The sequence below is a fragment of the Gymnodraco acuticeps genome, unplaced genomic scaffold, assembly GCF_902827175.1.
Source record: "Gymnodraco acuticeps unplaced genomic scaffold, fGymAcu1.1, whole genome shotgun sequence".
NCBI lineage: Eukaryota > Metazoa > Chordata > Actinopteri > Perciformes > Bathydraconidae > Gymnodraco > Gymnodraco acuticeps.
This window is the reverse complement of record NW_022990514.1, coordinates 8,146-152,324: the sequence shown is the minus strand read 5'-3', so window position 1 is coordinate 152,324 and position 144,179 is coordinate 8,146. Positions and strand designations below refer to the sequence as shown.

General features: G+C 40.4%; 6 protein-coding genes and 1 non-coding gene across 10 annotated transcripts; 3 read left to right on the top strand and 4 right to left on the bottom strand.

Annotated features, from left to right (window-relative positions):
- Nucleotides 1-8,884: 8,884 nt before the first annotated feature.
- On the top strand, nucleotides 8,885-51,070 carry frmd6 (FERM domain containing 6). Its single transcript, XM_034227158.1, has 14 exons — nucleotides 8,885-9,068; nucleotides 34,443-34,711; nucleotides 35,099-35,189; nucleotides 38,206-38,285; nucleotides 39,307-39,383; nucleotides 40,001-40,187; nucleotides 42,846-43,001; nucleotides 44,366-44,431; nucleotides 44,575-44,643; nucleotides 46,043-46,217; nucleotides 46,877-47,200; nucleotides 49,675-49,806; nucleotides 50,043-50,134; nucleotides 50,292-51,070. The coding sequence occupies exons 2-14, from the start codon at nucleotides 34,613-34,615 to the stop codon at nucleotides 50,628-50,630; spliced, it is 1,887 nt and encodes a 628-aa protein (XP_034083049.1). The 5' UTR covers nucleotides 8,885-9,068; nucleotides 34,443-34,612; the 3' UTR covers nucleotides 50,631-51,070.
- Nucleotides 51,071-61,909: 10,839 nt separating this feature from the next.
- Nucleotides 61,910-79,607, top strand: LOC117553280 (guanine nucleotide-binding protein G(I)/G(S)/G(O) subunit gamma-2). The gene is made up of 4 exons (XM_034227157.1): nucleotides 61,910-62,048; nucleotides 73,365-73,418; nucleotides 78,169-78,285; nucleotides 78,726-79,607. Exons 3-4 carry the CDS (start codon nucleotides 78,199-78,201, stop codon nucleotides 78,852-78,854), a joined length of 216 nt encoding a protein of 71 aa, XP_034083048.1. The 5' UTR covers nucleotides 61,910-62,048; nucleotides 73,365-73,418; nucleotides 78,169-78,198; the 3' UTR covers nucleotides 78,855-79,607.
- Nucleotides 79,608-79,887: 280 nt separating this feature from the next.
- dusp23b (dual specificity phosphatase 23b) lies at nucleotides 79,888-85,802 on the top strand. 2 transcript variants are annotated; one of them, XM_034227156.1, is made up of 3 exons: nucleotides 79,888-80,555; nucleotides 83,179-83,455; nucleotides 83,865-85,802. In XM_034227156.1, exons 2-3 carry the CDS (start codon nucleotides 83,189-83,191, stop codon nucleotides 84,048-84,050), a joined length of 453 nt encoding a protein of 150 aa, XP_034083047.1. In that variant the 5' UTR covers nucleotides 79,888-80,555; nucleotides 83,179-83,188; the 3' UTR covers nucleotides 84,051-85,802. The 2 variants fall into 2 exon arrangements, with proteins under 2 accessions (XP_034083047.1, XP_034083046.1); XM_034227155.1 differs by lacking the exon at nucleotides 79,888-80,555 and adding an exon at nucleotides 82,137-82,415.
- On the bottom strand, nucleotides 82,080-82,162 carry trnal-cag. Its single transcript has one exon. It is a non-coding gene; the product is annotated as a tRNA-Leu (tRNA).
- On the bottom strand, nucleotides 84,856-118,383 carry LOC117553278 (afadin-like). The gene is made up of 25 exons (XM_034227154.1): nucleotides 118,188-118,383; nucleotides 110,597-110,789; nucleotides 110,356-110,462; nucleotides 110,156-110,271; nucleotides 110,001-110,074; nucleotides 103,504-103,578; nucleotides 103,249-103,418; nucleotides 101,927-102,072; nucleotides 100,979-101,073; nucleotides 100,059-100,330; nucleotides 98,498-98,641; nucleotides 96,208-96,406; nucleotides 95,549-95,640; nucleotides 94,624-94,710; nucleotides 93,249-93,314; nucleotides 92,199-92,272; nucleotides 90,250-90,347; nucleotides 90,044-90,166; nucleotides 89,761-89,840; nucleotides 89,383-89,508; nucleotides 88,487-88,873; nucleotides 87,074-87,340; nucleotides 85,804-85,888; nucleotides 85,675-85,723; nucleotides 84,856-85,160 (listed from the first exon to the last, which is right to left on the bottom strand). Exons 1-25 carry the CDS (start codon nucleotides 118,281-118,283, stop codon nucleotides 85,070-85,072), a joined length of 3,312 nt encoding a protein of 1,103 aa, XP_034083045.1. The 5' UTR covers nucleotides 118,284-118,383; the 3' UTR covers nucleotides 84,856-85,069.
- Nucleotides 118,384-123,863: 5,480 nt separating this feature from the next.
- On the bottom strand, nucleotides 123,864-132,139 carry LOC117553277 (guanine nucleotide-binding protein G(I)/G(S)/G(O) subunit gamma-7). 3 transcript variants are annotated; one of them, XM_034227151.1, is made up of 4 exons: nucleotides 132,015-132,139; nucleotides 129,249-129,389; nucleotides 127,169-127,284; nucleotides 123,864-125,518 (listed from the first exon to the last, which is right to left on the bottom strand). In XM_034227151.1, exons 3-4 carry the CDS (start codon nucleotides 127,247-127,249, stop codon nucleotides 125,393-125,395), a joined length of 207 nt encoding a protein of 68 aa, XP_034083042.1. In that variant the 5' UTR covers nucleotides 127,250-127,284; nucleotides 129,249-129,389; nucleotides 132,015-132,139; the 3' UTR covers nucleotides 123,864-125,392. The 3 variants fall into 3 exon arrangements, with proteins under 3 accessions (XP_034083042.1, XP_034083043.1, XP_034083044.1); XM_034227152.1 differs by lacking the exon at nucleotides 132,015-132,139 and adding an exon at nucleotides 131,571-132,008; XM_034227153.1 differs by lacking the exon at nucleotides 132,015-132,139 and adding an exon at nucleotides 131,736-132,008.
- Nucleotides 132,140-138,285: 6,146 nt separating this feature from the next.
- On the bottom strand, nucleotides 138,286-143,063 carry LOC117553288 (GTP-binding protein Di-Ras1-like). The gene is made up of 2 exons (XM_034227165.1): nucleotides 142,725-143,063; nucleotides 138,286-141,412 (listed from the first exon to the last, which is right to left on the bottom strand). The coding sequence occupies exons 1-2, from the start codon at nucleotides 143,031-143,033 to the stop codon at nucleotides 141,125-141,127; spliced, it is 597 nt and encodes a 198-aa protein (XP_034083056.1). The 5' UTR covers nucleotides 143,034-143,063; the 3' UTR covers nucleotides 138,286-141,124.
- Nucleotides 143,064-144,179: the final 1,116 nt, after the last annotated feature.

Sequence of the window (144,179 nt, the reverse complement as noted above, 5' to 3'; positions counted from 1 at the left end):
TACTCAGCCTTTCGAAGATAGAAACAATATTGTTGTTGCTAATACATTTTCTTTCACTTAAACTTTTAACTATTTGACTAATTGTTTCCACGCTTATAGTCTGTGTGACTGATACATGCCAAATTAAAAATAAACACATTGACAGGGTGTAAAATAAAAAACCGTTCTGAAAACCAATTATAATTAAAAGAGACATTATTAAAGCAGACATTGAACACAGAAAAATCCCGTAAACACAAACACGGTATCTGCCACGTTGGCACCAGGCTTTGTGTTGTGGGAGTATTGGATAATGTACCAGTGAACCCCTCACTATATTCTATATATGTTTAGTTTGCTGGTTATTTGACGATGTGTATGTAATTATGCCATAGTTGCACGACACAAAAAGGGATAATATCGCGCTCTCTCTATGTTAACAGCCTAAAACTCCCTCTCTACACGTCAACACTAAATTCAGAAGAATCTTGAGCATGGTCGGATTATACAAAAGCTCAATTTTCAGGAACCTAAAATGCTGTTTGGGGGAGGATGAAGGGTCAAAACACATACAAAACTATACCTGTGTAAGTGTGGACAAGTTCTTAATCTGGTCAAGCGGAAACGTAGAATATTGATGAATCAATGTTTGCCTCTTCAAACAACCTCGACAAACAACCTCGACAAACAGTAATTCATTTGGCATGGATTGCTAATTGACAGCATTACTGATTTTGCGGTCTATGCCAAGAGTTGTTATCCTTTGTTACGCCCTGACGTTTTTGCTTTGCATCGACTCCAAATCTATGTTTTACGCCGCCTTGGCCGCCTCATATATGTTTTACGTTGAATAAATATTGAGCCTCATTGACGGTCCAAGCTAAGACGTATCTGGTCTCACTTTTTTGCCATTGCTGTTTGTCCCTTATAGTATTTTGTGCAATAATGAAACCAACCTGCTGCTTCCTGTTACCATTTACGCTTGCTCATGCCATGAGTACGTGATGCATATGTTGACAAGTTGCTTAAAGCACTTGTGTGGACATAACCTAAGTCTATATAAGGATCATTTACGTTGAACCCTTATGCATGCTCATCTGTAAACTAAAATAGTACATCATTTCTCAAAGTGGTCTTTCCTGCTGTAGTGCAGAATATTTTCTCATTACATTGAATGCTTTTGCCCACTTTATCATGCCGTGTCACTGAGCAGCTGAACAGGGTTTTTTACTCTGCTGCTTGTGTCACATTTAGCTAAAGGAAGGGCTGACGGCAAGGACTCCATGATGACTGAAGTCTGATGGTGGGGGGGGGTTATCTTTCCCTGGGGAGACAGAAGACACAGAGTTATTTCAATTAGTGAGATACTGGCTGCCAACCTGCTCTACAGAGAAAGCTAATCAAATCAAGAGCTGGGGGGGGGGGGGCAGACAAAGACTGGAAGCACTTTGCGGTTAAAGAGGAAGAAGGGGTGGTGGGGGATTGGCTGAAGAACATGTCAGATTTGTCGTGTTTGTGGAGGGGGGGGTATTCGTTACAGTGGTTTTGGGTTGTGGTGTTTGAGAAGGACAAAGAGTCTTTATATTGGCAGAACACGAGGAAACTGCTCCGTAACTAACATTATGAATGAACTGCTTCCATTATGATGTTTAACTAAAGAAGCACTGCAGGCGTTAACTGGTGTCACACATGCTACTCAACATCATTCAATATTAAAAGATTCAAAGGCTTTACACGACAACAACTTGAAATCTTGCCAAGTATATTTGTCTGATATCTAGTCAGAATACGTCTTTACACTTGATATAACACGTATAATAAAGGCAGTGAGATATAAGTTATTGTTGTATCTTGTTATATCAAAGACTCTTGGGTCATATCGAAGGTTTTTTTAAAAACATTTTTATTGGAAAATCCCCAACTAACATCAGAAAACGTTTAAGCATTTCTGGCTTATTTTGTAACGCAACATTTCCTGATCCTGGTAAAATATAGTTTTCCCAGCTAATTACAAGATCTGATTTATTTGAATATCCTATCTTATTTAAAAAAATCTTACCAAGCTAATTTTCACTTGATCTATATACTATAAATAAATAATTTATAAATACAACAAGCTAAAGGTTGCAGAGAATGTTGTAAGTGATCAACTAAATGCAGGAGTACATACATGTAAATAGAATATGATAAACAAGAACAGAATGTAAAATTAAAACCTATATATACAGAGAATAAAATCTGTTTATTGAACTAATAAATAAAGTGTGAGATGAAGATGACATTAAAGCTCCTTTCCTACTAGACTTAGCCACAAACATTTACCCGGGTGGTCCGAGCCTCCAGGAACAGCGCTGGGCTTTGAAGCCAATTGGACAAATTGACCAAACCGTTTAATTACAACCTCAAGGTCCGTCACATGGCACCAAAAATGACTTCTTCCCATAGACTTACATTGGGAAAGAGGATATTTTTTCCCCAGGTAAGTCAACTTCCCAGTAAGAACACAATGCAATACAATACAATACAAAGGGGCTTTATTGGCATGACCACATTTTAAACATAGTACTGCCAAAGCATTCCGCACAAGGCGTTATAACAGAACAAAAACAAAAAGAAACACTAAACATACTGTATATGCCAACAACGTACAAATACAAATATACATATTAGTATATAAATAAAAAGTGTGTGTGTGTCCGTGTGTCCACTCACTGCTCCTGAGGTTGTGGCAGGTAAAAACGTTACACTTACAACATTTAAAATAAATAAATCGTTAGCTCCTAAAACTAAGGTAACCCAAATTCTCCCTGGGATAAATTAGGTATTCTGATTCTGTTGGATTAGCCGAGGATGATTGGCTGGAAGTCGGGGGTTACAGGAAACGCGTTATCCAAAGATCGGGATACTTTAGTCACTTGGAAGTCACATTTTCCCAACTAAAATAATTTCCATGGGAACAAACAGAGTCCAACCTTTAAAGCTTTATCCAGCTCTCATTATACATCCATGGGGTGGAGCAGCGCTAACGTTTGCCCTTTTTCTGGAGCGATGCTATGTTATGTGCGTTACTAAGGAGGTACCAAACACTTTTTGTGTGACGTCACCAGTAGAAACAGAGAGGATACCCGTCTTCTGGCAATGGAAAAAGAGTCTAATTTATCATTTTTGTAGGAGCCAATTAGCACTCATGTTTATAAGTAAGAACCAAGGAGTGTTGATTCAGATTACGCCGGAAGTACAAACAGTTTTTGGCCACACATCCGAGCACATTAACAAAAACCACGTTGAGGTAAAGCTTGGCTGCCAAAGATATTGTGTCATTTTACGTCATGGTTAATGGAAATAAGTATAATGGACACCGTAACTGCAATGAATGGCCTGTGTGTTCAACTGGAAAATGTCTATCGGACACTTTTTTCATTAAACTAAAGTGTGCGTCATTTACGTAAACAAAGCAGATCCTCAGTGACTCAAACCGTTGGCTTAGCCTCTACAGTTTAGGAAAAAAGGGTTCTGGAAATAGACTCTTTGAGCATGACAGCAACCCGATCAGCTTGCTGTCTGATCCAGTGTTTAGTGACTTTTAGTCCACAGTGTTTAGTGAATATAAAGGCCTTTGGGTATAGCTTTGTAGTCTCAGGTCCCTTTCTGTTGTCACTTCAAAGCTGACGGGCCAAAGGGTTTAGCATGGCTTCAGCAGGCACACTTCCAGACCCTTTTCATGTTTCCCACTCCATTTCTCTTTCTGACAGGCCGTTCTGTAGACGGTGGCCCCCGAGCACTAATTACAGGTCACCATGTCAACTCAGAGAGGCGCTCCCCATTTTTAACCCGATTGATGACTTCATGAAGGGGGTAGACATGCCGGAAAGTTAAGGGTCCAGAATTTATCTTAATAAATATGCAGATGGCTCATTTGGCACAGCTGGTGGCCACTCAGAAATTTACATTATTCATGCTGTTGGCGGTGCTAGTACTTCACTAACTACATGCTAATGTTGTAATATGCTATGACAGTTTAATCCCACAGGCCATAAGAATGTTAAAGAACATCCATAACATTCATCTGGTTGTAACTTATACAACGTTTAAAGGTGGGGTATGTAATTTTGGAGAAACCAGCTCGAGTGCGCTAGAATTTGAAAGTAGTTTGTGCACAGATGGAAGGCGGACAGGCAGGTATAGGCCATCCAGTTATTTGAGCCGGGCCGGCTAAAATGATTGGTCGTGCTATTTTCTACGGCTTCCACAGATGAATTTGTTTAATGTATTAATTGTCAAAGCATTTAATATATTCATTGCTATCGGGATGTTAAGAGCATTCCATGGAATATAACAAGACGTGTTTCTGAAATAAATGATATACTCCACCTTTAATTGTACTATGTTGATTTCTTTGCACCAAGATATCAAGACAGATTCTTTGAAGCGGATTCTTTGCAATAATAGTTAAAAGGGTTGCTTTCATTGTGAATTTTATTATCTTATTTGGTGCTATGAGGTGTTTTGAGTCAAAGAAGGGTCTGCAAGTCTTATCATTCAAGTCCTGAGTTTGAACTTTGACAAATTAGTCCTAAACGAGTCATAATGCCCTCATCACCAATTTAAACCTGCACGTTTTGCATACTGCATTTCATTGTGTGTTCAATACAGCATATTATCTGGTCGTGCTAACAAAGCTAACCTGATCAGATCATTGTTGTCGGGACGCCATTCCCAGCTCTGATTCTGACTTTCCTGTACATTTGGAAACATATCAAAATTCTTACTCGCGTCCACACCTCTGCAATCCATATCATTTAATTTCACAGATTTTTTATTTAAAGCCAATTCGACTTTGACTCGATAAAACTCAATTACCCTGCTTCAAGATTTATTCAGCTAGGCCAGGGGTGGCCAACCAGTCAGAGGTTAAGAGCCACATTTTTTCTATGTTACTGCAAAGAGCCACATCAAACACACTGATACCGCTTGTTTCAGTTTTTTGTTTTCTGGAGACAAGATTTCAACCATGTCATTGATGCATTTTTGTGGCATTGGGATATATATTTTTTAAATCCTCTGGAGCAGAGAGAGGAGCTGTGGATTATTGTTATTGATTAATGCATCAGTGTTTCTTAGGGTCAAAAACACTAAACTCACAACTTGAAATGAAAGCGTTTAGTTTATTTAATAAAAGAGCACATGTTCAATGTGAAAAGTGACAGTAGTTATAGATTATTTGCAATTTGGTGCTATGTATATATTTAAAAGAAATACAATTATATATTTTTTTTAAACACCTTGAATTTCAGGGGGGGTGCGGGGCTCCGTTGGCGGGGCGCAGCGCCCCTCCAAGACAATGGTAGGGGAAACACTGGATAATGTTTAATCAACGATAGGTTTTCCCCCCCTCAAAGGTGATTGGTTCACTGCATCGCAGGTATTATTGTGATTGGCTCTTGGGCCACATCAAAATTAGACTTGCTGTCATCCTCTCATACTGACACCTGACACCACACATACACACGTAGGGAGAGCCGGGACGAAAGTAACACGGGACGAAAGTAACGGAGCGATTTTATCCGAGCCCAAACAACTTTGACCGGCCAAATTACGTCAGAATTATCAGCATTCGATACTTAACAGACCTACTAAATATTAGGTTTAACTCTGAGGAGTAGTGTTGTCAGGGTACCAACATTTTGGTTTCGATACCAAGTCAAGAATTGCGATTCCGATTATTTTTCGATACTTTTCTTAAAAAAGGGAAACAGTCTTCAATGTAATTATTGTGCTTTATTTCACACCAGAACCAGAACCATAACACAACCTTTAAACAATGAGAACAATAAATACAATAAATGACAAGAATTCGTATTAAATAAAATTAATACATTTCTCACAGACAGGCCGAGGCGCAGCGGCAGTTGCACTCCCACTTGCAGCCATGCTTCTCGTTTTCTCACATGCTCTGGCAGCTAGCGCGTGCACGAAAGAGGGGAGGGACTTAGAGCGTGCTTGAGAGGGGCGGGACTGCAGGCACGGCTGCAGTGCAGGGAGTGGAAGCAGAGCGCTGAACACACACGGCTCTTATTAAAACAGCGCTTTCTCACCGGAGTACTTTTCTCCGTCATTCTTAAAGTACCGATACTAATGAAACGGAGGAATCGTAACGTTTTTAACGGCAGGGTATTGCGTTACCTTTCAAGTATTGGTACACCGTGCAACACTAGTCAGGAGTCAGTGTCTCTCCCCCAAACTCACACATATACAATTCGATATGAACTGAAGAGCCGCATGAAACTAGGCAAAGAGCCGCATGCGGCTCGAGAGCCGCGGGTTGGCCACCCCTGAGCTAGGCAGTTAAATTTGACTTCTCATTAAGTTAAAAGTAGGGCCGGGACTCGATTAAAAAAATTAATCTAATTAATTAGAGGCTTTGTAATTAATTAATCGAAATTAATCGCATTTTTAATCGCATATACATATTTGACCTAAGAACAGTGAGAAGCAATTTTTTTTCACATGGATTTTAGTATACCATTAGGCGCATTCACACCGCAGTACTTTTCCCACAAAGGTTCATGAGAACTCTTTGAACCTGGGGGTGGATTAGGCAAATGAAGCCGCTGACGTCACTTCTTCTTCTTCTGCTTTGGGTTTACTGGCAGGCCGCAAACCACTTCACGGCGTATACTGCCGCCCAAAGTCCCCGGCCGGAAGTCCCCGGAGTTGGGGACTGGCTTCAGTAGAAGCTGCGGGGAGTCCCAGCAGCCTTCCGAGTAAATCGCCAGAACGCCGACACCTCATCTCCACCGCTCCCATGTTTTATTTTGTGTTGCCATAAGTTAGTCTCTCTGCGTTTCTGCGCTGGGCTGATGCTAATAATGCTAATGCGAGGATAATAAAATGGCGGCTTCACAACACTTTTTGGGAGTTTTACGGGGCGTGGTTTGCAATCCGCCCAGCCAATCAGAAATATAGCTCTTTTCTCACAAGAGAGCCGTACGAAAGTCCCTGCTCTCTAGCAGCTCTCTGCTCTCTAGCAGGGACTTTCGTGGGGGTAAAAAGGTTCTCATTAACTAATTTTAGTACCGGCTCTTTTTGGTGTGAACGCGATAAAAGAGGCTAACGTCCACGCTAGCTGCTATATGTTTTGCATTGAGGTGATACTTGAGGCTTGATGTGCTGCGGTGATATGCGAATTCCTTTTTGCATAATTTGCACACAACCGTGCTCTTATCGACGCTTCCATCCGTCCGTTTTTTAAAACAACATTTCCCACTGTTGTTCACTGTGGTTTGTTGTTGTCTGAAGTCATGAACGTTAGTTAGTGCTCCAGTATAATCGGTACGCCTGAAACTCATCCAGTGAGAAACGTTCCGCGGTGCAAAAATAAGTGCGATTAAAATGCGTTAATTTTTTTAACGCGTTAATTTTTGTGTAATTAATTAATCTTAATTAACGCGTTAAAGTCCCGGCCCTAGTTAAAAGTCACCTTATGCTGCATTTATGATAATACAGTGTCCTATGATATCATATAATTGGGTCTCGGTATCCTTCCTTTATCCTTGTGCAATGTTATTAGAGGTTACAGTACTGACCTTATCTCTCTACATTTGGCGACTCTGCGAGTGAGTGCGGTCGTCTTTCTACCAGAAGGTTGTCGGTTCGATCCCAGCCCATGCAGTCAACACGTCGATGTATCCTTGGGCAAGATACTGAAGCCTGAGTTGCTCCTGATGACCGATGGTGTGTGAGTGTGTGTGAGTGTTAGCTTCCATAGAGCAAGTGGTACTGCTCTGCATAAATGAGGTGTGAATGGGTGAATGACTCGTAGTATGTAACATGCTTTGAGAGAAAATACCTGATAAAGTGCTATATAAGTACAGGCAATTTACATTCAACTCTTCCTCATAATGCAAACTGTGAACCTTTGCACATTTCTCTGACAATTTTGCACATTTCTGCACAATACTTCAACAATATATATTTTTTGATTGATTTAAAAATAGGATGAGTAATGAAACTTTGTAATCTGTACATGGACTTGTATGAATTTATTTTTCAAACCTTTTTTCTACTATGTTTTCCTCTTTTCATTGATTTTTTAATGTGTTTTATTTTTGCCCTCGTAATGACCTTTTAAAAAAAAATCTTACCTGGATGACTAACGGGAGGGCTATTTTCTTTATAAGGTATGCTAATAGCCGCCCACTTCATCTACATTTGTTTTCCATAGTCTGTTTAATTGATTGTCTGTAACATTACATTTAATTAGCAGAATGAAAAAAAACTGATACTGTAGGCTACATTGTTTTAATGGTATTTTGTAATATGTTTCAATGTATATTTTTAATATATTTCCTTTTTTCCCCCTCTTAACAGTTCCTCTAATTTTTCGATTTTCATTCCAATCACAAACCAAACAAATGACTTATATGTGATAAAAACCTACTTTAACCGTCTTCTGACTAAGATTCCTTCATTTATCATAATGATTCTGGATTTTTAATAAAAAAGGGCTTTTAATACAAAAATGCCAGCTGCAGAGGGATAAAATGCGCAAAAATAAACTGCCCTACATCCTCAATTTCTTTTTTCGGGTGCGCTTTTAATACACGGATACGGGCGACGCCAGAATAAATGCGGCACAGTGGGAAGGAATGGATTGGGGCGATACCAACTGAGCATTCCAATGGGGGTGGAGCAAGGAACATCCGGGAAATAAAACGAATACACACCAAAACTAATACATTAACGTGTATCACAGAGTGTGTGTAGAGGTTATTGAAGTAAACACATTTTGTAATTTATTGTGTACGGGTCCTTTTTTCTCAAAAATCTTAATCTGTATCTGAATTACCCCCTTTCCAGCTCCCATCCACCGCACATGTATTCCTATCGTCGGTTGTTACGAGGACCAGAACGAGGCTCCAGTCGAAGGCGGCAAGATATGCACTTTTCTCCCGAAACTTATTCAGGTTTTTCCCGAGACTGTGGATATCTTTTCCTCCGTATTTTGTTTTCTATTCATCGCCATTTTAACCCGCTTGGATTACCACTCTACGTTTTTTAAGGAATACCTTGTTTTGTCCATATAAAAGGTGAGTTTAGCTGATGCTTCAGAGCTCGTTTTTAAAATCCTTCTCACTGTGGGAACTTTAACGGTTAGGAGTTTTACAAGTGTGACGTCATAAAACAACTCTCAAACATACGACTGCTTTTTAAATGAAGTGTGTGTGTGGTTTTATGGAGTATTTGTAGTATTTTTGTAGCGTGTAAACACGATTTAAGCGACTTTTTGGGTTGTTAAGTTGCTTCACCATCGCGGATGCTGCCAGGATATTTCACAGGGACTGTTGCCATGAAATCTGAGAAACCAAATGTATTTTTCCTTTTTTTGGGGCATTTTGCATTTAATTGATATGGCACAGACATGTTAAACTGAATAAGAAGCATGGTGAATTTAAGGGAATTGATAACTTTATTTTATTCATTTTTTATTAGTTTACGTAGGCTACCAATAATGTGATTTTACCCAAAACACACCTGGTAAACTCACTAAAAATACCTTTAGCCAGTGTATTGTGTTGTCAAAGTCCATTATTTTTTAGAAAGAGTGGCCAAAATGTCTCCCTTTTATTGTTGTGTAATTACCATACATACACATCCCTTCAACAGTACTTTAAACAGGGCTCCAAATGACCATTTACAGGCCAAATGCTGGTGAAATATGTAGAAAAAGTAGCTTTTAGTTTCGTTTTGTTGCCTTTAATTGATAGGGACAATACAATGTAACTTGCAGATCATGGAACTAATGCTGCAAAGAGACTTTAAAGCTAATTTCCAACTTTTTTTTACTTGTACAGGTTAGTCAAAATACACAGCTTTCAATATCATAAAACCACAATACAGTATGAATATAGAAATGCATTACATTTCGCAATACTTTGTCATTTACAGTCACTTTGTTCTAAATGGGTACAGCTATTTAACCTTTGTGTATATTATATATGCAATTAACAGATTTCAGTTGCTTGCTATTTCCAGAGTTGACCGTCCTTTATGGAGAAACCAGTTTGTCCAAGTTTAGATTTACAATGTGCTATTTGCAACCAGAAAACATGCACTAGCCATTTGGTCTGTGGACCAAAATAAAGGTTATTTTGACTGCAAAGCATGTGTTAATGTTTTTAAAGGCACAGAATAATGTGTAACTGGAGCTGCACATTCCCCTTCTTTCTTTCCCTCTAAACAAACTGCATGTTGTTTTCTTAGCTCTCAGGAATGTCAACAATTCCCCCGCCTGCTTGATATCAGACCACAGAGCGATCTGGGGGAAAGGAGTTCCTCACGTTGAACACATTTTAGGCATTGTTAGGGTCCCCATTTTCCAAGACTTTGTGACCCATGCTGTGCTTTATCATAATACTTCAAGTCTTAGGGCCAATCCTGTTTCCAGAGAGGTCAGAGGTCAGCACTCCCTGGAAGGGTTAGGGGCAGGGTTAGGTCAAGGACACTTCAGCAGGGATGATGCTTTCTTTAAAAAAAAAACTTGTGTCCTGTGGTTGCTTGATTGAATTACCCTGTCATTCCAAACATGTGTGTGGTTGTTATTGTAGTATTGTTGCATAGATGTTGCACAATTACTTTTGGGAACATTTTTACCAAATTAAATCAGGAGTTTTGACCACAAAAGTGAGAGTCAAGAGAGAGGATTGCGTTTGAGACTCTTCCAGTAGACATTAAAGCTGAAAACAAGAGTTGATTAACTGATAAGTAATAATGATCTGGAAATATTTTGAAAGTCAATTGAGTATTCTTCATGCAAATGGTATTAAAAGCGGTTTCCAGCCTCTCAAATCTGGAATGTTCTTGTTTTTGTTTTGTTTTGAGTGAACATCTTTGACAAAGTAAGCCCTCACCTTGGACTGGTCTCTAAAAAACCTTGTCATCTTGTCAAAAACTGTCATCCAAGTTCCTCAAACAATGAAACGTTAATGAAAATAACAGTTATTGGGATCCCTACCATAGTACACATGGTAGGTTGGTAGGCTGTGTGGGTCTTTTCCCAGCATGCCAGGTGTCTGCTACTCCAGCTGTGTGTGTTGGGGGGGGGGGGGGGTAGGAAAACAAACTAGTGTTTTTGTGATTGTGAAGGTCTCAGAGTGGAAACCAAGTGAATGGTAGGAAGAGAGTTGCCTGAGGAGGAAACAACAAGGAAACCTGTGCACAGAGATGGTGTGTGTGTGTCTGTGTCGGTGACTCATACTGATGGTTCTGTGCAGGAATGTGTGATGGGATAGCCCAGCATTGCACAAGGCAATCCCCCCCCCCACTTACAATTGTATGCGAGTAACAGCTGTGTTTTGGCTTTTTGTTCTGGAGCTTAAGACCTTTTTTATTCAGGTGTGTGAAAAGGCCCTCTCCTGCTGATGTTCAGGTGTATCTCAGTATGTAGTGTCTCTACTTTAAAGAGTCCTCTCCTGCTGATGTTCAGGTGTATATCAGTATGTAGTGTCTCTACTTTAAAGAGTCCTCTCCTGCTGATGTTCAGGTGTATATCAGTATGTAGCGTCTCTACTTTAAAGAGTCCTCTCCTGCTGATGTTCAGGTGTATATCAGTATGTAGCGTCTCTACTTTAAAGAGTCCTCTCCTGCTGATGTTCAGGTGTATATCAGTATGTAGTGTCTCTACTTTAAAGAGTCCTCTCCTGATGATGTTCAGGTGTATATCAGTATGTAGTGTCTCTACTTTAAAGAGTCCTCTCCTGCTGATGTTCAGGTGTATATCAGTATGTAGTGCCTCTACTTTAAAGAGTCCTCTCCTGCTGATGTTCAGGTGTATATCTATGTAGTGTCTCTACTTTAAAGAGTCCTCTCCTGCTGATGTTCAGGTGTATATCAGTATGTAGTGTCTCTACTTTAAAGAGTCCTCTCCTGCTGATGTTCAGGTGTATATCAGTATGTAGTGTCTCTACTTTAAAGAGTCCTCTCCTGCTGATGTTCAGGTGTATATCAGTAGTAGTAGAGATGTCCCGCCCCCTTTGCCTATCACGTACAATGTGTTGGACGGCGAGCCAATAGGAGTGCAAGTGTTACACAGTGACGCATGTTCCGGAAATAAACAGTCTATGATAAATAACATAATAATCGGTTACAACCATTTTTAAATACTTTGCCGAATGTGCAAATGTTTCTACTCTAGCAAACTCTAGACATTTGAATTTTTACAACAATTAAGTAACATAACAATGTATATTTGTTGTCTCAATAAACATTTGGGAACATTTCCCCTAAGTATGTGTATTCATATTCTATTTATTCTAGTGTTAAGTTCACATTTATTCCAAACGACGTTAAACATGTATTTAGTCAATAACTTACCATATTCTATAAACTCTTATTAAATGCTTCTAACCTCGCTAGATTGCACCAGAAATATTAGTCGTTTTTAATTTATACTAAAATAATTGTACCAATGTCTACAATAGAAGTACATGTTGACATAATTGAAATGTCATTGCCTCCTTGTCTAATATAACTAATTATAACAGTGCAGATTTCAAATGACTTATATAATTATAATACTTGATGGAAAAATATTTAACCTTCATAGATTGACTTACTTTTAGACACTTCCATTCATCTGAAATCAGGAAAGTTGGTTGTTTGGAACTTCTCTTTGCTCCTGAAACCTCCTGTTCACCTGTTACACACTTGTTTCAGTGAGCGCTGAGTCGGTTGTTTTCCTGAGTTTATCAGTGATTTCCTCCGTATTAAACTGAGCATCAGAAGCTCAGCTGCATCCTCAGCCTCAGGCGTTTCTTCCTCTCCTGCTGAAACTACGCAGAGAAAGCCAAACCATTACACAGCAGTACCTGAGCTGAGCAGATAACCTGTCATTTAACATAATCGTCTTCTAGTTATGCAAATGATCTCACAGAAACCTTGAAAACGCTCGGAGGGGATTATTACACCGTCTCAGAGGTTTGTTTATAAAATGCTCTTGCTTGACTCTATCTCACAATCGGCATTGGCCTTGTTTTGGGAAGATAAGGTGTAAGAGGAACCCTGTTGTGTGTTTCAGGAAAGTAACGGAGGAATGAGGGCGGATGGGATGACTGTTATTGTCATAAAGATGGAGGAACTCTATCTCTTACATGTGTTATCTCCTCTGTCCTGTAAGTAAACTATACAGGCGCCCCAAGCTCTACTTATATCACTGCACTATCTCTCTGTTGTGTCTCAGGAAAGTGAGAGTTTAAAGAATACAGAAAATAGGCAGATTATCAGAAAGACTGCCATGTTTTTGAAAAGTCACCTTTTGTTTTTTAGGTGATATTTTGTCCACTTGATTTCTGAAAGAACAGCTGGCGGGTTTTCATTTTGGACCCTGAATATTCCAGAAGTATCTCTGTTTACATGCAGTCTCGCATTCTGCGATTACATTGAAACGCGTTCAAACCATGGCTACGACCTTCACGCAACTTACATTTCCCTCTTTTTTTCCATTTCAGACATTTTGCTTTTGCTCTTGTCACAGTTTTGCCTGAAACGGGCTTTTCTTTAAGGCGTGTGTCTCCACCCCTGCAATCTGTTGGCTAGTGGTGTTTTGTTCCCAATCAACCAAACTGGAAGTAAACAGGCAAAACACAAAACAAATTGAGACTATACGGATGCTCAATGATCACGCTGTGTTATTTTTTGGCCAAATATCAGTAACAAGCACATTCCTTCTCGGTAAATAATGGAGCTAACAGAAGTTGCATTATGATGCGTTCAAGCTCCATTCAGTATTGGGCGATGGTAAATTACAACGCTGTTATAGGGCTGGGCAAATATTGATATCTATATCGACATATGCGGTTAGATATTGTGGCAGATTTTGAATATGATTCAATTTACATTAGTGTCATATAGAATAATAGTGCAATAGTACATTTGTAGTGTTGCATGCTTTTCTGCAGCAGAGGCATGTTGATGACTCCTCACTAGGGCTGTACTCGAATATTCGTTCGTTGGAGTACTATTCGTGTTTCAATTTCGTTATTCGGATATTTTTTTCTTCTTCGTTTTTGCAATTCAATTAGTTGAAAACTCCAATATTAACATAAGAGCTTGTGCCTCTTCGGGGGGTGCTAACACTTAACCATAAACGTTATAGTTTACTTTCTCCGTCTTTAGAATAGATAGAATATAATTCCTTTATTGTCATCGCACCAGGTACAACGACATTTAAAAAAGCAATCCTCGCAGTGCATTTCCATCTCCATTAATCTCCGTCACGTTGTTTCCATAGCAACAACAACTTCCTGTCAACAGCGCTAACTCTCCTTCAAAATAAAAGCATGTCCATACAAATAGGAAGCCAAGCCAAATGACACTTAAGGCATATACAACTGCAACGAAAGTAACAAACACAATGCAATATCCTTTTCAATTTCAAAGAACACAAATTGGGTTATATATACATTAACAAATAACTATAAAACAACAATACTGTAGAATAACAAAATGAATGCCGTGAATAAACCGAAATACACGTGATGAAGCGTGTTTATTTATTCCCCCCCCCCCCTGCGGGTCGAATATTCGCTGCTGATTACTACCGAATATCCAGAGTAGGGCTGCAACAAACGACTAATTTGATAATCGATTAATCTATCGATTAATGAAACGATTAATCGACTATTCGGACTATTACTGTATTACTGCACAATTTCTCAAACGCTCTTATTTAGCCATCAACTTTTAGATTTAGCTTGAGGTTGTTTTAGGCATGTGGAAACTAACAATGAAGACAATAAAGATGAATACTTGATTCAAAAATACATATATTATTAAACTAACTTAACACATTGTGAACAAAACTAACATTGCTTTTTATTTAAATTAAATAAATAATATTTCACATCAAAAGAAACAACAATGTTTTAACAAATGGTATTAAATAATGTGATGACAGAACTGTAAACAGAATAGATGAAACTTTAACAAACTAAATAACTCAGTTTCCTATAATCATTAACCCATGTTTGTATAATGTAGTTAACTCCGTGTGTTGCTGCTAGCATACATAACACCTGACGTGGAAACGTTCCTCGTGGATGGGGCTACAGAGCTGCTAGAAAGACGGTCGAACCCGGTGCATTCCTCCGTCTGAATGTGGAGCACTTTTGCTAAATGTTTAGACAAATTGCTCGTGCTTACATGCTAAACTCTTATTGCACTTTTGGCAACGAGCATTCTCCACATCGAGACGGGTAAAGTTGAACCACACCTGGGAGCGCGTTCTCTCCGCCATCTCCGCAGTGTGCTCCGCTGCATGTAGCAGCTGCGTGTGTGTAAACTGCCCCGCCCCCTCGCACACAGACGGGGGAGAGAGATCTCGTCTGATCGAAAATACATCATAGACGCATTTGTTTGTCTTTTTGCATGTTAGAAACGAGTTGGCGACACTAAGACTGCGATATAATGTTTTTGTAGCAATAACACACATGACATATATTTTTTTAAATGTCTCCAGTACCGATAAAAAGACCAATAACGTTGGAGCTTAACGGCGCGTAAAACACATGTGATGACGTCATCAACGAATCGACGACTGAATTAGTTGGCAACTAATTTGGTCATCGATTTTAATCGATTAAGTCGATTAGTTGTTGCACCCCTAATCCAGAGCCCGAAAAATGGTATTCGGGACAGCCCTACTCCTCACGCCCCGTCTGGAGTGCACTGAAGGGGGCCAGAAGAAAGAAAGTGGCTCCGGTCTTCCTGCATTTGTCTCGCTTTCCCCCTTTCCTTGGATTGTGTTTTTTATCCTTCTTATAGTGAGTGTTTAGAGGAAGTGCAGCAGGGATTTAACCTGCCTGCCCCCCCCCAGAGGATATTAGCGGCTTATCTCTCACGCTCTGCCTGACGCTCAGGGTTTCCTGCAGGATATTCAGATGGTTGGTTGGATAGTTTGCAGGTCGACGTGTTACTGAGACTCAGGTTCACATCCGGGTCAGACAGCAGATACACAGATTAGGAAGAGCTGCTGGCATCATATTAATAGCTCAGTATATCAGATGTCATTCCAATTGTAAGAGTTGTTTTTGGTTTTGGTGTAAGAAGAGCAATCAGGCCAGATTATGGATTATATTATTTTCTCGTATTAAGGTCATTTTCAAGCTATAATGGCACAATAACAGGTGACATGAAGAGGCTAATTAATGTTGATACTAGACACTAACGCCCCGTCCACACAGCAGCTTTGAAAAAATCTTGAAAATCTTGGAGCTGGGCGTGCCCTTGAGCTTGGGGATTTTTTGCGAGCAACGCGACCACCAACCAATCACATGAATCTCCCGCCCCTGACATTCAAAGCAAAAAACCCCGGGGATTTTATGCGAGCAATATATATATATATAAACTCCCCAAACAGGCAGCAAACATTTGATTGGCTGATGCTTCCAGCTCAGCTTCAAAAGTTGAACATTGCTCAACTTTTGAATCCTGAAAATGCTGGAAATCTTCGCTTTGCTTCCCCACAATGTAGTTCGGCGAAAAGCGAGGCAAAGTGACGTCACCCCATTCAAAGTGCATGGGCAGAGAAGGCTTGGAGCTGCAACCAGAACCAGAATACTTTATTTGGTTTTCATGACAATTGCTCTATTTTGGATTGAATAAATTACAAAATATTGAATAAAAATGAGCAGTTACATTTGTGTATAAAAAAAAAAGAATCAAGAGGTTAAATAAAATGAAATGCATCTCTTAATGCATCACAGGACTATTTGGTCGACTAAGAAATCCTTTAAGCACATCTCTTGTACAAACGAGATTTAAAGGGGATATTGTGCAACATCCCATGTGAGAAACAAAGGTCTATTACATCCCTACCTAAAAACAAAGTCTTATCGCTTCCACGTCTCCTCCTCGTGACTCCTCAGGTGTGACATAGTAAACAGTTTATTCCACAGGAGGTGGATCAGGTCCTCTCAGGGTTTGTCTGTAATTGCAGCTCATTGTTTGTCCTCTCTGCAACACAGAGCTCTATTTGCAGCATGTAATGGGCGGGTGGTGCTCTGCGGTGCTGCTGAGATTACATGCTGCAACGTGTCTGACGGTGTGTGTGTGAGAGTCACATGGAGGCCAGATGTTATGAATGTTGGAATCATTTTTCCATAAAAAGGTAACCTGAGCTTTAAGTTGTCCTGCACCGAGTTTTCACCTTTGCTGCTTTAAGTCTGGGTTTGAAACATTTTCAGCGGGTATTTCTTACATATGAATGGGTTTTATGTGAAATAAACGAAGACAAACAAAGTTAGGTAAAAGTTAGTTCACATAAAAAAGATACTTCTTTGATGAATCACAGATGTAAAACATTGATGTTCGTAGTAAAAAGTTCACAGACTGAAAACAGACGCTATTATTTTAAGCACTAACTGCATTCTTGGTGACCAAAACAAATGTTTTCTGGTAGCAAACATTTAAACTAGAGTAAAAAACAGTTCATAAAAGAAAATGTAGCACTAATTAGCCTTCCTTAACTGTGACACTTCAATAAAGAAAACACATGAACATTTTTTTTAGTAATTACTTCACAAATCAGCCGTTCTTCGTCCATGGCGGATTTTTTCAAAAACATGTGACAGGAAAAAATATTAAACAAATTCCCCAAGTGTCTCAATCCAAACAACTTTTATTATTAAGCGTTTGGTGTAGTGGTTGTGCAGCGTTGCATCATGGGAGATTAAGTCTTCAGCTTCTCTTGCTTAGCCTTCGTTCAGTGATGATGGTTCAGGAGGTTTTTAGAGTCTCAATACGTACAAGTATACTCGGAAATTAATTGATAGCTATTTTCTACATTATCCCCGGCCCCATATAACCCTGTTATTGCAGCCATATTACACATACACCCCTTTTAAAGCCTTATTACACCATTATTATACTGATGTTACACTGTTCTTACGCCCTAATAAGACTGTTATTAGGCTCATATTGCACCCGTGTAACATCGTAAATACAACGTTATTACACGCATTTTGCGCATGGACACAGCCTGTCAAATGACTGTATCCCCCAGGAAATAGAAATAATGTAAGGGTTGTACAACGTGAGCTCTAGCAGCTGAGTGTGTTGGTATTTCCTTCCTGTTATTGTGAAGACTTTGTCTGTGCCTTCCGTAATGAAACCTGACCTATCCATCAGGCAGGGCGGCGCTCCAGCTTCTTAATCCGGAGTAATTCCTGGACAAATGATGCGAGGAGTGTTTAGAGTTCCTCTCCAGTGGCTTCAGATAATGCAGAGTGAATATTACTGTGATGGTGGTTCAGCCTGAGGCCACCCAGCATCTCGATGTGATTATATAACAGAATGCAGAATAACAGAGCATGCTGTGCAGCCTGACCTTCAGCGGGTAATGAGTCTGACATTTGATGAAGGAGGACGTGCAGATCATATAACAATAATAATATATAGAACATATTCAAGTATCTATTGTGGCAGTCATAGAATAAATAATATGTTTAAAATGTAATAAATGTTAAAGTGCACCTATCATGCTATTTTTAGGCATATATTATGGGTCTCAGATATATCAAAAATATATAAAAACATGTCTATGATGTGTTTTGCTCAAAATACTAACAGATCATGCATTTTAGAAATCCCTCATACCCCTCTTTTCCAGCCCTGTTATGGCGCATTTCCACTACAGCGCGGAGCTCGCTTTAAGCGTGCCCGGACCGTTTTTGGTTGCGTTTCCACTTGGCGTAGTTCCGGCTAGTGGGTACTATTTCACAGTTTTTCTGGCCCCAGAAAATCGAGGTTCTTTCCGGGCCAACAACCAGGCTGAGTCGGGCTGAGTATGCTAAACTAGAGAGAGAATCGCTGGCAAGGCGGCTACAACTACAACAAGATGAACATGTTTGACCGTGATTTAATTGTAATACACGTTTCTAAATGACGCCGAAGTAACAACATACTGATACCGGTTAGTAAAAACCATGAATTAATGCTTTGACAAGTCTGCAGACAGACGGCAGGCGAAAAACCTTTAAAAATGCGTGTTTTCTGAATGGAGATCGACTAAGCTAACGCAGTATATGCTCCGTCCACACTCACAACAACGGCCTACACAGACATAAATAAACCAGCGACTGTATTCGCCATGACACAGACAGTCTGTGGTTTGTACTTGTTTAACTTTTGTCTAGTTTCTGAACAGATATGAGGAGCTGCGAGCTTGAGTGCTAACAGTAGGGATGGGTATCGTTTGAAATGTATCGATTCCGATTCCGGTTCTTATCGATTCCCCGTTTCGATTCCAAAATTGTAAAAGAAAGAGGTCAAACGTTTAGATAACAAAAATATCTTTATTCTTTTAAGCTTTAACATTTTTACAAATAAAGAATATACATGCAATACAAATGTATTGCACAATAGCTGTGCTTTATTTTAACTGAGCTATGCCTGTGGCAAGCTATTAACAGGCATTACGCTGACGGCCCGCTGTGATTCTCCAGAACACACAGATGGCCAGTCCGCCATTACCCTGTATTCCACCGGGTCACCGCGGCGCAGACGGACCTGGTGGAATACAGGGTCTACCGTGTTAAGGAACCGTTAAGCAGAACCGAAATTGTGTATTTTGTATGGGTACCCTGTACCCGGCATTTTCTTATCGGTTCTCATCTGGAACAGAGTTTCGGTTCCCAACCCTAGCTAACAGCTAACAGCTGTTGTTTTTCTGTGGTTCTCATTGAAGATGACGTCACGGCTCCGCCTACACTGCGTTACTATAGTTACTACCCCAGCTATTACCCCAGCTACTAAACTGTAATGGAAACGCAGCATAAAGTGAGCCAGTCCTAACAAGGCCTAACGAGGCCTAGCCATACAGAGCGAGGCCGAGCGAGGCCCTGTAGTGGAAATGCGCCATTAGAGGAACATGGATTTTGGGTCCTAGCTTGAAAAAGAAAAAAAAGAGGAGGCAGAGCTAATGCCTGATCAGAATTCTACCAGAGATAACATTTAATTCTGCTGTGATAAAACGCCATCCTGTTCTAAACCACATCAAGGATTATTTCTGAAACAGCATGGAGCTCAAATGCTTTTTCTCTTGCAGGTTTATCACAAGGTGAGTTCCTTTCTTTATTTCCTGCTTTTTAAACACATGTGCCCTCCAGGACAGGTTAGCTCTGAGTCTTAGCGAGGCTTTCTAATGTAAACAAAGACGAGATTACGTCCAAAACACGTCAGGCATTGTTTCTGATAGCTACTCTCTGTGGGTCCACCATCCAAAATTACATAATATCGGCACCAAATCTGTATCCGCTCGTTGTACCCCCGTTTTTTAAAAAGATTTGGATACGGAGGAAAAGAGAAAGGGTTTTATTTTCTGACGCTGCGTGAGTTCCCTGACACACCGGGGACACATATGTATGTATAAAATACATCAAAAAGTGCATTTTGCATGATAGGTCCCCTTTAATATATATTTTTAATTATCCTGAATATTTTTTTATATTTTTTCCCATATTTTTCTGACTTTTTTTCATTCATTTTCTTGGGAGTATCTTTAAAACATTTTTGTTTTTTTTACCAGAAACTAGTTCCATATGAGCATGTTTGACGGAAAATATAAAATAAAAATTATTCTGAAATGTTGTTAGGCTATTATTACGTTTTCTGACATTTCCCAATTTCTTTGGATATGTTTAATTCATTATTTGGTATATTTTCTTTCACATGTTTTTTAAATGTATTTACAGAGTCATAGCAGCTTCATTATATGTATTATCACGAGAATATTTAAATAAATAAGTTGTTTGCGATACAAAACGACAACCACTTCCCGACCAGCCAAACAGAATCTAAAATAGATGTTGAGAGGATGTTTTGGGTTTGTTTTCAGCTTCGGAGTACCAGCAGGTTAAACATGGAGACAGTGAACGCACCGCGCAGTAATATTTCTCATCAGCTGAGTAAACACGTCTGTTGGCAGTGAACTCACCGAGGGTATAAAACATTTGGATCTGGTGGTTGGCTCTATTTATAAAGTGCTGCCCTTTGAAAGAGAGCTCTCTAAATATTTCTGCACTTTGTGTCGCAGACTTCCTCCCAAACCAATAAAACCAGGATGTTTTGTATTTTAGCTGCAAACCCTCAACGCCCATTGTAAAGTCTTTCAGCTCCTGCGTGAGTTTTCATTCTCTCACTTCTAGTTTGTTATTCTCTTGATGAAAAGGTTACATCCACATTTTCACCCACATTTCTTTCCGCTTTTTTAGTTAAAAACACATTTTAAACTACATTTTAAATTATTTTTCTTTGGATATGTAAGACTGTGTGTGCATGTGTATGTCTTGGCATAAGTAAGGTACATCTTTGTTAGTTTGCGGAGTCGCAGCGAAAGAGTCCTACTTTGTTTAAAATGTTTGAGTATTTTTACACATTTGTTATATATTTTGGGGATATTTCCCACATTTTTTTCCAGCAGTGTTTCAGCAACAACATTTTCTTTTTTTAATACAATCTTTATAAATGTTTTGACATTTATCTGAATTTTTTCACACATTTTTAACTTTCAGTTTTAGTTTTTCTCTGTGTGAGAGAGTGAGCACATGGAGACTGCTGGCTGTGGGCATCGGGAATCAAAGGCGGCCATTGTTGTAATGAGGAGCAGATGTTCGGGAGGAATTCTCCTGACTGCAGCACTTTTTATTTTTTCATGCGTAAGCTCTCTGTTTCCTCCCTCTGACACACACTCTGTACCTGAAGCTCCTCTCACTCCGCAGAGCTGGAGGACGTTTTTCCACCTCGTGCCGCTGTGTGTGTGACAGAGGCTTCTCTCTGGGATTCACTCTGACGTCTGCCACGTTGACAGGATTCTGAAAAGGCAGGAGGAAGCTCTTTGTGCTGCTGTACATCGAGGCCAACATTAAGAATCTTGGCCTCAGTTGCAGAATAAAAGTTACATTTTCTTACATACATAAAGTTTGCCAATATTATTTTATATTTCTGTAACATTTTGTTATTTGCAGTGAGAATGTAGGCATTCCTTTCAAAAATAAAGGCATTGCAAAATAAATACTACATTGAGACAAATTTCTTTAAAGAAATGTGCTTTGATCAGTATAAGAACAATTTTTTTTTTTTAAATAGTATTAATAATATAATATAAAATAAACAATGTGAACGAAAATTGAAATATATATTAAAAATTATATATAAGAAATTGATTAAATTGCTGTGAAAAAATGTGTAGAGTATATTTGAAAGCAGAAGAGCTGTGCAGTTTTAAAGTTGTAGTGTTGTGCATAAATGTGAACATATTGTCTTAAAATAAATACATCTGAATAAGTGGAATATTTGGTTTATTTCCAAGTCAGTTTTTTCACATATAACAAATCAAATTTTAAAATATATTTTTTAAATGTATTACCAATGTTACTTGCAAATTGAAATAATAATAAATATATATTTATATTTTAAATAATTTATGTTATTTGTCTCTATTTTCACTTTTGCTAACAATGTAAATTCGAATAAAGGTATTGTAATAATATAAAGTCTAAAAGAAGAGAACAAATAACAGGAAAGAAATATAAAAAAATGTTTTTAAATAAATAAATAAAATACCGATATTCAAAAAATACTGTATTTTTAGCAAGCGGCAAACTCTGGGGCAGAGCCGGGAAGCCCATAAGGAAGTGCCACAAACTGCAGTTCATCTATTGGCCGATAGGGGATGGCTTCAGAAAGGAGCAATTTCCATAGACCCCCATGTTAAAATGCCCAACTTTACAGCAGAAATAAACACGTTTCTACACCTGCAATAAAAAATATTCTGGATATAGTTAGATTCCAACTTCATGACAATTGATTGGGGAGTGCATTTCTTTATAACACACCCCTTTTAGTTCTATTAGGTCTTAAAGTGTTTGCATAAATTAGGGCGTGGTCACTTTGATGGACAGGTCTCTGCGGTGACTGCTGCTTCTAGCTTTCTGTCCCTCTGCTAGCTTTGTTAGCTCCAGGATGCTACAGGGGCTCAGCTGCGAGGCTGATCTGGGGAACACAACTTGAACTCGGACGTGTTTGTTGTGTTGGTGCCTGGTGGAGTATTCTTCATTTAAATATCGGACTTATCTTATGCCGCCTTGGCTCCGCCTCTTTGCCCTTATTTGGATCAGGCTGGAGCAGGCGGAAGTTAGACTGACTTCACTGTCGAGACTCTGCCTACTAAGGGCTTCTGAGCAACTCTGCAGAAACCTATGGGTGACGCAGTGTTTCCCACAGAATTTGGCCCCTTAACCTATTCGGGTGGCCCACGCATCAACCCCCCCCTCAAATAAGAAAATACATGCGAGTTCATGGCTACTACAACGTTCTTGTTGCTCTGTTGCGTTGTTAATGAGTGAGACACACCGGAGTTGAGGATCTGTGGGGTTTATTCTCCCAAAAATATAATTTACAATTTAGGCATTTAGCAGACGCCTTATTCCAAAGCGACTTACGATGACCAATTAGAGGGACATTACTCAAGGACACACTTGTAGTGATGTTCCAGCCGGGATTTGAACTCGCAACCTTCCGATCATCAGCCCACCTCACTATCCATTAGATTAGACCACCCAAAATAGGACAAATATTGAAGAAAAAAAAGAATAATATTGAAAAATAATTGTATGAAATGTTTTTATGAAAATATACGTAGAAAAAAAGAAATAGGACTTAGAATTATGTTTATTGCCAAGTACGTTTTTACAATTTGTTTAAATGTTTTTATACATATAATTACAGTTAGATGTTCCTCGCTGTTGACGGACTCTGTGAAAAAGCAGCAGTGACTTCATTACCCTGAGATCACTCCGTCTCTGTGGTGACGCCTCATGTCTGCAGACGTGACACAATGAGCTTCAGTAATAATACACTCCGTTATGTCTGAGTTTCTGAGCGACACACACACATGCATCAGCTTTCTCCTTTAGCATGCAGTAATGTGATGAACGTAAGTAGGATGTCAGGAATCATATTTCTGTCTGGAAAAGTAATATGATAGGAGTTTAACAGAGACACTTCAAGCCCCATTAACTTTCCTTCAGAGACGAACCGGCATGAGGGCATGTTTCCGCTTTTACACTGAGTTTCAAACACTGGCAAACAACACCAAGTTCTTGAAATGCTTTGTTGTGTTTTTGATATTCTGAGACAATGTCCAAACTAAGCAGCTATGATAAAGTGCAAATCTGCTTTGAAACAGAAAAATACTATATCCCTTCATATTCAGATTTGTGAAGCAACCTCCTATTTTGTTTAAGTTGAAGCTATTTAAACCTCTTTTCCTTCCTTTTGTGACATCTTTTATGGGGTGATTTCACATAGATTTTCCTGACAATTTTCCAATTTATTTTCCCAAATTGCGAACATTTTGCAAATATCTTTCTCAACCCTTTTTTCTTGCATGTTTTTTCACGTTAATTCAGACATTTTTCACATATTCTTCTGTCATTTTATAATTTTTTCTACAAAAGCAATTATTTTTTCGGAAATGTTTTTGCATAATTTTTATATTTGTTAAACACTTCATAAATAAATTATTATTATTTTATTTTCTCTTTTTTTGTATATCATTCTATATCTTTTTCTGCTATTTTTCATTTTTTGGGAAATATCATCACATATAGTCGGAAATGTTCTACATTTCTGATGATAATTATTAGTGTGTGCAGTGCAGTGGTGTTTAGTGCAGTCACCATTCACACACACACACACACACACACACACACACACACACACACACACACACACACTCTGAGCTGGACATCTACAGTGTATTTATTATGGCTGCCGACCCACAATGCTCTCTGTCTGCTGCTACACTGTTATACGTCCACTGCAGAGTATTGAAGGATATTTACACCCAGCATCAAACCTGCTGTTAAAGCTGCTGTTTATCAAATTCTACTAACAATTTTCTGGATTAAAGACACTTTTATCTCTATTGTCCCAGGTGATAAAGGCAACACAAACACTGTAGGACTTACACTTTGAATATTTAGAGCAATAATGCGTTTTCAACTATTTTTACCAATAACAAATCAGAAAAAATTGAAATGCTCTGACTCCAGCATCTAAAATATGTATATACTTTAACTTTTTGAGACGTGTTTATGACAGTAAAGCTAATATCTTTTTAGGTCTAGAACAGGGGTGCCCAACCAGTCGATTGCGGGGAGATTCCCAGTCGATCGCGAGATGTGTCTAAAAATAGAACAACAACATTCTGTTTTATCGTTAATGTCCTGTATCATAATCTTCCTGTCCAGAATAATGCACTTGAACGCATCAAAGCTTTGTGATTGGCCGGCGAGACCCCATGTGTCGGGGCGTGACTGGTGGGCATTGGGCAGTATTTCGCTGACGTTGTCCGTGTCAACAGGAGTGACAGTCCGCACACACACAGGACCGCAATTATGGCAGAAGCAAAAAAGCCCAAAATATATAATTTTCACTCCGAGTGGGAGGATGATTATTTTTGTATCTATTCCAATTCAAAGTCCATCTGTCTCATCTGCAATGCGAGCGTGGCTTTATCGAAGAAGGGTAATTTAGGAGCGGCATTTCAAAACAGTGCACAAACGCTACGAGACGGAATTCCCTCCTAATTCTGCCCTACGCTCCAAAAGGGGAGGGGCCTGAAAGGACAGCTAAATGCACAGCAGTCCATTTTCACCAGGCCCAACAACAAGAGCAAGGCTGCTACCAGAGCATCTTATCGTGTCAGTCACGTTCTTGCGAAACACATGAAGTCTTTCAAAGACGGCGAAGTTGTGAAAGAAGCATTCCTGGAGGCTGCCGACGCGCTTTTGGGGGACAGTAAAAAATAACAGAAGCATTTCTATAGGTTTTCGATATAATACAAACTCAAGTTAGATAACGTTATTAATCAGCTGTAAGTTTTAGTTTGTTTGAATTTATTCATTATTGTACAAAATGGTATAAGAATGCAAACATTCAGATCTGTTCTGTTTAAATTGATTATAGTCTATTATCAATTCAGGTTAAGAAACTAGTGTTGCTTGCATCCTATTTTAAAGGCATTTATTTTTATACTCGACTAAAATGCAACAAAAAAAGGGTTTGATTCTATTAATTTTGTCTTTTTTATTGCACTGTTGCAGCAGATTCCTGAGTAGCTTCAGATCTGAGTTGTCTTATTAGTAAGCCTCATTTATACTTTTGTAGCAACACTATTTTTATATAATGGCAAAGAAAGGGTTCAGTGTATTTTCTTTTTGTCCTGTGTCATATGTGGCAGCACTGTTCAATGTTTCTTGAAAACATTACCCACTGTAGTATGTGACGTGTGAATAAACTCCAACTCTGTATCAACAACACTGTTGTGTAACTTCAGTTAAATACTTGTGTAGATTAGAAAGAGGTAAGATAAAGGATCTGCATTATGTTATGAAGTATTAATCATACAAAGGTCAGTTTTATACAAGTAGAAGTGTGTATTTACCTGGTAGTAGGCTGTCAGTAATGGCTACGCCTCTCTATTTGGACTGGTAGATCTCGGCAGACTGGCAACTTTAAAAGTAGCTGTCGGTTCAAAAAAGGTTGGGCACCCCTGGTCTAGAAAATACAAGACTTTCTTAACCTTTTAAACCCGCGGAACTGAAACTGTTTTCACGAAACTGTGTTTCAGGGCTTCTTAACATTTAACAACCTATTAATGTGTCATACCCACTTAATGGGAAGAAACTCAGCTAACTGACAATATGACATTTTAGTCTAAGTCGAACGCAGAGCCTCTGAATTAGCCCTGAGCGATAAAATGCTAACGCACTTAGCACAGAACTCACTGTAGAAATACTTTATTACTTATCTGCACAAACAATATATCAGATTAAAGCTGAGATTCCACAGAATCTAGGGGTATAAGTATCATCACCGTGCGACCAAAACTCAGGGCAGCGAAGGCAAACCCAGACAACACACCACGTAGCTTTACGGAGCCAAAACGGCATATATGTCTTACCTTTGCTGTTTTTCTGATCAAAAGCTGTGTTCAATGGCATTAAAACGATAAAAACGCTGCTGAAGGTTAATCTAATGTGTCTGTGTCACTTCTAAATGATTACTGATAATCCGTCATCATATTTATGGCTATAACCTAGTTTTCAGTTTTCAGAGCGTAACATAGCTTTCGGTTTGGGCAAGCTGCGTGCGCATCACTCATTCCTCAATGGTAACGTGTAGGTGGATTTAGGAACCTCCCTCTCGATTCTATTGGCTCTAACGGTTCAAAAGAGGTGTCAATCATCAAAATCGACCAATGGGTTCCAGAGATATGGCAAATCCACCCAAATGACCCCAGAAGTGTTTTTTTTGTGCTAAACCTCTCTAAAAGGGTCACTTGTTTTGCGTCAATCTTGATACAGGGTACTTATTATTAGTGGTGCACGATAATTATCGGCCCGATATTAGGAATTATGACGTCATCCCGATAAACCCGATAAAAGTATTAATAGCCCCGATAATATACAATATATTTTTTGGGTAAAAAAAAAGAAAGAAATACTGCGGTGTGGGTGGATTGGGGTGAGGGGCGCTTGTTTTTCACTCGGCTCCTCCCGTTTTGCCAGTACTGTGGTATTAGTGGTTTAGGAAGAGGGGAGTTTTTCACAAACCCAGCGCTCCCTAACTCATGCCTGGCTGTGACGTAAATGGTGTGCGGCCGTGAAGCCAGGACAGTAAACAAACATGTCGCCGGTAGTATGGGACTATTTCAAAGCTTCAGAGTTAGATAGTTCGCTTGCTATTTGTATTAACAAATGCAGAAGTTCCACGAGGAGGGAAAAAGGCAACGAGATATAATACTTCCAACCTGATTAGTCACCTGAAACATCGCCATCGCTACGATGGTGTGTTAAAAGCGTACGAAGACGCCTGCGCTGCTAAACTAGCGGCGAATCCAAAGCCAGCTGCAAAGGCACCGGGGCTTTTACCGATCGACGAGGCTTTTGAAAAAGGCAAGAACTTTATTTGGGGAAATAAATATGGTCACTTTGAAGAGTCAAAACTGTTCTTGGCTTTGTTTTGTTCATAGTAGTAATGCTCATGTAATTTTCTCACTACTAGTCTTTTTTTTACCACCAGGTGTGCAAAAACTACACGTACATTTAATATATATATATATTATATTATTATCGGTATCGGTCTTGAGAAGCAGGAAGTTATCGGTATCGGTTTCAAAAAACCAATATCGTGCATCCCTACTTATTATATGTTATAGTTTGGATTCCTAAAGCTTTTAGTCTACTATCCCATCATTCAAAGGTGGTTTTCACTATAAGTAATGTTTATTTTTTTGGACGGACACTAATTTACATTTTTTTACCATGTTCAATCTGAATTTACTTTAAAATAAAAAAATTCTATATTGATTCTGATTTTTCTACATCCAACTCACAGGTTTATCATTGCTTTGAGAAAAAAGACGATTAACTTACCCCTTTTAGAAGTGAAGTTATAGTCATTTGTTCTGGGAATGTCATTTTCGAGCCTGAAACCTGAAAAACAGGCTTGGGGCTTAACAGGTTAAGACCTTGCGAAACACCACCACATATTTCTTACAATGCACACTGGTGAAAACAAAAGTCTGGAGCCTCAAATACCAGAATGTAATTTGGCATTTCCACGCATTCTTAATTACATTTTGACAGATAGTATTTTTGTATGCAATTAAGCAATACAATGTGGATTTTTCTATTTAAAAAAACAGAGGATCAAATCAGTTGCTCATTCATGATTTGTCCTCCTTTGTATAATGTTTTATATGATTAATCTATGAGATAATGGGTAGAATTAACAAAATAATAACAGTAATATTCAGCCCTTATCCTAGTTTGTAGTCCTTTTATCTGGATGTGTGTAGCTGTGGTTTAATGCGCATTGCTTGAGTGTTTTGAGCCCTGTTAAAGGAGGGTTTCCTGCTTTGTTATCTGATCTCAAATGTGTCATTGACTCTTTTTAAATGCTAATAGTTTCTCTTTGTGTAACGTGATCTGTATTTAATGACAACAAGGCTTTAAGCAGAGGGTCTGTCAACAGGAAACGATCCTGACTGACGGGTCTGTGAAATCCTTTTGTTTCACCTGAGACCTTTCACACCGCCTCAGGCTCTCACTGTGTGCGTGTGTGTGTGTGTGTGTGTGTGTGTGTGTGTGTGTGTGTGTGTGTGTGTGTGTGTGTGTGATATATGTGGTAGATAACAAGGTAACAACACATAGCTTTCATATAACAGAGGCAGAGGTGAGGATATTTCACACCTCTGTCTTGGGCTCAGGTGTAGAAAATACTTACATTTTCTCACAAACATTCCTGTAACTTTTTGTTTTCCTGCAGTAAAAAAACGTAGGCTTTCTTTTCAAAAATAAAAGACAGAATAAAATGAGAAATCTCTGAATAGGAATCCAGTATATTACTAGTAGTTTTTTTTAAATAGGAACGTCCTTTGGTTTCGGTTCAAACATAAAGATAGCATGATAGGTTAAAATACATAAAGGAATATTGAGGAAAACAATTCAAGAAAGATGACAAAATAAGAAAAATGTGAGCAAGATATATTAAATGCACATTAAAAAACTTAAAATAAAAGTATTAAATTACTGTGAATAATACTTACAGTATATCTGAATTAAAGGCAGGAGAGCTGTGCAGTTTTAAAGTATTGTGCAGAAATGTGTGAAAAAGTATTTAAAAAAATGCAATAAAATATGACAATTTACTGTGAAAAGTATGCACATTATATCTGAATAAACGGTGGTGCAGCTGTGCAGTATTATAGGTGGTTGAATGATATCAGATGAGTTCAGGGACATTTGACATACTTGCATTTCCCAAACACAGAGCTGCAGTCAGTTTCCAGCAGACAGGGAAATAATTCAAGTCAAACGGACAGAAATCTGTCAACAGAACTGAAAGAGTTGACAAAAACGATGCCAGGAAACTAAATGTGGAGCTGTCTAGATTAAGGCCCCGTCCACACGGAGACGAAACGGGTTGTATCCGCTACAGTTCTCTATCGTATAGACGGTTCGTCCGCACGAGGCCGACACGGATAACGATAACGGTTCCCAAGGTGGGTAGATCTGCAGACGCAACGCTCTGGGGGTCAAACGGCTCCGTGTGTACTAGGGATGCCAGTGATTATTCGAATATTCGTTACAGTCTCCATAATCGAATATTATTTCCAAGCCAAGGCTGCCGAATAATCGATTTTGATCATGGTCAGTTTCTGGCAACCCTAGTGTGTACGCCCTATACCAGGGGTCGGCAATCCCTGGCACCGTAACCAGTGGCACACTAGGAATAAGTGGTCAAAATATTTAAATTGTATTTTCGGATCCTGAACGAGACCGCCGCCAGAGCGTGTCTCCCCGTTACCTGCAGAAGGAAGCCATGCACGCAACGCAACCCCGCTCTCTTTAACTCCAGGCGACTTTCTGCCGCTTTCCTCCGTGGTGCAGTGCTGATCGTTTCACCACGGAGGAAAGCACTTCACAGATTGCAGTACCCACAAGGAGCTGTACAAATGCCGCAGTTTTTGCGTGGTTGTGTCTTTAGTTGAAAGCCCAGTGGCGATCTGCTCATCTCTCATCTAAACAATATGCTACACAGGGGCGGACTGGCCATCTGTGTGTTCTGGAGAATCACAGAACGGACGATCGTCCTTATTATTATGCCGTTTAAACCAATTATTTAAATTAGTGTGTTAAATTCGGCATCATGTAAGTTGCGCTGACAGGTCCACACACTGCGAGGCTCCCCTGCCCTCCTGTTGACAGTTCACGAGCATCAAACTCCTCACCCCCCCCCTGTTGATAATTCACGATCGTCGGCACGCTGATTACTTTTTTTTTTTAATGGCACTTCATATCAAAAAGGTTGCCGACCCCTGCCCTATACGATCATTTCCTGATAACGATGGCGCCATAGCCCCGCCTCTCCCCACCTCTGCTGCTCACCCCCGCCTCATTGCTAATGTGTTTCGCCAACAACAACAACAATGGCGGATCAAAGGGTTGCTTTCTACCTTGTTTGTTTGTTCGTGCCTTATGCCCATGTGTCTTAAGGCCCTGACACACCTACCCGATTTTGGGAGTCAGAGGCTGTCAGAGGCCGTCAGAGGCCGTCAGAGGCCGTCAGAGGCCGTCAGAGGCAGTCGCGGCGCCCTACTCAGATTGGTGTGTCCCGCACCCTCGTTGCTTTACGGCACATTTTCACACCTCCCGCGGCCTCGGCCAAAGAAATCACTCTGATTGGTTGTTGCCTCTTTTGAATGACGAATACACACTACCGCCGCCTGCTGGTAAGGACAGTTATTGCCACTCGTCGACTGAAGTCTTTACGGTGTGTTCGTAGGCGGGCGTAAAAGTCGGGACGTCTTCGGTACGCGTTCTTTGGTCTCAGGTTGGTGTGTAGCGGCCTTGATACTCGCTGCTTTTGGTGTATTTTGTGGGTCGAGCGGTCTCGTGTGGACGGACACGTTTCTGGTTCCGTGTGGACTTTTTTGATATCGACCTCGGTTCGCTTTCGCTTTCGTCTCCGTGTGGCCTAAAAGCCAACAAAATCACATCCAGTTGACTCAAAACCATGTAAAAAAAATGTAACAGCTGTTATAATCAAGTATGGGGATGAATTACCTAATTTGCAGCATTGTTGTTAAAGTTGGGGTTTGTACACACTGCAGGTGAATAGGGTAACATATTTAACTAACAGATATCACCATAAAACTTCCCACTTCATTACTGACATTAACACAATTATATTTTGTAGGGATGCACGATATTGGTTTTTTGAAACCGATACCGATAACTTCCTGCTTCTCAAGACCGATACCGATAACCGATAATAAAAAAAAATTACGCCACTAATTATTTTAACGCGATTAACGCATGTGTATTTTTTTTCCTCGGCCGCCCCGTAGTTTCAGAGCGCTTCGAGTTAAAAATATTATCTACAAGCTGATGCTGACAGCCCCGCTCCTGCCGCCCGCTTGTGGCAGACCACACTTCCACGCTCACCGGCAGGCACCGACTGGCTGTTGGGAGGACCCGGAAAACAGAGGAGCGACATTTCGCCACAACTGCGCCGAGCACTTGACTTTATGCAGGAAGCCAGACAGTGGGACATTGTACGAAAAGTCAGCACACTCAGCACGGATAGTGCGCAACATGATTGCAGCGTCCAGGCAGCTCCGGTTCGAGCATATGCCTTGAGTTGCACATAGCTCCAACGCCCATACCACCGACGACATGTTTGTTTACTGTCCTGGCTTCACGAGTTAGGGAGCGCTGGATTTGTGAAAAACTCCCCTCTTCCTAAACCACTAATACCACAGTACTGGCAAAACGGGAGGAGCCGAGTGAAAAACTGTTGGAAATAGTCTTAAAATATAAATTAAATGAGATTCAGAATTGAGTTTATTGCCAAGTTGGTTTTCACATATAACAAATACAAAAATAAAAATAAAGTAGAAAAAAGAGCAAATCCTGAGAAATAAAATATTCTAAACAATTTTAAATAAATAAACAAATAATAATAAGTAGCTTTTTTTACATGCAATTAATTTGTTTTTATGGGGGCGTATAGGAACAGTGAGAGAAGATAAAATCAAATACAAATTATATGAAAAATATTGACAAAAAACTGAAATATTATGTAAAATGTTTAAAAAAAACGCAGAAATGTTAAAAAAACATTGAAATCTGAAAAATTGAGAAACAGACACAAACAGACAGAGTTAGTTAAATAAACTCCTGGATGTGTTTTATTTCCTCTAGTCTGAGAGAAGACATGACACAGAGGTAGAACGCCATATAAATCAGTGTTTGTTTCAGCGCGTTTCCTTCATTACGGTTCCTCTGCAGATGTTCATGTTCCTCGGGACATTCCCCTCACATGATGTCACAGATCCAGGAACGCTGCCCTCCGTCTCCCTCTCTCATTTCTCCCACTGTCGCTCTCCTTCAGTGGAAACATGTTCTTCAGACCCGTCCTCACTACAGACACTCTTGGTCTGCTAACAAACCTTGGGAGGATTTCCATTTTAAATCTGTGTTTACCAGAGATGTGCTCAATCAATCAATCAATCAACAACTTTATGAATCCCGCAAGGGGCAATTGGTTATGAGCAGCAGCTTATGTCATGAACACAGGCAGGAACATACAGGAAGAAAACACACAGATACACCCGGGAGCACAGATGTGGATAATTCCAATTTACAATATAAACAGTTGCATCGCAATAATAAATAAATAATCAAGTTAAAAGCCTCAGCAGTTTCCCTGAATACTTTTTTAGCTTTGTAGTTTTCAGATGCAGTTCTTCTATGTTAGTATTGTTTGTTTAATGATCTATAGTTATTTAAAAAGGTTTAGCTTGTGTCACACTTGTTTGATGTCCAAAGCGGTTAAAAAATAATCGAATCCGTAAATCTAAAAACAAATACCTAACGATCGAATAACCGACTAGTCATATATTGGGGTCCAAGTAATACAGCATTAAAGAGGCATTCAGAAATGACTACAGCACAAACAATTATACCATTTTCAACGAATACACTTCAAAATCCTTCTGCGAATGCTAACACACAAAGCTCTCAATAACCAGCCCCCCCCTACCTCTCCGACCTGATCCACCACTACACCCCTTCCCGCAGCCTTCGCTCATCAGAAGCGAACCTCCTCTCTATCCCCAAGAAAACCAAGCTCCGAACCTGGGGGGATAGAGCCTTCTCCATCGCTGCCCCCACCCTCTGGAACTCCCTCCCACAACACATCAGAGACTGCACTGACTCCCCCACTTTCAAAACACTGACCAAAACACACCTCTTCAGACTGGCTTTTAATCTGTGAATTATGCTGTATTGCTGTTTTAATAACTTTTAAATTCTATTTTATCATGTTTTATCACCACTGTAAAGCGTCTTTGAGCACCTGGAAAAGCGCTTTGAAATGCAATGTATTATTATTATTATTAACGACTAATACATTGTTTGGTTTAGCAGACAGATCTAAAAAAGTTTTTCCCCAATAAATCATGCATAAGCTTCCCCTTTAAATCTTTACTGAGATGTCCTCAATTAATTAATACAGCATAACAAAGCTTAAAATAATGTTTTTCTAATTCCCATGTAAACACGCAGCTTTTTTCTCATTTATCTGATTGCAGAACATCTTCAGTGCCGGTGTTTTGTGTATTTCTATGCTTGCTTTTTGTTTTAATTGCTTTAATTGACGTTTCTCCCCATAGAATCATGCAAAGGTTTCCCTTCAAACCTTATGAAAATAAGGCATTTAGCATTTAAAAACACTTACAAAAGGTCTGTTTCCACGGTCTGTAGTTGCTTATGTTATTTAAACTGTTTTCATGTCTAATCTTTACGTTTTTCTTTTACCTCTCCGTCCCTCAGGGATTTCCTGCAAATCGGGTTCCTATGCTCCTCCCTGAAGCTGCTGAGTGTGCTGGGCTGCAGAAGTGGATCCTCTGATACCTGGTTCTGGTTCTGCTGGTTCTACTGCTGGTGGAGGCGGGGGTCAGAGGGCCCAGTGGGGGGGCCGGTCCTGATCAAGCCTCTTGAAGATGAACAGACTGAGCTTCCACAACAACAGAACCATGCAGGACCGCCGCTGCGTCTGTGTCTTTTTGCCCAACGACGACACGCTCAACGTCATCGTCAACGTGAGGATGAAACATTTCGTATTCTATCCAAAGAAATGCTTGTAGAAACTTGTAAAATCTCTTTCCTTGTGAGGATGCAGCTACTTTATATATTGTACGAAAGGAAATGTTATGTACTGTTCAACCAAAAGCCTTTAATTTACGATGAGACAGAAATTGACTGGAATCAGAGAATATTTGACCGACTTGTTTGTTGAATCTTTTTATGCTTGAAACATTTTTGAAATAGTTAATTGACTTATCCATGAATCATCTAATCCTTTCAGTTCAAATGTTCAATATTAAAAACTTCACCAATGTAGATATTACTTTAGTTATGGAGTATCTTTGCTTATATTTACAAGTGTATATTTATGTAATGAATATACATGTAACCCTCCTCCTCAGGTGAAGACTGTGTGTCAGGAGCTGCTGGTGCAGGTGTGTGATCTGCTGAGGCTGAAGGACTGCCACCTGTTCGGACTCAGCGTCATTCAGAGTAAGACTCAAATACATTTAGTTCCTGCAGGTGTTTAATAAGGTTTATCTACACTTATTAAACATCGGCTAAACAATTGTAGTTTTCTGATATTTCACATCCTGATAATTCTACGTTATGACGAACAAATCTGTGTGGAAATCTTGCTAATGTTAGCTGGAGGGAAGTTCCATAGAGTTGCACTATGATACATTCATGCTCTATTCAGTCAAAACGGATGAAATGCCCCTAAATGCACCACAGGATTCTCCCCTGAATGCAGCATGTAGCACAGGTTTCTCCCCTGAACGCAGCATGTAGCACAGGTTTCCTTCTGAACGCAGCATGTAGCACAGGTTTCTCCCCTGAACGCAGCATTAGCACAGGTTTCTCCCCTGAACGCAGCATGTAGCACAGGTTTCTCCCCTGAACGCAGCATGTAGCACAGGTTTCTCCCCTGAACGCAGCATTAGCACAGGTTTCTCCCCTGAACGCAGCATGTAGCACAGGTTTCTCCCCTGAACGCAGCATTAGCACAGGTTTCTCCCCTGAACGCAGCATTAGCACAGGTTTCTCCCTTGAACGCAGCATTAGCACAGGTTTCTCCCCTGAACGCAGCATTAGCACAGGTTTCTCCCCTGAACGCAGCATGTAGCACAGGTTTCTCCCCTGAACGCAGCATTAGCACAGGTTTCTCCCCTGAACGCAGCATGTAGCACAGGTTTCTCCCCTGAACGCAGCATGTAGCACAGGTTTCTCCCCTGAAGGCAGCATTAGCACAGGTTTTCTCCCTTGAACGCAGCATGTAGCACAGGTTTCTCCCCTGAACGCAGCATTAGCACAGGTTTCTCCCCTGAACGCAGCATTAGCACAGGTTTCTCCCTTGAACGCAGCATGTAGCACAGGTTTCTCCCTTGAACGCAGCATTAGCACAGGTTTCTCCCCTGAACGCAGCATGTAGCACAGGTTTCTCCCCTGAACGCAGCATTAGCACAGGTTTCTCCCCTGAACGCAGCATGTAGCACAGGTTTCTCCCCTGAACGCAGCATTAGCACAGGTTTTCTCCCTGAACGCAGCATCAGCACAGGTTTTCTCCCTTGAACGCAGCATGTAGCACAGGTTTCTCCCCTGAACGCAGCATGTAGCACAGGTTTCTCCCCTGAACGCAGCATTAGCACAGGTTTCTCCCTTGAACGCAGCATGTAGCACAGGTTTCTCCCCTGAACGCAGCATTAGCACAGGTTTCTCCCCTGAACGCAGCATTAGCACAGGTTTCTCCCCTGAACGCAGCATGTAGCACAGGTTTCTCCCCTGAACGCAGCATGTAGCACAGGTTTCTCCCCTGAACGCAGCATGTAGCACAGGTTTCTCCCCTGAACGCAGCATGTAGCACAGGTTTCTCCCCTGAACGCAGCATTAGCACAGGTTTCTCCCTTGAACACAGCATGTAGCACAGGTTTTCTCCCCTGAACGCAGCATTAGAACAGGTTTCTCCCCTGAACGCAGCATTAGCACAGGTTTCTCTCCCTGAACGCAGGCATGTAGCACAGGTTTCTCCCCTGAACGCAGCATGTAGCACAGGTTTCTCCCCTGAACGCAGCATGTAGCACAGGTTTCTCCCCTGAACGCAGCATGTAGCACAGGTTTCTCCCCTGAACGCAGCATGTAGCACAGGTTTCTCCCTGAACGCAGCATTAGCACAGGTTTTCTCCCCTGAACGCAGCATGTAGCACAGGTTTCTCCCCTGAACGCAGCATGTAGCACAGGTTTCTCCCCTGAACGCAGCATTAGCACAGGTTTCTCTCCCTTGAACGCAGCATTAGCACAGGTTTCTCCTTGAACGCAGCATGTAGCACAGGTTTCTCCCCTGAACGCAGCATGTAGCACAGGTTTCTCCCCTGAACGCAGCATGTAGCACAGGTTTCTCCCCTGAACGCAGCATGTAGCACAGGTTTCTCCCCTGAACGCAGCATGTAGCACAGGTTTCTCCCTTGAACGCAGCATTAGCACAGGTTTCTCCCTGAACGCAGCATGTAGCACAGGTTTCCTCCCCTGAACGCAGCATTAGCACAGGTTTCTCCCCTGAACGCAGCATTAGCACAGGTTTCTCCCCTGAAAGCAGCATTAGCACAGGTTTCTCCCCTGAACGCAGCATCAGCACAGGTTTCTCCCCTGAACGCAGCATGTAGCACAGGTTTCTCCCCTGAACGCAGCATTAGCACAGGTTTCTCCCCTGAACGCAGCATCAGCACAGGTTTCTCCCTTGAACGCAGCATGTAGCACAGGTTTCTCCCCTGAACGCAGCATGTAGCACAGGTTTCTCCCCTGAACGCAGCATGTAGCACAGGTTTCTCCCCTGAACGCAGCATTAGCACAGGTTTCTCCCCTGAACGCAGCATGTAGCACAGGTTTCTCCCCTGAACGCAGCATGTAGCAACTACCTGTGATGGCGTCTCTCAGGAAGCCTCCACTGACTGCTCTCTTTGTGCAGAGAGGCTGGAGTTGTTTATGGTGACTGGGGGAGGTGAGGGTCATGTGGACAGGAAGCTGAGGGGGGGGGGGGGCGTTCAGACAGCTGACGGTCAGGTCAGGAGACAGCAGTCTGAGGGGGGGGGCATTCCTCAAGTGTCTGACTGAGCAGCGTGAAATCCTGCAGGCAAACACTACACACCCACTGTGTGTCACACCCACTGTGTGTCTCACCCAGTGTCCCCCGACCTCAGTGTCCTCAGGTTCAGATACGTCGTAGGGTTTACAGGATTTATTTAAAAAACAATATTTATAACATAGATGAATGCGTAAGCACATAGAGAGGCTGCAGGTTTTAAACGATGTGCATTCATGGGGTTTCTCTGTACACAACACACACACACACACACACACACACACACACACACACACACACACACACACACACACACACACACACACGCACACACACACACACACCACACACACACACACACACACACACACACACACACACACACACACACACAGTCTGAGTATCAATGTTTAACCCTCCTCTCTTCCACAGATAATGAACACATCTACATGGAGCTGGATCAGAAGCTCTCTAAGTATTGTCCTAAAGAGTGGAAGAGGGAGGCCAGCAAGGTGAGGAAGCAGGAAACAGGATACAGGACTCTGATAAAAGATCAGGGTTCCCACTGATCCTTAAAAAGTGTTTAAATAAATTGAGTTCATCAAATCAATCTGTCATAAACCTTGAACATGCTTTTACAAAAGAAGTAAGGTTTTGTTGAATAATCTGTTCTTTGTAGGTGGAAATGTAAATGCTCCTTTTAAGCATTCTCTTTTTTGACCATACTATTTTTGTTAAAGAAGTAATTCAACAAGTAAAACAGTTTGTAAATCACCTCTGAGCACGGACAGTTTCCTAACTTCTGATATAAATGTTAAAGGGGACCTATCATGCAAAATGCACTTTGTGATGTCTTTTATACATACATATGTGTCCCCGGTGCGTCGGGGAACTCACGCAGCGTCAGAAAATAAAACCCTCTCTCTTAAATCTTTTTTAAAAACGGGGGTACAACGAGCGGATACAGATTTGCTGCCGATATGACGTAATCGGATGGTGGACCCACAGAGAGTTGCTATCAGAAACAACTCCTGGCGTGTTTTGGACATAATCTCGTCTTTGTTTACATTAGCAAGCCTCGCTACTACTCAGAGCTAACCTGTACTGGAGAGAGCATGTGTTTAAAAAGCAGGAAATAAAAAAAGGGAACTCACCTTGTGATAAACCCGCAAAAGAAAAAGTATTTGAGCTCCATACTGTTTCAGAAATAATCCTTGATGTGGTTTAGAACAGGATGGCGTTTTATCACAGCAGAATTTAACTTTATCTCCGGTAGAATTCTGATCAGGCATTAGCTCCGCCTCCTCTTCTTTCTTTTTTTTAAACTAAGGACCCAAAATCCGCATTAACAGGGCTCTAACAGAGCTGCAAAAGAGGGATATGAGCAGTATGAGGCATGGCTACAATGGGGGATCTGTTTGGTATTTTAAGCAAAAAACATGTTTTGTATGGCCCTACAATATATTTTTCCAACTTTAAATTGTACCTGTTTGGAGAAATAAATAATAAATATTTAACTTGTTTGTTTTCCAGGGCATCGACCAGTTTGGGCCTCCGATGATAATCCACTTCAGAGCTCAGTATTACGTGGAGAATGGGAGACTGATCAGGTACAGACTCGCATCCTACTGACCACAGCTGGTAGTAAAGAGGACTTTTTGAAGACAAACTGAAGCTCTCATAGGCTGAAAATAAACCCCTTATCTTTGTCGGATTTAAAGTGTTTTCTCCCCTGTTTTCTGGCTTTCTCTGAATTTTGACTTTTTTCTCACACCTTTTTTTCTTTCTAAGAATTTTGACTTTTTCTCAGAAATTTCCCGTCAAGAATTTTGTCTTTTTTTCTGAGAATTTTTACTTTTTTCTCAGAATGTTTTCTTTTTAATTTTAACTCAAAATGTTTACTTTTTCTCAGAAATTTCGCTTCTAGAATTTTTTTTTTTTCTCCGATTTATTTTTGCTTTTGAATTTTTACTTTTTTTTCAGAATTGTTTTAATGTTTTCAGAATATTTTCATTTACATTTTTCTCAGAATTTTACTTTTTTCAAAATGTAAAAAATAAGTATTTTTTTCGATTTATTTTATTTGTATGGAATTCAAACAATTTAGCTCAGACTTAACTCCATAAATGGATTACTTGGATGTTTCTTTCTCAGGTTCATCCTCTCAGAGCTTCCACTCTATCACCCTTCAGTTATTAACCTGTGATGCGTTCACTTCCCCCCTCAGCGACCGTTCTGCCCGATATTATTACTACTGGCACCTGAGGAAGCAGGTGCTGCAGTCGGAGTGTCTGCAGAGGGAGGAGGCGTACTTCCTGCTCGCTGCCTTCGCCCTGCAGGCCGACCTCGGGAACTTCAAAAGGAACAAACACTTCGGGAAGTACTTTGAACCAGAGGCCTACTTCCCCCCCTGGGTGAGTAAAACTGAGGAGGAACGTGTGTTTTTAATTTAACACAGAAGAAGGGAGGATTTAACACGCCTTTCCCTACCTTACCACATCTGGATTTAATGCACATCTGCATTTGATTTCACCTGCAAAACTTCACATATTTTCTGTCTGGATTTGTATTTACTAAATGATTTACTTCCATCTCTGCTGTACATCCGGGTCTCTGCATGCCAGGCTGAGGTGTTCTCTTCTTTCACATTACAGCAACAATACTATCTTGCGGTTCCTGTGATTTATAGTCTCTCAACGTCTAGGCTTGAGTCTTATTGAGTCTTACTTGAATTAAAAAGGGAACAGCCTCTGGGTGGAAATGACAAGTGTTGTTTGTTTTCCTGCGCGCATCAGCCGGCCAAAGGAGTTTGACTAAAACACAGAGTTAGTTCCAGCTATCGCTCCAGCGCTGTAGACAATAAATAGTAATATTATAAACTTTTCTTTTGGAGGGGGGGGGGCTCAGGTCAGCTTTTCGGGGGCACTGGCCCTTGTTGGCCCCCACCTAGAACCGCCCCTGTTCCCGAGATCATTAGTTAATTAACTTGAGAAAGTCTCGTCATCTCTAGAAGATTATCCAGCTGAAAAGTGCAAAGCATGGGAAACATGGTAAATCAATCAATCAATCAATGTTTATTTATATAGCCCAATATCACAAATGTTACATTAATTTTGTCTCAGTGGTCTTCACAGTGTGTACAGAATATCAGTATGACAATACGACACCCTCTGTCCTTAGACCCTCACATCGTACAAGGAAAAGCTTCCAGAGAAAACCCACAGTTTAAAGGGAAAAATGGGAGAAACCTCAGGGAGAGCAACAGAGGAGGGATCCCTCTCCCAGGACGGACAGACGTGCAATAGATGCCGTGTGTAAATTGAAAAGATAATACATTTGCAACATAGGTAGACCAAATGTTTGGAAATGCATGTGTGTATAATAGGAAGATGAATCCACGAGGATGTCAGCAATCTTGTGGGAGCCATCAGGAAGTAGTATGGTGAGAGTAAACACGTTACTCTATACGTCTGGTTCACACTGTTGATGTGAGTGTGTGTTACTCTGCAGTGTTTGTCTCGTGAAACAGACTTAATGAGGTCTGAATCACCAGAAATAAAACGCTGCATCACTGAGAGAGTTCACAGCAGCTCCATTAATCACACTGACCAGAACTGGGCCGGTTATTTCTGTCCCTGAAGTTGGCACACACACTGTTTATTATAGCGGCATGTCCCTGAATGCCACGCCCGTCTGATTGCTCTCCACTTCCTGTAATCAGCCTCGTTATCGGGAAATAGTTTTAGGATGAGCTACTCGGATTTAGCTTCTCATAAAGCCTGCTTACAAAATCTATAAAGACACGTGCATTGCTCAGCGTGCGTTTCATCTACTACGTGTTTAGATCTGTACTTGGGGGAAAATACCACGTTTAATATATCTGCAAAAGAACAAAACATTTCTGAATTTTCTCCACTTTCTTTGGTACTGTAGTGCAAGTATCTTTTCATTTGTAATACCTGGTTCAAGTGTTTGTCCGATACTTTGAAGTAAAAAACGTTGAAGACGCTCCTGACTGCCTTAAATATTTTTTCTAATCTGATCTTTCCAAAGTGGTGAACCTTAAAAGTTGTTTTTTAATTGAACTTATTTAATGTAAGTGATGGCATGAAAGTACATCAAAGTGTTTATAAGACAAGTTATATTCACTCGAAGAAATAACGTTAACAGGCAAAGCAAAGACACGCAATCGCTGAAAACAAATCTCGTTTATTTTTAAGCACATACAATCTGTCGGATTAGGCGAGATGTCTTTTTATTTCTCCCAAAGATGACAATTCCTTAAATAGATTGTACCCAAAATAACATGTAAACTTTATTTAAATGTAATTGACATAACTTAAACCTTGTGTTTAGGGTTATCTTCCACTAGTAGCAAAATACGTACAGAAAAAAGATTTTAAAGGTCACCTATTGTGCAAGATCCACTTTTTTATGTCTCTTCTACATCAACATGTGTCCCCTCTTCTTCATGTCTCTTCTACATCAACATGTGTCCCCTCTTCTTCATGTCTCTTCTACATCAACATGTGTCCCATCTTCTCCATGTCTCTTCTACATCAACATGTGTCCCCTCTGTGGAAAGAGACTCTGAAAGTTTCAGGAACAAAGATTCTCTCTCTTTTTGATCCATTTCTATAAAAACCTGTCTGAAAATGAGCTGATCAGATTTTGGCCACTTTATGATGTCATAACGATGTTTTGTCTTGTGTAACCATTAGCCAATCAGCAACCAAGGTAACCCCCCCCCCCCCCCCACCTTATCACCTGAATCTCCTCCTAGAGCACCATTGAGTTCTTTGTAACCAAATATCTCTCAGAGGGGCGTGGGGAGGGGCTCCTTATTTTCATCTAAAGTAAGAGACAGAGAATCAGCACTTTGGAAACAGGGCTGAAACAGAGGGGGTTATGGGTAATGCTGCAATGATCTGTTTGGTGTTCGGAGCCAAACACTTCAGAGACATGTTTTGTATATATCTGAGGCCTGTAATATATTGATGAAAAACAGTATAATAGGAGATCTTTAAAACAACATAAAAACCTGACTCTGTTCCTCTTCCTCTCCTGTTCAGGTGATTTCAAAGCGAGGTCGTGAGTACATCCTGCGTCACATCCCCAACATGCACAAAGACCAGTTCGCTCTGACGGCATCTGAAGCTCACCTGAAATACATCAAGGAGTCGGCTCACCTGGACGACGTCACCGTGCACTACTACCGCCTCTACAAGGTGACACACACACTGCAGAAACTCACACTGTAGATATGAGAAAACTTCTTAATCCAAATTCAGTAAGAAACGAGTTGATTTGTATTTGATTTGCTCAATATTTGAAATGTGAAAAACTGAGACATAGACATAATATGCCGATGAAAATAGATAAAAAAAGAAGTTAGATATTTGAGAAATCATTTTTTTTCTTGTGAATTCGTGAGATTGTTCTCTCAATGATATGGCTGTGTAAACTTAGAAAAAGATTCAAGTTTTTTTCTTGTTTGTTTACTATTTTAATAACAGAGAACATCTAAGTAATTTCTTGTAAATATGTGACTTTAATCTTATTTTATTATGCAAAAATCCTCTTTCTCATGTCTCTTCTACATCAACATGTGTCCCCTCTTCTTCATGTCTCTTCTACATCAACATGTGTCCCCTCTTCTTCATGTCTCTTCTACATCAACATGTTTCCCCTCTTCTTCATGTCTCTTCTATATCAACATGTGTCCCCTCTTCTTCATGTCTCTTCTACATCAACATGTGTCCCCTCTTCTTCATGTCTCTTCTACATCAACATGTGTCCCCTCTTCTTCATGTATCTTCTACATCAACATGTGTCCCCTCTTCTCCATGTCTCTTCTACATCAACATGTGTCCCCTCTTCTTCATGTCTCTTCTACATCAACATGTGTCCCCTCTTCTTCATGTCTCTTCTACATCAACATGTGTCCCCTCTTCTTCATGTCTCTTCTACATCAACATGTGTCCCCTCTTCTTCATGTCTCTTCTACATCAACATGTGTCCCCTCTTCTTCATGTCTCTTCTACATCAACATGTGTCCCCTCTTCTTCATGTCTCTTCTACATCAACATGTGTCCCCTCTGTGGAAAGAGACTCTGAAAGTTTCAGGAACAAAGATTCTCTCTCTTTTTGATCCATTTCTATAAAAACCTGTCTGAAAATGAGCTGATCAGATTTTGGCCACTTTATGATGTCATAACGATGTTTTGTCTTGTGTAACCATTAGCCAATCAGCAACCAAGGTAACCCCCCCCCCCCCCCTTATCACCTGAATCTCCTCCTAGAGCACCATCGTGTTCTTTTTAACCAAATCTCTCTCAGAGGGGCGTGGGGAGGGGCTCCTTATTTTCATCTAAAGTAAGAGACAGAGAATCAGCACTTTTGAAACAGGGCTGAAACAGAGGGGATTATGGGTAATGCTGCAAAGATCTGTTTGGTGTTTGGAGCCAAACACTTCAGAGACATGTTTTGTATATATCTGATCAATTGTTGAAAAATAGTATAATCGGGGGACCTTTAAATCCCAAATGGTCCCACATTTATATTTATATATATTTGGTGTTTTCTCCTCCAGGATAAGAAGGAGGTGGAGGCGTCTCTGACTTTAGGACTGACTCTACGAGGCATCCAGATATTTCAGGTAACCTACGTTTCTTTAAATACATTTAATTAAAAGAAATGAAAATACATCACAAAGAGGGATATTTTTGCAATACGATCAAGCTGAGAGTAAAATAACCTACCTGTAATATATTCGTAATATTTAATGTGTGTGTTCTGCAGAACGTGGGCTCGGTGCGGCAGCTGCTGTACGATTTCCCCTGGACCAACGTGGGGAAGCTGGTGTTTGTGGTGAGTCTGATGCATGCAACACACACTTTATATTTGAGTTTTTCTGCGCTGACGAGCTTCCCCTGACGTTTCTAAATCTCTCTCTGCTCGGGTCGTGGAATCCGCCTCTTTCCTCCACGCTGCTGCTTTATCTTAGCCCTGCAAGTCCTCTGGAACCAATCAGGGATTTAAGGAGTCTCTCTCTCTCTCTCTCTCTCTCTCTCTCTCACACACACACACACACATTCAGCTGCAGTATTTCCTCCCCTCTGCTAATTTATTTATTTGATCTGTTTCTGTGGACGCTCACTTTCTTTCCGTTTCTCTCTAAAGACTCCATGTTTACTGCAGGAGATTATTCATCACCATGCAGAGGTCGTTATCACCGCTGCTGCACAAAAACCAGCTCCTCTGACTCTTATCTTATTTCATTTAAGACAATTAATTGTTATATATGAGGTAAGATTATTTATAGCAAACATTTCAGCAACATGAAAATTCAAGTGCTTTACATGGAGCATTTAAAACGAGAGAAGATGCAAAAGAAACACAATTATAAAAAGACATTTAAATACATTCATCTCAGAAATGTGCTCAAAAAACATAGAAAATAAACAGTGCCGTGTACAAGGTCTTTAAAGGCATCCAAAAATAACGTGATATTAAAATGTCTTTGTCAATCCTCCAAAAGTCTTTCAAATGAGACAAAACTGAGAGTAGGATTTATTTATTATTGAATCTGCATTTTAAAATCTCAAAATATTATATCAAATCCATCTATTTTGTTTAAATATGACCATGTGTTAAACAACAGCAGTCAAACATGTCATGTTTCTTTTTTTGCCAAATGTTTGCATGTCCTGAGACCACGGTGAAACGCAGAACAAGTCGTTCCAGGAATAAGATTACAAACTCAGATTTCTGAAAGGACTGAGTTGAATCCAAGTTTTCCCAAACCCTCCTGAACTCCTTTAATCCTGGGTCTATTCCCGAGGTGACAGCTGCAGACGGTGTAATTGTCTCGTAACGTCCCGGGAGTTTTTGTGGTGAACTTCGTCCTAATTTTGGATCAAACTGCAGCTCAACATCAACACTTCCTGTTTTCCTGCTCCGTGTTTTTTCCTCCCGTCGGCTGTGGTTTCTCCTCCATGCACGTCACCGGCAGGGCGGGGGGGGCGCGGGTTCAATGAACTCCAGATGTTGCAGATGATGCGTTCAGGGGATTTTTATATTCAGGGTTTTTGGTGTATGATGTAGAGGGCAGGGCGTAGGCTGCATTTCAACATTGGAAGTAGTCAAGTTTTGGGAATAAATAAATAAATATTTTATATGACTATACTTTTACTGAAGTACATTTTAACAAGAAAAAAAGGGACTTTTCTGAGATTAAAAAGGGTGTTTTCTCCGCTCTTTGTTTCAGGGTAAGAAGTTTGAGATCCTCCCTGACGGCCTCCCGTCGGCTCGTAAGCTGATGTACTACACTGGATGTCCGATTCGATCCCGGCATCTCCTGCAGTTGCTGAGCAACAGCCACCGGCTCTACATGAACCTGCAGCCGGTGCTCAAACAGGTGCGCCGCCTCGAGGAGAACGAAGGTAAACTTTATTACTCTGGAATTTGTTATCTGTTTTTATCGTCTGCTTTGAGGGTAAAAAAGGGTTTAGAGGGTGTCATATTCTGCACAGACTGTAAAGCCCTCTGAGGCAAACTTCTGATATTGAGTTATATAAAGAAAATGTGCTTGATTGGTATTGTAGGACTCTGTATAAGTAAGAAACGAAATACATAACGGAGACGATCCAGGGGTCATACTCACAGATTTTAGTTGGAAAACCGAAGCTATTCTCTGAGATTTAAGCTACAAATGTACGAGAATAACATTTTATTTTGTCTTAGAATAAATTGCTAAATATACAAGAATAAACTCACAAATATACAAAAAAACATTTTTTTATATTGCTAAATTTACAAGAAAAAGTAAGAAAAAACGTGCATATTCTTGAGATAAGGTCCCACATTTCTAATAGAATAACCTTGATTGTCTCTGATAATAAATTGGTTAGAGACAAAAAGTTTGATTAGCTCTGAGATTTAAGTCGTACATTTACAAGAAAATAACTGTCATAAAAAAAGACTTGGGAGAGATTGGATTTGATTGAAGAGAAAGTTAGGGGTTTACAAAATGTTTAGACGGTATAAGTTTTATAAATTAACATGATTAAATCCTGAACCGTGTTATTATCTTGACTCCCAGATAAGAAGCAGTACCGGGAGTCGTACATCAGCGACGCTCTGGACCTGGACATGGATCAGATGGATAAACGCTCGCGGGCCAGCGGCAGCAGCGCCGGCAGCATGAAGCACCACAAACGCCTCCACCGAAGCTCCACCACGAGTCACGGCAGCTCGCAGACCTCCGGCATCGAGGCGGACAGCTTCAGGGCCGGGGGGCAGGACAGCTGCAGGGCGGGGGGGCAGCACCGACCCCTTCGGACCTGCAGCTCCTCCACAACGAGCCACGGCAGCTCCAACACCTCCGGTATCGAGAGCGGCGGCAAGGAGCGCCTGGACGACGACGGTGAGACTAAATCACCCAAATGAACTCTGAAATTTAATTCAGAAAAAAATTATTTGCTAGAAAAAGAAAAAAAAAATTCAAAAGAGAAAAACACAATCATTTACAAGGAAAAACTAAATATGAGAAAACTCAGAAGTTTGCAGGAAACAAGGTGAAATTTACAAGAGAGAAAATACTGGCAACTATATACGGAAAAACTTAAGAACTTACAAACCCCCCCTCCACAAATTAACAAGATCAGGGGTCCGCGGGGTCTTAAAAAGTATTAAAAGTTGATAAATCAATTTAGCGAAAATTAATGCTATTAAAAAGTATTAAACGGCATTTTCCAAGGTATTACATTTTGTAGCTTGTTTTCAATAAGTATATAAATTGTCCAAAGAGGTTGTGTTCTACAGCCTGCCTGAATGTAATCATTGCGTAGGTGTGTAGTGTGATTCTGTGTAGTTTATTGATGGCATCCCGTTGGATGTGACGTCATCTGAACAGGACATCGCACGCTCACTGCTTGATAGCGCGCAAAGGTCCGTTTACGCCGGTTGTTAAACAACATCGTTATGGGGAAATGCAAGTCTGCGTCCAAATGGTTGGAAGATAAGGAGGAAGGACAATCAATACTGTATGTAGTCAATGTGAGGTGAAGTGTGTCGCCAATGTAACCGGTTAAAACTCGAAGTGGCGATGAGGTCTTAAAATGTGTGGAAAGGGTCTTAAAAAAGGTCTTAAAAGGTTTTACATTTGACTTCAGGATTCCTGCATATACCCTAAAGATACAACTGACAAATAAACAAGAACAACTCCCAAATTAATAACAATAAACGCTTTTTATCTTTGGAGAAAAACTCTTGGAGACAAGAACTATCTCTGACGCTTTAAATCCGACACTACATTTCCAAGAAAAAACTATTCGCATTAGGGCTGAAGGATATACCGTGTCATGGCGATAACCGCGGTATGCGCATGCGCGGTATTCACACCGCAGGGACGTGCGGCTTTATTCATTTAAAAAAAAATGCTAACGCACTTTAGCACAGAATTCAAAATAAAGATACCCTTATTACTTATCGAAACTGCACATACAATATATCCGATTAAAGCTGAGACTCCACAGATTATTTAAGTATAGTATCTAAGCGATCCGATCTCGCAACAGGGGAAGCAAACACAGACATCACAACACGTACCTTTTACGGAGCTTTTACGGGAGATCGTTTCACCGTAGCTGTCAATCTGATCAAAAGACGTGTTCAATGGCATTAAAACGAGAAAGAAAAAACGCAGCTGAATCGGTTGATCCATAGGTTGATAATGTATCTGTGGCTTTGAAGCAATTGTTTATAATCCATAATTCCATTTTTATGTAAAAATCGGAGCACAACAGTTAGCTGCTAATGGTAGCTACCAGAGTGTATGCAGCTTCCGGTTTTGGCTACGCGTCACTCTCACTCCTTATTTGGTAATGTGTGTGTGTTAGACTGCGTTGGACTGCCGCATAGCCGAGACCGGAAGCAGCAGCCACTCTGGTGGCTACCATTAGCAGCTAACTTTTGCTCTGCGATATTTACATAAAAATGGAATTATGGATTATAAATTAAATAATTTTTTTATACAGAGACGTTAAAAACCTATGGATTCACCGATTCAGCCGCGTTTTTTCTTTCTCGTTTTAATGCCATTGAACACGTCTTTTGATCAGATTGACAGCTACGGTGAGACATCTCCCCTAGAAGCTACATAAAGGTACGTGTTGTGATGTCTGTGTTTGCTTCCCCTGTCCGAGTTCAGATCACTCAGTGATGATACTATATACATAAATAATCTGTGGAACCTCAGCTGTAATCGGATATCTTGTAAGTGCAGCTACGATAAGTAATAATAAGGGTACTGTTATCTTGAGTTCTGTGCCAAAGTGCGTTAGCATTTTTCGCTCAGGGGTCATTTAGATGCTTCTTATGAGACTTGTGTTTTGTTTTGGTAAAAATGGTTTTGTATCGTCAGTTAGCTGAGATTATTTCCGTTAATCTGGTATAACACATTAATAGGTTCTTAAATATTACGATCCCCTGAGACACTGTTGTGAAAAAAAAAGTAAAGTACCCGCCGGGACTTTGGGGTTTAACAGGTTAAAAAACCGCAATATATACCGCAGGGGGGGGGGAAATCGCGATGTCAGTTTTTTTCAATACGTGCAGCCCTAATTCGCATTCAATCAGAGTCTGGAGTGAAACGCTTTTAATATTTTCTCTTTAAAGTGGTTAATCAACAAGAAAAGACTGATGATGTGTGAGATTAGAGTCTTATAATTAGCTTGACAGTTGAATTGATGCATGACTCCTGATGCATTCTGGGAATGGTTCAAAAACACAACGACACCTCCCTCAAACTAATTAAGCTGCAAAACAAAAGCCTCTAGAAACGTGCAGATTATCAGATATTTTTTCCAGGATGATTTTTTAATATTCTGTGTGTTGCAGAGATTGAGATGCTGGTGGACGACCCCAAAGATTACGAGGAGCTTGACGAGTCGGCTCTGGATCAGGAGCTGTGTATCCACATCACTGAGGACATGTTGACCATGTCTCCAGATCACACCAACGGGTACTCAGGTACACAGAAACACAAACACACACACACACACACACACACACACACACACACACACACACACACACACACACTGCTCTACTTTACTTTGACGTATTTATTTATAGGTCAATTACATTGTCGTTGTTTTCCCAATGAGGCTGGAATTTGGTGTGAGGTTGAACTGTTTCTGTGAGGTTGTTTTTGCTTTGTTGAAGCATGTACTTACTGTGTATTTAAATGTCTTTGTTTTCTGCAGGTCTGATAGTGAAGGAAGTGAGCTCGTCGACCTCCAGCTCTTCAGAGACCGTCGTCAAGATGAGAGGACAGAGCATCGAGTCTCTGCCGCAGGTAATACTCACAGATACTGCAATACTACTGCCATACATACCACTGCAATACTACTGCCATACTACTGCAATAAACTATACAATACACACAGAGAACAGAGCATCGAGTCTGCATGACTTTATGTTAGTGTAATATGTGTCCTCTCTCCCCCCTGCAGACGTCCTCCTGCAGGAAGCCCCCCTCCTCCTCCTCGGACCGTCACTCCCAGTCTCTGGACGACGTGCGGCTGCATCAGAAGGAGATGCTGCAGTGGGCGGAGCTATGCCAAGACTCCGCCCACAGTTACACCTTTGGCTGCGCCCAGGAGCTCAGTGATGGTGGCGGGGGGGTCGGGGGCGGAGCCTATCAGGGCCTGGCCGAGCAGAGAGCCGGTCTGATGGCGGGGGAACAACAACAACAACAACAAGAACAAGAGAACCCCTTCCCCATCAAGAGGACCAACAAGTACTTCAGCCTGGACCTCAGCAACGAGGAGGTGCCCGAGTTCGTGGTGTGAGGAAAACATGGAGGACTGAGAAACAAACATGGAGGCCGAGAGGAGACGTCTTTAATAAACTGACAAAAAGATGGCGTTCCCTTCAGGAGTAACAAACAAACATGGAGGCGGAAAGAGATCTTAAAGATGTCTCTAACCGGAGCTGAAGGGATCTTCTCTTAAAACACTTTTGTATTCAACTCTGTCTCCTCTGAACTGAACCACATCGTCTGTTTCTGGTGTTTCCAGAGGAGCGTTTCCAGGACAAAAAGACAAAAGAATAACCACGGAAAACAAACAAAGATGGAGGCAGAAAGAGACGTCTTTACCCGGAGCGGCTCCCTGCGAGAGGTTCTAAAGGGATCTGATTTTAAAAAACATTTGTATTGAAATCTGTCTCCTCCAAACTGGTTTTAACGACAACAGAGTTCCACAGAGCGTCTGTTTCTGTTGTTCAAGGACAAAAAGACAAAGGAATAACCACGGATAACAAACAAAATGGATGACGTCTATAAACGAATATGCTCCCGGAGAGAGGAAACTAAAGGGATCTACTTTATAAAACTTTTTTACTCAAATCTATCTCCTCCAAACTGAACAACACCTCCTCCTTCAGTGACCAGAGAGAGACTGTTTCTGTTTCTGTGGAGGAGAGAGTTTCCAGGACAAAAAGACAAAGGAATAACCACGAATAACAAACAAAGATGGACGCCGAAAAGCTCTAAACTCAACTGAGTCCACAGAGCGTCATTCCTCTTTTTAAAGTCGTTTTTTAATAAGAGGAGAGTTTCCAGAGCAAAGGAGGGAGGAAGGAGACGTCTAAAACTGGAGCTGCTGCCTGAGAGGAAACTAAATCTTCAGAAATCTAAACACCGAACCACACCTCCTGCTTCAGAGAGACTGTTTCCATTGAGGAGAGTTTCCAGGATAAAGTCACAACAACACGGCGTTCCCTTCAGGAAAAACAAACAAACATGGAGGCGGAAAGAGATCTTAAAGACGTCTTTAACCGGAGCTGCTCCCTGAGAGAGGATCTGAAAAACATCCATGTTCTTCCAAGCTGGTTTTAAGGACCAGTATGTTCACTTCTCTTCCAAAGAGGAGAGCGCCATGACGGCCTCTGCACCCAGCGTCTTTTCCGGGAAATATCTCCACTTTTCAGAAAAGCCCTCTTGATGTCAGACTGGTAATCGGAGGAGAGGCTTGTTTGGTTTGTCTGTCCGTCTTCATCGAAGCAAAGTGTTGAGTTTGTGTCGTAACGGAGGAGTTAACGCTAGGGACGCTCCGATCGCCAATTTTGGGGCCGATGGCCGGAATCAGTATCGGCCGATCCGATCGAGTGGGCGGGGCCTATGGGAATCTTCCATTTAAAGTGATGTTTAAAACTCAGTTATGGGGCTCATTCACTGGCGCTTCCACAAACAACAACCAACATAATTATTACATTCAAATGAAGTACATTATTCAAGTTTACATTAACTTTGGATAATAACACGGAAAAAATGAGTGGAAGCGCTCTCTTTTCCTCTCTCTCTCTCTCCCCTGACAGCCTGTCAGTATCGTCTCCTGCAGCTCACTGATCCAGTAATGACTGAGTGACCCGACAGTGAAGAATAAACATATTTATAACTAGTGTAGCTTGTTCCAGAGGTAGATCAAATAGCTAAGTGTGTTAGGTCTAACTCTTAGTGTGTGTTGCTCCGCTCACCGGTTCGTCACAGCGGGCGGAGCTGCAGGATTTCTGCTTCACACGCGTTACATACCGCTATTTTATTGTCATTTTCGGACACCTTAAAATACTGCCAGACCGGTGAAGCCATTTTGGCGAGCTTGTTTTGCCGCGCACAGAGAAAAGCGTCATGTATTTTACGTCATCATTTTACGCCATGCGATCGGCTCTCGCTATCGCCATTTTTGGAGAGCACCGATCGATCGGCAGAGAGTGAGTATCGGCCGATCGATCGGAGCATCCCTAGTTAACGCTCAGCCTCAGGGAACCAGAGGAGAGTTTCCAGGACGAAAAGACGGAGAGATAAAAGAAGTGACGCCTAACAGAAAACATAAATACAGAAATGAAAAACAATGACCCAAGATGCAATGAAAAAACAAAGATACGTTAGAACAGAGGAGGGATTTAAGGGCTTGTTTGAAACATCACTTCATTAATACATGACAAAGTGTGAGAGCAAGCGTCTTCTTTTTGGTGAACAAACAACATTAAAACATATAAATCCAGCGCCGTTTTCCCACGAAAAGACATTTTATGTGCAGAAAAATCTCTCAGCGCTACAAACCAAAGACAGGAAGTCTCCTCAGTGTGCAGGATTAAAAACATTGAATCTGCACACACACCGACGTGCCTTCCTCTAACTATGCATGAGCCTCGACAATCACTCCTCCATCGACTCTATGTTCACTTGGAGCCAGTTCTTCTGCTTTTTAAACGTGAAAAAGACTCGGATTTAAACGTGTTTTCATCCCGGGGTAAAGCTCCCGGAGAGGAATGAGGTCGGGTTGGTTCGTGCGAGTCTCGACACGATTCCTCACAAAGCTTCCCTGTAATCCAACACTTCAAACGGAGGCCAGAACAAACTCCTCGTCTTCTTCATTTAAAACTGGAATCTGTTTCTTTATCTCTCATAATGCGCCTGAAATCTCCTCACGTGTATTTGTGTATGTTTTTGATGTCATTACAGTATTACAGGAGAAACGTGTGTGACAGTATTAACGACACGAACAAGACAGACTGGTTTTTCATCTGCAAAGCGACCGGAGGTGTTTTCATTCAAAGTGCCACACAGTTTAATGAAATCATCTATCATTGTTTTTTTTTAACCGCTGCAACAAATGATTATTTAACGAATAATTGATGGGGATTTAAAATGTCAGAAAAAAGTTTTAAAAAATTGTGTTTTCCACTCAAATTCAAACAATTCAGTTCAGAGTCAGAAAATATTAAAGGGGATTTATTCTGCTTTTCATTGCAGATAAAAAAAAGTCCTTATTAAATACAAAAAAAACACAACAGACATTTTTGTGTATTTTTGTGAATTATGTTTTTAATAAAATACATTTTTTTAAAACTTTATTTTTAAAAGATAACACATATTCTTGACACATAAAACAGGTATAAATATATTTTAAAAAAGTGGTGAAAACATACAAAATAAATAAAATAAAAATAAATACAGTTAAAACATATATTACAATTAAAATTATACATTAATAAAATATATATAATAATAACAACTATGTTTGCAATATGGAAACACAGTCTCACGGCATTTCGTGTTATAGTCACGAAATGAATCTATTGATTCGTGTTCACCAACACCATTTCCCCCTTCTTTCCGTGTCACACAGAACGATTTTAGAAGCAAGGAAAAAAAGATTTAAAAAATACAGATTTCAGTATTCTGAGGCTCTGAGCGATTTCTTTTCCTCGCGGACGGCAAAAAAACTCCGACATTATACAATTTAAAATAAAAGGGATAGGGTTAGGCTTAGGGTAAGATATTGAGTAAGAAAATGTTTTTATGAACCACACAGCTTCCAGTCTTCTAAGACCCGACCGGACAAAAAGACGTGGTGCAGGCACGAAACATACTACCAATAGAAATACATTGCTTTTAAAATCGTTCTGTGTGACACGAAAAAAAATGCAAAAATCGTGTTGGTGAACTCGAATCAATAGATTAAATTAATTTCGTGACTATAACACAAAATGCCTTGAGACTGGGTTGAATATGGTGAATTCGCACATTTCTCGAGTCAGGATTTAAAAATGTTACCTTTTCTATAAAAAAAATATATGTAAACATGCAATGAACCCCGGATATTTTTATTATTTCCCCAGTGTTAAATCAAACTGCAGGATGTGAAACTTTTTAAAGCTTTAAATCTGTTGTTTTAAAAACATTTCGCAAAGTAGCAGTGGAGCATCTGAACAAAAAATAGCCATTTATGTAACAAATAAATCATAAAGTTTGCGATTAAAAACAACTTTTATATTTCTTCTTACAGTTTATTCCTCTCTCTGTGTTTAAAGTCATTTCTACTCATTAATGGAAAAGTCATATTTTAATGGACGCCGATGTTTCTTATATTAAACAGTGTGTTCAGGTTCACAGCCATACGGTCCTTAACATCTTGTTATTATTATATTATTATTATTTTTATTATGGATTCAGAGTGTGTAATCCTTTCTGTGAAAGGAAGAAAAGTTTCTCTGTAGTAAAACATGATTTGTTGTTGTGAAGTCTCTCCGTGCCTTCTGGTACTAAAAACCCTCAATATCCAATAAAAAGGTACATTTATCTGAAACTGTCCATCTGAAGTGCTTTTTGGTATTTTTTTAACAATTCTGGCTAAATATGATTGTGATGTTTGAGTCTGTGCTGCCCTCTGCTGGTGGCAGTAGATATAACACTATATATACATGAGGTTTTAATAATGTTCATGTAACATCCTGAAGGGGGCGCTGTTGACTAACATTGGACACCAGCATTGAACTAAGATTGATCAAATGGTATTTTAGAATTGTTTATTTTTTAAATTGTTCTAACAAATGTTTGATTTTTACATATTATAGAAATATGGCTTTTTTTCCCCATTGCAAGTAGATATTATTTCATTCGCTGTTCACTTCTACAGCACTTTAAAACATGTTTTTAAAATAACTTAGGGCACCTATCATGTGTGAAGAGATTCTGGAAGTTTCAGGAACAAATATTCTCTCTTTTTGTCCTGATCCATTTCTATAAAAACCTGTCTGAAAATGAGCTGATCAGATTTTGGCCTTTTTTTTTGGCTTGTGTAACCATTAGCCAATCACCAACCAAGGTAACCCCCCCCCCCCCTTAGCACCTCAATCTCCTCCTAGAGCACCAGTGTGTTCTTTGTAACCAAATGTCTCTCAGAGGGGCGTGGGGAGGGGCTCCTTATTTTCATCTAAAGTCACAGACAGAGAATCAGCACTTTGGAAACAGGGCTGAAACAGAGGGGATTATGGGTAATTCTGCAATGATCACTTCAGAGACATGTTTTGTATATATCTGAGACTTATAATATATTGATGAAAAACAGTATAATAGGGGACCTTTAAATGTATGAACTTGAACCCAAGTTAATTTGCTATGTTAAAAAGCAGAATATATCTTTTACATCATTTAACTTTGAAGTTCCATGAACAAGTAGCAACGCTTATTTATTCATATCTCTTATTTTGATATCTATCATTTTGAGCATTTATTGTCATGTTCATTTCCATATGTCTGAAATCCTGCTTTTTTGCAACCAAGTACAACATTTGGAAATGTTAAATATTATACATGACATTATTGACCTGACATTGACTCTTAAAACAACAAAATGAAGATGATTGATTACAGATAAGATTATTATAATGTTCAAAAAGCTCTTTATTTTTCTCATACTGCCTGTGCTGCAGCACCTCTTTTCAACCTCTGTCTTAAACCAGAGCCCAGTCTGCTCTGATTGGTTAGCTGGCTGACTCTGTTATGATTGGCCGTCCGCTTAGAGATGTCCCGCCCCTTAGTATAGGATTACAATTATGAGCCAAAATTCTGAAAAAAATTATAATTTGAAAATGACTCCAAATTCGGAGAACAGAACAAAAAAAAAATCTAATTTCTCAGAAATGTCAACATTCTGAAAATAAGTCAAAAGCCTGAAAAGAGTAAAAATTCCCGTAAAATATCTAATTCTGATTAAAGAAAGTCTACATTTGAGAAAATAAAAAAATACTGAGAAAAAGCCAGAATTCCCCCAAAAAATCTAATTCTGAAAAAAAAGTCAAAATTCTGAGAAATTTCAAAATTCGGCCATTTTCAACAGAATTCTTTTTTTTCTCAGAATAAAAAAAAAGAATTCTACCTGGTCTATTCATATACATCCTCAACCACAGCCATGGTTTCCCTTTACACAAAGGAATCATCAAGGGAAACTATTGATTATTGTACAGGATGAAGACAATCATTTCACAATAAATAAATAACCCCCCCCCACACACAGCTGTACAGGAAATCAGTCATCCACCATCCCCTGCTGTCACCATGGCAACACAGAAGGGGGAAATCCATTCCCCGTCACCTCCTCCCTTTTCCTCCCTTTTCCTCCCTTTTCCTCCCCCCTCCTCTCTCTCCTTTCTTTTGTCTTGTTGAATCAGAACATGTTATTGTTTTTAAACTCAAATCTGCCTCTCTCCACAACATGAACATTTATTTTATTTTTACCCTCGTCGTCACATCAGCCTCTCGAGGTGTGTGTGTGTGTGTGTGTGTGTGTGTGTGTGTGTGTGTGTGTGTGTGTGTGTGTGTGTGTGTGTGTGTGTGTGTGTGTGTGTGTGTGTGTGTGTGTGTGTGTGTGTGTGTGTGTGTGTGTGTGTGTGTGGTGTGTGTCAGTATAAGGTGACAGTGTATCTGCAGCAGCGGTGAGTGACCTCTCCGTAAATCCCATGAGGCTGAGGAGCCAGATGGTCGCAAATCAGAAATGAAATCCAGCTCCCCCCTCCCCTCTTCCCCCTGCTGCCGGCAGTCGTGATTACCCCACCCCTCGTACACTACACCACACATACACACACACACACACACACACACACACACACACACACACACACACACACACACACACACACACACACACACTCACACACACACACACACACACACACATAAGCACCGCTCTTACATCCTTCATCCTCCTTTTCCTCTCCCCAAATCACCATTGTTGTGTGAAGACCTTTTTTATTTGTTAGCAAACACATAGTCACAAATTACATATCATGGGACAATAAAATAAACTGTAAACAACAACAAATACCAACAATATATGTATAATCTTATTGTGTATTTTAAAATATACATATCCTGTTCATTTCTGATTTTAAATATGTATTGTTTTTATATTCAATGTAGTAATTTTAACTCTGCAAATCACCACATCTGCCGTGGATTAACAGTTTTTAATAAACCAGCCTATTAACCAAAACAGCTGACTGACACCGTGAGGTTCACAGATTATAAAGAGTAGTAATCAGATTACATATAAACAGATCTCTGGGTTTATCTATTTTGCAGTGATGGACATTACTGTCCAAAGGTTTCAAATATATAGGCTACTTGTAGGCTTATGGGCAAACATGTAGCTTATTAAAGGGGACCTATCATGCAAAATGCACTTTTTTATGTCTTTTATACATAAATATGTGTCCCCGGTGTGTCGGGGAACTCACGCAGCGTCAGAAAATAAAACCCTCTCTCTTTTCCTCCGTACCCAAATCTCTAAAAACGGGGCTACAACGGAGCTGATCCAGATTTGCGTCCGATATAACGCAATATCGGAAATATGGACCCACGGCACTATCAGAAAGTCGCTATCAGAAACAATGCCCGACTGTTTTGGACGTAATATGGTCTGTGTTTACATTAGCATCGCTAACACTCAGAGCTAACCTGTACTGGAGAGCATGTGTGTGAAGAAGCAGGAAGTAAAAAGGAACTCACCTTGTGGTATAACCGGCAAGAGAGAAAGCCTTTGAGCTCCATACTGTTTCAGGAATAATCCTTGATAATCCATGATATGGCGTTTCATCATGGCAGTATTTAGTTTAGACACGTAGCTGCCGGGTCCCGCATGAGCTCAGACCCCTCCTTTTTTATTTGTTATACTTTACTTTTTTTTTTCAAAGCTTGATACCCAAAATCAGCACTTTTGAAACAGGAAGTGAAATGGAGGGATATGAGGCATGGCTAGAATGGGTGATCTGTTTGGTATTTTGAGCAAAACACTTCATAGACATGTTTTTTATATATTTTTATATATCTGAGACCTATGCTATTGCCTAAACATAGCATGATAGGTGACCTTTAAACTAATGAGTAAAAGGGTTAAAATAGCTAGTTGTAGGCTAGTGAATATTGTTTGCATAAAGTCAGCAAATGAATAAACAGTTAGCTTACAGGTAGCTAATGGATAAAGAGTGGAAACAGTATGCTAATTTAAAAAGAGTTGAATAGCTAATTGTAGGCTTATGGATAAAACATTAGCTTTAAGTAGGCTAATGGGTAAACAGTTGAAACAGTTTGTGTAAAGTAATGAAAAGACCGTTAAAATAAAAGTAAACAATCGTAATTCTAGGCTTATGGAAATGGTTAGCTTAAAGTAGTGTTTGACACTTGAAACAGTTATCTAAAAGTAATGAGAAGATGTTCTCAGAGAGACACGGGGAGAGCAGGAACTTTGATAGCAAACAATTATGGTTTATTTGAAGCTTCGGCCGGAGAATTCACAAGACATGTTTCTGAAGATCTCTACCTCAGACGCCTCAGACCCATGTATTTAGCTAGTTCTGAGAGAATAATCAACAGTGTGCATAACAAGATAAAACCCTAACACCTCTATCAGCTCACGCCAACATGCAGGAAGAGGAAGACAACACTGAGAGAACAGTCTGTGCTCAGGACAAACTGATAAACTGGGTTAAAGTTATGGGAAAATATTTGCCCAACAGTTAATATAAAGGTAAACGTTAAAAAGCTAATTGTAGGCTAATGGAGAAATATTTAAAATAGTTAGCTAAAACTAGGGCTAATGGTTGAACAGTCGAAAACTGGGAGCTAAATGTACAGGCTAATAAATAAACTGTTGGTTTGCCGAATGTAATGGATAAAAGTTAAAACAGTTAGCTTATAATAATTGAATGAATAAACGGTTGAAACTGTAAGATAAATAAAAAAGGCTAATGGATGAACAATTAAAAGCAGTAGCCTAGGCCTATGCTTAAAGTAGGCTAATGGTCGACAGCTAGCTTAAAGTAGGCTAATGGTCGACAGCTAGCTTAAAGTAAGCTAAGGATAAATGGTTGAAATATAAGATACAACTTGGCTAATGGAAATACAGTTAGGCTCAAGTGAGCTAATGGAAATAGAGTTAGGCTCAAGTGAGCTAATGGAAATACAGTTAGGCTAAAGTGAGAGGGAAATACAGTTAGGCTAAAGTGAGCTAATGGATAAACAGTTAGCTGAAAGTGGGCTAATGCATACACATCTGAAATGTTAAAAGTATTTTAATCTTGAATCTAAATGATTATCTTGAATGACTGGATTAATGGTTGAAATATAAACAATGTTATCTTCTGCCGTATGAATACAAACCTCAAACGTTAATGATTCAATGTATTTCAGTATGGCAACAACAAAGACATAATTATTATTAAATAAAATCCCGTTTTTAATCCATTTATAAGATCATAGGAAGATGACAGATGGTGTTGATGGGGGGGTTATAAACTGGCTTAGGGACCCAGGAAGGATCAGTGGTTTCCAGAGAACAACGCCACAGGAACCATGACTCACTGATTGTCCTCTTCATCCTCCTCCTCTTCCTCCTCTTCCTCTTCCTCCTTCTCTTACTATAAATGGTTTCACAGAGAATACCATCTGCATGAATGGAGCTGAGCAGGAAGTGATTCACAGAAACATCAGACCTGGTGAGGAAGAGTTCCTCTGCAGGCAACACACACACACACACACACACACACACACACACACACACACACACACACACACACACACACACACACACACACACACACACACACACACACACACACACACACACACACAAACACAAACACACACACAAACCTCGAGCGGCTGATGTGACGACGAGGGTAAAAAAAAAATGTTGCGGAGAGAGGCAGATTTGAGTTTAAAAACAATAACATGTTCTGATTCAACAAGCCAAAAGAAAGGACACACACACACTTCTTGTAGTTTTTGAGATATTATACTGAAAACCAACCTGCTTGAATCAGGTCAGGGGGATCATAATTGTCTCTTCATTTATTTGTTAATAATCCAACCAATTAGATCTTCAACATATTTGAATCGATAAGTTCATTGACAGTAAAATAATCACCTATTTGATAATCGATGAATCGTTAATTAGTCATTTTGCCTGCAGAAGTGTCCCGAAAGTCTGTTTTCAGCCCTACTGTACTTATTCCCAACCTAGTCTAGTTTGTGTGATACTGCTAACAAACAGACATACAGTAGGCTAAATACACACATCTTATATGCACACAGCACACACTCACAGCTGATACTAACTCCTGTACATGCAGAATATCCTGTACCTAAACATACAGACGTTTTTGTTTTAACCTTTTCCCTAGGGGTTTAAAGATGAAAAGCCTGGCAGCGCAGGATGTTGTTGAGGGTTAAATGAGATTTTATTGTTGCATGCAATGCCTGGAAAAAAGTAGTTTACCTTCTATAGCAGGAAATAAAACATAATTTATTTCATCAACTGTGTATACAGATTTATCCTACATTCACCAACAGTTACAATACATAATGCCTCATTATTAGCATATTTAAACATGACATATCAGAAAACTTGTATATTAAAAATAATTGTGTTAATGTCATTAATGAAGTGATTTCATGGTGATATGTGTTAGTTAAATGTTTCACCTATTCACCTGCAGTGTGTACAACCTTTTTACAATCCACATCTGCGCTGTTTACTCCAGAATAGTTTGACCTTTAAATATTATTGTTGTTTATTATTAAGACTTTAGTTTTTAATATTATACGTTTTTTTTTTTAAATACATATTTCTTCTCCAGATAATCAGTTCGACTTCCCTTCTATTTTTTGCATGGAATTATTATGCTTTTTTCGCTCTAAATATTATAGCTTTTTCTCCTCCTCCTCCTCCTCCTCCTCCTCCTCCTCCTCCTCCTCCTCCTCCTCCTCCTCCTCCTCCTCCTCCTCCTCCTCCTCCTCCTCCTCCTCCTCCTCCTCCTTCTCTTCCTCCTCCTTCTAGTCCTCTTCCTCATTCTCTTCCTCCTCCTGCTATCAGGACTCACTCCCTCTTCTCCCAGAGGTCCACAGGAAAAGCCTCGATTGTATCTGTAAACACCGACAGTAAACAAATGCATACCAGGACCGTCTGGATAAATATTCACACCAAAGAGGAAAGGGGAAAAATATGTAACTAACAGATATGACAGTTATTTTTGTATATCACAAATGTTTGGACATATTATGTTTAAATATGCAAATGAGGCATTCTCTCATTAAATATCTGCTAATTTGCTTTCATTCTCCTCTCAGAAATGTGCACATGTGATAAAGCAAGGTTCATACTCTGGGAGAGAGAGGGAGTGTAGCTGGAGGAAGAGGAGGAGGAGGGGAGATTCTTGTATGGAAGGGAGGAGATTGAGGGAGGATCTCAGCTAGAGAGAGAGAGAGAGAGAGAGAAGAGAGAGAAGAGAGAGAGGAGAGAGAGAGAGAGAGAGTGCATCGCCTCGCTCACAGTGTGTGTGTGTGTGTGTGTGTGTGTGTGACAGAAAGCAGCCAGAACGCGTGGATTCTACTCCGATGTGTTTTACGGAAAAACCCAACAAAAAAGGTAGGATTTTTTACATCTTTTATGAGATTTGATGTCTGTTTTTGGCATTCATCTGTATCAGGGTGTGTTCAAGAGGAAGAGGAAGAGGAAGAGGGGGGTTCGTTTGGAGATTGATGCTGCTGGCTGTTTTACATCATGGAATCCCCTCCTCCCTCTGTGAAATCTGCAAGAAAAAACCTCCTTTTTGTCAGGTGGTGCTTTTATTTCCACACAAATTGCACCTCCTTTCTAACAAACAGAATAGATTAGAAATCCTCCTCCTTCCCTCAGGATTTAGCACATCTTATAACGTGGAGGAATAAGGGCATCTGTTTTTCGGGGGAGGAAAAAGAAAGGAATCCCACAATTCTCCTGTGAGGTTTTCCATTTTCAACCCTCCTTACTGTGAGGAGAAAGCGACCACACACATGAGAGGTTGTATGTGGCAGATGGCCGGTAGAGGATGAGGAGGATGATGAAGGTGAAGAGTTAGAGGGGGGTGTTTTTATATGTCTCACAAACAGATACATGCATTTGCAGTAGAAAAAATCTTAGAAGTGCTGTTTTTTTACTCGCTCGTCACACTGAAAAGGCGTCGTCATGCACGCGTTAAATCGTCCAATCACGTGTTGTTGCCGTTACAAACGCACACAGCGAGTCACGATTACGCAACAGCTATCGTACTGTTTCCCCCAGGGCAAGGCCACAGATTGTGTTACGAACACGAAGAACGGCAGAGAAGCTTGGGAGCTTTCTTAGTTGGAAAGCAGAGATCCATGCCTTGTTGACCTCTCTTCTCCCATCACTGTTTTTAAATCCATCCAACCCGGAGTGAGCTTCATGCCGGAGTCAAATCTGTGTGATTCCATGTTTTTGTACGTTTCATTTTAACCTGTTTCTCTGAGATGTTCAAGTCTTAAGGGGAACAGTAGTAGGAAGGATGTTTAGATTTACTCGGTGCACTCACTGTGTTGATTTGAGGTTTTAAGATCCTTCAACAGTAGACTGTAGTCTGTCCTGATAAAAGCATCCAAAGCTTGTCAGTTTTTTCCAGAAAGCCCAAGTCCTTGAAAGACAGTCCAAATCAAGTCATACATTTTCAGTCTGGTCATTTAAAATGTCTTACTTTCAAGTCAAGTCTTCTGACCAAATTTCTGTCACGTAAGTCGGAGTTCAGTCCAAGTCTGCAGAGTTGAGTCACATTTCAAGTCTTGTGTGGGACAAATAGAGACTGAAATGGTTCTTCAAGTCTTCAGTTTTGTTAAAAGTCTGGTCCAAACAAGTCGGAGTCCGACAGGGTAGATTGAGTTGACCCCAACCTTAAGCTAGTCTGGTCTTTGTTCTATGTATTTGTTTCTTACCTTTGACTCACGTTCAAGTAAAGTTCCAAGTCTTGTCCAACCAAGTCTTAAATCAAGCTGCAGAATCTTCACGACAAAACATGAAGAAGGTTTTTGCTTCGAGTTCCTGGTCAAGTCTTAGGAGTCAAGTCTTACTCAAGTCGTGCTCAATTAATTTTTTTGCACGAGGCATAACTCAAGTCTCAAGTCTTCTCCAATCAAGTTCAGATCTTAAGGCCTTTAGGGAAAAAGCTAGTTTAACTTCCAAGTCTGTATCTGCTCTTTCTGCACTCATGGCCGAGTCTCAAGTCTTTATGCACAAATTCTCAAAATCAAGTCTTTGGGGATTAAGGACCCAAGTGACTCTGCAAGTGCTATTTGTTCTGACTCAAGTCTGACTCGAAGTCCAAGTCTGCAGATTTGACTTGTCTCATCCAAACAAATCTCTAGTCCTTCAGGGTAGATGTGTAGATATTTAAGGGTTAAATCGACTCAGGCGTATAGAGAGTCTTGTCTGGTGGAAAACAAGTCTCAAATCCAAGTAAAGTTCCTAGTGTTCAGGAGTCAAGTCTTTCAACTGTACATGTCCAAGTCATTCTCCAAGTCCCTTACCATGGCTGCTCCCAGTGAAGTTCCATATCCTCATTTATTTGTTACTGGCATTTGACTAACGTTCAACTCAAGTCTTGTCCAACCAAGTCTTAAGTTACACTGTCGATTTCTGACTACAAAACATGAGATTCAAAGGTTTCTCTTTTCAAATCTTTATGAGTCGAGTCTTGCATATCTACAAGTCTAATTCATGCTCCAAGTCCCTTACCAGAGCTGCTTTTTAGTTTTCCTTTTATGTGAGAAGTATGAGTTTCTTCTCCTAGCAAGTTAGGATTTCAAGTCCTTTAGGAAAAACCTGAGACTTGAATAGTTTTACTTCCGAATCTGTATCTTTCTGCACCTATGTCGTGTCTCAAGTCCTCTTTTCTGAGATTCTCTATGACTCAAGTCAAACTCTGATATCTCTTAGGTCTGAAATCTCTGGGGAGTCAAGCCTTCTAGCACTCAAATCCAAGACAAGTCAGCATTTCTGTGATTACTGTCTTACTCAAATCCAAGACTCAAGTCTCTACATATGTCTGAGAGAATATGAAAAGCAGAATTCTCTCTTTCATTACTTCTCAGCACACAGTCCGGATGTTTGTGATATTGTTCACAGTCTGAGTTGTTCATGGTCTGTTTATACTTCCTCACTCGAGGCAGATGCACGAAAAATCCTGACAGTAACAGAGAGGAGAGAGCTTTACATAAACAGTAACACTTTCATTTCTGACACACTCGGACAGGAAGTTAGAACACCCAAGAAGATTCAGGGTGTTTCCTGACTGTGGCCTCTTTTTTATTTCAAAATAAAAGCCCGGGAAACAGCACAAACGTAGAAGTACGATACGATACGATATATATTATTGTCCACGTAAGGACATTTGTTCTGGACTCCGTCCTGCAGTACATGTACATATACAAACATAATAAACATTAAAATACATTCACATATCATCACTCATCACAAACACAATACACAGACGCACATACTGACAATGTTGACCTATTGTAGAGATGACAAGTAGAGAAAAATCAACCTGTTTTTTTGAAGATTTTTTACATTTTTATAATGAGTCTCCAAGAGGGGGCCAATAGCCGCTTTCACACCGAGTACTTTGCCGTACTTAGTTCCCAGTACTAGTCCCGCCGAACTCTTTAGTCCCGGAACTGTCCTAGTTAGTAGATCGCGTTCACACCGGAATAAGTCCCTGGGGGAGGATTACGCAAATGAAGCCGCTGACGTCACTTCTTCTGCTTTGGGTTTACTGGCAGGCCGCAAACCACTTCACGGCGTATACTGCCACCCGAAGTCCCCGGCCGGAAGTCCCCGGAGTTGGGGGCTGACTTCAGTAGAAGCTGCTGGGAGTCCCAGCAGCTTCTACTTCCGAGTAAATCGCCAGAACGCCGACACCTCCTCATCTCCACCGCTCCCATGTTTTATTTTGTGTTGCCATAAGTTAGTCCCTCTCCGTTGGTGCGCTGGGCTAATGCTAATGCAAGCAATGCTTTGTTGGGGGGTTAGCCAAAATACAGTTTGATAATGTTTAGAAAGTAGTTTTTTTCAAAATATGTTGTATTCTTTAGTTTGAAAATACCCATTACAGTTGCATAAATCCAACATGTAAATAATGAAATATGAAGTGATCTTTTCCGTATATAATATTGACCTTTCTTCTATTGACACAACATGTACATAGTTTACTAAATACTTATTCCTGCATTTAACTTGTACCAATGTGTGACTTACACTACTTTACTGCCTTATTTATTTTATATCTTAAATTGTGTATTGCATTATTGAAAGATCATGGGACTTCAGATTTGTATTTCCAACAACTACGCCGTAGCAAATGACAATAAAACCAATTTGGGTCATATTTCTTATTTCAGCTTACTATATTTGGTTATTTTTCCTGACAGAAGCATTTGTCACACATGATTCATTCAAGGATTGTCAGAAGGTTGGATGATAATTTCAGTTTTTACAGATTTCGGATATGATAAATGGGGTAATTTCGGCGACTTTTAAAAAGCAAATAGGTTCAATTTTTTAAAAAGAGTAAAGGAAGCTCCTCATGATGGCAGTTTTTCTGTCAAATGTCCGGCTACATTTTAAACCGCCCTCTTGCTTTCAGCTCAAAATCGCCAGAATCTTTTGGAAATGTTCCTCCCCGATCACACAAAAACATTTTCTTTTGCACGTTGCTGAATCCTGTAGCTGCTCATGCTTAGTTTCTGCCCCACTAACCACTGCTGTTACATAACCCTTCGTATCAAAGGTTTTAAAAGGCGAGTGTTTAAACGTTTGAAAGAAAGAGAAAAGAGCCCAGTCAGCTCTTTAATCACACAAAGAAGAAACATGCCGCGCCTCGCCATTTGATTTAATAAACATAAAACATGACATTTCTGCTCCCTGCAGCAATAAGCCGGCCCCCTGCTGCCTCCCACACCCGGAGGAGGCATCATTTCCTGGGCCACTGCTTCTCCCCTCCCCCCACCAGGACCCAGATTAACCCTCAATACACACATATACACACACACATACACACACACACACACACACACACACACACACACACACACACACACACACACACACACACACACACACACACACACACACACACACACACACACACACACACACACACACACACACACACACACACTTCAGTATCTCTAAGATGGCACGGCGTGCTGGGCTTGGCACAGATGTCCAGGCTAATCGAATATTCAGAGTCAAATACTTTTTTCTTCAAATGCAGTAATTACATCTGCAGTCTCAGGCCCCTCCACCAATGCAAAATACAATATATATATATATATATATATATATATATATACATAATATGAAAAGGAAAGAAGACTTCAAAAAGTGACATAATGGTGCAAGAAAAACACACATCTTTATTTTAATTTTTTATCTTTTTATATATATATATATTTGTATCATTTTTCATATTTTCTATGTTTATTTAATTTAATGTTGTAATGGATTGTTATCTTTTAATATATGTGTAAAAAAAAAATACAAATATGTAACATAAGAATGTATAAAAATGTGCACATTGTACTATAATATAAAACATGCAGTATATAGAGAAGTTCATTTGAAAGGTGTTTAAAGGTAGTATCTAGTGTTTAAAGTATTATTGATGATATTTTGGAGTAGAGTAAAGCTTGTGGATGTACTGTTAGATTTTAAAAGCTGCAGGTCACATGACTCTGTTTCCTGTCTGCCAGAGGCACAGGTAAACAATACTGTGTTTTACATATTATCTAAAAGACGCCTGAATGCCTCCCAGGTCTCTCTGGAAAAAACATTTAGGAAGACGTTCAGGGAATTTGTGAGTTCATTTTATTTTCAACTTATCACTAAAATATTATTTCATTCACATGATTGTATTTTAGTTGTTATATTATTCTATTTTATTATTATTTATGAGTTGGTTGGTTATATTTAAGATTTGTATGACTTATAATTGTAATAAAATCACTTATTTGATTTTCTTACATTTCTTACTATTTAATTGTATTTGACATTTAGACTTTGCATTTATAAATTACTTATTTTATTGATTTTGAGTTGTACAATTTCATTTCACTGTCATTTTAAAGGTCCCATGTCATGCTTTTCCGGTTATTGCCCGTCCCCTTGTGTGTTATGTAGCTTTTTCTGCATGTAAACGGTCTGCAAAGTCACAAACCCTCAAAGTACACACTCAAAGTACACACACAGGGTACACACGCAAAGTACCGGAAATCAGAACACAATGGGCTCATAGGGAGGAGGGGGGGGGGGGCAGGAGCTCCAACAAGGCATTAGGACAGAGAGTGAATGCACATACTATACAGAGATGCTGTATGAGAAACCAATGTGAGTTTGGCACATTGAACAATGTAAATCTATCCTAGTAGACCTCAACAATGGAATTATGATCAGTAGAAATGGCCATGACATGGGACCTTTAAGGACTTTTCACATATTTGTACACCTATTGTTTCATTATAGCCTTTAAATCTATTGTATTGGTCTCAAAATATGTTTATTTTGTCTTGTAAAACAGCCAATAATATGGTTAAAATCATCTCTTTCTCAGAGTGTGATGGTGTTGCTGAGGTCTGAGACAGAAATAGTGACCCCCCCCCCCGCGTCCTTTCTCCCATTGAAGGGCAGAGACCTGCTTTATTACATCAACAGTCAATATCATCCTGTTCATTAATAACTGCTCAGTTTGTGTTTCGGCTGCAGAAAATACTCAGCCTTTTTATATCAACCTGATAACTTCGGTTTATTTTTACTCATTCCGAGCAACCGATCCTATCAACTCAGATGTATTTATACCCCTTCCTATCAATTCATGTTTGTTTAGCTGAATGTGCCCTTCACGGAGAGGAGGAGGTTTATTTAGTATTTAGATCCTTTACTTATCACAATCACAATTCCTTTATTCGTCCGTACATTAAAATGTAGTTTTACTTGTTTAAAAAAGGATATCTTGCTTTCATTGTTGTTCTATAAGGCACTGATTGTATAGAAGTCTATGAGAAAATGTTCCTACTTCTCTCTTGATTTGTTACCTCAGATTGTATGGAAGTCTATGAGAAAATGTCCCTACTTCTCTCTTGATTTGTTACCTCAGATTGTATAGAAGTCTATGAGAAAATGTTGCTACTTCTCTCTTGATTTGTTACCTCAGATTGTATGGAAGTCTATGAGAAAATGTTCTTACTTCTCTCTTGATTTGTTACCTCAGATTGTATGGAAGTCTATGAGTAAATGTTCCTACTTCTCTCTTGATTTGTTACCTCAGATTGTATGGAAGTCTATGAGAAAATGTTCCTACTTCTCTCTTGATTTGTTACCTCAGATTGTATGGAAGTCTATGAGAAAATGTTCCTACTTCTCTCTTGATTTGTTACCTCAGATTGTATGGAAGTCTATGAGAAAATGTTCTTACTTCTCTCTTGATTTGTTACCTCAGATTGTATGGAAGTCTATGAGAAAATGTTGCTACTTCTCTCTTGATTTGTTACCTCAGATTGTATAGAAGTCTATGAGAAAATGTTCCTACTTCTCTCTTGATTTGTTACCTCAGATTGTATGGAAGTCTATGAGAAAATGTTCTTACTTCTCTCTTGATTTGTTACCTCAGATTGTATGGAAGTCTATGAGAAAATGTTGCTACTTCTCTCTTGATTTGTTACCTCAGATTGTATGGAAGTCTATGAGAAAATGTTCTTACTTCTCTCTTGATTTGTTACCTCAGATTGTATGGAAGTCTATGAGTAAATGTTCCTACTTCTCTCTTGATTTGTTACCTCAGATCGTATAGAAGTCTATGAGAAAAGGTTCCTACTTCTCTCTTGATTTGTTACCTCAGATTATATAGAAGTCTATGAGAAAATGTTCTTAATTCCCACTTGATATATGACCTCGGTAAACATTTTCCCGAAAAATGTGTGGTCTCAATCTCTAGTTTCAAGTCTTCTTCAACACAGCATGATGTTCATTTTGTGATTAATGATGATCCCATTTGGTGTAAAATAGACGATAAAGGAGTGTATGTTTTAGGGCGGGGCTACCTGTGATTGACAGGTCACCTTAAAGTATTCGTCCATTTATAGTCCCCATAATTATCTATGAGAAAATGTACTTCTCTCTTGATTTGTTACCTCAGATTGTAGAAGTCTATGAGAAAATGTTCTTACTTCCCTCTTGATATATGACCTCGGTAAACATTTTCCCGATGCAGCTGCAGTTACTTTAGTTATTTCGGTCAATATTCCCAACAGTGGCTGGCTTAAAGCATTTTCCATTGTTTGAATATTTGTGAATGGTAAATCTGCCAACTCCACTGTAACTGGCTCAGGGTTTATCTGTCCTCCAAACTTCTCCTGGGTCCCTCTTGTCCCTGCAGACCCTTCCAGGTTAATCTGGTCTCTCCGGGGTCCAGATGGCTGATCTGGGGACAGTTTTATAATTACCACGCTCTGATTTCACTCCGCCGGCATCACTCCCTGCCTGGAGCCTTAATTCACCTCTATGGTCGGTCTAAAAATAAAAGTTATGTGGATAAAGTGTGCTACAGAGAGAGAAAGAGGGGAGGGGGTGTTAAAGGTCCCCTATTAAACTGTTTTTCATCAATATATTATAGGTCTCAGATATATACAAAACATGTCTCTGAAGTGTTTGGCTCCAAACACCAAACAGATCATTGCAGCATTACCCACAATCCCCTCTGTTTTAGCCCTGTTTCCAAAGTGCTGATTCTCTGTCTGTTACTTTAGATGAAAATAAGGAGCCCCTCCCCACGCCCCTCTGAGAGAGATTTGGTTACAAAGAACTCAATGGTGCTCTAGGAGGAGATTCAGGTGATAAGGTGGGGGGGGTTCAAGACAATACATCGTTATGACATCATAAAGTGGCCAAAATCTGATCAGCTCATTTTCAGACAGGTTTTTATAGAAATGGATCAGGACAAAAAGAGAGAGAATCTTTGATCCTGAAACTTTCAGAATCTCTTTACACAGAGGGGGGGGGGGGGGGGGCACATGCTGATGTAGAAGAGACATGAAAAAGTGGATTTTGCATGATAGGTGACCTTTAAATCATTACTCCCAACAGCCTAGGAATAATATTTCCCACAAAAGGATGTTGCATACAGCGCTTAATCACCCTTTGAAGTCAGCATCGCGTCTAAATGTCAGAGGAAGAATGGGGGGGGTCATTGATCAGGTGGTGTCAGCAGCAGGGCGACACCTGTCTGCACACTAGGGGTCGAGGAAGGAGAAAACACAGGCCTCTTACCATAAAGCAACTTTTGACAAACGTTTATGATACTTAACATTTTTGTTCAGCAAGACAATCTCCACATATTAACACCACTTTATGATTTCTGAAGTAAAAAGCTAGCTTATAAAGGAACTACAGCACAGTCACATGACTTCACGTCGCCACCGCTAAGCCAAAGGTGGCTAATGTCGAGCGTTTAAATCCACCAGTGGGTTTTTTATTCACATATTTTATGTCAAAGAAAATATTCAGGTGTATATCAGTATGTAGTGTCTCTACTTTAAAGAGTCCTCTCCTGCTGATGTTCAGGTGTATATCAGTATGTAGTGTCTCTACTTTAAAGAGTCCTCTCCTGCTGATGTTCAGGTGTATATCAGTATGTAGTGTCTCTACTTTAAAGAGTCCTCTCCTGCTGATGTTCAGGTGTATATCAGTATGTAGTGTCTCTACTTTAAAGAGTCCTCTCCTGCTGATGTTCAGGTGTATATCAGTATGTAGTGTCTCTACTTTAAAGAGTCCTCTCCTGCTGATGTTCAGGTGTATATCAGTATGTAGTGTCTCTACTTTAAAGAGTCCTCTCCTGCTGATGTTCAGGTGTATATCAGTATGTAGTGTCTCTACTTTAAAGAGTCCTCTCCTGCTGATGTTCAGGTGTATATCAGTATGTAGTGTCTCTACTTTAAAGAGTCCTCTCCTGCTGATGTTCAGGTGTATATCAGTATGTAGTGTCTCTACTTTAAAGAGTCCTCTCCTGCTGATGTTCAGGTGTATATCAGTATGTAGTGTCTCTACTTTAAAGAGTCCTCTCCTGCTGATGTTCAGTTGTATATCAGTATGTAGTGTCTCTACTTTAAAGAGTCCTCTCCTGCTGATGTTCAGGTGTATATCAGTTTATAGTGTCTCTAGAGTCCTCTCCTGCTGATGTTCAGGTGTATATCAGTATGTAGTGTCTCTACTTTAAAGAGTCCTCTGCTGCTGATGTTCAGGTGTATATCAGTATGTAGTGTCTCTACTTTAAAGAGTTCTCTCCTGCTGATGTTCAGGTGTATATCAGTATGTAGTGTCTCTACTTTAAAGAGTTCTCTCCTGCTGATGTTCAGGTGTATATCAGTATGTAGTGTCTCTACTTTAAAGAGTCCTCTCCTGCTGATGTTCAGGTGTATATCAGTATGTGTCTATCAGGAGCAGTAAACAGAGAGCAGTAAAGTTTAGTGTAATTGAAGATCAGTGATGAGCCGGATGACAGTCACATGCTGTAGGTCACATAAGGATATTCACATATTTGTAAATCTGTTGTATTGGTCTAACATTGTAAAAAATATCACTGTTTAGTATTTAATAAGTTTAATTTATTCAAATATGTTTATGTTGTCTTTTAAAGCAGCCAATAATATGGTTAAATTCATCTCTATAGGTTCATAAATGTCTCTCATGAGCTGATCTGCTTTTCTTGCATCTGTTTTCTAAACTCTGAGCAGTTTCAGCTGAAATACAGAGGTTTTATTTTGCTGCTGCTGGCGAGGTTTTATTTAACGATGCTTAAACATCCTGACAAGATTTACGGCGGCTGGATTTCCCTTCGTCTGCAGATCAGCTCATGCAGAGGAAACGTCCCATTTATCAGAGCTGCAGGAAAACAGCTGCAGAATCACAGAAGCATCAAAACACATCTGGAGCTCAGAGAGTTGTTTTATTATTTCCAAAAAATGCATTGCACATTTTTCTTCTAATGTTAATATACATATATTTCTTCTATTTAATTGTATTTTTTTATTAAACATTTTAACTTGAACTTCTTATGATTTTAGAAATATTTGTATTTTATCCTGGTATGTAATTTATTTCAAAAACACTTTTTGTTATAATTCCATGGAATGCTCTTAACATCCCGATAGCAATGCATACATGAAATGCTTTGACAATAAATACATAATAAAATGTCATCTGTGGAAGCCGTAGCGCTGTAAAAAGCACGACCAATCATCTGAGCCGGCCCGGCTAAAGTAACTGGATGGCCTACCTGCCTGTCAGCCTTCCATCTGGGCACAAATGTATCTCTTGCCCTCATTGGTCATGTGCGCGTTCGTGTGTGTTGGAGGAGGGGCTCTGTGAGGAAGTCTGAAGGAAGTGGCAGATTTTTTCCGGTTGTGTACTTTCGAATTCTAGCGCACTCGAGCTGGTTTCTCCAAAATTACATACCCCACCTTTAATTGCACATATTTATTTTTGGGTTACAACATGGTTACAACACATGTTCTATTTTTTTGCACGTCATTTTTATTTTATTTATTTGTTTATGTATATATTTTTTCAATTTCTTATTCATTTAATTTTATCCTTTTATCGCACATTTTGTTTATATAAATATCATTCAGTTTTATTTTTTTAATTTTAAAGCACATTTTTCCTTTGACTTTTTCCTGCTTCTTCCCCTGAACCGTGCTTCACTTGTTTCTTCTTCTGTTGTTAGTTTTGGTGTTTCTCCTTCGTGTAGCAGACATGAGAGTCTGTGTGATAAGTGTATAAGGGATGCACATACACTGTTTATATTTAAAGGGGAAGCAGGAGCAGCCTCTTGATTCTCTTCTTCTCTGTTTCTGTTTGCAGAAAGCTGTGCAGAGACAAAGTGCTGACTGACCTGCAGACAGGAGCAAACACAAGGTGAGCGGAGCATGCTTTAAATGATACATAAATATATAGTATTATTATTAGCGGGATGTCACCTTTATCAGCATGTTCACACCACGTGTCAAACTCTCAGGAGGTATTTTGGGCGCTGACAGATAAGAAGAAGGCTTCATGATGTACAGAGGAGAAGGGAAAAGTCTGTGGTAAAAAAAATAACGTCCTGCGTGTCTTCCTATATTCACTATTCCTTAACCTCAGTGGGAAACGTGACGTGGTTTGTAAAGAAGTGAAGGAGGATTCATCAGGACTCAGGAAAAGAGACTGCACTGACACTGGTGGTCTCATTATGATGAGAGGGGAGGGGTTATTAAGACTTATATCATACCATTTAGACCAGGGGTGTCAAACTCAAATACACAGTGGGCCAAAATTAAAAAATGGGTACTAGTCGAGGGCCGGACTGGTTCAATGTTTATTGCAAAACGTATTGAAATGAACTTATTGCATATATTAAACCTGGAACTAACAAAGCTTAAATTATTGCCTATAAAAACAACATTAAATAATCAGTTGCATTCATTTCTTATGGCTCTATCTGCAGCTTTTCCAGAGTCATTTCTTATGATTACATTTTTCCACAGGCCAACAACAGCTTCAAAAAAACAATTTCCCTCAAAGAAACAAACATGCCCTGTTGTCGTGAGAGAAAGAAAGTGCAGAAGGAAACATGTAAACTCAGTGTGCTGCTCTGTGGTGCTAGCTCAAGCCAGATACTTGGCATCTCATCTTGGGTGCAAGGTCATCAATGTTTGGGGTCAGGCTCTGAGCTGAGGAAACCCTCACGATTGAGTGAAGGTCTAATAGTAATTAGAAATGATCCTGCGGTACCGAAATTAAATCCACCAAGGGCCTGATTTGGCCCCCGGGCCTTGAGTTTGACACATGTGATTTAGACTATTGCAACAGCATCTTCCATGGTACAACGTCCAAACTCCTCAATGAATAAATAAGGAAGGTCCAGTGTTTCCTAAAGGAGATAACAAATGAAGCTACGTATCCAGAGAGCTCTGATCATGTCTGTAGCTCAGAGACTTTCACTCTCGTCTGAACCTTCCTGATAGAGAAATACAGCAACCAGTAAACCCTAAAACAGGAAACAGTTTACTCTGTTATTGTTGATTGAACTGTTTAAGGTTGCAGCTCTCCTCCCTGCTGTGTGAAAATGTCAGGCTCGCCTTTCCCGTCGCTGCTCTGACAACAAGAGGAAGATGACTCTGCAGACTCAGAGAAAGCACTGCTAAATATCTTATAACCTCCTTTATACGGCAAATGTCACTTTTTCTCACATTCAAAAGCTTCTATTGAGGGTTTCAAATAGGTGTATTTTAGGCTGTCTTCACCCCCAACTGCTGGAGTTAGAGCAGCAACAGAGTGAGAGTGAAAAACAGGACACTACAGATTTACACGAGGTAAAATACAATACCGTTGAATGAACATATACATATTTGGGTTCAGATTGTTAGATATATTTACATGTCAGTGCAGGTATTTGTGCAAACAAGTACAAAACTGTGCAGATTGTATGTATATGTAGTACGGGTTACTTTTCATGGGTTACATGGTTACTTGGTTGTGCTTCCTCCTCGTCTTCCTCGTCCTCTCCTCCAACACCTCCTCCACATTGTTCAGTTTTACTCCAACTACAGTTACAAGTGTTACTAATATGATACAACAATTATTACTTAAATTACCACAAAATGTAGTAGAAATGTTACTATTGGTATCGCTAAAATGTTCAAAATGTCTTAATAAAATGTCCAAATAAGTAAAATGTGAGAGATATATAAAAATCTCAGAACATAAAAAAAAATAATAATAATAATTGTACAAGCCACAAATTTATTTTAAAATGTCAGAAAAGGTTTTTTGAAATATTTATAAATCTTTCAGGAAAATCTTTCGGAAAAATCTTTCTAAAATATTACTAACATGTCCAAAAAATCCAAGTAAAATGTCCAATAAATAACCTGAACCTGAACCTTAGAGGAAAAAATACATCTATACATCGAGAACAACCAGGATTACTTTCAATCATAATATTTATTTGACTCTGTTAACATTCACAGCTCTTAAAATCCTTACACTGCTCGCTCTGACAGGTCGAGATTATCCAGACCGCCCCGGAGAACAGGTCTCCTAAAAACGTGTGAATTAAATAAATACTGAAGATAAAATGACAAGGAATGGTATGCGGGTCTATTACCTCTCATGCTGTATGTCAAAGCTATGTATTAATGTAGAAAAACGATATCCTGCTGATGACCAGGTTTATATCAGTATGTAGTGTCTCTACTTTAAAGAGTCCTCTCCTGCTGATGTTCAGGTGTATATCAGTATGTAGTGTCTCTACTTTAAAGAGTCCTCTCCTGCTGATGTTCAGGTGTATATCAGTATGTAGTGTCTCTACTTTAAAGAGTCCTCTCCTGCTGATGACCAGGTTTATATCAGTATGTAGTTTCTCTACTTTAAAGAGTCCTCTCCTGCTGATGTTCAGGTGTATATCAGTATGTAGTGTCTCTACTTTAAAGAGTCCTCTCCTGCTGATGTTCAGTTGTATATCAGTATGTAGTGTCTCTACTTTAAAGAGTCCTCTCCTGCTGATGTTCAGTTGTATATCAGTATATAGTTTCTCTACTTTAAAGAGTCCTCTCCTGTTGATGTTCAGGTGTATATCAGTATGTAGTGTCTCTACTTTAAAGAGTCCTCTCCTGCTGATGTTCAGGTGTATATCAGTATGTAGTGTCTCTACTTTAAAGAGTCCTCTCCTGCTGATGTTCAGGTGTATATCAGTATGTAGTGTCTCTACTTTAAAGAGTCCTCTCCTGCTGATGTTCAGGTGTATATCAGTATGTAGTGTCTCTACTTTAAAGAGTCCTCTCCTGCTGATGTTCAGGTGTATATCAGTATGTAGTGTCTCTACTTTAAAGAGTCCTCTCCTGCTGATGTTCAGGTGTATATCAGTATGTAGTGTCTCTACTTTAAAGAGTCCTCTCCTGCTGATGTTCGGGTGTATATCAGTATGTAGTGTCTCTACTTTAAAGAGTCCTCTCCTGCTGATGTTCAGGTGTATATCAGTATGTAGTGTCTCTACTTTAAAGAGTCCTCTCCTGCTGATGTTCAGGTGTATATCAGTATGTAATGTCTCTACTTTAAAGAGTCCTCTCCTGCTGATGTTCAGGTGTATATCAGTATGTAGTGTCTCTACTTTAAAGAGTCCTCTCCTGCTGATGTTCAGTTGTATATCAGTATGTAGTGTCTCTACTTTAAAGAGTCCTCTCCTGCTGATGTTCAGTTGTATATCAGTATATAGTTTCTCTACTTTAAAGAGTCCTCTCCTGCTGATGTTCAGGTGTATATCAGTATGTAGTGTCTCTACTTTAAAGAGTCCTCTCCTGCTGATGTTCAGGTGTATATCAGTATGTAGTGTCTCTACTTTAAAGAGTCCTCTCCTGCTGATGTTCAGGTGTATATCAGTATGTAGTGTCTCTACTTTAAAGAGTCCTCTCCTGCTGATGTTCAGGTGTATATCAGTATGTAGTGTCTCTACTTTAAAGAGTCCTCTCCTGCTGATGTTCAGGTGTATATCAGTATGTAGTGTCTCTACTTTAAAGAGTCCTCTCCTGTTGATGTTCAGGTGTATATCAGTATGTAGTGTCTCTACTTTAAAGAGTCCTCTCCTGCTGATGTTCAGTTGTATATCAGTATATAGTTTCTCTACTGGAAAAAATATTATGTTGTATTGTTTTTTTTGTCAGACAATCTGTTGACAGACACTAATATATATATATAATTATAAAATGAAACAGGTGTAGCTGTGCAGGTAAACGATGTTCAGGTGATCAGTGCAGCAGCAGGTGAGTCAGCGTGAAGCTTCAATATTCACGCTGAGCTCGGCTTCATTTACCTGAACTCACGCTGAGTCACACACACTGTGCACACACACACACTTTATCCATTTAATCAAAGACAGACACAGAGCACATGAGGACACACACCTGGAACCGACTGGGGACAGGTTACCCCAGTCACCTGTTCAGAGTTCGAGTTCTCTTTAACTGATGTGAGTTAGCAATGTATGCTTTATACATTAAATATGGTGCTGGACAAAGAACTGCACCCCCATTGTCACAAGCTGCCTAGCAACTGACAGCATAAATAGTGTGTGTGTGTGTGTGTGTGTGTGTGTGTGTGTGTGTGTGTGTGTGTGTGTGTGTGTGTGTGTGTGTTTGCAAGTGTGTGTTTCCTCTTTACAAGCGTATAGTGCTGCTGGTCTCTGTCAGTGTCACACTGGGGGTGAACTTGAATAAATAATAGAAACCTTTGTGTAGTTTTTCCTGAAGTTAGCATAAATTCTCCATTGCATTTCAGTTTAATGCAAACATAACATCTGTGAAAGTTCATTCATTTTTTTATTTTAGGAATCATAAGGCTGACTAATTTGAGTGTTTTAGTACCTATGTATAATGCTTATTCATGTCAGGGTTTGAGGACGCATAATGCTGACTAATATTTAGATTTTAGGACCCATAAGGTCAAATTACTTCAGGGTTTCAGGACTCATTTCCGGGTTTTAGCACTCATTACACTGACTCATTATAACATTTTGAGACTCATAATGCTAACTCATTTGAGTGTTTTAGAACTCAATGTTGATGACTAATTTCTTGTTTTTTTGGACTCATAATGCTGACTGATTTTCCGGGGTGTATTTCTGTGTCTATAGGCAGAGAAAAGGAATCACACCGAGGCGCTCATGGCGAGCAACAACACGGCGAGCATCGCTCAGGCCAGGAAGCTGGTGGAGCAGCTGAAGATGGAGGCCAACATCGACAGGATAAAGGTGACACACACACATCAGCTATGAACATTATTTTGCTTAAAAAAGGGAAACTTCACCCCCAATAACATCCTCTGTATATCAGTTACTTTTCATTCTCTCATGCCTCAACGGTTAACGTTGAAAAGTAATATGTGAATAAACTACTGTAAGGAATTAGAATATGTTTTGGTATTCTCTAATCAGAATTATAAGATAAAGAGTCATGACATTTAAAAAAATTTCATGATGTCAAAAACGTCCGAATTTTTGGGAGAAAAAGTCAGAGTTTAGAGGAAACAGTTAATTCTGAGAAAGAAATGTACATTTTAGAAAAAAAGTCAAATAAAAAAAACATTCTGAGAAAAAAAGGAAACATTTAGAAAATCCCAGGAAAAGTAATTGATAATTGATCTTTATCTAGATGATCCAGCTGACTTGTTTAATGTTTTTTCCCCCCAAAGGTGTCTAAAGCGGCGGCGGACCTGATGTCGTACTGCGAAGCTCACGCCAAAGAAGACCCTCTGCTGTCGCCGGTTCCCGCCTCGGAGAACCCGTTCCGGGAGAAGAAGTTCTTCTGTGCCATCCTGTAAAACCCGGTCACTCGTGGGACTTTTGAACGTGGACGTTCAGAATAACGTAGAAATCTTCTAGTAGGAGGGCGAGGCGTTCACTGCCCCCCCCCCCTCCTGTTCTCGAGCGGCACCTTAAGAGTTTACATGTAACGTTAAAGGGTTGTGATTGTGGTTTTTTGAGGGGTGTTGTTGCAGCATGTTGAAGGGTCTGTGCTTTTAGATGACACAAAGAGGAAGATGATGACGATGATGGACAGCCTACTGAGTCTTCAGGTTGTGATGTGTACAAAAAATAGATAAAATAAGAATAAATATATATCGTGGTTCTTTTTCTGGACTTCCAAATGTTTCTGTTTTGTTGTCGGTGGCTAACTAAAACACCACTACACGCCGCCATGTTTTTTTACGTTTACCTATAGATATCTTTCTATAACTGTACGTGAAACAGATGTTTTTTGTTTTTACAACAGGTTAGTGGAAGCTTTTTTAATGGAAAACATTTGTTTTTCTTCTTCTTCGTGTATATCGACATCTATCTGGCAAAATGTGATGCAGTTTGTCTCCCTTAGAAACAAAACCCTCTTTCTACTGTTTGTATAAAACTGACTAGCAAGTAAATTGTGCTGTGCTGTGAGGTCTGGATGTTTGTGTTTGTATCTTTAACTTTCTGCATGAAATGGACAAACTTCTCTTTTTCCTTTCATGTGGAGATTGTATGAAACAGGCTCCATGTGGAAGTGCCAAAACTTATTAAAAACCAGAATGATTCAAGACGACTCAACAAGGACATCTCTCACATATAAATAAAGCTGGGGACAAGTTGAAGAATTGCATTGAGGAATAACAGATATGCTAATTAGATGATAAGAGGTATCAGATATTTGGGTAAAGATTTGGTTTTGATGATAATAATTATGTATATGCAGCACACTTAAAAACTGTACAAATATTTCCTTGTGTTTCTACAACCACATATTAGGGACAATGCGAAATAGAATTAAGATTCAGAAAAAAGATTCAGATATTAAGGTTGTAAATGTGTAAGTACAAAAACATGGATATTCTCTCATACATTTGTGACAAAAAAAACAAATACATTTCATTTAAAAAATAATACATTTATGAAAGAGAATATATATATTAAACGGATAAAAAGTCACACATTTACAGGGAAAGGCTTGGGAAAACAGTGTTAATTTTTTCATAAGATTATATTTAATATAATTAAACACACATGTTGCTACTTTCAGCCTTCACGTGCTGATTTTGAAGGAACTCATCAACATTTGAGTTTTTATCCAATCAGATCTCCACCCTGTGTTGTTGCTAGGTAAAATATCCCCTCTTAACCAATCGGCTTCGAGGTTGCCATGATGGGCGTAACCATTGACACGCCGGAGCCAATGGCTGACCGAGCAGCCTGCGTGATTATTCTTCGGTGTGGCGTGATCAGCGCGTGATCAGAACGGCAGTTAATTCAGGTTAAACTGGTTAGCTGTTAGCACATGATTAGCTTAAACAAAGTTCACGGTTTTATAATTATTTAAACTTTTTTTCAAGACGTTTTAAATGTAGTTTAGAGACTGTGTAGCTTTCTGTTCGTTTTAATGCGCAATGCCCGAAGAAACTGATCAAAATGTGCAGCTTTTATTGTGTCCTTGAACTATTTTAAACGGCAGAAAATGGATAAGGACTTTTCCCTTTTCGAACGGATCTTTGGTAAGTTTAATATATGTTTTTGCACCGTGTATTCGCTATTAGTTTAGTGGTGGCTATATGTGCCTTATATATGTGTTTTTGCCCGGTTTTTTTTTTTTTGTCTAGGACTTTGGGTGTGCCTGTTGAACCTTAATTGGGTGATCAGCCATTTTGTCTTATTTTCATGACCGATTGTAGTTTCGTAGCGATTGACATTTTGCTGCTGTTGTGTTTATGGACGAGCATCCTGTGATACTGCTTGCTTTAGATTATTTATATGTATATATATATATATATACATTTTTGTGCATTTTGTAGATCTTTCTAATCCTTGTGAGCATAAGGTCGTCGGTTAGATCTAAGTATCGGAAACTCAAATCTGGTTGGGGGAAATGAAAAGCACCAAATCACTCTCTTTAATATCAGAGAATATTCAGTTTTCTATATAATTGTTTATATTCATCTAGGAAACGTTAAGCTTGCCAAGCTCCCTCATTATAATGCAACGTTTTACCCAAGAGGGCCCTAATAGTCTACTATATATTTCTTATCATTTATAAAGGGATAAACGCTGACACTAGCACATAAATATTCAGTATTTGCATTTTGAAATTCTTAATTGAAGTTGTATACTTACACTAACACAAAAACCTTACCACAAACAAACTATAACTTTCTTAAACTGTTTTTGTTCACCAAAACAAACAGTATTTGGAATCTTTGAAAACATTGTACTCTCCCCTAGAATTAAAAACATAATGTTCTGGTTTTGATGTGGTTGCAATACAAGAGTGTTACTGTGTTTTCTTTCCAGATAGAGCTTTTATGGTTCAGTTTCTTTTGCAGGGCTTGTTACGCCCTCTGCAGTATATCGCATGCAATTGCACTTCATGTTTATCTGACATTATTAGTAAAGACTAACATATTTATGTGTTTCCTTATTGACATTTTTGATGATTCTACACACCTTACATACATTAATTTGATAGGAATGATAATTTGAACACGGCACATGAAACTAATGTCCTGCACAGAGTTGTATTGCTATTGCTAATTTTAACTCTCATCTCTAATGTGGCTTTCACGTGTACAGTGTAGTTAAACTATCAATCAATCAATCAATGTTTATTTATATAGCCCAATATCACAAATGTTACATTTGTCTCAGTGGACTTTACAGTTTGTACAAAATATCAGTATGACAATACGACACCCTCTGTCCTTAGACCCTCACATCGTACAAGGAAAAACTTCCGGAGAAAACCCACAGTTTAAAGGGAAAAATGGGAGAAACCTCAGGGAGAGCAACAGAGGAGGGATCCCTCTCCCAGGACGGACAGACGTGCAATAGATGCCGTGTGTAAATTGAAAAGATAATACATTTGCAACAGAGGTAGTCCAAATGTTTGGAAATGCATGTGTGTATAATAGGAAGATGAATCCACGAGGATATCTATCCGGGACCTATGAATATACCCCAATTTTACACGTAAAATAAACACCACAACATGTTTTACTGTGTTTCGGTGACAAAGAAAAGGTTATTGTCAGAAGTGGGATTCGAACCCACGCCTCCAGAGGAGACTGCGACCTGAACGCAGCGCCTTAGACCGCTCGGCCATCCTGACATGTTGCGGCTGTCTTCCGGGTCTCTGTAAATATTTCACCACGAACATCAGTTGCATAGTTTGTCTATTATAACAGCTGAAATGCTACCTCGGGTTAAAGGGCACCGGTTTGTTGTGTAACGAATGTCTACTGTGGCAGTTAGCATGCTTAAGCTAATTTCCTGTTTGTCTCATTTAGCATAGAGCAGTTAGCTTAGCTTGTTAGCACCCGGCTTCACACTTAGCGCAACCTCCATTCTTCTCAGTGAAAACGGTGAGTAAGGGTGTGGTTAGTTTGAAAGAGACTCGCATTAATGTGGTTGTGTAGTTTAATGCTAAAGAGACAATGAATGGCTTCACTGAGGCTACCGTTTGCTTGGTTAGCATGTTAGCCGGTGTGGCTTCTGTCAGTCAGCCGAGCTAAGTGTCTCGAAACTTTAGCTAACTTTAAGCTAAATGCTATTTTATTATTCTTAAAAGGTTCCTGTAAACTATGTGTAGTTTGGTGAAGCTTATTTTCACATCAGGCCTGTGCAGTGGTGGAATGTAGCTGACTACATTTACTCAAGTAATGCACTTAAGATGGCCTACCTCTTTTAATATCGGCACGGCTTTCATAATATCACTTCACATTTATATGTATATATATATATTGATATTGTCATATTATACTATACGTAGTTTTTTGGTATATCCATATTTCATGTTCATATTGCTCTATATTTTACTGTTATAATAACTTTTTATAATAATTTGTGTTGTTTTTCTTTCAATGTATCTTCTCTAACTGTGTTTATGTTAACACATTATTAGTATTATGTGATCTTATAAAACGTCAAAGCTAGATACAATTATTAGCAGCTTTAACAAATACCCTGAGCACACATGCTGCTTTTTTATTTTCCATGTGTGCTTTAAGACAGTGAGAATCCGTTTTTTATGCCAACTTCTCTTTGCATATTTCCTCGGTTTTATTAGGTGTAAATCATATTTATTAATAACGTTTTGGTGTAAATTATCCTCCCTCCTCTTCTCAGTCTGACAGTCATGGCGTCTGCTCCTCACAACTTCTCCTGGGTGGATCAGGATAAAGTGGCCGGCCTGGCGCTGCCCAGGATGCCAGGTGAGTACCGCTACCTGCTGGAGAACAACATCAAACACCTGGTGTGTCTGTGTGAGACGAAACCCCCGAACCACGACACCTGTCCGGAGCTGCAGCTGCACCACATCAAGATCCAGGACTTCACTCCTCCGTCTCCCGCTCAGATCGACAGATTCCTCTCCATCGTGGAGGAGGCCAACGCCAAGGGGGAGGTGAGAGCAGAGATGTGATGGATGGTTATGTTTTTTAAGTGTTTTCAGCTCCAACCAGGTTTAAGTCCAAGAACTGAAACCTAAAACTTTTGGCATCAAGGGAACGTGACTTTGATTAAACTCCTGGAACAGTGAATGGAAAAACCTTGCTTCTCCAAAGTGGATTAATCAAAAGTTGGTTTTTAGTCAGTCTTTTTAAAATAAAAAGAACATTCACTTCCCATGTTGGATCCACCTAGAAAAAGTTTATCTTGACTCAAATCTTAGAGAAAGTCTATTTTTTCCCCAAATGTATGACTTTATAATCTCAGAGAATATAACGTTCTTTAGTCTTACATTTATTTATTTTTTGTAAATTTGACTATATTCAAAAATAATATCCAAACACATGTTGTTTTTTCCCCTGCAGGGCGTGGCGGTGCACTGCATGCACGGCCACGGGAGGACGGGCACGATGCTCGCCTGCTACCTGGTGAAGACCCGGAAGATGTCGGGCATCGACGCCATCAACGAGATCCGGAGATTAAGAAGTGGATCAATCGAGACCAACGAGCAGGAGAAAGCTGTGGTGCAGTTTTACCAACGCACAAAGTAGATCAATACACCACGTAACAGGTAGCAAAGGTGAGACACTACAGGTGAAGAGACATTAAACCAAACGGATATCACAATCAAACTTCCCCACTCTTCTGACTTAAATATGCTAATGAGGCATTAAGTCATGCTAACGTTTGGTGAATGTGACCTGCTCTCATTCTCATCGACCGCAAAACACATTGTTACACACAGTGTTTAAAAGAGGAGATTCTCAGCTTTCCCACGGTGTCCTTACTGTTGTTGTCCTTCAAAGTTAGCTGACTTTGTTTTTAGCCATAGTTATTTAAAAAGGGGGCTCAAGGCTTAATATTTTGGGGGCATAGCACCAACACTAGATCAGAGATATACTTTTTAATATGATATAAAACAGATAAATAAGGAAACATGCGGGCTTTAAGAGGTGACATTTCTGCATTATAATTAAATATTACTTTTGAAACTATTATCAAAATAATTTTAAAGTTGATTTTCAAAGGAGACGGTGATCGCTGAAGTTGTCATACTGTCTTTACAAGCTTAAAACACGTATTTTTCTTCTGAACATGGCGATAAAAGTTCCATATTCTGAAAGCTAAGACTTTTCATGTGTAAAATCGACCAAAACACGAGTTTTTGACATCATTTCAAGATGATCTATTAATGCGACATCCGACTGATATCGATAGAGCGGGTCACAAACAGAAAAAGTTAGGTGAATAAACTCCTGAATGTTCTAGTCTCAAAGAAGACGTTATAGATGCAATAGTCAAAAACCTGTAGTGTCTCGCCTTAATAATCATTAAAAAGTGCAATAAGTGCCTGAATCATTTTACTAAATAAAGACTTTATTATCTAAGAATAAGACAATACAGGAATACAGTTTAAACAGGTGATAACAATTCAGCAATATTACACCCAGCAGCTAATACAAACATTTCTACAGTAAATATTATAGGGTGTTATAATTGTCTCTTAGCTCATCACGTTAGGACTGTTCTGTTTCTGGTGAGGTTTCTGTTTACATTCTGAAACCTTGGTTTACGCGCTGGAGGCCAGAGAGAAGAGCCGCTGGCGCTCCTTAAAGGTGAGCTGCTCCGGAGCCGGCGCTCGCTTCACTTCCTCCTGGTTCCTGAGAGTAAACAGAAATATATCAGAGGGGAATACTTGAATTTATTTATGGGGAGTCACGTCATGCAAGGGGACACAAACGGGAGCCTGTACTGTCTTTAAAATATACTTATAGTTCGTGTTTTACTCAGGGATCAAGATTAAAACGCTATAATGTCTACGGAAAAGTAGATTAGACTGAATTTAGGAGTTTGGTGTGAGATTAGTTTCATTTTACATTAATCTGATGGTTATTTTCCGCATTGAATGTCTATGAAATGGTAAAGAAGTCCAGTTCAGTTTCTCAAATGCCTTGTTTTGTCAATATATTCATTTAAATATGACGTTAAAGCTTAAAAATGAAGCAAATCTTAATATTTAAGAGGCTCAAAATGACATTGTATGACATTTCTGCATGAAAATGTACTCTTTAAACTATTATCAAAATAGTTTTTGATGTGATATAACTTGTGCTTGAGTAGAAATTCTGCATTAACTGTTAGCTTTCATTAAATGCCAAAAAAGTTTAAACTCACTGTTTCGCTGCCACGTTGTCAACGTCTCGACTCGATGCGTTCTTTAGTTCTGCAAAAAAGCATTAAAATGTTGCACTGTACGATAAAGCCTTGATAAAACTCTTCTGAATAAATTAAATGAATATTTACCCGTCTTTGTCTTGTCTTCCTTCTGGGCGAGACGACTTCCTGCAGACTCTTTCAGTTCAGCGGTTACTGCAGAAAGCTGCTTGCTCTAAATATAGAAATAGATAATTAAAGGTTATTGTGGCTTTTTTAACATCGGCTTAATCGTTCTAATGTCTCTACAGGTAGCGAGGAAGTGGGACACACATTAGGGTGTTTTCCTTTGTTATATATTATAACACATAACCCGTCTCAGTGAGATTGGGAGAAGCATATGTTTGAGTGCTTGGATCCGAATCAGAATGGGTTTGGAATTTGCTTTATTTGGTGCATACAAATAGTGTGAGTGTGGGAAACTTCTGAAGCAATGGGAGTCAGGACTCAGAGAGACACGAGGAGAGCTGGAGCTTTGATGGCAAACACTGACGGTTTATTTGGAGCTTCGGCCGGAGAATTCACGAGACATGTCACGGGTCACGAGTTGACCACACGGCTAAGATGCCACAATCAATTCTGAAGAGCCCTCCTGTAGCTCCAGGGTTTAACTAGTTCTGAGAGAATAATCAACATTCTTCAATAGAGAGACTAAACAGCTGAGGACATTGAATCACTTTTGTTGTCGCTTATGGCTCGAGGTCATCTCCACCCCGAGAAGGATGTGTCCCACAACAATAACTATCTGATCCAAAGTTGCCCGGTCACAAACTGGTAACATCAACAACTTTCTAGGGCAGCCCCTCCTTACGGGAGATAGCGGCTGGTCATCTGCGTCAGAGGGCGAAAGGTATGGAAGTATGGAAATGATTCTCTGACAGTGTGGAGAAGAAGTGTGCAACATGTCAGGATTTACAATTGTAATACATTTAGATCTAGTAATGCATCATGCTATGATTGCCTTATTAATGAGGGAGGTTTTGGACTGGTGCATTCGAGTATTTAGAAAAATGCTATTTAAATGCAATGTGTTATTATGGTTGCTATTCATAATAATACGTAAATATATTTAAAAAGAAAGGTATTTATTTTCAACACATTTTTTTTTTTAATTCAAAAGTTTTTCTTGTATTTAAAACATATATATTTGCTCTTATTTTTGCAGTTGTATTCCTCTTCCTCTGACGTATACTGTCTGCACCAAAACACTAAAGCTATTTGAATCCCAATCACAAATGCATAAAGCAGTTATTTATATACATTTGTATAAATCATCTGATCCTGATATTTAACAACACTTTTCATAACATGTCATCTTCTTGACTTAGCCTACATTTCCCAGAATGCTTTGAGTTCATACCTGTGCCCTCCTCTCCAGCTGCTGTAAGGTCAGCATCATCTCCTCCTCCTCTTCCTCCTCTTCTTCCTCCTCTCTCTCCTGCAGCCTCTTCTGGAACTGAGCCTCCACACTGAGCCTCGTCAGACGGGCGCTTTCCTCCGCCATGCGACGCTCCTTCCCCTGCAGATCCTGCACTTCCTGCTGCATCGACGCATGCTTCTCCTGCGCCTCCCTTTTCCAGGCAGGGGGGTCCTGGAAGGAGACGTGTTTGGTGGGGGAGATGCTGACCTGCAGAGGTTTGGATGAGTACTCAGATCTTGCAGCAAAACATTGAAACATACATTACATATTTGTTTACTATGTTCAATCTGAATTTACTCTGACACAGCAACATCTATATTGATTCTGACACTTCTACAGCCAACTCACAGGTGTAGCATTGCTTTGATAACAAGATTATTCATACACCGCTTTTAGTTGTGAAGATATACTCATTCAATCGGGGCATGTCATTTTCGAGCCTGACGCCTGAAAAATAGGCCCCGCGTTTAAGAGGTTAAAGGCAGGGTAGGTCATTTTGGAGAAACCAGTCGAGTGCGCTAGAATCTGAAAATACGCAGCCGAAAAAAATCTTCCCCTTCCTTCAGACTTCCTTATAGAGCCCCTCCTCCAACACACAGGAACGCGCACATGACCAATGAGGGCACGAGATAAGTTTGTGCCCAGATGGAAGGCTGACAGGCAGGTAGGCCATCCAGTTACTTCAGATGATTGGTCGTGCTTTTTACAGCGCCACGGCTTCCACAGATGACATTTTTGTATGGATTTTTTGTCAAAGCATTTAATGTATTCATTGCTATCGGGATGTTAAGAGCATTCATGGAATATAACAAAAAGTGTTTCTGAAGTGAGTTACCTACCCCACCTTTAAGTACAGTACTTGATTAAATGTTACTTGACCTGGTGTTTATTAGAGGAGGGGATGCTGACCTGGGGTTTATTGATAGGTAGGTAGATAGGTAGATAGGTAGATAGGTAGATAGATAGGTAGATAGGTAGATAGATAGGTAGATAGATAGATAGATAGGTAGATAGATAGATAGGTAGGTAGATAGATAGATAGGTAGATAGATAGGTAGATAGGTAGATAGATAGATAGGTAGGTAGATAGATAGATAGATAGGTAGATAGATAGATAGGTAGATAGATAGGTAGATAGGTAGATAGATAGATAGGTAGGTAGATAGATAGGTAGATAGATAGATAGGTAGGTAGATAGGTAGATAGGTAGATAGGTAGGTAGATAGATAGATAGATAGATAGATAGATAAGTACTTTATTGATCCGAATTTGAGAAATGATTTGCATTGAAAACAAGGCAATGTAAATAAGAGAAATTAAGACACAAGACAAACAGGCCAAGGGGATGCTGACCTGGGGTCTATTGGAGGAGGGTCTCTGGAGGCTTCCATCACTGACTCTGACTCTGCTCCCCTGCAGGAAGGAGGTGAGAGGAGGTCTGGAACTGACGGTTCGGGGGAGGGGGATGTCGATGCGGACCGGCTGAGAGGAGGGAGTGGGGGTCTGGTTCTGGGGGAACTGGTTCTGGGGGAAAGGGTTCCTCCAGACGCCGGCACTGCTGCTGCTGCTGCTGCTGCTGCGGACCCCCTGCTGTCTCTCTGAGAGCAGGTCAGTGGAAACACAGGACCTCAGAGGGAAGGAGGGGAGGTTTCTCAGAGCCGTCTGCCTCCCGTCCAGCAGGGGGTGCTGTCGGTCGCTGTCCCTGTCCACACACAGGTTCTCCTGGGACAGAGCCTGGCGCTACAGGAGGGGATAGACAGGGAAATACAGCAGAACATAAGATAAGACCCGAAGGAAATTGTTGTGCCAGAGTTACAAGAATACAATAAACGCAGCAGCACAATAATAATACAACTGTACACTAACAGTGCAGTCAATTCAATAACTACAGGAAACATAGATGGTCACATAATTAATGTACATATTAACAGTATTTAGTAGTGCAAAAAAACTAGTGGTAGTTACGTAATTGCACGTTATTTATCAAACATTAATAATAATATTGCACATATACAGTGGTGGTGGTGGTGGTGTGCAATGTCTCAGTTCCCTTTACTGAAGGGTGAAGAGTTTGATGGCCACTGGGAGGAAAGACCTCCTGTGTCTCCGTGGTGGTCATCATGTCATACATTCAATTATTGAGGTAAATTACTCTTAGAGCGATGTAACTTTCTGTGACAAGCATTATTGCACAAGTTTACCCCAATATTACTGGATTTGTAGACTCTCTATTAGATAATGATCCTCACCATGCAGGTCCTGCTGCTCTCTGCAGGTTTCAGAGACACGGTGAAGGTTTGCAGAACGGAGTCAGACCTCTGCTTCTCCTGAGAGGACTTAGGGGTCGGGAGGGTCAAATACTCCCTGTGATACGCCTGAGAAAACACGTATTTAATGACGTCAGATAATGCATTCATCTTTATTTGGCTCACACTCTTATTTATATTGATTTTTTTTTAAAAATGAAAGAAAAGGAAGACTAGGAAATCACTCTAAATTCACTTTTTAATATTACCACAGTCATTTTAGCATGTTTTCTGGTCAATTTAAACATTACAAAGTCAAATATTGAGCACATTGTGTTTGAATTTTACGGAAAAAGTCTGATAAATCTAGAGAAATCTCACATCAGGAGCACAGAGGTTCACACTGGAGACAGCAGCCATGTTGTTTCCTCTCACAACAGCTTCATCTTCAGGGGAAACATCTGAAGAAACAAAGACAAAATTAGAAATACACTTGTGTGGTGGGTAAAACACAAGTCAATGATGTCATGTTTAAATATGTTAATGAGGCTAATGCTAGCTGTTGGTGAACTTCTAGAGAAATCTGCAGACACAAACAGACAAAGTTAGTGAAATAAACATATTTTTGTACATGTTATAGGAGATAAATGTATTTCTGTCTCACCGGTCATGTTTGGGTTGGATCGGAACAGCTGTCTGTTTTTCTGCATCAGCTGTTCTCTGCGCCTCCGGTTTCCTCCCTGCAGCAGCAGAGTCTCTCCGCTGGGTTTAGTCTGGCTTTGATCGTCTTCGCGAGCAAGCAAAGGTTTTAATTTAAAGACTCATGACCAGCAGGAATATAAAAACTCTTCATAGTGTTTGGTTACTCACCTGTGTTCAGCAGAGCCTCGAGGCCGTGGAGCCTCGCTGCAGACTTCTCCACCTGTAGCGCCACCACGGGGCCGGTGTGCATCATGATCGCTGCTGCCCTGCAACAAATACGATTATTTTACATTATATTATATTTCAGGCCATTCCCCCAACATGGTGAATATGCAGATTATTGTGTATATTTTGCACATTTTAAAGGTCACCTATTATGCAAAATCCACTTTTTCATGTCTCTTCTACATCAACACGTGTCCCCTCTTCTTCATGTCTTTTCTACATCAACACGTGTCCCCTCTTCTCCATGTCTCTTCTACATCAACACGTGTCCCCTCTTCTTCATGTCTCTTCTACATCAACATGTGTCCCCTCTTCTTCATGTCTCTTCTACATCAACATGTGTCCCCTCTTCTTCATGTCTCTTCTACATCAACACGTGTCCCCTCTTCTCCATGTCTCTTCTACATCAACACGTGTCCCCTCTTCTTCATGTCTCTTCTACATCAACATGTGTCCCCTCTTCTTCATGTCTCTTCTACATCAACATGTGTCCCCTCTTCTTCATGTCTCTTCTACATCAACATGTGTCCCCTCTTCTTCATGTCTCTTCTACATCAACATGTGTCCCCTCTTCTTCATGTCTCTTCTACATCAACATGTGTCCCCTCTTCTTCATGTCTCTTCTACATCAACACGTGTCCACTCTTCTCCATGTCTCTTCTACATCAACACGTGTCCCCTCTTCTTCACGTCTCTTCTACATCAACACGTGTCCCCTCTTCTTCATGTCTCTTCTACATCAACATGTGTCCCCTCTTCTTCATGTCTCTTCTACATCAACATGTGTCCCCTCTTCTTCATGTCTCTTCTACATCAACATGTGTCCCCTCTTCTTCATGTCTCTTCTACATCAACATGTGTCCCCTCTTCTTCATGTCTCTTCCACATCAACATGTGTCCCCTCTTCTTCATGTCTCTTCTACATCAACATGTGTCCCCTCTTCTTCATGTCTCTTCTACATCAACATGTGTCCCCTCTTCTTCATGTCTCTTCTACATCAACATGTGTCCCCTCTTCTTCATGTCTCTTCTACATCAACATGTGTCCCCACTTCTTCATGTCTCTTCTACATCAACATGTGTCCCCTCTTCTTCATGTCTCTTCTACATCAACATGTGTCCCCTCTTCTTCATGTCTCTTCTACATCAACATGTGTCCCCTCTTCTTCATGTCTCTTCTACATCAACATGTGTCCCCTCTTCTTCATGTCTCTTCTACATCAACATGTGTCCCCTCTTCTTCATGTCTCTCTACATCAACATGTGTCCCCTCTTCTTCATGTCTCTTCTACATCAACATGTGTCCCCTCTTCTTCATGTCTCTCTACATCAACATGTGTCCCCTCTTCTTCATGTCTCTTCTACATCAACATGTGTCCCCTCTGTGGAAAGAGACTCTGAAAGTTTCAGGAACAAAGATTCTCTCTCTTTTTGATCCATTTCTATAAAAACCTGTCTGAAAATGAGCTGATCAGATTTTGGCCACTTTATGATGTCATAACGATGTTGTGGCTTGTGTAACCATTAGCCAATCACCAACCAAGGTAACCCCCCCCCCCCCCCCCACCTTATCACCTGAATCTCCTCCTAGAGCACCATTGAGTTCTTTGTAACCTTATATATCTCTCAGAGGGGCTCCTTATTTTCATCTAAAGTAACAGACAGAGAATCAGCACTTTGGAAACAGGGCTGAAACAGAGGGGATTATGGGTAATGCTGCAAAGATCTGTTTGGTGTTTGGACTCAAAAGCTGCAAGACTTATCACTCAAAGAAAAGTCATAAAAGTGATTAAGATATATCTTCTGGAGGAGTGAATATTTTCACAAATAAATGTTGTGATATTTAAGATTTAAAACTTTAACCAGGCATTTTTTTAAATAAAAGGCATTACCTTTCCTGACTGAGTCCAACCAGACTGTGGCCATCAACACTGATCAGCTGATCCCCCGCTGTCAACCTGCCGTTCTGCACAAATCAAAGTTAATCCAATTATTTTGTTGTCTTTAAATAAATACATAGACTGTACTTATACTACGAGTCATTCACACCTTATTCATTCAGAGCAGTACCACTTGCTCTAGGGAAGCTAACATTCACACTCTCACACTCACACATTCACATCAGGAGCAACTCCGGGTTCAGTATCTCGCCCAAGGATACATCCACATGTTGACTGCACGGGCTGGGACCGAACCAATAACCTTCTGGTTGAATGACGACCGCACTCCCTCACAGCCACAGTTGCACACTCACATTTGTAATCATTCTGCAGACTCCACATCTCAAGGCAAAATGTACCCACAAAATAACCATCTTTAAATGAATTACTTTATATTTGTGAAGAAAGCTTTCTCCCATGCCTCCATGCCTCTACAGTGAACGAATAACCCACTTTCATCATAAAGTCTGGATGAAAGAAGTTTAAAATGGTGCAGTTTCTGATAAAAGTCCTGTGTGAGTGCAGCAGAGAGCATGGAGTGTAACGCAGCGTCAACACGGCGGCGTGCGTTGAAGCTTGCCGGCGGGCGTGTCTGAAACTCGACCAACAACCAATCACATGAATCTCCCGCCCCGGACACACAAGCACGCAGTTTGATTGGTTAGAGCTTGTACTGGCATATGATTCGATTGGCTGACGCTTCCGTCGAAGCTTCAAAAGTTGAACATTGCTCAACTTTTGAAGCGAGCAACGCGAAGCGACGGAACCACAATGCAGTTCGGCAAAGCGTGACGTCACCCCATTCAAAGTAAATGGGCAAAAGCGGTGAAGCTTCAACACACGCCGCCGTGCATGAGTTTGTAATTGATTTCAAATCATTTTGCTGTTGTTAAAACTTCAGTTCAATAGGACTTTCATAACATTTTGGATACTCCGTTCACAGTGGAGGCATGAGAGAAAAACACAACGATTAAACTGAATCAGAAATGCATTATATCTCACCATTTCAGCCGGTCCTCCCTTCACAATAGATTTGATATAAATCCCGAGGTTTGCCCTGCCCGCTCCCTGGAGCCGAATAAAAGAGAAGTCATTCATTAGCAGATAGTTTTGGTGTTTTCAAAGAGGTGTGCCCTCTCCTGCAGTGTGTTGTTCGTGCATGTAAATTGTCAGCAAAGGCTAAAACCCCTGTGTGTCTCTCCTGAAGCACAGGGAGGACTCTTTAAAGTAGAGACACTACATACTGATATACACCTGAACATCAGCAGGAGAGGACTCTTTAAAGTAGAGACACTACATACTGATATACACCTGAACATCAGCAGGAGAGGACTCTTTAAAGTAGAGACACTACATACTGATATACACCTGAACATCAGCAGGAGAGGACTCTTTAAAGTAGAGACACTACATACTGATATACACCTGAACATCAGCAGGAGAGGACTCTTTAAAGTAGAGACACTACATACTGATATACACCTGAACATCAGCAGGAGAGGACTCTTTAAAGTAGAGACACGACATACTGATATACACCTGAACATCAGCAGGAGAGGACTCTTTAAAGTAGAGACACTACATACTGATATACACCTGAACATCAGCAGGAGAGGACTCTTTAAAGTAGAGGCACTACATACTGATATACACCTGAACATCAGCAGGAGAGGACTCTTTAAAGTAGAGACACTACATACTGATATACACCTGAACATCAGCAGGAGAGGACTCTTTAAAGTAGAGGTACATACTGATATACACCTGAACATCAGCAGGAGAGGACTCTTTAAAGTAGAGACACTACATACTGATATACACCTGAACATCAGCAGGAGAGGACTCTTTAAAGTAGAGACACTACATACTGATATACACCTGAACATCAGCAGGAGAGGACTCTTTAAAGTAGAGACACTACATACTGATATACACCTGAACATCAGCAGGAGAGGACTCTTTAAAGTAGAGACACTACATACTGATATACACCTGAACATCAGCAGGAGAGGACTCTTTAAAGTAGAGACACTACATACTGATATACACCTGAACATCAGTAGGAGAGGACTCTTTAAAGTAGAGACACTACATACTGATATACACCTGAACATCAGCAGGAGAGGACTCTTTAAAGTAGAGACACTACATACTGATATACACCTGAACATCAGCAGGAGAGGACTCTTTAAAGTAGAGGCACTACATACTGATATACACCTGAACATCAGCAGGAGAGGACTCTTTAAAGTAGAGACACTACATACTGATATACACCTGAACATCAGCAGGAGAGGACTCTTTAAAGTAGAGACACTACATACTGATATACACCTGGAATTATGTCCTCTAATATTTCAGAGTTTGATGCGGTCACCTTAGCAGCCACGATGCTGACCCCCATCCCGCTGTTGAGAGGTTTCTTCAGAGTGATCGTCTCCACCTCCGGCTCTCTGTGGACGGCCTGGTGAATTATAAATAAATAAATAAACTACAACATGCAACTCCTGCAGAAAATACGTGAGGATGATAAGAGCTGAAGTTTCAAAGCTTCTTTGACAACTTTTAAGTGCAAATACGTTGCTTTACATTCCTAAAATGTTACATCAATTAAATAAAGAAGGGAAGAATTTGAAGGTGAACTGTTTTACGTCACGAAGCTAAGAGTTAAAATCTGTTGCTCTAAAAACTGGAAGCTGAGCTGTAACACATCAAAATGGAGGTTTAAATTATATATCCTTAAACAGCGTAAACTTTAGGCATTCGTATAGTTCCTGTAGATCAGCGGTTCCCAACCTGTGGGCCAGGGCCCCTAATGGTCCGCGAAGGCATTGCAAGTGGGCCGCCAAATAATTTGCAAAACATTATGATTTGTGTGGAAACATTTTCATTATTCAGATTTTTTTGTATTTGAACCTCCTTTCCTTTCTCTTTCTTGATCCTCCTTAGCAACGGTCATTACAGTCTTTGACAGCGGTCTGTTCTACTGGATTAACAACGTGTCACATGTTCTGAATTGACCAATCAGAATCGAGTATTCAACTAAACCGTGTAATACAAATGTCCGTTTGTTTCTGATGGCCAGCTCCTTTTCTAATTAACATAAAAAGTACTCTGAGAACTTTATTTAGCCTTCGTATTGTTTATGGTTGAATGTGGGCCGCAAATATTCTTTAGATTCTTAAGTGGGCCCTGAGTTGAAAAAGGTCGGGAACCGCTGCTGTAAATGAAAGTGTATTGAGTGCTCCATAAGTGTTTTATATACATGTTATTATATTTGAACATCATGTGTTGTATGTTACCATGTATATGCTCTCTGCAGAGGAATCTGTTTCACTGAAGAACACGGTCCAGTCTCCTCTGGAGTTCGGCTGAGACGTTAAACAACACAGACCTGGAGGAGAAGCAAACATTTAGCTTTTTTGTTTTCTTTAATATTGTATTCATTTTATTTTTGCGTAGTACAGTTAAGTTTATACATTTCAACGCCTCTTTCCGGACATTTAAAAGCCCACGGTAAATACCTTTATACATGGAGAGATAGTGGTAATAAATAATAAGTCAAATAGGCAAAGTTAATGATACAAAATATACAATAATAATGATATTATTAATAATTATAATAATACGAATATTTGTAAACAAAGTAATAATCATAATAATACCAGATATTAGGTTAATATTCTTAGTTAAATATAAACAAAAATACAATTAATTATAATATAAGATATGAAGTAAAAAGACTTGGATACATAATAAGAATAATTTATATTATAAATATAATTATAATAATAATATATTCTATTTTAAGATTAAAAAAGAAAGAGATTAAAATTAAAATAAATAAAAAGGAAATACAATTTATATTAACACATTTTAAGTAAAAATGCCTTAAATAAAAATAAGTGTTTAACAGTATTTTCATATTTAATATATATGACAGACTATGAGAATCCCAGACCTTTCCTGCAGATGGGCTCCAGGAAGTCCCTCAGCCCAGCAGGGGTCCCTGTGATGGAGGAGCAGCTGTACCCCCCCTCAGGCAGCAGGAAGGGCAGCTGCAGGTCCAGACTCTCCTGCAGAAACACCTCCCGACCCTCGCTCAGGATCAGCTGATCCGCTGTGGACCCAGACAGCAACACCACGGCTTCCACCACCTCCTGAAGACACACAGTATTTTGGGATAAAGGTTGTTCAGATGAATCACTCTGAGGCAGGGCGGGGGAATACTGAGGACATTCCTGCTGACTGAGAGTGATGACTGTAGAGCAGCGGTTCCCAACCTGTGGGCCAGGGCCCCTAGTGGTCCGCGAAGGCATTGCAAGTGGCCCGCCAAATAATTTGCAAAACATTTTGATTTGTGTGGAAACATTTCATTATTAAGATTTTTTTTTTTTTAACCTCCTTTCCTTTCTCTTTCTCGATCTTCCTTAGCAACGGTCACAGTCCTTGACAGCGGTCTGTTCTACTGGAGTATAGTCACATGTTCTGAATGGACCAATCAGAATTGAGTATATTCAACTAAACCGTGTAATACAAATGTCTGTTTTTACTGATGGCCAGCTCCTTTTCTAATTAACATAAAAAGTACTCAGAGAACTTTATTTAGCCTGGCTCCATATTGATTATGGTTGAATGTGGGGCGCGAATTTGTGGGGCCCTGAGTTGAAAAAGGTTGGGAACCGCTGCTTTAGAGAAATACATGAAAGGTGGACTAATATTGAGCTGCATAGGTACTAAAGTAGATGTTTCAATAGTGGTCAGTGGTGGAGAAAGGACTTATAGGTCTGTCGGCATTAGACTATTTTATTTTATGCTACTTTAAATTCCTATTTTTTTCTACTTTGACTCCACTACATTTATTTAACACCTTTAGCTACTTTGCAGATATAGGTTAATGATAAACAATTGTATACAACACTTCTCAGTTCTGAGAAAAAAGTCAGAATTCTTAGAAAAAAACAATACTTTTTTTTCTGAATTTTTTTTCTTCATAAAAATATATCTTTTTAAAAACATTTATTTCCGGGATTTTGTTTCCTGATTAATTCATTTATTGTGTTTTCTTTCTGAGACTATTTATTCAGAAAATAAAGTCAGAATTCAGAACAAACAATATCATATTTTTTTTATGAAAATGAGAGAACTCATAAAAACATGCATATTTAAACATGTCAGGAAACTCGTAATATACAAATTATATTCTTAAAGGTCCCATGTCATGCTTTTCCGGTTATCACCCGTCCCCTTGTGTGTTATGTAGCTTTTTCTGCATGTAAACGGTCTGCAGAGTCACAAACACTCAAAGTACACCCTGTAGCGAGTAAAACTCTAACACAGAAAAGACCTGTCTCTGCTGCCCCAGAACGCCTCGTTGGAAATATTTATTTTTCCATTTTTTTCTTTCTGGTCATAGTGACGTAACGCTGCGGAGCTCCGCACACAAACACCCACTCAGCCTTATCTTTTCTCGGACACACACACACTCGGAACTCAGGCTGTGAGTGTGTGTGTGTGTGTGTGCTCAGGCTGAGCTCCGCGGTGTCTCGCTGTCTCGCAAACCCCACGCGGTAACCAGGAAACGACACTAGTAATCCAGCTCACACTGTCCGCTCCTCGAGCCTCAAAGGGCTGAGCAGCGAGCCCCGCAACGTCCCGCCAACACGGCACCCAGACCCCACGCAGCATTCTCATCTGTTTGTCATTACTGGCGTCATTTCCTGGTTGCTATCAAACGCCATTTTAACACATAATCACTGATGTCCAGCTGTAACGGTGGTTGACTCAGCAGAACAGAGTGGGCGAGCTGACCAATCAGAGCACAGTGGGCTCACAGGGAGGGGGGGGGGGAGGAGCTCAACAAGGCGTTTAGGACAGAGCGTGAATACACATACTATACAGAGATGCTGTATGAGAAACCAATGTGAGTTTGGAAAATTGAACAATGTAAATCTATTCTAGTAGACCTCAACAATGGAATTATGATGAGTAGAAATGGGACCTTTAATGTCAGTAATGAGGTGGATAGGTTTCATTGTGATATCATGTTTTACCCTATTCACCTGTAGTGTCTCACCTTAAGCCTCGATGAGTACTTTTATTTTTATGACAAGCTATTCATAAAGATCTCACCCATCTTTTTGAAAGGATATGTCCCCATCATCATACTGTAGTTTCAAACATGGAAAGTGGCCTGAGTGCAGTGTAGCTACAGGTGTGAAGCTTGATATCTATGGTGTTCCAGGACTCACGGGGGGGATGTGGGGCTCGTTGTTGGCGTACAGGTATCCTGACAGTAAGGTGTGCAGCTGCAGAGAGTTGAGTCTGAAGCAGCTGTTCGCCACCGCCTTCACTTCCTGCAGGCTGTACTTGTTCATGGTCAGGAGCGTGGTTGCCTGGAAACAGACGACAAAGCTATTTACATTGCTAGTACCGACTGAAGTGTGTGCTGAGATACTACATAGCTACAACATCAGAAATATGTCACCTTACAAACAGAGAAGCTTTATGCAGAGTTCACATTCGAATTGTACAGCACCTGTTTGGTTTGCATCTATATTAATTGTGTTCAAAAATGAGTCTCCACTAATCCTAGCAGGGGTTTTTCCAGAAAAATATAGTATGAGAGCAATACTTTGGCGCTGATATTGTAGGCTACATAAGATATATAAATTCTTACGAGACCATGGCGCCCGTATACAAGATGGCGCCGCGAACGTAAAACAAAACAGATGTCAGAGCTCTGTGAAAACAAAGCTCTCTATGCCGCCTGACGCTCTATTTGACACCATTTTCATATTTTTGGAGTACTTACACAATTTTCGACAAACAGAAATATTGTTTTCTGGCATCACTTGAAAAATCTGCATTTTGGTATGAGAGCGCAGCGCACCTGTTCCCCGGTTCAGACAAAACCCTGATTAATATTATATTATTAGCACATACATTTAATTGCAGTGTTTGCTAAATTGAATGTTTTAGATATTACTCCAGAGCGTTGTAAAGTCCAAAATTGAACTTTTTAAATGTGTATCTAACCAAATATTCTGCTGCAATTCTTATGTGTTGCTGTTTAGCCTGAAAGACTACTGCGCTCATACAAAGGAAAGCATGCACCTGTATTAAATAACAGCAACAAATTATTTGAATATAAGAACAATAACTCAAAATATAGAGCTGCAACTTGTAGTCGATCCACAGAAACAAATGTCTCCAACTGTTTTTAAGTGGACTCATTGTAAAAGTAATTGTTCCTTTAGAAATGTCTTTACAGTTTCCAACCTCTCTAATCTGGAGGTTTGCTGCGTTTTATATCATATCAAGTGAATATCTTTGGACATCTTGGTCTCTGAGAAACTGGGATGGATATTTCTCAACATTTTCGTTAGTGGCAGCCCTTAAAAAATCTATAATTTTCTGATTTTAACATTTAATTAGAAAACCTCAATATACGTTTTATATGTAAAAAAACAAACCACAATACAGCCCTGGTAGTAAGTGGTACAAATAACCTTTATTCTGAGGTTTTAAGGTAGAAAAATATCATAAGAAGCCTAATAAAGAACTAAATCCTGAATTAAAAAAAATCTTAAATAATTTTTTTTTACAAAAATGAATTAAAATCCTAATAAAACCTAAATAATAAAAAAAAAGAATAATCATACATTAAAAACAAATCTCAATAAACTGTCAGATAAGACCATGCATTTTCCAGTTGCATATTGGGGTAAGAAGACCTTGCTTAAATACTAAATCAATCCCAGTCCAATCTTTTTTATATACATATTCAGACGTGTGGTCTGAGGGTCTGACCTGGAGGATGTGTCCCAGGTGGCAGTCAGCAGCCAGCTCCAGGCCCTGCCTCTCCGCCCAGCCCTCGATGGCGCTCAGCCTCTGACGCAGAGCGGCCCCCCAGTAGTGAGAGCGCAGGCCGGGGGCCCCGGGCTCTGGGACCATCAGCTGGTTAAAGAGCCAGCAGCTGATGAAGTGGAAGAGCTGTGAGAAGAGCTGGATGGTGAGGGCGGGGTTAACCCTGCAGCGCCGCAGCAGAGACATGCCGTTCATCAGGGTGTTCAGAACCAGCTCTGAAACATAAAACAAACGTTATTCAAACAGGCGCAGCAGAGACCTGCTGTTCATCAGGGTGTTCAGAACCAGCTCTGAAACACACTGGAAAAAATGCTGCTCCAAAAACAAGTTAAACAATATTGAAAACAAGCTGTTTTCACTTGAAATAAGTAAACACATCTGCCAATAGAACAAGTGAAAATCTGCTTGGTAAGATGTCTTGAAATAAGAAGGGATATTTAGATAAATCAGATCTTGTAATTAGCTGGGAGAACTACTTTTGAACTATATTTGACCAGAATCAGGGAATGTTGTGTTACGATATAAGCCGCAAATGCTCAAAGGTTTTCTGTTTTCTGTTATGTAAGTTGGTGATTTTCGAATAAATATGTAAAACAAATTGTGTTTCATCTGAGATACAACTCAAAATAGGATTTTTGGACTCAACAAGATGATGCATTGTCTAAAAACAAGACCCTATATCTCACTGCAGTGTTACCTCTGAAGTTATTATGTCTTATATCAGGTGTAGAGACATATTCTGACTAGATATTAGACAAATACACTTTCGAGTTTTTATAGTGCATTAAAAAAATCTTTAAACAGGACACAGTGCCGCAGCAGAGACATGCAGGTCTGACTATGTATGGATAATGAAGCAGTACCTATCCCAGCAGGCAGAGCTCCGTGCTGCTCCGGATCGATCAGAAACGTCGGCAGGTGTTTCTTTAACTCGCTCTGCAGACACTGCAGCAGGCCGCTACAGAGACACGCACAGAGAAACCTTTTGTTAGATCAACACAATAATTGTTGACTCTGTGGAGCTTTAGACAAACTGAGTATAAATCCCTGTTAAAGTAACAAAGTGTTGAGTTTCTTAAAGTGTTATACTCAATTGTTTTTGGTATTCCAGATTGATGGTTGGGGTTTCAGTGAGGAAGCTTGAATTGAAACAGTGTATTGTTTTTATGGCTCAAGACTTGTTGTGTCTTGAATAGGTAGATCTCTGGCTGATTAGGAGCACATGTGTGATTTGATTTGCCCTTTTGATAACCTGTATTTGGTACAGTGACTCTATAATAATAATAAAGCTTTATTTATATAGCACTTTTCATAAAACACAAGCAGCTCAAAGTGCTTACACCACAAGTTAAAAACACACAACAGGAAATTCCCCTCAGATTATTTGTTAAGAACTTTAAAAGGTACACGCAGCAAAATATAACATTTGATCAGGTTAATAGACACAAGGAGGTAACATGTATGATGATACAAATAAAATAAATAATGGTTTCTCTGACAGACAAGACAATTGAGTCGATGCAACAATATAAAAATATAAAACCCCATAAAACAAAGTGAACATATAGGTAGGCTACAACAGAAAAAAAGATTAAGACCTATAAAATAAATTAAACAATATGAAGGTAGGTACATAATAAAGACTAAAAGAACATTTAAGTGGGGGGTTGCTAATAAAAAGCTAATCTAAAAAGATGTGTTTAAAAATACTCTAATACGCCTTGCTGTCTGTACAACACAGTCTGTGGTCAGTACTGCTGTCTTGGTGTCAGTACTGGTGACTCTAATGGTGTATATGCTGCTATGGTTACCTGTATGCTGTGTGCACCAGGTGGGACAGGTTGAGCTGGCTCTGCTCTGTGATTGGTCCGAGGTCTTTGTCGTGTTTCAGGAAGTTCAGTAGCTCAGAGGTGTTGGCCATCCAGAAGGAGAGAGCGCTGGCGATCCCCTGCTGCGCCTGCAACAGTGATACAACACAGCTGTTACACTTTCTTGACATTGAATACGTTTTGTAGGTGCAGGTCACTACTTTGGAGGCATGTGAGGAACATGCAAAGAATTGGGGGTAACACAGAGTCAGGATCAAGTATGATAATTGTTGGGAACATACTGGATGTCCTCTTCCAATATCAGAGTCACATGATAACAAAGGTATCCCAACTGCAGCTGTGTACATGACAGGATGTATGATTACCTAGAAGAGCATCAGGACTGTTTTAGGCATAAGATAGCTATGTGATTAACATGATGATTCAGCCTCTATGGCACATGTGTCAAACTCGAGGCCCGGGGGCCAAATCAGGCCCTTGGTGGATTTAATTTCGGCCCGCAGGATAATCTCTAATTACTATTAGATCTGGCCCGCCGGTATATTGCACGCACACCTTCACTCCATCCTGAGGGTTTCCTCAGCTCAGAGCCTGAGCCCAAACATTGATGACCTTGAACCCAAGATGAGATGCCAAGTATCTGGCTTGAACTAGCATCACAGAGCAGCACACTGAGTTTACATGGATGTTTCCTTCTGCACTTTCTTTCTTGAGACAACAGGGCATGTTTGGTTTGTTCTTTGAGGGAAATCGTTTTGTTGAAGCTGTTGTTGGCCTGTGGGAAAATTAATCATAAGAAATTACTAGGCAATAATTTAAGCTTTGTTAGTTCCAGGTTTAATATGTGCAATAAGATCACTTCAATACGTTTTGCAATAAACATTGAACCATTGAACCTCGACTACCCATTTTTTTATTTTGGCCCACTGTGTATTTGAGTTTGACACCCCTGCTCTATGGAGATAGACATATGACAAGCATGCTCATTTCTGACGTGGAGCTAATCTGAACTAAACATTGAATACTGCTTTCTATTCTTCCATCTTGTGACTGTGTAACTCCCTCTCTTGGATATCAGCATGTGAAGGACACTGTTCAGGAACTAGTTGATGCTCTGTATGTGATGACTACTTCCATTCTGGAGAGGATCACAAATACATGGATCCTGAGGTTGAAGCTCAAGCCGGCGACGAGTGATATTTTTCTAACAAGAATCATGTGAAATATTCCTCTAAATCCACTTTTTTTGGCGCTTTGTTTGCTTACGAATGTAAATGTAATAGGGTGAGGAGGGGTTTTCTTGCCTGTATGACCCTCCCCGTCATGGCGGCCATCTTGTTGGTGATCTCCGTGGCTCGCTGTGTCTTCAGAGCGGATCGAGCGGCGGCATACAGGATGAACGCCGGCGAGAGATGGAAGTGAACCGTGGAGCTGTTGGTGTAGTTTATCACCGCAGACAGGAAGCCGTGCTCCGCTGGAATATATAAAAACACCAGCGTTATGAGAGAAGGTAGAATAACTATAATATATTATTAATAAAAGGTTCTTCATATACTCACAGGATTCACTGAATGTAACTCCAATCGGTAATCCAGGATCATCCGACAAGTGTGGATTGTCTTTGTGCTTTCCTCCTGTAGTTAAATAAATATATATATTATTTATTTAGGATTTCTTGATATTTTTGTTAATGCAATTTCCTTTTTATTTGGGATTTTTGTTTTTTATTAGGAGTTTAATAAAGAATTGTGTTTTTGATTTAAGGTTTAATTTTTTAGGATTTCTCTTTTATGGACTTTTATTTTTTATCAGGGTTTTTAATTAGATTTCTAAAAGTTTTTTTTAATTTATTTAGCATTCACTTTTTTATGTTTTTTTCATTAGGACTTGTATTTTTTATTAGGGTTTTCCTCAGTGTTTTATTATCCATCCATCTTCTCCCGCTTATCCGTGGTCGGGTCGCGGGGGTAGCAGTTCCAGCAGAGAGCCCCAAACTTTCTTTTCCCTGGCGACATCAACCAGCTCTGACTGGGGGATCCCAAGGCGCTCCCAGGCCAGCGAAGAGATATAATCCCTCCACCTGGTCCTAGGTCTACCACTTGGTCTCTTCCTAGCTGGACGTGCCTGGAACACCTCCCTAGGGAGGCGCCCAGGTGGCATCCTAACTAGGTGCCCGAACCACCTCAACTGGCTCCTTTCGACGCGAAGGAGGAGCGGCTCAACTCCGAGTCCCTCCCTGATGACCGAACTTCTCACCTTATCCCTAAGGGAGACACCAGCCACCCTGCGGAGAAAACCCATCTCGGCCGCTTGTATCCGCGATCTCGTTCTTTCGGTCATGACCCATCCTTCATGACCATAGGTGAGGGTAGGAACGAAAATGGCCCGGTAGACAGAGAGCTTTGCCTTCTGGCTCAGCTCCCTTTTCGTCACAACGGTGCGGTAAAGCGACTGCAGTACTGCTCCCGCTGCTCCGATTCTCCGGCCCATCTCACGCTCCATTGTTCCCTCACTCGAGAACAAGACCCCGAGATACTTGAACTCATTCACTTGGGGTAAGGACTCATTCCCTACTTGGAGTGGACAGTCCATCGGTTTCCTGCTGAGAACCATGGCCTCAGATTTGGAGGTGCTAATCCTCATCCCAGCCGCTTCACACTCGGTTGCGAACCGATCCAGTGAGTGCTGAAGGTCGCAGACCGATGAAGCCATTAGAACCACATCATCTGCAAAAAGCAGTGGTGCAATCCTTAGTCCACCGAACTGCAGACCCCCTCCCCCATGACTACGCCTCGAAATCCGATCCATGTATATTACAAACAGGATTGGTGACAAAGCGCAGCCCTGGTGGAGGTCAACCCTCACCGGAAATGGGTCCGTCTTACTGCCGAGGACCCGGACACAGCTCTCGCTTTGGGAGTACAGAGATTGGTTGGCCCTGAGTAGAGACCCCCTCACCCCATACTCCCGCAGCACCTCCCACAGTAACTCCCTGGGAACTCGGTCATACGCCTTCTCCAAGTCTACAAAACACATGTAGACCGGATAAGCGTACTCCCAGGCCCCCTCCAGGATCCTTGCGAGAGTAAAAAGCTGATCCGCTGTTCCACGACCAGGACGGAATCCGCATTGTTCCTCCTCAATCTGAGGTTCGACAATCGGCCTGACCCTCCTTTCGAGTACCTTAGAGTAAACTTTCCCGGGGAGGCTGAGTAGTGTGATGCCTCTGTAATTGGCACACACCTTCTGATCCCCCTTTTTAAAAAGGGGAACCACCACCCCGGTCTGCCACTCCTTCGGTACTGTTTCCGACTTCCACGCAATGTTGATGAGACGTGTCAACCATGACAGTCCCTCAACACCCAGAGCCTTCAGCATTTCCGGGCGGATCTCATCCACCCCCAGGGCTTTGCCACTGTGGAGTTGTTTGACGACCTCAGTGACCTCCCCCCGGGAGATTGGTGTTGATCCCCCGTCATACTCCAGCTCTGCCTCTAACATAGAGGGCGGAGTTGTCGGGTTCAGGAGTTCCTCAAAGTGTTCCTTCCAACGCCCTAACACTCCATCAGTTGAGGTCAACAACGTCCCATCCTTACTGTACACAGCTTGGATGGTTCCCTGCTTCCCCCTCCTGAGGTGTCGGACAGTTTTCCAGAACAACTTTGGTGCCGCCCGAAAGTCCTTCTCCATGTCTTCTCCGAACTTCTCCCACACCCGCTGCTTTGCCTCGGCCACGGATGAGGCTGCTGCCCTTCGGGCCTGTCGGTACCTTTCAACTGCCTCGGGAGTCCCCCGGGATAACAAATCCCTGAAGGCCTCCTTCTTCAGTCGGACGGCTTCCCTGACCACCGGTGTCCACCAGGAGGTTCGAGGGTTACCGCCCCTTGAGGCACCTAGGACCTTGAGACCACAGCTCCCCGCCGCGGCTTCAGCAATAGAGGCTTTGAACACCGACCACTCTGGTTCAATGTCCCCAACCTCCACAGGAATGCCCGAAAAGATCCGCCGGAGGTGTGAGTTGAAGGCCTCCTGAACTTGGGCCTCCTCCAGACGTTCCCAGTTCACCCGAACTACACGTTTGGGCTTACCAGGTCTATCCAGAGGCTTCCCCCGCCACTCGACCCAACTCACCACCAGATGGTGATCAGTTGACAACTCCGCCCCTCTCTTTACCCGAGTGTCCAAAACATACGGCCTCAGGTCCGATGATACGATAACGAAATCGATCATGGACCTTCTGCCTAGGGTGCTCTAGTACCACGTACACTTATGAGCATCCTTATGTTCGAACATGGTGTTTGTTATGGCCAATCAATGACTAGCACAGAAGTCCAGTAAAAAAACACCACTCCGGTTCAGATCAGGGGGGCCGTTCCTCCCAATCACGCCCCTCCAAGTGTCTCCATCATTGCCCACATGTGCGTTGAAGTCTCCCAGCAAGATTAAAGAGTCCCCTTCAGGAGCCCCATACAGGACTATTTCCAGGGTCTCCAAGAAAGCCGTATACTCTGAAATGCTGTTGGGTGCATAAGCACACACAACAGTCAGAGTATTCCCCCCCATAACCCGCAGGCGTAGGGAGGCGACCCTCTCGTCCACTGGGGTAAACTCCAACAACGAAGCACCTAGGGTCTGACAGGAGAGAGTTCTCCCTCCACCTTGTTGTTGAAAAAGCTCCTTATATCCGTTAGCTTGGCTAGCTAGCACCAGATGCTAACCACAACGATCTCCGGTAGATACCCACCGGTGCGCGATCTCTCTCTCTCGCTCGCTTGCGCACGCACACAAAATGGCTTGTGCTTGAATGAAACAGACCCAGAAGTAAGCTACTTGTACTCACGAGGCCTATTATGTGCAGAATCCCTCTCGCTTTCAGGTGGTTTTGATTGAGTGTCCACACGTGGACGTTTAAGGACTAAAAAACGATCCATTTGTCACTTTGCTGTTAGCAAATCATTTGGGGCTCCAGCTAACAGGAAGTCACTCAAGTGTCACAAAGTAATTTAGCCTATAGGTAGGTCAAACATCGAATGGGTGCTGGCCATTGGCCTAATCATATCACCTGTGTTGGCTTTATGTTTTTGGTCAAACATTTATTTGTTTCACATTTGCATTGATGTAATCAATAATTTTTCTGATTTAATTTAATAAAAATAATAATAATTTTCGGAAAAAAAGAAAAAAAACCACATATTTCTTGGGGGTGCTTAGGGGGTGCTTTGGCAATCCTGGGGGGTGCTTCAGCACGTCATTGACGAGGGGTCGGCAACAAGCGGACCGCGGTCCAGACCCAGACGCCGACCTATACGGACCCGGACCTATAATCAATACATTAATAGGGGATTTCAATTTTAACGCGGCGATTCTATTTTAACCGCTGCCGACAGGGGGCGAAAGAGACGAGCGAGCGATACAGGGAGAGAAACACAGAAGAAGAGACGATCAGAGCGGCAGAGAGAAGCGGAGTGGTTTTTGGAAAGTGAGTGAAGAGAATAATTAGCGATACAGGGAGAGAAGCAGAGAGGAGAGTGAACAGGCGTGTTAGCGGCAGACAGGGAGAGACAAATAATTACACATGGCGCTCTCCAATAAGTGGACAGTGAGAACAGAGCTTTTAACCCTGAGTGGACGGACTCATACATGTTCATCCTGCCCACTGGGAGCACAGAGCCAGTGTGTCTCATTTGTTCAGAGACCATGGTGCTCATTAAAAGTGCCAAAACGCCACTATGAGACAAAACACAAAGTGTTTGACCAAACATTCCCTCTCAAGTCAGAACTGAGGTCGCAAAAAATAAATATCGTTCCAGGGCAGGCTAACCGAGGCTAAGGAATGAGCACCTGCATGTGTGTATGAGAATGGCCCTGACACAATTTCAGCCCAGATTTCAAGCTCAATTCTCGCACTGAATAAAATAAAATGAGTGAGGGACTGCAATATAAGAGGGAAAGAAAGAGAAAGTTTAAAACTGTTCAATTGTTATGATGTGTAAAGACTGATATTGTTCTATAATCGTCTGAAACTGTTAAGTCATGATGTGAAACGGTTAACAAAGAAAAAGAGAAACTCAAGCTGCTGCTACACTTTATTTTATTTATCTAAAATTAAGCACTTTTAAGATGCACACATTTTCAAAAGCTATTTTATTTATTTTCTCCTATTTTATTTTTAAATGCAGCCCGAGAGGAACATTACACATACATATCCACAGTATTTTATTATCTGTATAGTTCAATGCTAATTGACAATAAATATGGGTGTTTATGAATTATACTTTCTTTATTTGATTGGCAGTCAGTTGTTGATTACATGCAGACGTTGAAAAAGCTACAGGCTACTTCAATATATATCACACTAATTCATAAAGCAACTTAGACATTTTGATGTTCCAGACCTTTGCATGGGGAGATTTTCTCTGGACCTCGTTGAATTTTAGTTGAATACCCCTGATAGACGGTTCGGCCACACAAGGCCGACATGGAAACGCATAAAACGATAACGATAACGGGTCCCTAGGTGGGTAGATCTGCGAACGAAACGCTCTGGGGGGGGAAACGGCTCCGTGTTTACGCCTATAGGATCATGTCCTGATAATGATGAAGCAATAGCCCCACCTCTCCTGCTCAGAGATCAGCTCCTGGACTGTCAGAAGAGGGGGAGGAAGAGAGAGGCTCCGTTTTTTATTCTTATATTATTATATAGAGTCGTTATCAATTTGTTTTAAAGCTCAATAAATAACAAAGAAGACCTCTGACCGGCACTTTTCTAATTTTGTCCGGAAGATTTAAACTTTAACAGACAACATGTTGAAAAAAAAATCTAACTGAAACTCTGCCGCACGGTCTCCTCGTCCGTTGGAAGAGGCGGAGAGGTGGGTGTTTTTCATCTGCTGGTGGACGACTGGAGAGCGCTTGCCTCGGGGAGGGAGAAAAAGAGCCAGAGCGTCCACAGCGGAGAATAAGCAGAAGGGCAACCATGGCAACCATGCGCGGTAAGTCTGATTTCGGTCCGTTTGCGTTATCGTCCTCGTGTGGCTTCAGCCTCAGTGCCAGATCGTACTTCGCAGCATGTGTAGTAACAGAGTTATAAAGGTTGGTGTACAATCCTGGTTAAATTGGAGAATTACGCCATCTGGTGTTATAAACGTGTGCCTGCATTACTGTAGCTTTGTTACGGCAATGGATTGTGTGAGATTGGAGATTATCATAGCACGTGAGGATCTCTTGAGAGGTGCTATTGTATTATGTCGGTGGACAAAATGTATGTTTTTATTTTATTAGGACAATAACGATCTGTTGTGTTTGTTTAGTTTAATTGTAGTCGTTTAATGCTCATAGCAACATGTTTTTTGTGTGATTGGCTATTTGTTTTATATGATTTATTAATGTGATCATCAATAGCTAATCTGAGCTAATAAGCTAACGTGATTGTGGTGCTATTTCTCCAGAACGCACGTGTCCTTTTTATGTTGTCCATTGAAACGCCTGTATTTGAGTTTTGTACACCAGTTTGTTTATGTTTAATGTGTCACATTGCTTATGAAAATACTACCACTATACGATCATTGATGTTTTGTTGTTGATTATTGGACAGTCATAGCGGTGAGGATCTCTTGAGAAACGCAGCTCACGTGTCCTTTTTATGTTGTCCATTGAAACGCAGGAAATAAACGGAAGTAATCACCAGCTCTGAGTGATCTGTTGCCGAGGGGACACTACACCGGGGTTACACATGCAGTTATTTTCAGCATTACCTCCATGATTGCTCTCCCGGTTTCGACCTGGCTTGTCCCTGACCAGCCTGCCTGGTCTGTTTCCTGACCCTGCCTGTAACCGGACTATTCTGCCTTGCCTGCTCCTGGAACCCTCGCCTTACCCCGACCAGCCCTTTGCCTACTGTCTGCCGGTTTGTCTTATGCCAGATCTTTTCAGTTGAAATATTTTATAATAAAGCTGGTTACCGACTTTCCCTGGTCTCCCGTGTTTTGCATTTTGGTTCTCAGCTCGTTCGTGACAGGATTAGATTTTATTTATTAGGTTTGTAGATTTTTCTTACCGAGGCCACCGCTCTTTTTTGTCTCGTAGTCAGAAACATAAATGCTGTTGTTGTTCATCAGATTCTCCGTGGACCTGGATATTTGTTTAAAAGGGAAATATGTTAATCTGGACATTACGCAGAAATATGATGGTGAAAAATCAGTAGTATTTTACCTCTTCTCCGTTTCTTTATTTCTGTTCTTGTCTTTCTTCTTGTCTTTCCTGGACATCGTCCTCTTGAAGCTCTGCATCACACCTCCTTTCTCCTTCTCCTGACTCTTCTCCTTTATCTTTCATAAAAAAGGACATATAAGTGAGATTGTGTGGTGAAAAGTGTTTAAACTGCAGATTTAATGAACGTCTTTGAGCTGTACCTCCAAACTTTTCTGGTCTTTTTTGAGCACGAAGCATCCCTCTCTGTTGTCTCTGTTCCAGTTCAGCTGAACGACCAACGGACTGTCATCCACTTCCAGTTTACGCTCTTAAAACACAAAAACACACAGAAAGTACTCTTAAATAAACAACAGCTGCAAACATTTATCAATGAGTGTCATCAACTTCATTAATCACCAACTAAACTGCCATCTTAAAATGCAGTTTGAGTGGAATGTTGACCTTTGTTGGCATGGATCTCGAACAGAGAATAGCTCATCGTCAGCATCTTCATGTCAGGTCTGAATTTCTCCGACAGCGTGTCGATGACTTCCAGAGTTTTCCAGCTGCTGCTGACCCGCAGACACTTAGTCGCTACGTTTCCTGAGACTCCGTCCTCCAGGTAGAAACGCATCACGCCATGAAACTCCAAATTCTGAAAGAACACAGAACGAATGGGCGCATGCATCAAGTTATTTGGATCAGGGGTTCTGTAAAACACTACAAATCGTCTCTGTACGTTTTCCTAGCGCTCCAACTGGGGCTAGGGGCGGGACATCTCTAAGCTGTTGATCACAACAGAGCTGGCCAGCTAACCAATCAGAGCAGACTGGGCTCTGGTTTCAGACAGAGGGTGAAAAGAGGTGCTGCAGCACAGGCAGTATGAGAAAAATAAAGAGCTTTTTGAACATTAAAACATGGAGACATGTAGAGACACTACATACTGATATACACCTGAACATCAGCAGGAGAGGACTCTTTAAAGTAGAGACGCTACATAGGCCTACTGATATACACCTGAACATCAGCAGGAGAGGACTCTTTAAAGTAGAGACACTGATATACACCTGAACATCAGCAGGAGAGGACTCTTTAAAGTAGAGATGCTACATACTGATATACACCTGAACATCAGCAGGAGAGGACTCTTTAAAGTAGAGACGCTACATACTGATATACACCTGAACATCAGCAGGAGAGGACTCTTTAAAGTAGAGACGCTACATACTGATATACACCTGAACATCAGCAGAAGAGGACTCTTTAAAGTAGAGACACTACATACTGATATACACCTGAACATCAGCAGGAGAGGACTCTTTAAAGCAGAGACGCTACATACTGATATACACCTGAACATCAGCAGGAGAAGACGCTTTAAAGTAGAGACACTACATACTGATATACACCTGAACATCAGCAGGAGAGGACTCTTTAAACTAGAGACGCTACATACTGATATACACCTGAACATCAGCAGGAGAGGACTCTTTAAAGTAGAGACGCTACATACTGATATACACCTGAACACCAGCAGGAGAGGACTCTTTAAAGTAGAGACACTACATACTGATATACACCTGAACATCAGCAGGAGAGGACTCTTTAAAGTAGAGACGCTACATACTGATATACACCTGAACCTCAGCAGGAGAGGACTCTTTAAAGTAGAGGCGCTACATACTGATATACACCTGAACATCAGCAGGAGAGGACTCTTTAAAGTAGAGACGCTACATACTGATATACACCTGAACATCAGCAGGAGAGGACTCTTTAAAGTAGAGACACTATATACTGATATACACCTGAACATCAGCAGGAGAGGACTCTTTAAAGTAGAGACGCTACATACTGATATACACCTGAACATCAGCAGGAGAGGACTCTTTAAAGTAGAGACGCTACATACTGATATACACCTGAACATCAGCAGGAGAGGACTCTTTAAAGTAGAGACGCTACATACTGATATACACCTGAACATCAGCAGGAGAAGACTCTTTAAAGTAGAGACACTACATACTGATATACCGGAACATCAGCAGGAGAGGACTCTTTAAAGTAGAGACACTACATACTGATATACCGGAACATCAGCAGAAGCGAACTCTTTAAAGTAGAGACACTACATACTGATATACACCTGAACATCAGCAGGAGAGGACTCTTTAAAGTAGAGACACTACATACTGATATACACCTGAACATCAGCAGGAGAGGACTCTTTAAAGTAGAGACACTACATATTGATATACACCTGAACATCAGCAGGAGAGGACTCTTTAAAGTAGATACACTACATACTGATATACACCTGAACATCAGCAGGAGAGGACTCTTTAAATTAGACACACTACGTATTGATATACACCTGAACCTCAGCAGGAGAGGACTCTTTAAAGTAGAGACACTACATACTGATATGCACCTGAACATCAGCAGGAGAGGACTCTTTAAAGTAGAGACACTACATACTGATATACACCTGAACATCAGCAGGAGAGGACTCTTTAAAGTAGAAACACTACATACTGATACCTGAACATCAGCAGGAGAGGACTCTTTAAAGTAGACACACTACATACTGATATACACCTGAACATCAGCAGTAGAGGACTCTTTAAAGTAGAGACACTACATACTGATATACACCTGCACTTCAGCAGGAGAGAACTCTTTAAAGTAGAGACACTACATACTGATATACACCTGAACATCAGCAGGAGAGGACTCTTTAAAGTAGAGACACTACATACTGATATACACCTGAACATCAGCAGGAGAGGACTCTTTAAAGTAGAGACACTACATACTGATATACACCTGAACATCAGCAGGAGAGGACTCTTTAAAGTAGAGACACGACATACTGATATACACCTGAACATCATCAGGAGAGGACTCTTTAAAGTAGAGACACTACATACTGATATACACCTGAACATCAGCAGGAGAGGACTCTTTAAAGTAGAGACACTACATACTGATATACACCTGAACATCAGCAGGAGAGGACTCTTTAAAGTAGAGACACTACATACTGATATAAACCTGAACATCAGCAGGAGAGGACTCTTTAAAGTAGAGACACTACATACTGATATACACCTGAACCTCAGCAGGAGAGGACTCTTTAAAATAGAGGCGCTACATACTGATATACACCTGAACATCAGCAGGAGAGGACTCTTTAAAGTAGAGACGCTACATACTGATATACACCTGAACATCAGCAGGAGAGGACTCTTTAAAGTAGAGACGCTACATACTGATATACACCTGAACATCAGCAGGAGAGGACTCTTTAAAGTAGAGACGCTACATACTGATATACACCTGAACATCAGCAGGAGAGGACTCTTTAAAGTAGAGACGCTACATACTGATATACACCTGAACATCAGCAGGAGAGGACTCTTTAAAGTAGAGACACTACATACTGATATACACCTGAACATCAGCATGAGAGGACTCTTTAAAGTAGAGACACTACATACTGATATACACCTGAACATCAGCAGGAGAGGACTCTTTAAAGTAGAGACACTACAACCTGAACATCAGCAGGAGAGGACTCTTTAAAGTAGAGACACTACATAGTGATATACACCTGGACATCAGCTGGAGAGGACTCTTTAAAGTAGAGACGCTACATACTGATATACACCTGAACATCAGCAGGAGAGGACTCTTTAAAGTAGAGACGCTACATACTGATATACACCTGAACATCAGCAGGAGAGGACTCTTTAAAGTAGAGACGCTACATACTGATATACACCTGAACATCAGCAGGAGAGGACTCTTTAAAGTAGAGACGCTACATACTGATATACACCTGAACATCAGCAGGAGAGGACTCTTTAAAGTAGATACGCTACATACTGATATACACCTGAACATCAGCAGGAGAAGACTCTTTAAAGTAGAGACACTACATACTGATATACCGGAACATCAGCAGGAGAGGACTCTTTAAAGTAGAGACACTACATACTGATATACCGGAACATCAGCAGGAGCGAACTCTTTAAGTAGAGACACTACATACTGATATACACCTGAACATCAGCAGGAGAGGACTCTTTAAAGTAGAGACACTACATACTGATATACACCTGAACATCAGCAGGAGAGGACTCTTTAAAGTAGAGACACTACATACTGATATACACCTGAACATCAGCAGGAGAGGACTCTTTAAAGTAGAGACACTACATACTGATATACACCTGAACATCAGCAGGAGAGGACTCTTTAAATTAGACACACTACGTACTGATATACACCTGAACATCAGCAGGAGAAGACTCTTTAAAGTAGAGACACTACATACTGATATACACCTGCACATCAGCAGGAGAGAACTCTTTAAAGTAGAGACACTACATACTGATATACACCTGAACCTCAGCAGGAGAGGACTCTTTAAAGTAGAGACACTACATACTGATATAAACTTGAACATCAGCAGGAGAGGACTCTTTAAAGTAGAGACACTACATACTGATATACACCTGAACATCAGCAGGAGAGGACTCTTTAAAGTAGAGACACTACATACTGATATACACCTGAACATCAGCAGGAGAGGACTCTTTAAAGTAGAGACACTACATACTGATATACACCTGAACATCAGCAGGAGAGGACTCTTTAAAGTAGAGACGCTACATACTGATATACACCTGAACATCAGCAGGAGAAGACTCTTTAAAGTAGAGACACTACATACTGATATACACCTGAACATCAGCAAGAGAGGACTCTTTAAAGTAGAGACACTACATACTGATATACACCTGAACATCAGCATGAGAGGACTCTTTAAAGTAGAGACACTACATACTGATATACACCTGAACATCAGCAGGAGAGGACTCTTTAAAGTAGAGACACTACACCTGAACATCAGCAGGAGAGGACTCTTTAAAGTAGAGACACTACATAGTGATATACACCTGGACATCAGCTGGAGAGGACTCTTTAAAGTAGAGACACTACATACTGATATACACATGAACATCAGCAGGAGAGGACTCTTTAAAGTAGAGACACTACATACTGATATACACCTGGGCATCAGCAGGAGAGGACTCTTTAAAATAGAGACACTGCATACTGATATACACCTGAACCTCAGCAGGAGAGGACTCTTTAAAATAGAGGCGCTACATACTGATATACACCTGAACATCAGCAGGAGAGGACTCTTTAAAGTAGAGACGCTACATACTGATATACACCTGAACATCAACAGGAGAGGACTCTTTAAAGTAGAGACGCTACATACTGATATACACCTGAACATCAGCAGGAGAGGACTCTTTAAAGTAGAGACGCTACATACTGATATACACCTGAACATCAGCAGGAGAGGACTCTTTAAAGTAGAGACACTACATACTGATATATACCTGAACATCAGCAGGAGAGGACTCTTTAAAGTAGAGACACTACATACTGATATACACCTGAACATCAGCATGAGAGGACTCTTTAAAGTAGAGACACTACATACTGATATACACCTGAACATCAGCAGGAGAGGACTCTTTAAAGTAGAGACACTACACCTGAACATCAGCAGGAGAGGACTCTTTAAAGTAGAGACACTACATAGTGATATACACCTGGACATCAGCTGGAGAGGACTCTTTAAAGTAGAGACACTACATACTGATATACACATGAACATCAGCAGGAGAGGACTCTTTAAAGTAGAGACACTACATACTGATATACACCTGGGCATCAGCAGGAGAGGACTCTTTAAAATAGAGACACTGCATACTGATATACATCTGAACCTCAGCAGGAGAGGACTCTTTAAAATAGAGGCGCTACATACTGATATACACCTGAACATCAGCAGGAGAGGACTCTTTAAAGTAGAGACGCTACATACTGATATACACCTGAACATCAGCAGGAGAGGACTCTTTAAAGTAGAGACGCTACATACTGATATACACCTGAACATCAGCAGGAGAGGACTCTTTAAAGTAGAGATGCTACATACTGATATACACCTGAACATCAGCAGGAGAGGACTCTTTAAAGTAGAGACGCTACATACTGATATACACCTGAACATCAGCAGGAGAGGACTCTTTAAAGTAGAGACGCTACATACTGATATACACCTGAACATCAGCAGGAGAGGACTCTTTAAAGTAGAGACGCTACATACTGATATACACCTGAACATCAGCAGGAGAAGACTCTTTAAAGTAGAGACACTACATACTGATATACCGGAACATCAGCAGGAGAGGACTCTTTAAAGTAGAGACACTACATACTGATATACCGGAACATCAGCAGGAGCGAACTCTTTAAAGTAGAGACACTACATACTGATATACACCTGAACATCAGCAGGAGAGGACTCTTTAAAGTAGAGACACTACATACTGATATACACCTGAACATCAGCAGGAGAGGACTCTTTAAAGTAGAGACACTACATACTGATATACACCTGAACATCAGCAGGAGAGGACTCTTTAAAGTAGAGACACTACATACTGATATACACCTGAACATCAGCAGGAGAGGACTCTTTAAATTAGACACCTACGTACTGATATACACCTGAACATCAGCAGGAGAAGACTCTTTAAAGTAGAGACACTACATACTGATATACACCTGAACATCAGCAGGAGAGAACTCTTTAAAGTAGAGACACTACATACTGATATACACCTGAACCTCAGCAGGAGAGGACTCTTTAAAGTAGAGACACTACATACTGATATAAACTTGAACATCAGCAGGAGAGGACTCTTTAAAGTAGAGACACTACATACTGATATACACCTGAACATCAGCAGGAGAGGACTCTTTAAAGTAGAGACACTACATACTGATATACACCTGAACATCAACAGGAGAGGGCTCTTTAAAGTAGAAACACTACATACTGATATACACCTGAACATCAGCAGGAGAGGACTCTTTAAAGTAGAGACACTACATACTGATATACACCTGAACATCATTAGGAGAGGACTCTTTAAAGTAGAGACACTACATACTGATATACACCTGAACATCAGCAGGAGAGGACTCTTTAAAGTAGAGACACTACATACTGATATACACCTGAACATCAGCAGGAGAGGACTCTTTAAAGTAGAGACACTACATTCTGATATACACCTGAACATCAGCAGGAGAGGACTCTTTAAAGTAGAGACACTACATACTGATATACACCTGAACATCAGCAGAAGAGGACTCTTTAAAGTAGAGACACTACATACTGATATACACCTGAACCTCAGCAGAAGAGGACTCTTTAAAGTAGAGACACTACACCTGAACATCAGCAGGAGAGGACTCTTTAAAGTAGAGACACTACATAGTGATATACACCTGGACATCAGCTGGAGAGGACTCTTTAAAGTAGAGACACTACATACTGATATACACCTGAACATCAGCAGGAGAGGACTCTTTAAAGTAGAGACACTACATACTGATATACACCTGAACATCAGCAGGAGAGGACTCTTTAAAATAGAGACACTGCACACTGATATACACCTGAACATCAGCAGGAGAGGACTCTTTAAAGTAGAGACACTGCATACTGATATACACCTGAACATCAGCAGGAGAGGGCCCCTTCGATCTGTACCTAACAAATATGTTTTGTTAATTTCGTTGAATATGATTTCTAGGCCTGGATCTCAACAATACTTTATATAGAACAGTATTTTAATACTGCAATGTTATACTTCCTACAGCAGTGTATGTTGTTTGTCACCATGTTAAACAGGAAGTACAGCTGCTGTGATGCGATACAAAAACAAATAAACGTAAACTTTTAAACATTGTTTTTTTTTCAAGATTCAAGGCTTTTATTGTCATTCGTACATGGCTACAGTGTGGTGATGTCGATGGAAATCTTAGGTCCCAGGCTCTTCCAACAGTGCAACACAATAAAACTGATAAAATAGTGAAAGTAAATACAATAAAATATAGAAGTAATGCAAGGAGAGTCTATATACAAGTGATAAATAATGTGTGCAGGACTCACCTGATCAGGGGCAGTGATCTCGAACAGGTCCAGTCTGTTGTTGTTCCACTGCCGGATCACTCGGGATAGTTTCTCTCGCTGTTCCTCCTCTGGCATTTTCCCAAATTATCCTCAAAGACTTTACCTCGCTGAGATCCTCCAGAGAAACTCTGAGACTGACAGGGAAAGTCTCTCTGGGTGTTGATGTATTGTTTGGGAGGACCCCACCCCTCCGTCAGTGATAAACACCCCCTTTCCGAGCCTCATTAACGGGTCAGTGGTTCCTCGTTATGTGAGGCAAACAGTTTCTAATCATAATCCCCTCCCTTCTTTATAATCCCCGGCAATTTAATCTGACACTTTCTTTTTCCTCTTTAATCAGATATTTTACAGCAGGAAGAGTTTGTTTGTATTTCTAAGCTGATATGTGACCTTTAAAATTAGTGGACAATTATTAAGACTTTTAGGAACGAAAACAGTGAGAATTCTATTATTACAGTTTCTTATATCTGAATATTTTCTTGTTGTTTGGCTCTTTTTTTACGACACTGAACCAGCAGTAAATTACTCTTTACAGATGCAGAATATTAGCTTATACACAATATATATCAACTATAAATTAACTGCAATATAAAAGATATCCAGCAGCATTAATGCATCTAAAATCTAAAATGTGATTTTGAAATGAGCTAATACGCACAATAAGTATTTCACTTAGTTATTTTAAGTTAATTTGATGCCAATACTTATACACTTTAACTTCAATATAATTTGAAATGAAGGACTTGTACTACTTTAAGTAAAAACACTAAGTAATAGGGCTGGACTAATTGCATTTAGTTTGACTGATATGATTTGCAATGTGAGGTAATCTGGGCCAAAATGTTTCTTTATTTAGTTTGTATAATTACATCTGCAGCTCTACTTCACATATTTACACATATTGTTGCCATATTATGCAATTTGTAGTCCATTTAGCAATATCTTTAAAATGATCATTAAGCGTGCAGCCCTGCTGAATAATTCTGCCACCACTGTTACATTTCTGTTTTGGGTAAAAAAGGGTTTAAACAGATGAATTGACAGTGAAAGCACTTGTTGTTTTGAATGTTTAAACAGTGCTGCAGACGTCATCATGAGGACTGCAGATGGAAATTAGCTATTAGCTCAAATCTGGCATAATTCATCTCTTCTCTTTTCTGAGATTCATGTATTTGTATGCATGGTCCTTGCTGAAATAAATACATAATAACCCGGATGTTTCCGCCTGAGAGGATCTATGTTTCTCATGCTCAGCCTCAGTGAATCCAGTCCATGTTCCATGTCTCCCATTCAGCTTCACCACATTATGTAGGTCAGCTTTTGTTGGTGCTGTGAAGCTTTCTGGGTAAACATACAATAGAAACAAAAGCTCTAACAAAACTTACCCTTAATTATATTCACAGTTTAACTTTTAAAAGATAACTGAACAATCATGGTTATTGTTGTCTGGTTGTTGGGAAATGCAGAGAAGATGCCCTTCAGTACAAGAAAATGTGTGATACTGCATCAATTATCTAATTAAAACACAAACCTACAGCACATCTGCATTATTCTTTGTATTCATGTATTTAATATATTTGTAATCTTGCAATTTTTTGTATTAAAGGGGCCCTACTCTGCTTATTTTCAGGTTAGTATTAAGTGGCTCTACGGGACATGTTAGCTCAATGTTGAAAAAGCTCCAAACCAGGGCCCAGTTTGCTCTGATTGGTTAGCTGGCCGGCTCTGTTATGATTGGTCAACCGCTTAAAAGATGTCCCACCCCTTAGCCAATCACGTACAATGTGTTGGAGTACTTTAGGAGGAAAGTAAATACAAATCATTGATCAAAATGTTGACATTGACACAAAATAAAACACAAATAAATCAAAATAAAAAAAGCATCAAGTTGCATTGGGTTGAAGTAGTAGGAAAAACAAACATGCTTTGTGGCAAAGCCTTTAATTGACATTGCCCTCCATGCAAGCGTGCCGTCAGCAAAGTTACAAACAAAAATTGCACAAGAGTATTTGTTATTATATCATCTTTTTATTAATGTTATCTACTTTTCAATATCATCTTTTTTAACAGCTATATCCACAAAATATTAACAGTGTGCAAGAAAACATGAGTTATGGCACATCAGAGAACAGTTACAAAAAATAGATATATTTTCTTCATAATCAATCAAGGCAAAAAGATACATATACTGTATGCATACACAGGAGATCAGAACACAAAGGACGAGTCTCGGGAACGGCTCAGGGCGGATTCAGCCATGTTTGATTTCGTAGTCAGCCGGTGAGGAGCCTCAACTCTCGCCTGCTTTGAGTCACAACACCAGGGGATTTCCATCTCAAGCTTCATGTTCTACTTTAACACTGTTCATTCTGTCGACCTGACAACCCCAAGACCAGCATCAACACAATATACGCCACTATAAGGCAAACCAACCAATCAGAGAAGCCGTCAGCCAAACCAGCAATTTAGGTCGTCTGTCTCTCTGATTTTAAGCTCAACCAGCCATGGAATGACTGAAATGACAATAATGGTAAAAAATAGAATCTGTCAGACATATCCAGAACAACATCAGTGTGTGTATGTGTGTGAGCTGATATGTGTGCATGCTTGTTTCATGTTGTGTGATTCTCGTGCAGTTGTAATTTGAAATGCATTTTTCAAAGAAATGACTGCCTCTGATTTCCTCGACAAGAAATTGCCCAATTTTGAAGTATATATTTCTGGGGAAGAACACAGATGAGTTATTCTGCATTACTTCCTGTGTGTCACTGCAGTCAAGTTTCTGTTTGTATAGTTATTATATTTCGAACAACTCTACAATTAACTCTAGATAAAGGGACATATCTAATGTAAAGGTATGGTTTAACCTCTTGGGAAATACCATTAATGGATTTATTGCAGGGAGGTTTAGAGAAGATGTTTACCACTTCATTATCTGTTTGCTCAAATTGAATGACAGCCAGAAGCTGGTTATCTTAGCTTAACACAGCTTTAATTGAATACTCGATTCTGATTGGTCAATTTGGACATATCAATCCAATGACAGAATTTCCGCCAATGTAACGTCAGCGGTGAAATCAGACAGAAAGATCCCCAGACAGACAGTAAGTCAACACTTGCCCATAAAGCAAGCCTACCACTATTTTCTTTGAACCCTGCTCAAATGAAAAAAGAAAGGGTATAACTCTGGATATCCAATGGCGTCACACACAAAATCCTGAAGTTGTATTTCAACACTTTGTCAAATTGGCTTCAATGTCCTGGATTTGCTCTTACACTTAAGCTAAGCTAACTTGCTGCCAGCTTAACTTTATACAGAGAAACATTGGGGTTGCTTTAATGGCTTTGATGAGCGGGGAAAACAAGCTGAACACATTTTTTGATTTTCTGGGTTGTTTTTGGTCATTATTGGTCATCACATTAAAAATAGCTTCCCATTATTGTATATTCCTACAAGGCCCTTCTTTCCTCTTCTTAAAGATGAGCACAGTAGCATCTGAGTGAGAGGAGGCCGTACATCAGAGGTGTCAAACTCAAGGCCCGGGGGCCAAATCCGGCCCGCGACTTCATTTAATGTGGCCCCACAAGAGCTTGCAAAGAATATAATATGTTTGTAATACGGTTACATGGCGATTTACAGAAGCACGTTGCCCATAAACTACATGTCCCACAATGCATCTCAAATTTGACTTTTCTCAGATTTGAATTTTTTTCTTCTAAATATGCATTTTTTCCTCAGAATTGACTTTTTTTTTTCAAAATGTCTTTTAAAATCGTGTTGTGACGTTCTCACTGAAGAGACTTGCAATTATTTGCCCTAGACTTCTGCTTTCAGACGTAGTTAAATATGAAGTGTTTACCCTATCCGATAATAATTCAATGCAGAGGCAATGATGTAATATAATACATTAGTTTATATATATATTAAATATTTATGAATTTTTTATAGTCTTAAAGTTACAACCGGCCCTTTGAGTGCAACCATAATGCGAATGTGGCCGTGATGAAATTGAGTTTGACACCCCTGCCGTACATATTGCACAACGTGTCCTCTGCTCAGGTCAGACTCATCCTGACCTGCCATTGGAGGGCTGAGTGATAGTAACATCATTATGTGGAGATACTGTGCCTTCTTACACACTGTGTGTCTCTCAAAAACACACACTGAAATGCACATACATGCTATTCCTTTAAAGACACATTCAAAGATTTGTCAAGGGTACCTCATAATCATTTAATTCCGTCGCAAACATGCCCAAAAGTTGCCCCCTGCCTGCTTTGTCTCTGTGCACACTGCTCAACAGTTCGCACCGCTTCTAATAGAAACTCAGCAGGAGGCTCATGATCAAATAGCCTAACAGAAAAAAGCAGTCGATTCAACTCCCCTGAGATTCATCAGCAGTCGTAAGTCTTGTACGTTACAGCTGACAAAAGCCTCGGCTAAATGCTCCAATGTAAATATGATTGCACACATCTTTTCAGGGATCAAGCATCAAAAGCAGCACGTGTCATTTAGTGCTCCTTTAAGCTTTGACTTCGGGCAATCAAACCTAAAACAACAACAGCAAGAGAGTGTGTTATGCGAATGAGTGTGTGTTGTCCTAAATGCAGACCATAACCAACACTTGAGAACAGCGTTGCTGCTCCGGTGTTAAAGGAGGTTGGTTTTTGCCACCGTGAAGAGGTCGTTGGTTCAGGACACGATAATAAACCTAACAGTTGTTTTGTTTCTATCAGATGTTTTGTTTTTGTATCTATGGTTTAAACCAGTGGTTCTCAAATGGGGGTACGCGGACCCCTAGGGGTACGTTGGAGTACTGCAGGGGGTACGTGAGATTTATTTTATGATAATGAAAAAAAAGATAAGATAAATATACCAATTTTAGGAAAAGTAACGAAGTTTGAGCAGTGTGGGTTTTATATTAATAGACTAGAGTTACACATATTTCAAAACGTGAAGTGTAATAACTGCAGTTGCCTCATGTCAGAATGACAACGATCCTCAGTGAAGCACAAGCCCATGTTTCACTACATTGTAAGTACAACTTATTAAAAAGATCAGTTCAATGCAACTAATGTCGTCTCAGTGTTATTGCATGATGTTCAAATTGGTTTGCCATGAATTTAGTGATGGATTGTAAACATTTGAAATGTAGCATTTAAGTGTTTCTCAGTTACAAGGTTGTTGTTTTAATAAATCAGACACTGATGGTGCATCGCTGTACTGTACCTCTTTAGGCCTTTTGTCCCTAGCAAATCGTTTTTGTGCTGATCAGGGGTATTTTTTTTTCAAAGGGGGTACATTATTGAAAAAAGTTTGAGAATCACTGGTTTAAACAATCCTCTATCCCAAGCCTCTAAATCCTGAATGAGAAAAAGAAGAAGAAATGAAGACAGATATGTGACTGACCGAACAAAAAAAGTAGTACTAAAAAAAATCCAACATCCAGAGAGGGAGGTTCTGTGTCTAGATTGTGTATCTTACAAACACTGTACAGGGAACTACTCAACTCACCAGGCTCCATGGACTCCATAGACAGAAGAAACTCACAAACAAACCCATAACAGCTACTCTTCAATGTATCACTTCTGAATCTGCACATGTCTGAAATAAAGTTTATACAGTTAGTTTGTTTCTCTTTACTTCATTTTTTCTTTCACTTCAACTTCAGCTTTTACAATCACGTTTGGTTTGTCAGAGAGAGGAGCATTGTGGAGGAGAGGAGGACAGAGGAAACCGTGTATCGACTGCTGGCTGTTACCGACCCAGCCTCTGACCCCAAACTCTCAGACTGGTTTAGCCAGGTTGCTTTGATGTACTGTGGTTCCCTCTTCCTCTACTGTAGATGCAAACAAAGCAAACACCTTTATCTTTTCACTATCTAATGCATTATATCTTCTTTTCCATCCATTAACATTATAAAAACTGCCAATTCAAACACACAAACAAAAGTGAAGAAGGCAGGAAAGGGAAAGGTTAATCTAAACGTTTTAAGACAGCATCACTTTTACTTTTTCAGTTTGGGTTTTCCCCTCCAGCCATGCAGTCCTTGCAGACTGTAAAGGTGTGGTCAGTGCGCGACCTCGGGGTAAAGCACAGGGCGGCTAGATTAAGATACTTCTGTTATCTGCTTATAGGTGATACCCCTAGACAACTAGATCTCCTGTTGTTTGATTAATAGTAGCATCTAGCCTCAAACAGGAAGAGAAACGTGACCAGCCAGGGGCAACACCTATCTCAAAGCAAACCAATAATTAAAATAAAGTATTATATTTATCTGTTAAATAATGCTTCAACAAAATATCGCAACATACATGTAGTTCACACAAAAGTATTTCTTAAGAAAATTGCAGTAAGCGTCCAGGGTTAATAGCTCGAGTGTTTGGAGAGCAGTTAACTATGTTCTGCTGTAGATCTGATGTCACGTTAGACTTTGATCTCAACCAACAGCAGCCATATTGAACCGCAGTGAAAACGGTGACATCAGATCAGCACCGAGGGACGACTTTCTGCACAGGTTGGCACAGCTGGATGTTTTGCCAAAGGCTGCAGACGGCCGCAGTGAGGCCACAGGCAGAGGTCTGTTGGATGGGAACATGCTAGTTTGAAAAAGGCAAAGGCTTCAGCCACTTGCTCCGAAATTACCCGCCATGATTTAGCACAATAGGTTTGTAGGCAAAGCTCTCAGGCCTGTTTTAACTCCCTGTTTGGGAGCGCCAACCGTTCATTTCTGTTGCCAACATGCATCCTCCCACTCCTCGCCTATGGCACTGCAGTCCATCCTTTAAACAACCCCTTCATTTTTTGACAAAAGAAGGAAAGAAATCCGGTTTTCTTACTGATAAATAATGTCCAAATCCCTTTCAAAGTTAAGCTGACACTTGTAGTTAATTAACCGAATATAACCAAAAGCACCTTGGATCATACTCAGTGATATACTGATCTCAGCCACCAAGAGAACGAGATACCTGCCCCCTAGCTGTGGCTCCGGAGTATGGCGCTTTTCCAGAGTGGCTATTTTTGGAGTGTGTGTGTGTTTCTGTATGTCTTTGTAGGCTTGAAATGTGTGCTTGCATGAGTTTGAGGATCATTTTAAGTATTGAATGTGTGCATTTATATGTGCCTGTATGTGCACAAGTGTATATAAGTGTGTGTGAGTGTGTGTGTGTGTGTCAGAAGACGGCTATAGGATGATGCAGGGCTTCTTGTCCTTGAAAGGGTTGTCAGAGGTGGGAATCCCGACCAGCAGAGGGTCGGTACGAGCGTGCTGCTCACAGTAACTCATCAGGTCTGCTGCCGCTTTAGACACCTGCAGAAGAAGAAGGGGGGGGGGGGGGGGGGGGGGGGGGGGGGGGGGGGGGGGGGGGGGGGGGGGGGGTGAGCAGGTATTTAAGTGGTGCCCAGAGTCTGAAAACTAGATCAGGAGCGTTCAGCTTCCTCCTTTCTGTGGAACCAACTTCCTGTTTTAATTAGGGAGGCAGACAGTGTTTTTTGTACAGGCTAAAGACACAACGTGGACATAACATTAACATATAGGAGATGACATTTCCATCTCAGACAAAAATAAAAATAAATAAAACAGAAGAAATAAAGATACAGTCAGTAGGATCACTTCAACATTTCACAAACAAATATAGGTTGACAACCAAAAACCACCAAAAACACAACATGGAAAGCATATTTATTGTTCCTTTAATCCCACTCTTCGTTAGAGCTCATTAATTCCCATTTCATGGCGTGTTGATCCACCCTTTGATTTTTGTGGCAATAATTTTTTCCAAAACAGATTGTATTTGTAATCTACTCTTCAAACACCTTAAATTAAGAAATACTCCTTGATTGAGTTTTAAAAATATGTATATTTTAGCCGGAAGAATAGTTGTATTTATTAACTGTGTGCGGTCTTCATCTAAAAGCCCAAGTAAAATATTAAAGGGTTTAAATGTAAATTCAATATTGAGTGTCTTCAGCCAATTTTGAATCTTAGACCACAGACTTGCAACATGGACAATACAAAAAATAATGCATCTGGGCTGTTGTGGTGTTGAAGACCTTCCTTTTTAGTCAAGCCTATAGTTTTACCCAATGTTTGTCCTACATTTGATGGCATTTACTCTATTGTTTTATTGTGTTTTCACTCTCTTTTTGTTTTATTTGTCTTATATTACATTTTTTACATTGCATTTAGCTGACGCTTTTATCCAAAGTGACTTACAATAAGTGCATTCGACCAACTTGAAGAAAACAGAATCATAAAGTACATCAGGTTTCATAGAGCCAAACATTTCAAGTGCTACTCAACTGGCTTTAGATAAGCCAGCCCTTTATTAGTATATAAGTGCTTTGTTAATAGTTCTATCGCTCGAAGTGGAGTCGAAAGAGATGAGTTTTCAGTCTGCGCCGGAAGATGTGCAAGCTATCTGCCGTCCTGATGTCAATGGGGAGCTCATTCCACCATCTTGGAGCCAGGACAGCAAACCCACGTGTTTTTGCTGATGGGAACTTGGGTCCCCCTCGCAGCGAGGGTGCAGCGAGTCGTTTGGCTGATGCAGAGCGGAGTGCACGTGCTGGGGTGTACGGTTTAACCATGTCCTGGATGTAGGAAGGGTCAGATCCATTCGCAGCATGGTACGCAGTGTCTTGAGGTGGATTCTAGCAGTTACCGGAAGCCAGTGAAGGGAGCGGAGGAGCGGAGTGGTGTGGGAACATGTAGGAAGGTTGAAGACCACTTATATGTCGCGTTCTCTATCTATATTATTTTCTTGTAATAGTATTTATCTGTTAAAACTTGAATCTATGTCGTTAATCTGAAAACCTCGCTGAGACCAACGTTTCTTGTGACATTGGGCGATATAAATAAACTTTGATTTGATTTGGAGAGGAGAAAGGAGGAAGGGGAAGAAATAGTAAGGAGAAAACAATCAGATGAATGATCACTTCCACATATATCTCCTCCTACCTTAATGCGTTCGATCCCTGCCTCGATTCTCAGCTGTTCCACCAGTTTCCTGGCCTGGGCGATATTATTAGTGGTAGACATACTGATCCATCAGAATACACCAACACAGGAGAAAACTGAATAAGAGACAGAGAGAGAGAGAGAAAGATAATGCAGATGAGTTTGGAGCAATGTGCACGTTCGACCCGGCGTGCTTTCAATACGTTGTGTCTTCTGTTTCCCTCGGACGATCTGACATAGAAGTCAAATTACTTCTGGTTTGGAAATGCACATTTAAATTAAAGCAAATATATTGTGTGTGCATATATGCTGTATTTAATCACATAACGTTGTTGCAGTTGGTCAACTTATTGATTGTTGTTACGTTAATTTACCCTCAAACTGTATCTAAAGTTATTTCATTATATGCCACTTTGACTTTTCAGAGGGAAATACATTTGACTAAACGTAAAGGTCACCTATTATGCAAAACATTAAACCACAGTACATAGATTACTTTAAATACAAATGCTGTACCACATTACATTGCAGCACACATGTTAATGCTTTGGTGCAAGCTCCAAAGGTAATGAGATTATACCTTTAAGGGTCGCTGCATAATTATTCATTTTAGTTTTGTTACCTTTGTTAATGATACTTTTGTAGTTTATACATGCTTTTACTGCTTCTAGCTCTGTGGAATATATTCAGGGCTAGGAAAGGAATGTTTTTACGAGTCAACGATGAAATTATTACATTTAATCCTGGGTTTACTTACATACATATGAATGTATATGAACATTGGTTTTACACTGCTCCTCTGATTTATGAACTGATTTTGGGAGGTGGGAAGTAACTAAGTACATGTACTCAAATACTCTACTTAAGTACAGTTTTGAGATACTTGTACTTTACTTGAGTATTTCCATTTGAAGTTACTTTGTACTTCTACTCCACTACAATTCAGAGGTAAATGGTGTACTTATACTCCACTACATGTATTTAATACCTTTAGTTACTTCACAGATCTGGATGAATGATGTGAAATATAACCAAGTGTTAAATCAGACTTTAGTTCCACCTGGAGTAAATCCACCAGCTACCCTGCAGTATACAAAGTCATTCAAACTAGCTGCACCTTTACCAGCTTTGAGAACACTTTCATGATCAATCATTATCAAACATATCATATATAATATTCTGAAATGGACCAATCTGCACAACGACTACTTTTACTGTCGCTACTTTCACTATATTTTGATGAGAATACTTTTCTACTTTACTTGAGGAACATTTTGAATGCAGGACTTTTACTGTAACAGAGTATTCCTACACAAGATCTGAGTACTTCTACTTTTACTCAAGTACAAGATCTGAGTACTTCTACTTTTACTCAAGAACAAGATCTGAATACTTCTACTTTTACTCAAGTACAATATCTGAGTACTTCTACTTTTACTCAAGTACAAGATCTGAGTACTTCTACTTTTACTCAAGTACAAGATCTGAGTACTTCTACTTTTACTCAAGTACAAGATCTGAGTACTTCTACTTTTACTCAAGTACAAGATCTGAGTACTTTTACTAGTACAAGATCTGAGACTTTAGTTTTACTCAAGTACAAGATCTGAGTACTTCTAGTTTTACTCAAGTACAAGATCTGAGTACTTCTAGTTTTACTCAAGTACAAGATCTGAGTACTTCTAGTTTTACTCAAGTACAAGATCTGAGTACTTCTAGTTTTACTCAAGTACAAGATCTGAGTACTTCTAGTTTTACTCGAGTACAAGATCTGAGTACTTCTAGTTTTACTCGAGTACTTCTCCCACCTCTGCTGATTTTTAATAGCTGTATTTATGGGGTCGTATGGCCTCAGTTGACGAAGCTATAGCACCACCGTGAGGTTACTGAATGATAGTACAGCATTATTAATGAGTGATCAATAAACACTTTATGGAGATGATATACACAGTATAACTTAGGCTGGAGCTGAACTATTTTCAAAAAATAACTTGAAATACTTTCTTTACATTATGTTTAGATGTATGTTAAGTATTCATGATAAATAATTGTTGGCTTAACAGAGACAATAGAGTGTTACCTGGCTGGTGGTGGCAGACAGGACTCTCGTGAAAACGTGACTGGATGGAGATGTTAGCGGTGCAGGAATGACAAGAAAACAATTCAATGCCAAGTCAAAACGCCGGAGCTGGACTGCAGGTGAGCTCGCATTGGCTTGTCCCTGTAAAAAAGGAAAGACACAAGAGGCGTGAGATGAGTGTTTTTCCAGTGAGGTTACAGAAAACGTTAGTCTTGTCCATTTGCAGTTTTGTACAACTGGGCTTTTTTAAATGATTCATAACACCGATCCCATCTGGATTTAAGATAGTTGCTGTTGAAAGTGAAATCTGCCTTAAAACTGTGAAATCTGCCTTAAAACTGTGAAATCTGCCTTAAAACTGTGAAATCTGCCTTAAAACAGTCATTTGTAGTTGAAATTAACACTGAATTTTAATCTAAAAACTTGAATGTGAACTCAGAAATATGCTTTTCAGCGGGACAAATAAAATTGTAGTTCAAGTTTTCATAATTGATTTTATATAATGAGATTGGAACTTGCTTGAATGCCAAACTGTCATCATCATCTTCTTATCATTCACATCATGCCATCTGTCACCAAAACCAGTGATACCATTATAATCCATCAGATAGGACAGCCCTGCATTTCCGATCCAAAAAAGGAGGTCCATTTATACCTGTGCTGTCATAGAGTTATTACAAAAAAAACCTTCATAAACCTCCTGCTTCTTTCTTTCACTTAGCACAGCGTAGAAGTTTCCCTCAGTGCATAACATCGAGTGTTACGACTGTCTCTCTCTGTCTGTCGCCCTCTCCAGGGAGGAGAGTCCTGCTTTAATTACTCCTAATGTGGAGCAGCTCAGAGAATCATGTCTGTAATTAGAGCTGTGTGTGTGTGTGTGTGTGTGTGTGTGTGTGTGTGTGTGTGTGTGTGTGTGTGTGTGTGCGTGTGCGTATGTGTGTGCGCACATGCATTTGTATAAATGCATTTCTATTACATCCAAACCTGACGCTATAAGTTAAATCCTCTTCACCCTGAGCCCAAATCTTACCCCTAAGTAGACCCTTAAACCCCTTTTTCTTTCTGTAGGTTGTATTCGCTTTTTGTAATTTCTCACACACATGCAGACTTGTTTTTGGCAGCATTGAATTGACCCCCATAATCCCCTGGAGATAAAGCTGTCGATAATGTCAAAGTATTGATTTTAGTATGCAAGCGGAGTGTCAAGTGATATCACTTTCTGGAAACGTAAACATGCCCGACGAAACATTTATTTAGATAAAACCAATTGATGCTGCATTTCTCTCATACATTATTGCACTATATACGCTCCCTTAATAGGATGCTTTAATAGCAACACTTGTATTTATCGGCCCTTGTATAGCAAGTTTCATATTGGAATACTTTGTATTAACAAACAGTCGGTAGGGGGTTATCACCCAACCCTGGAAACTACCCTAACATGAGTAAACAGTCTCAACCACATGCTCAAACTCAACTCAAGATGTTAACCCTGGGGTCCTGAACTGTACAATAACACTTGTGAAATAAAATAACGTCCACAGACAACAGCCTGAAAAAACTACCAGAAATGAACACTAACAAATGAAAACTACAAGCTTATTTGAGGATAGTTGTTGTTGTCAAACCCTCACCTGATTCTTCAAAAAGCCAAACACTTTTTCTTACAACAGTGTGGACATGTCAAAGTATTTGTTGACTTGCATCAACAATAAAAGCAAACGAACTCAGAGGCACAGGGGGCTACAAGTGAGAACGATGCTTTGCCTAAGTCTTTTTGAGTGCCTTGTTTTATTTAGCCTGTTGATTTCTCAAACTTTCTGCTATGGCGAAGGAAGCATAGCCTACACCTACAAACCAGCACACATAGAAGTTTCTGCCCCTCCACTGTCAAATCTCTCCTCTCATACGCCCTCAAATGTATTTGGTTTTCAATGTAAAGCCGATGACAAACATATAGGCTATACAGTAAACAGTTTATTTGTCAAGGCCTGGACACAAAGCATCACCAGAACTGGACAGGCCCCGATCAGGAGCCCATGCAGCCGCTCTGAAGACGCGCAAATATGCATGAATCCTTATTGATCCCAGCAGCTCCGGAGCTGATCGGGCCGCAGTACGGAACCATGTCCTCCGCTATAGGCCCTGCTTTCTGCTCTACCATGTGAAAACACAATGCGGGCATTTTGATGGAGAGAACAGCATGTCCTCTCTCTCCCATGGCTATCCACACTCACATACACACGCATACGCACAGTGCGCGCAAGCACACTCAGACCTTGTGCACATATCAAAGCTAGATATATTTTCCCAAGTGAATACCAGACTAGCTTCAGGTCTGCAAATAGGCCCCGGTTGTTATCCGTGGGAGCAGGGTGGTGACATGTTCAGAGGGAGGCAGGCTCCGGTGGCCAATGTGAACTCATCCAACGAGAATGGAGCGCATGACTTTATGTTCCGCTATTATGCTAATTGTCAGCACACGACCTTTTTGAGCATGTACAATCCAGAGGTTTTTTGGACACAGTGGCTTCTGGGTCCTCACAGTCCAGCCGAGCTGTCGGAAATCTTCCACTGACCCTGTCCCCAGTCCTCCCCTCCCTCTCTGCCGGCAAAGGGCTGGGGGAAACCGGATTCGTGACACTGATGAAGCCCCTCTCCGCTGCAGCCGCCCTCGGTGACGAGAAGCAGGGGTTGCAGAGGCACACAGACGCGTTACATTTCTTAAACACAAGGAGAAAAATACCCGAATATCTCCAAACTCACCTCCGAAAGCGCTGTATTTGTGATTTAAAGGGCCAGATCCGCTGCTTTCTCACCCTCTCTGCTGGTTCACTCCCCGTCTTCGCCGATCCAAACGCCTCCCCCTCCGCTACCAGTGTCTGTCCACTCCTCTACCCCCCTCCTCCTCCTCTTCCTCCTCCCTCCCTCCCTCCATCAGATCCGATGACAGCACCTTTAACCCAGGGGCTCCCAAACAAACACACACACACATCAACCGAGTGCAGCATCTACACAAGAGGGTATTTAATGGATATCTTTTTCAATGTTTTTAAGTCATATTTTTGGGTTGGGGAACGCATGTGCAGCCCTGTAAATGTAGTGAGTTTTCGAGGCGTAAAGACTTGGGTAACAGCTCCATGAATGAAAGCCTTATTAAATATTACTTGAGTCTTCATGTCTTCCTGTTCTCAGTGTGTATGAGTTTAGTGAAAGCTTTAAAAAGTCTTGTTTGATCTGTAGTGGCTTAAAGTATTTAAAAGTCTTCTTAAGAATATATAGAATCTCTGATCGTTTTTATACTAGCTGTCAGATTCCTGCTAATAATATAATAAAATCTGTCAGAATTTTAACATTTTTCAATTGTTTCTATTAAAGTATCTTATTTGATCCAATCTTAAATATATATATTTTTTTCCATGTCATATCTATGTCACTTCTTATATATAAATATAAAGATTTAACTTTACCAGACCAACTTTATTGAACAGTTTTTTCAAAGAGATCAGAAAAAGGCTCATCACATCAGTGTTCATTAAATGAATTCAAACTGAGAGCATTATAGATTTTTTTGTATAATTCAATGTCATTAAGAGAACCAATACATACTGGAGAAATGTAGAGGTAGCAATATTTGTGGATCAAATATTTGGCTAAAATGATAACATTTCTAGGCCCCATTTGATATGATCATATGTTGGGACTTAACCAATAACGGAAAGCATATTATGTCAATCTGTGCACCTCACATTAAAATGTCTCCTCTCCACTCTGTGCTGCCACACGATGGCGCCATGACCCAGCGGTATACTCTTCTCTTCCGGAGAAGGTGTGGGCCGCTCCTGCTGTTCCTGGCAGGCCCACCGCCACCACGAGCTGGAGCTTAAAGTGCTGCATTATCATGGGATGCATGTGGACGGTTCTCTCTGCGGTAAAGGGCCACAGAAAGGTCCAATGAGTAGGATAACATCTTGTTCTAAATCTTCGTTCTCGGGGCCTACATGTACTGCATGTCAGAGACAAAGAGGAAGGTAAACACTCTACTTCCACAGCCGCAGTTTCCCTCATAGCTCTATGGAAACACACTTCTAGCTGCTTATTATAACCACAGGAGAGCTATTTATAACTCGTACCGCATTGGCCTCATTCCCACTGATGTGTGAAATTATGCTGATGCCTATACATTTCTCTATCATTTCCTCACCTTTTAGCCCCCTCTTTCTCCTTCTCCCTGCTCCATTTGTCTCACTTCCTTCCTCCTATTCACCTTCTGTGTTTCCTCTCCTCCCTCCCCCCCCTCCCTCGTGTATGTTGTTGAGGCAGTGTTGTTACAGTGAATTACATCAGGGCTCTTCATTTTATGAGAAAAAAGCGGTGGAAGCCCTCACGACTGAAAGACGCTCTCTGGCCCACTCTAATGCGCCCTCGTTTTTTGTCCCCCGGATGGCTTGAAGCATCAGTAGCCTACGATCCAGTAGAAGTTCACCTTTCTGCGTGGATCTACGCCCCCAGCGACCCCTCGGGAGGCCTTGTACCTGTCGTAAGGCGCCTTTGTCCCCTGCAGGGTCACACCTCGCGCGTCAACATCACACTGTCTGCATAGCAACTGGGCTCAGCATCCCCAAGCAGAAGCCTAAGACTCCACGTTGTTGGAGAGTTTGCAGAAGGATCTGGAGGTTCACTGTGTCAAACGCAGCAGAAATGTCCAGAAGGTAACGACAGGAGAGAGGGAGGCTGCTCTAGCAGTTCCTCACTGACCACGAGGAGAAGTTGAATGGCCTTCAAATTCCATTTTATTTTTTGTCTCCTTGCATCAAATAGTCCATACATAGCTGAAGGTTACTCAAAAATGTTTGTCTAAAGAATTATGTAGCCGTTTTGAAATGATGACGCCCCTTAGCGTGTCACGTAAAATGTGTTGTAGCCAAATGTTACATAGTGATGTCACTATGTAATGGAGGTAATCAAAGTAGTCCAATTGAGGCATTTAGGTGGGGAGTGAGTGGGATGTTGGCCTTTGCAGAATATTTACATCCACAAAAACCAATATAACACAACTACAGGAAAGAGAAACCCCAACAAGAGAAATAAGGCCCCTTTAAAGTCAGGGGAACAAGTGCATAGGTTATGAGGATTCATGCCTTTGCAAAAAGTCAGGGGAATCTATCAAATCGTTTTTGAGTCATACACCAGCAAGAGGAACAAATACAAGAAGACGAGAAACACTCCTCAGTTCACATTTTTATTAGGAAAATCATTTTGCAGATTTGATTATTATTATCATCTATATATATATATATTTATATATATGCTATTTTCAGTTATTCAGAGGATGCATCAGCACAGTATATCTTAATAGGAAGACTATTGCTAGAATAAATATCTATACATCATAATTGGTTAAATAAATAAAAAGTCCCAACAGAAAAAAGGAAATAAACCAAAAGAATAATTTACACAAAAAAACAAGTGCTTAAAAGAAATAAAACATTTGCTAAAACAAAGCCGTAAATCCTGCTGAGGAATTTATTTAAAAAATACAAAGATGATTCACAGTTTGTGTCCTTGTTCTCATGCTGGCTGGAACACCAATAGGGACCATGCAGGGATGAACGGCCAAAGCGACAGGATAGTACCAAACTACTTTACCCACAGAGTCTAAATGCCCCACTGTATGCCCCACAGAAAACAGCTCGTGAGGGTCCAAGGCGATCAGACAAGATGTGAAGGGGTGAGGCGGAGAGGTTAATGGGGTCAGTTTTCTTTCAGATCCTCGACTCAACAGGACGTCAACCTGCCCCCGTTGGTAGGAATGAGTTTACGGAACATAGTTAGACTAGAACACAACAAACATTTCTTTGTATTTAGATAAACCAGCTGCCCTTCGTTTGAGCATCATGTTTCCCATCCTGCTATGGAAAAAACACACATGTGATCCACACTTCCTCTGCTGTACAACAACATGCTCTTATGCAACATGACAAGTACCCAGTACCTGGTGACGTAAACTTTGCCTGGTCCTAATCAGAAACTGGGACAAAAGCTGCCAATGTGGATTTCTATGGAGATCCAATGTTTAACATTTAATAAATTAGTAAATCATTATTGCAATATTTCAGAATTTCACGTATATTACCTTATAAAGCCTGTATTTGGTCATATGATTGTTCATTTAAAATAGAATATTGGTCACTTTGGGCTTCCGTAGATTACCCTGTTTAAAGTCAAAAGCTGTTTTACTTGCAGTTTTAGCTTATTTTTTTAATACAGCGGGTTAAGAAGCTCTCCTCTGTAGAAAACTTTGCAAGCGTTGCTGTGTCATTTCGAATTGGACACTTTGACTACAATAAGGAGACACAGGTGACGGCACCTTCCCACCACGGCATCCTTCCCTCTGCACACTCATCTCGGAAATATGAAGTCCTTTGAACACTATTTACAACTATCTACAATCAGGAGTGAGCAGGGTTGGCCTCCCGTCTGTTCTAGTGCAACCGACTCTCTCTATCTCTCTCTCTCTCTCTCTCTCTCTCACACACACACACACACACACACACACACACACACACACACACACACACACACACACACACACACACACACACACACACACACACACACACACACACACACACACACACACACACACACACACACACACACACACACACACACAACACACACACCACATCACTTCAGGGACATTACATTGACTTACATGCATTTCCTGGAGACTTATCCTAACCATAACCAACACATGCCTAACCCTAACCCTTACCCTTAACCTAACCCTTAACCTTACCCTAACCCTAAACCTAACCAAGTCTTCACCCTAACATTAATGATTCCCCTCATGGGGACCTCCAATGTGTCCCCATAAGGGAAGCCAGTCCCCACACGTGACTATGTAAACAGATTTAGGTCCCCACAAGTATAGTAATGCTAGACCACACACACACACACACACACACACACACACACACACACACACACACACACACACACACACACACACACACACACACACACACACACACACACACACACCACACACACACACACACACACACACACAAACAAAAGAAACTGAGGTATTATATAAAAGTAAAGTCACGATTTCAGGGGGTCGGACAGCTGATTTATGGAGAAGTAATGCTGACAGCTCAGAGCGGAAAACAGCCAGAGAGGGAATCAGGCTTCACTGACAAGGACTGTGTGTGAGAGTAATATGCGTGTATAAGTGTGTGTGTGCAGCTAAGGGCATGCAGTATGTATATTTGTGTGTGTGTGAACAATTCTAGATGACTCATGCAGAAATGAGTAGGCATCCTCCAAAGGAAAGCTTCAAATATCTGACCGAAGATGGTACAACAACAACAGATCACACCACACGCACACACACACAACACACATACACACATACACACACACACAACACACACACAACACCCCAGAGTGATAGAAAGCAGATACGTGGCTAATTGGACAGACACATGATGGATGCACTCGTGGGCTTCCTTCCGCACAGAAAGCAGCAGTGAATATGCTTCATTGATAAATAAGATGAGACAAGCGATGGGAGGACGGGGGCAGAGGTGTCTGTCCTGATTCACACTCACACAGCCCAAGCAACACAACGCACGCTCACTCACTTCCCATGCACGCCTCCTCACATGCACATTTGAACCCTACACAGGCTGTAGGATGTGTAAGCGCTCTCAATATGTTCACACTATTCCTATCAATGGCACAGCCTCTCACTCCAGCTTGTTGTCCATACCGCTATCACGCGCTGTCCCATTGTTTTTCTCTGCCTGCTGTATCATATTCCACGCAGGGACATGGACAGCCTCCTGTAGACGTCAGCAGAACAACAGATTGCACAAACATGCGCTCGCAAGCTGGCGTTTTGCATTAACCCACCAGATGCGTCAAGCTCATATTTATGCAGCGTGTGCACCACTACTGCCGGTAGCAACACATCAGATCAGGGCAACTGTCTGAGAGATAAACTGATATTATTTCTAGCTTTTTAACCTTTTGAAGGACACATCAGACAGAAATCACTCCATCCTTCTGGCATCTAAAACAAGCCAGGACAAACTATGTCAATTACAATCCGTTTAAAGCAGGGGAGTCAAACTCAATTTCATCGCGGGCCACATTCGCATCATGGTTGCACTCAAAGGGCCGGTTGTAACTTTAAGACTATATAAAAATATATATATAAATATTTAATATATATAATATAATGTGTTATATTACATCATTGCCTCTGCATTGGATTATTATCGGATAGGGTAATAACTTCATAATTAACTACGTCTGAAAGCAGAAGTCTAGGGCAAATCATTGCAAGTCTCTTCAGTGAGAACGTCACAAAATTATTTAAAAAGAAAAACGAAATTCTGAAAAAAAAAAGTAAAAGAAAAACATTTTGTCATTTTGAAAAAAATGTCTAATTCTGAGGAAAAAATTCTAATTTGAGATGCATTGTGGGACATGTAGTTTATGGGCAACGTGCTTCTGTAAATCGGCATGTAACCATATAATAGACATATTATATTCTCTGCAAGCCCTTGTGGGGCCACATGAAATGAAGTCACGGGCCGGATTTGGCCCCCGGGCCTTGAGTTTGACACCCCTGGTTTAAAGTATGAACTGATGGCAAAAAGAAAGAGTACGAGTGAGCATCCCTGGCTTCTAACATGTAAAGGGTACGTTTTACAATGCAACGTTTAGGAGGACCTCACATTAGTGCAAAGGACAACACATTGATAACTGATTCATTCAGAAAACAGAAACGGCCATGGAGTGGCACCTTTAGTTACATATTCACATATCGCTAGTATTATCTGATTGGTATAGCTGAAGAGTGGATGTGTCAAATATATCATGAGCATCGTTATCAAGCTGTAAACTACAGTAAATAGCAACATCGAACCTCCTACTGTAGCAACGACTCCAAGGACTTCCCAGAAAGACAGTTTTTCTTTACATGGGTAACATCTTACTTGAAGCTCTAATAAACATTTCATTCAACTACCGTATGCTTTATTTACAATAACAACACTGTTGGAAGTTGTTATTTGATGGAACAATGCAGGAGGGACATTTTACATCAGGGGTGTCAAACTCAATTTCATCACGGGCCACATTCGCATTATGGTTGCACTCAAAGGGCCGGTTGTAACTTTAAGACTATATAAAAATACATAAATATTTAATATATATATAAACTAATGTATTATATTACATCATTGCCTCTGCATTGAATTATTATCGGATAACTTCATATTTAACTACGTCTGAAAGCAGAAGTCTTGGGCAAATAATTGCAAGTCTCTTCAGTGAGAACGTCACAAAATGATTTTAAAAGACATTTTGAAAAAAAATTCAATTCTGAGAAAAAATGCATATTTAGAAGAAAAAAATTCAAATTGTAGATGCATTGTGGGACATGTAGTTTATGGGCAACGTGCTTCTGTAACCATATTACAAACATATTATATTCTTTGCAAGCTCTTGTGGGGCCACATGAAATGAAGTCGCGGGCCGGATTTGGCCCCCGGGCCTTGAGTTTGACACCCCTGTTTTACATGGTGCTTATAAATGAGGCATCGCTGATTAATAAGCAAGTCTTCAAGTAAAATGTCACCCTAAAGTGCCCAGTGGTTGATTCTGCTGCACACATCTAGACAGAGAAGGAGGACGGATGGAAACAGTTGCTGTGCTTTTGTCCAGAAGAGACGGACACACAGTTAAAACGAGGCATAATCTGCGTCTTTGGGTTTAACAAAACAAGAGCAGATTATCCTCCACTCAAATTGTTGTTCAAACCGCCTTAGAGACGGAGAAAAGTAGGCAAATAATCTGTCCCCCGTCTGAGTCCTACTCGACCTACAATTCTGTGTGGTTACGTCACATCTTTACCGCAGCTAACGGTCACATCATGAAACCCTGTTGTTCAGCAGAACCTCATTGTGCCATGTACCGGACACATAACAACACTTATACCGGTGATCGTGACTGTTTCCTCCGTGTTCAGATGCATGTTCAAGATGAAAATCACACAGATAAAAGGAAGAAAAACGTACAAAAAGGAAATACAAAAAGAAACGATAAAAGATATGCAGTTAAAAAAGTATTGTGCTTTTGGCAGTCCCGTGTATACCGTGTACAATATTCAGAGCTCCTGCGTAGGAACAAAAGGTTTAAACATGCACTTTGGACATACAGCAGAGCTCCACGAGGATATTCTGAGTTAAGCGGAGATCCTTTAAACATAACAGGCAACAACATGAACAATTACAGTCGTGTGTGTGTGTGTGTGCAGTGTGTGTGTGTGTTTATGATATAAAGTGCAATGTGAGGGCATTGAGGCTGAGCGCCGTTTGTCTTCATGTAGTCAGACAGTGATACTCAGATTGACTTTTTTTGACACTTGCATGAATGCATTTGTGCGCATGCTGTGTCTGTATGTGTGTGTGTGTGTGTGTGTGTGTGTATGTGTGTGTGTGTGTGTATGTGTGTGGTGACTCATTCTGTTTCCTGTTTACCGACGCCTGCTTGTGAGAGGTAATGTGACCAAAACAACCAAAGAGGAAACAGAATTAGTGATTCAGGTCACATTAAATAATCTGTATGCAACCATTTTACATGTATCCCTTATTTATTTAATTATCTGTGTGCTTTTTTGTTTAAGGAGGGCTTTTCTGACTCTTACATGACGATATAAAGCTTCATAAAGATAGCAAACAAGAATAAAAAAGGCAAAAGAAGAGACACCTTCACGTGGAAGGTGCCAAAGTAAACTGACATTCTTGACCTCAGGACCGAAAACCTTCCTCTTCGTCTCGGCAATGATTATCCGAGTGTATCATCCTCGTAGACAAGGCAGATTTGATTTTCTGTTTCGAGTGTCCAGCTTCTTTTCCTCCAGAGCTTTTCTGTACTAAATGAAAGTCTTAAAAGGATTGTTGCGTCGTGTCAGTAGCGTGTACGTGCCTACCCGCTGGAAGCTCCTCCACTTCAGATGAGGACATTTAGAGAGTTTGCGGATGAGTTTTTAGTAGAATGACTTCTTGATAAATAATAAGGGTCTTTTTTTAATGTTTCTGGAGAGAGGCTGAGGATGAGGAGATTAAGCGTTAATGCTTCAAACCTCACCCTTTGACTTGTTACTAATGTGCAGGGCGTGTTAGATGGAATATATTTAAATATCCCGTGTGAGTCCTCAGGAGTTGCTCTGGGATGTAGCTGGGTGCGCTAATGTCATTCATGCTAACAGTATCACACCTGTACTTTTCCGGCACGACAGACACCTTGAGCTCGTCATATGGAGTTTCCACAAGAACAGTGAGTTTAACTAAGTGTATCGACTCTGTTACAATTACATTACGTCTATTTGTTATAGTCGGGGGTATGTGAGGGGTGACGAGCGGTGTGAGCTGAGTAGGGAGGACGGGCTTAGGTGAAGAAGTGAGAGAGGACAACATTTGTGTTGGATAACTTTAGAAACCTTCAGTCTTTTTGTTGTTGCTGCTGCAGTCTCTTGTAGTCATTGCAGTCCAAGGTCTTGCGGAGACCCACAGCCAGGTTTTGTGACCGCTTGGATGATGCTACATGTACTTCTTGTTTTAAATGTGCCTCTTGATATTCTGCGCTCATTTCTCCTTTCCACAGAATGCACATTGATGTAAAGATCCAAACTGAAAGCTGTGTTGGGTCAAACAGAGGTGAATGATGAGATTTCCGTTACACCTTCGTAACATTTTGCTCCGAGGATACGTTTAGTGAGTCCTTCCTCTCTCTCTCTCTCTACTTCCTTTTCTCTGTATTTCTTCCCCACCTGTCTCCACCTCCACCTCCTCCATTTACATCACGCTGCATTTTCCCTTCAGTCTCTCGGCGCGGGACTGCTTCCCCGAGCGCTTTCCGTCGATGTTGAGGCTCATGTTCCTCTTCTTGTCCAGGTTGAGGAGCTCCTGGAAGAGCTCCGTGACGTTGTGGTTGGTTTTGGCCGACGTCTCCATGAAGGCGCACTTCCACTGGTTGGCCTGGGCTTCTCCGTCCTTGGTCTCCACCTCCCGAAGGGTCTCATCGCTCTTGTTCCCCACGAGCATGATGGGGATGGCCTCAACGTTTCCCTTTATGGCCAACACCTGCAGAGGAGGAGGAGGAGGAGGAACATAAGAGACACCCGTTATGTTCTGGCTGGGACGTGCACATCATCAATTATTTACATTTTAAAAAGATTGATTTAACATCGGATAAGAATATTTGTAAACGTCTTTACATCTAGACACGAAATGTTCGTATTTTATTCAACCAAATGTCACATCGTAAATATATTTTGTTTGTTTTATTTATCCGTGTTTTATTTGAAATGTTCGGGGGTTTTCTGTATTGTGCTTCCAGTGGTAGAAAGTGATGGAGTTAATTGACTTTAAGTACTGTACTTCTTTACAGTTGTGGTACTTTTGGTTTCTACTCAAATACATGTCAGTGAGAAATACTGAGCTGTGTACTCCACCACATTTATTTTATACATTAAATTCCTTTTGGGATTAAGGATGCTTACAGAAAATGCTATAACAAATGTAATTCAAATGACCCTCCCATTAAGAGGTTATGGACATTCATCCACACTTTTAAATTGTATTCTAATTCATAAAAGTTATTATAAAATGGACATTTGAGAAAAATGTGTTCACTTTCATAATTCAAGTATATTTTGATGCAAATACTTTTCTGAAGTAAAATCCATTATGCAGGATTTGTACTTGTGAAAACGACATTAAGTACATGATCCAAGTACTTCCTTCATGTCTGAATCATGCAACAACAATAGTTTATTATTATTTAATCAAAAACAACAAACAGCTGTGAATGTATCCTTGTAGCTGGACATGAAGGTGATAAATGCATCCTGGACTTCCATTCTCATTATAATACATGTAGATCACGGGTGTCCAAACTTTTTTTCACCGAGGGCCAAATACAGACAAATATAAGAAGGGCTGGGCCACTCACTAGAGGTATTTTGCCTCATAAGTTAAGTTATAAGTTGGAAAAGTAAATCCAATATGTCAATTGTTCTTGATACTTGAGAATGCCTTCAGAAAGGGTGTCATTTATTGTCTTGCAGCTCATTCCTTAAAACAGAAGCTTCAGATTGATTATAATAAGAGGAAATATGAAGGGTATATTTCAAGGTTGTTACGTACATTTGTTATTGGGCTTTTTTCTTATCAACTTAGATTTGTTAGAACATGTTTTCAACTTGAATTGACTGAATTTATTTGAACACTGGGCTAACTAACACATGAATACCTTGTAACATATATATTCAAGAAGTACAATATAAGACAAGCAGAAGTTTATTATACTTAAGTCATAATTTGCTGAGTGAGGGCGGATTCAAAATGGTAGTAGTAGTTTGGACACCCCTGGTCTAGACACTTATCCACCCACCTGTTGGTAAATGGGTTTGAGCTCCTCCAGGGACTGCTTGCTGGTGATGGAGTACACCAGGATGAAGGCGTGGCCTTTAGAGATGGACAGGCGCTGCATGGCGGGGAACTGGTGGCTCCCCGTGGTGTCCGTGATCTGGAGGGTACACACGCTCTTATCGCAGCTGATCACCTGGCGGTAGGTGTCCTCCACCGTGGGGATGTAGGTGTCCCTGAAGGTGCCTTTCACGAAGCGCAGGACCAGGGAGCTCTTCCCCACCCCTCCCGCCCCGAACACCACCACACGATAGTCGTTGCTCTGCTCCGGCATTCTGCCCCCCTCAGGCTAAAGATAGCGTTACACCTGTGATGTTGAGAGGGGAGGAGGCAGGGAGGGAGGGAAGGGTGAGGATGGGGAGAAAAGGATCATTTTAGCAAAGAGGTATTTTAGCAAATGAGCTGTCAGTAGATGGAGGAAGCTGGTGGGACTTAACCTCCGCCGGTGGGTGTGAAAGCACTCCAGCCGTCCTCGTGGTCTGACTGCGAGCCAGAGCGCAAATTAGAGAGGATGAGGTTGGTGAAGTGTTTCACCTGACGCAGACATTTCCCTGATCAATACTATTCGCAGAGTCATAGTTTCTCAGTTTCAACCCCAAAAACATTAACGCTTTTTCTCATTTATTAACTTTAGCAACTGCAGCAATCCCTAGAGGAGACGGAGAGTCCTTTGAAGATGGTTGAAGGACAATAACATCGACGTATAATGCAACGCAACGCAATACAAGTCAAACAACAAGGACAAAACAAATGGTATCAACACCTCTCAAACACACACACATTATAAGCATCCCAAAGATTAGATTAGCATTTGTGCACAATAATTTCTGTACATAAGTATTTCACTGATTATCAACTAAATCTGTTTCTTTAGAGATCCAAGCACAAGGTAGGACAGGCCAAACATGTTGGCTGCTCTAATCAATATTTTCTATATTAACATTCGATCTCAAAACGATACAAGGGAAAGATATCATCCGGGCCTCTGCAGTTACTTTGATCTCTACAGAGCCTTCAGGCGTCTTTCAGCGTATGCTTTGGTTTAACAGCCTGCTTTTTGAAAATTGCTTTTGGATCACTCTCTCTGCTCTCAAAGCCTTGTTTTTGCAGCAGCATGCAGGCAGCTGTTTTCAAACAAAACGCTGTACGCTCCCCACTCAACACACAAAAGACAGAGATCAAAGATAGTAACAAGCTGATGAACACAATAAAGCATAAAGGGGGTTAAAATTAGGTAAAATATATCAACAGATGGCCATAAAAGCGACTCAAACAAACAGTGAATGTGTAAAGAAGAAACTATGCTTAAAAGTTTAGATATTAACTTAAAAACTGACGTTCAGGGTAAGCCATCTAGAATACTAGTCATGTGTGTTATATAAAATACCCGTCGTGCACATCTAGTGTTGTACTTGTTAGA

Bases quoted from the DNA above. Each gene is read 5' to 3' on its own strand.
- frmd6 (XM_034227158.1), top strand. From the start codon at position 34,613: ATGAACAGACTGAGCTTCCACAACAACAGAACCATGCAGGACCGCCGC. The intron at 34,712-35,098 runs GTGAGGATGAAA...CCTCCTCCTCAG, and splicing joins CGCTCAACGTCATCGTCAAC to GTGAAGACTGTGTGTCAGGA. The intron at 47,201-49,674 runs GTGAGACTAAAT...TGTGTGTTGCAG, and splicing joins GGAGCGCCTGGACGACGACG to AGATTGAGATGCTGGTGGAC.
- LOC117553280 (XM_034227157.1), top strand. From the start codon at position 78,199: ATGGCGAGCAACAACACGGCGAGCATCGCTCAGGCCAGGAAGCTGGTG. The intron at 78,286-78,725 runs GTGACACACACA...TTCCCCCCAAAG, and splicing joins CCAACATCGACAGGATAAAG to GTGTCTAAAGCGGCGGCGGA.
- dusp23b (XM_034227156.1), top strand. From the start codon at position 83,189: ATGGCGTCTGCTCCTCACAACTTCTCCTGGGTGGATCAGGATAAAGTG. The intron at 83,456-83,864 runs GTGAGAGCAGAG...TTTCCCCTGCAG, and splicing joins AGGCCAACGCCAAGGGGGAG to GGCGTGGCGGTGCACTGCAT.
- LOC117553278 (XM_034227154.1), bottom strand. From the start codon at position 118,283: ATGCCAGAGGAGGAACAGCGAGAGAAACTATCCCGAGTGATCCGGCAG. The intron at 100,331-100,978 runs GTACTGCTTCAT...TTTATGTTTCAG, and splicing joins AGCTCTGCCTGCTGGGATAG to AGCTGGTTCTGAACACCCTG. The intron at 85,161-85,674 runs GTGAGTTTAAAC...GTTTACTCTCAG, and splicing joins GACAACGTGGCAGCGAAACA to GAACCAGGAGGAAGTGAAGC.
- LOC117553277 (XM_034227151.1), bottom strand. From the start codon at position 127,249: ATGTCTACCACTAATAATATCGCCCAGGCCAGGAAACTGGTGGAACAG. The intron at 125,519-127,168 runs GTAGGAGGAGAT...CTTCTTCTGCAG, and splicing joins CAGGGATCGAACGCATTAAG to GTGTCTAAAGCGGCAGCAGA.
- LOC117553288 (XM_034227165.1), bottom strand. From the start codon at position 143,033: ATGCCGGAGCAGAGCAACGACTATCGTGTGGTGGTGTTCGGGGCGGGA. The intron at 141,413-142,724 runs GTGGGTGGATAA...CCTCCTCTGCAG, and splicing joins TCAAACCCATTTACCAACAG to GTGTTGGCCATAAAGGGAAA.